Source organism: Miniopterus natalensis, chromosome 13, assembly GCF_054644295.1.
Source record: "Miniopterus natalensis isolate mMinNat1 chromosome 13, mMinNat1.hap1, whole genome shotgun sequence".
NCBI lineage: Eukaryota > Metazoa > Chordata > Mammalia > Chiroptera > Miniopteridae > Miniopterus > Miniopterus natalensis.
This window is the reverse complement of record NC_142093.1, coordinates 1,486,033-1,626,987: the sequence shown is the minus strand read 5'-3', so window position 1 is coordinate 1,626,987 and position 140,955 is coordinate 1,486,033. Positions and strand designations below refer to the sequence as shown.

General features: G+C 56.0%; 3 protein-coding genes across 4 annotated transcripts; 1 reads left to right on the top strand and 2 right to left on the bottom strand.

Annotated features, from left to right (window-relative positions):
• Positions 1–27,267: 27,267 nt before the first annotated feature.
• On the bottom strand, positions 27,268–86,944 carry RNF144A (ring finger protein 144A). 2 transcript variants are annotated; one of them, XM_087823317.1, is made up of 9 exons: positions 86,773–86,944; positions 71,099–71,287; positions 48,004–48,149; positions 44,199–44,303; positions 44,018–44,078; positions 39,609–39,816; positions 36,957–37,104; positions 33,948–34,037; positions 27,269–31,163 (listed from the first exon to the last, which is right to left on the bottom strand). In XM_087823317.1, the coding sequence occupies exons 3-9, from the start codon at positions 48,136–48,138 to the stop codon at positions 31,032–31,034; spliced, it is 879 nt and encodes a 292-aa protein (XP_087679443.1). In that variant the 5' UTR covers positions 48,139–48,149; positions 71,099–71,287; positions 86,773–86,944; the 3' UTR covers positions 27,269–31,031. The 2 variants fall into 2 exon arrangements, with proteins under 2 accessions (XP_087679444.1, XP_087679443.1); XM_087823318.1 differs by lacking the exon at positions 71,099–71,287 and having other exon boundaries at positions 27,268–31,163.
• A 6,393-nt stretch (positions 86,945–93,337) lies between these two features.
• Positions 93,338–103,501, bottom strand: RSAD2 (radical S-adenosyl methionine domain containing 2). Its single transcript, XM_087823807.1, has 6 exons — positions 103,144–103,501; positions 98,669–98,830; positions 97,240–97,469; positions 95,928–96,077; positions 95,296–95,328; positions 93,338–93,642 (listed from the first exon to the last, which is right to left on the bottom strand). Exons 1-6 carry the CDS (start codon positions 103,499–103,501, stop codon positions 93,478–93,480), a joined length of 1,098 nt encoding a protein of 365 aa, XP_087679933.1. The 3' UTR covers positions 93,338–93,477.
• A 5,767-nt stretch (positions 103,502–109,268) lies between these two features.
• On the top strand, positions 109,269–115,226 carry CMPK2 (cytidine/uridine monophosphate kinase 2). The gene is made up of 5 exons (XM_087823806.1): positions 109,269–109,919; positions 111,273–111,387; positions 112,414–112,615; positions 113,190–113,423; positions 114,781–115,226. The coding sequence occupies exons 1-5, from the start codon at positions 109,269–109,271 to the stop codon at positions 114,896–114,898; spliced, it is 1,320 nt and encodes a 439-aa protein (XP_087679932.1). The 3' UTR covers positions 114,899–115,226.
• Positions 115,227–140,955: the final 25,729 nt, after the last annotated feature.

The window sequence follows — 140,955 nt, the reverse complement described above, 5'->3', positions numbered from 1 at the left end:
GCCGAGGTGGGTGGAAGGAGGCGGAGGGTTTCAGGGTGACGAGGAGACCCTCGCTCGGAGGCCTGGGCAAGCGGTGCTGCCGAAGGGAGCAGGAAACTCAGGAGGAGGTCTCGCAATTGGGTCATCGCGCGCTCTGCGGTCCTCTCTGGCAGGCGCAGCGAGGGGCTTCGGACACGGCGGGCCGAGCTCACCCGGAGGAGAGACGACTGCGCCTTTCTCTGCCTCCCCGATGTACTTTCCGTTAGTAAAAGTGCCGGGCCCGAGCCCCGCGGCGGCCTTTAGGACTGGGTGCGGCCCCTTCGGCCCCTGAACCCCAGAGCACGTGGAGTGGGGAGAGGAGCGGGCCACCGCAGTCGCGGGTGATGAACTATTTCAGTCTCTGTCTGTTCTTCATAATGGATTTAGAAGCTGAGGAGCGAAGGCACTTTAAAAATCAATAACGAGATGCCGTTCACGGCTGCACATGCCTGGGGGTTGCTAAATGCAGAAGCCAAGAGGCGGGCGTTAGGTCCTGCTGACTGAGGGGCTTTTCCTGGGCAATGCAAACGTGTCCCTGAGCTGTGAGAAGGCTCCGCGGGCGCCTGGACCCGGTTCCCCTTTGAAGCAGACCCTGGGCGTCTGCGCTGCCAGCCCCGGGGTGTTGAGATGCAGGGTCCAAGCCCCTCCCACTAGAGACGAGGAAATGAATCCGGGGGGACGACAGCCACCCTCGGATGGAGGGCCGGGGCCCCGCCTCCCGTTCCCTGTCCCTGCCCGGGGGGAACCCCGACCAAAGGCAAAGCCCCGGAGAGAACTATCCAAAGGAAATGAGTGAACAGAGAAGAGGCAACACCTGGAGCATATACAGGGCCACAGGGAAGATTCTAGTCCTGCTTCCAAGGCACCGGGGGACGTAGGAGCTGAGGTTCGTGGGGAGCTCGCCCCGTGATGTGAAACACGCAGAACTGGGTCAGTACAGGCTGCCAGCGGCGAGGGCTGTGCCCAGACAGGTCCCCTGGGGCCTCACCTCTGCCTTCTCCACCTCCGCCCTGCAAGCACACACGCCTCACATGCACACACGCCCATGCACACACATGCTCACATCCATGCATACACATGCTCACACGCCCATGCACACACATGCTCACACCTATGCACACCCATGCACACACATGCTCACATCCATGCATACCCATGTATATATGCATATGCACATACATGCTCACATCCATGCATACACATGCACACATGCACATGCACGCACATGCTCACATCCACTCACAGGTGCACACACACAGTTGTTGCACAATGTCCACATACAAGGTGTAAAAGTGGCCGTGGGCTGAGGGTCCCCAAGTCGTTCAGGGCATCTCTGAGGCCTCCCAATGTTGCAGGACCACCAGGCTGCCCCGGCTCTCCGCCCACCCACTTTCAAAGGAGCCTGTGCTGCGGGTGAGGACAGAGGGTGCCCTCCAGCAGCTCCTGGGCTCAGCCCCCGGGAGGGGCAGGCTCCCCGGTCGTTCCCGGGCTCCTCACGGCAGGCCCCCTAAAGCTCCTCTCCCTTTCCTCTCTCACCCCCACACTTTTCTTTTCTTGACATAAATTTGTTTCAACTGCCACTTAAAAATAGGCCTGCTTGTCACAGCCTCTGCCAGTTGGCGTGAATGTCACCGGATGTCACAGTCCTCGGCTACAGCGTGTGGGCTGACTGCAGGGAGAGGGGGCCCAATGTGGGGCGGGTCCCTCTGATGACCTCACCCTGATTTAAACCCACAGAGAAGGCGCTGATTTTCCTGCCATTGTCTCCTCTCCCATTAATTTCCTCCCATAATTATTTCAAATCACCATCTGTTCTCTTCTTGGAAATTTAAGTAACTTAAGCACAATTTTTTAATTTTACCCCCAACGGCAGACAAGCCATCTGTGGGGAGACCGGGTTAAATGCGGTCACAGCCGGCCCGGAGAGGGGTCCTCGCCCGGGGTGAGCAGGTGAGTGATTTCTCTTTTTAACCTGAGAATTGGGGCCGGTCACAGGACTCGGCTGGGCCTTGGGGAAGTCGGGAGAGGCGTGAACAAAATCACAGCCTTACTGTCACGTGGCACCTCTGCACGTCCAGGGCAGCGAGGATTCTTCCTCCTGAGCCCTGCGGTGACTCCCGAGAGGAGTCCCTGTTTGTTCCTCTCCAGGTCCTACTTTCCATACAAGCTCCTCCCCTCTCTCCTTTTTGTTCACCTTCCAGAACTTTCTCTCCATATCCAGTGACGAGTCCGCGGCTCTCAAACACACACGAGAAGAAACACCATCCTCTGTGCTCGCTGAGGACGCGCACAGAAGCCAATGTGGTCAGGAGCCGGTGCTGAGGAGCCCAACCCCGGGCTCGGCCACCTCCCTCCACGGGCCCCCCAGGTGGGATCCCCTCCCTGAGCCTGTTTCCCCATCGACACATGGAGGGATCATTAAAAAACGATGTGATTGTTCTAGTTTCAAGCCGTTGCCTCCATTATGTTTTGCTTTTCGACTATGAAGTCATAATCCTACCCCATTTATGAAAAATGACGATCACACCCAATAACGCGCACTCCCCGTAAAATGTTCTCAACGTTTCATTTCTATCCTCGCTCCTTGAGGCCCACCCCCCCGTTGGGTCACGTCTACACAGGTGGGTGGCCTCACGCCCCGTTTCTCTGTGCGCTGAGGAGCACAAGAAGCGGGAGCAACCCGAATGCCCCTTTAATGCCCGGGTGTCGGCCGTGGGTAAAGCCTGACCTGGCAAAGCACGTGGATCTGTCTCCGCGGAGCCACATGACTGACGGGTGTTGGGAAGTAAAATGTACTCAATATACTTTGATACAGATATAAAAACAAGGGCCCTCTGAAGTTCTCTGCTGCGTCCGTTTTTCAGGGCTCACGGAAAGGTGCCCACGAGCATGTTCTTTGCCACGGGGAGTTCACCGAAATCCTCCAGCATTCCGTAGACCACGGGCCAATTTCCCACCGAAAATGTAATGCGATTCCTTGCATCCCCCCGGAAGCTTTGTTATAAAGCTGTGCTCGGGTCTATGGATGACTTCTAAAAATGACTTTAAAAATTCAGAGCTTTGTGTGGACCGGTGAGGTCCGATCTGAGGGCTCTTAGCAAATCCAGTGAGAAACCCCACTGAACAGGGGCCCCGAAGTGGCGTCTCCTGCAAAGAGGATCGGGCTCCCGAGGAGGAGGCGGGCAGGCTCCGGCCCCTGTGGAAAATCGTGGTGAACTGTCCTTTTCTGTACCCTCACTGACATGGATCAGAAATGTGAATATTCAGGAATTCTTATTTCCCAAAGATCCATGAGCACAACTCGTTATGTGTACGTTTCATGGATAAAGTCCAGACTAAAAGGGCTCTAAATTCCTAAATTTCCTTCAGGGATGCTCTCTTCTCAGAAATGAGACAAAGAACAAACACCCCGAACAAAATGCCAAATTTGAAGCGAAGGCTGGCCCCCGAGCTCCCCCTCGGAGGTGCAGGCACACCGCCCCGTCCGCCCGCACCCTCCATCACCCGGCCCGGCGGCGCGGAGACGGGGGGAGAGGCGAGTTTCCTGGACGCGGCTTCGGGCCTGACATGTGCGATGCAGTAGGCTCCTGGTCCCCGACCGGCCCTGGAAGGCCGGCCCGGCCCGCAGGCCAAGAACACCTTCTGCCCTCGGATTCTGGCTCAGCGGTGGCCTGCGCTCAGATGTGCGCCTCCTGGCAGCGATCGCGCCTCCGGGCCCAGCCTGCAGGCTGCAATATGCTCTACCTGGGCCCACACCTGAGACCAGATGGACCTTCAGCTGCTGCTCCATACAGGGGCCTGCCGGCTGCAAGGCGGGGACCAGATGGAGCAGACGATACCTGTGTGGGGCCGTCTGACTCCGCTGCGGGGACTTGGTGTGCGGGAAATGGCAGACTATAAACATTTAAATAATAAAAATACCACAACACATGCTGATTCCTTTCCAGCCGAAAGGAGAGTAAAGCCTCTCGGAGAGAGATGAACCTGAGAATGCCATGGAGCAGGAAGGAACTTAACTTTAAAAAGAAAGGCGAAAGTCAGATGATTAAAACCAAAGATGCATCTGAAAGAATAGTTCCAAGAGCGAGCGTGGAGTCGTAGAAAGGATTGGTGGGTGGGAGCCAGGAGTCAGGTTTATTTATTAATTTTTAAAAATTTTATTTACTGATTAGAGAGGCAGAGACAGAGAGACAACTAGACAGACACATAGATAGATGATAGATAGATAGATAGATAGATAGATAGATAGATAGATAGATAGATAGATAGATAGATATAGATAGATGATAGATGATAGATAGATAGATAGATGATAGATAGATAGATAGATAGATAGATAGATAGATAGATAGATAGATAGATGATAGATAGATAGATAATAGAGATAGATAGATAGATAGATAGATAGATAGATAGATAGATAGATAGATAGATAGATAGAGATAGATAGATAGATAGATAGATAGATAGATAGATAGATAGATAGATAGATAGATAGATAGATGATAGATAGATGATAGATAGAGATAGATAGATAGATAGATAGATAGATAGATAGATAGATAGATAGATAGATAGATATAGATAGATGATAGATAGATATAGATAGATGATAGATAGATATTGATAGATAGATAGATGATAGATAGATAGATAGATAGATAGATATAGATAGATGATAGATAGATATAGATAGATGATAGATAGATATTGATAGATAGATAGATAGATAGATAGATAGATAGATAGATAGATAGATAGATAGATAGATAGATAGATAGGAGAGAGAAGGAGACAGAGAGATTTGCTGCTCCACTTATCCATAGATTCATTGGTTGCTTCTTGCATGTGCCCTGTGCCCTGTGCCCTGTGCCCTGTGCCCTGTGCCCTGTGCCCTGTGCCCCGTGCCCTGACCGGAGACTGAACCCCCAACCTGAGTGTATCAGGAGGTTGTTCTAAGCAACAGAGCTCCCCGGCCAGGGCGGGAGTCACAGGCTTAAGCAGTACATTGCTATGTGACCTGTGCAGTCAGTCACGCACACTGCGCCTCAGTCTCCCCGCTGATGACATGAAAGAGCGGCCGGTGCTGCTGGAAATGCCACGAGGAGGAGCTGGTGTCGGGGTGGAAAACGGCACAGGGAGAACCACAGGAAGGCCGGCTACAGGGGCCACCTCAGCGAGCTCAGGGGCGCTCGCCGGGGGCTGGCCCGCATCTGGCGCAAACTGCTCGTCCCAGGGCAGAGGGGACGCTCTTCCTTCAGACCCTGGCCGCAGCTTGTGACCTGCCACCGCGCGGACACCCTGAGCAGCTCTGGACCAGGGCACCCGCTAGAACGTCCAGGGCTGGCCGTCCGGGCCCTGACACCCCTCCGTGGGCCTCGAATGGCTCAAACGCAACTGCACTTTCCCTCTCACTGTCCTGCTTGGGCGAGGCCACCGTGGCTCAGGAAACCCCGTCCAGGGTAACGTCCGACACCCCTCACCGCTCGAGCTCTCAGCCTCTGTGGGACCCGCTCCGCTCAGCGTTCGGCCTCACCACGCCCCTGATGCGTCCGGTTCTCAGCCTTCGCTTACCCTGCGCATTGGATGCGGTCCCCGTCGCCTCCCCCTGCGGCAGCCTCGTGTTTAGTCTCCAGGACACTGCAGTGCCGTGGCTTCCCGCCCACCCACTGGGCGCTCCTCCTGGGGTTACAGTCTGTCCCCCAATCTCTTAATCGTCCAGTGCCCAGGGCTCGGTCCTTCACCCTCTGTCTCTGTTCCTGTGCCTCAGTGATATCCCCCCTTCTAAGACCTTCAAATACCAATCAAAAGCTAGACTACCCTCTAATTTTTCTAACCGGCCCCTGTGTCATTGGCATTCCGGGCTCATCTGTCTGACCACCTGCTCAGTACCTGCAGGTCTTTCTCCAGCTTCTACCGTATCTAAATCCGCACCCCCTTTCTTCCCAAAACCTGTTCCACCTGAAGTCGACCCCCATCCTGGTTGCTGGCAACTCTCTTCTTCCAGGTGCTCCAACCAAAAACCCAGACGTAACCTTAATCCTTTATTTCTTCCAGAAAACACATTCAATTGGCCAGAAGACCCTGTTTCTCCAAACGTGCAATGCTAGGCCACCTCCGCCACCCAACGCTCTGGCCCAGGGCACCTCCACCTTGTTCTCTTCACCTTGGTTATTGCAGTGGCTCCTACCTGGTCCCCCGCATTCTGCTGTGGTCCCAGCCCAGTGAGTGATCCTCTCAAAACGTAAGTCAGATCTGGTCACCTCCCTGCTCAAGCCCACCCAAGGGCTCCCACCTCACTCAGAATAAAGCCAACGTGTTCAGGCCCGTGAAGACTTTTGTGATGTGGACCCAGATTCCTCTGCAACCTCCTGCGCTCCGCGTGCCCTCTCCCGGGTGGGCACCTGGGCTCCTTGCCCTCAAACACAGGGGTTCGCGTATTCTCCTGGGGGTGCCCTGATGGATACGTATCGTGCAAACAGCTCCCCCCGACGTGGGTTCCCTACCTCTCTCTAAAAGATGTCTTCATACTTTCATTTCAACAAAAAGAAAACCTCTGTTCCCAGCAGGGACGAAGCGGCTGAAGGTCAGGGCGTGCGGTGCTGGGCGCTGGGCTCCGGCAGGTCTGCGGAGCCCGAGAGGCCCGGCGCGGGGTTTCCACGGCCACACGCAAAGGCTTCATGCAGCAGCAACGAGACGGTGTCTCCCCCTGCGACGGAAGAACGAGCTTTCAGATCAGCCAAAGGGTGAAGCTCAGGCTCACGAGGTTCTCCCGATGGCTCAGGGTGTCCTGTCTCTGCTCGGCCGAAACGCCCAGCCCTGCGCCGGTGCATTCTCTGCTCAGGGGGAGCGTCAGTCGGCGAGACGAAGCCCACACGTCACGACAGTTCTCTTCACCTTCTTTCGAAGGACAGTCGCTTGGCCGTGTTTTATCTGTTCAGCTGGAATCAGTAATTACCTCGGAGGGTAATTTAGGCACCTAGGACACGGTGTTTAACCCCCAATAAAATATGATTTTGAAGGAAACCTATCTGATGAGCGCGAGTGGGAGAGTGGCGGTCAGCGTGGTCATCTGAGGCTGACCTAAGGGGCAGGGTGCATCCATTCTCTCCAGTGCCCCCAAAGACACTGCCAGTCCTCTCACGCCTCCTCCCGGGAGCGGAGCTTCGGAACACGCATCGTATCTCATTGGTCGGCAAGCGTTTTGGTTTCTCCGGCAGCTGATGAATTTCTTCCCAAACCCTAACCTGCAGCACCAAACACAAATATGTTGCCACTTGAGAGAATCCCCCTCACAGGCTGATTTATGCAGCCCCACAAATCATACATGGCCAGGCAGATAAATCACTTCCCGTGTGGTTTCAACGAAGATAAAATAAGAGATTTTTTTTTAAGGTGCTGACTAAGGACTTTGTGGAATTTGCTCGAATCCTTCAGGCCTTAATTAAAATAGATATTGATGTGTTTTACTTCCCTGAGAGCAGCAGTGTGGTAATCAGCCCCCAGCAGTTCAGAGCTGCGCCTGCTCGTGGCTCCTCCTGCAAGCCTGCCCTGCTTTTCTGTTTCTTTTCTTTCATCCGTCATCAGCGCTTTCTGAGGTTTAAGAGTCAGGAATGTGGAGTCTTTGGTCACAAATGGCTTAATTTTATTATAAAAGGGTTTTTCTCTTGTTCCCAACCCTAAAGCCTCAGGTAAAGTTGCGATCGATGCCATAAAATTTATGCAAGACGATCACGACATTTCATATTTGCATTCATAGTTCACTGATTCTATAGAGGGGTTGCCTCCCCCCCCCCCCGTTTCTTTTTAATGCACCTGTAGCTTTAAATGCAGAATCTAGAATCATCCTAATAGAAGCCGCCCGTTGGGTCGTGCCCAGCTTTGACGCCGGGCACTGTCTGCGTGCTCTCTGTCTTCGCTGAGGTGAGGTGCACCTGGGTTGCTGTGGCATTAGAACAGCTGCGAGCCCACTGGAGGTGAAGGACTGTGAGCATGTCTTATGGGATGATAGGATTTTATAATAACGTCGCCGGCTAACACCCTAGTTATTTATCTCCAGTCTCCTTGGTTTACCGATGCGGAAACTGAGGCCCAGGGAAGTAAAGAGAATAGATTGGGTTTATCTAGCTGATTGGTCAGCAAAGTGAAAACAAGAACAAAATTATCTCGTTTACTAAAACTGGGTGATTTCTCATTAGTGCAGACCCCCAAACTATTTACATAGGCCTTCTGAATTCATTAGGAGAACCGGATTTGTGACTTTCTAACAGAGGTACATTTCAAAGAGAAAGCAAAGTGTTTGTTTCAAATAAGGACAGTTGTTCCAATAAGAGGAGTTGTTTACGCATCCTTCCTGTCTGGTTACTGACTGCAAATAAGATACGTCACATGAGCAGTTTCCACAGTTCAATAGGAAGGATTTCAGTGCCTGATTTGGAAAGAGATGGTGTCATTCAATGCTCGGGAGAATGTTATCTGTCACTGAATTGCAGACTTTCTGGTCCATAGAGTGGAGTTACAATCTACACTTCCTTTCATCCTTATGATGGTGATGGTGATGGTGATGATGATGGTGATGGTGATGATGGTGATGGTGATGATGATGGTGATGGTGATGGTGGTGGTGATGGTGACTGTGATGGTGATGGTGACGGTGATGATGGTGACGGTGACGGTGATGGTGCTGATGGTGATGGTGATGACGGTGATGATGGTGACGGTGATGATGGTGATGGTGGTGATGGTGGTGGTGATGATGGTGATGGTGGTGATGATGGTGATGGTGATGGTGGTGATGGTGATGATGGTGGTGGTGATGGTGATGGTGGTGGTGATGATGGTGATGATGGTGGTGATGGTGGTGATGGTGATGATGTGTGATGATGATGGTGATGGTGGTAATGATGGTGATGGTGGTGATGGAGATGATGTGTGATGATGATGATGGTGATGGTGGTAATGGTGGTGGTGGTGGTGATGGTGGTGGTGATGGTGATGATGGTGGTGATGGTGATGGTGGTGATGGTGGTGATGGTGATGGTGGTGGTGGTGATAATGGTAGTAATGAATTGTTGGGTGACATACATGGTTCTAAGTTCTTTTTACTGGGATCTTGTTTAATTGGACTATTATTACTATTCCCACTTTATAGGTTAAACTATGCTGCAGATTCAATGGGCCTTCCACTATCCCATTCACCCATGGGTCTAATTAAGCAGAAGAATGGCAGTCGGTCTATACCCATGTTAGCTATTTGAGTATAAATAGAGGGAAACCCAGGAGTTTCAAGGAAGAGATCTTACAAGGAGCATTTCTTCTAGCAATTCCATTTGCTAACGAAGCTTCTCAGTTAAGTTGGATGGTGGGCAGCAGAAAAGGGCAAAGCCTGTCCTCCATCAGAGGGGCAGGTGACCAGTTTCCTGGAAGAGGAGGACCACCGGCGCTGGTGGCGATGTCTGCGCCTTGGGCCATTCACTGACTCTGGGGAAGACGATGGACCCCGGGGTACAATTTATTATAAAACTTGAGCACTGATGTATTTATAAGAAAACAGTGACTTTGGCCCTCAGTAGTTCATGACAAGTCTTTGACTTTAAAAGGAAGACTTGGAAGCCTAGAGCTACATCCTCCTATTGACCACTGCTCTTTTAGACAACATTCTTGACAATACACAGAGCAAGACAAAGTCAGGTCAGATGAATGAAATTTCACCAAGTTCCAAGGAAACGTTATAATCAGAACAAAGACTCCCACATCCTGGTGGTCCAGGCAGCCCATTTACGTTTGGGGGACAGGATGGAGAAAGGAGGGAAGAGGTTCCCCTCCATCCTCAGGGATAACCCCAAAGTCACACAGATGCACATTTATGTCCCATTAGTCAGAACTCAGTCACATGGCTACTCCGAGCCCAGAGAGGGGCTGGGGAGTGAGGTGTTTTAACTGGAACACACTAGACCTGGGACTTCTGTCAACAAGGAGGGGGCAGAATAAGGGCTGCGTGATCCTCCAGCAGATCTCGTCACCGCAACAGCTTCCCGAGCCAACAGCGTGAATTCTTTTCTGCGCGTCTGCAGTAAAGACAGGATTCTGGAGTCTTAAAATTGACACCACTCTCAACTGCTATGTTACAAGGAGCAAAACAAAGCAAAAAAATAAAATGAAAAGAGCTCGGTAAACAACAGAATGGTGACTACAGAGCCGGCTTGCAGAATCCCACGGAACAGGAGCTGCTTCCCGGCCAAACCTCTCACCCACCAACACACCTCTTTCAAACTCGGCAGCATCAAACAAAAACACAGTCGTGCTTTGCTGAACTTTCCAGTCCACAGGAAGCAAGCCGGGACCTGAGTCAACGGGAAACATCAACATCAAGTGTGGATTCAGAGAAGGTTGTGCAAACACTGCCGCAGTCCTGGCTGGGCAGAGAAAGCAGGTCACCCAGGAGCCCAGGCACGTGCTCTGCTCCCTGCAAGGTGCTCTGGGCTGCCCTGGCGCGGGTTCTATCACGCATTAATGGGGATGGATGACAGAGCGTCTGCAGCCAGGGTGTCATATGCGAGCATCGCTGGGGCCAGAGGTCTGGGGGGGTGCAGTGTGATGGGCCATCTGTCACCCGCGGCAAAGATGTTCTCCAACCTGAGGCTGCGCACGGCGCCCAGGTCTCCACCTGATGTTGGACAGCCTGCTTCTTGATTTGAAAGAAAAATCACTCGGGCTGGGTGCCAGGGCGCAAGCACAGGCCCCCCACCATCCGCAGCAGGAGAGCTCATTAGCTTAATCTACCAGCACTTGCCACTGACAGCAAGGCAGCTCCGGAGAGAGCGGGAAGGCGGGGGCCAGGGCTCACCTGCCTGAGCTCCCGACGGCCGGGCTCTCACCTGGGACCCTCTCCCCTGCCTCCCCGCGAGCCCTGCCCCTGGGACCTGTCCCAGGGCCCGCCCTTCCCTGACCGCCGCAGCTCAGGGGCACTCTCCTCGCTCCGGGCTCTGAGCCATGGTTCCTCGCTGGCCCTCTATTGTTAAAACACCCGCCTTACACAGTGTCGCTGCTCTTATGTGCCCAGTGCAACCGGATTATGTGAATTTGAGCTTGGTTACAGTTTCCTGTAAACCCCGCACAACTGGCATGTGTTTGGCAGGACACATGGTTTGCTGCAGAGGGTTGTCTGGGAGGCTAAATGCACCTTTGTATTTTATACCTGCCGACCCCCATCTACGTCCACAGAAGCCTTTTGAAGCTGCACCCCAGCAGGTCACATGGCCGCTTTGGTCAACCACGGGCAGGACATGGTTCAGGGGTCCCGTTGCCCAACCCAGGCACCTCCGGCGGGCTGGAGACTGTCCAGTGTGGGATTTAATCAGCAATAAGGAGCTCCCAGCACCGATCATGATGATGTGTCCCATTCTCACGATTTCTTTCGTACTCCAGAGCCTGCTGCGCCAATGAATGACCCTAAGCTAACTTATATATATTTGATTGATTGATTGATTGATTGATTGATTGATTGATTTTGGAGAGAGAGGAAAGGAGCAGGGGAGAGAGAGAGAGAGAGAAAGAGAGAAACATTGATCGGTTGCCTCCCACACGCACCCTCACAGGGAATCAAACCCACAACCTGGGCATGTGCCCTGACCGGGCATCGAGCTGGCAGCCATTTGGTGCACAGGATGGCGCTTGACCAACTGCACTACCCCAGCCAGGGCCACCTTGAACTAACTGAGCTCTTAAGCCCCCGATGTGGTGGGTTATAGACAATTTGAATCTCAGAGCCAGGCCCCCTGCTCAGCAGCTCAGTCCCAGCATCTAAACTCACCGCCAAGCACCCTGGCCTCCAACGCGTGACTCTGGGTGGGAGCTGAGGTGCCTCCCTCACCCTCCTCATCCTCCTCACCCTCCTCACCCTCCTCACACAGTTTCCAGGCCGCACAGGCCTTGCTCTCTTGATTTGCTGAGGACATGGCTCCATAGCGGGGCTCTGGGGCTAAGCTGGGGGAACAGGGGAAGGAGTGTCTGCCGTCAGAGTGGCTGGAAAACACACTGTGTGAAGTGGGAGCGTCTCGGCAGGTGTGGGGGGGACACAGCTTGGCCAGAGGCTGGTGGCCCGAGCCCCTCTCTGAGCACAGATGGCCCAGCCCTGCACTGACTCGCTGGCAGAAGCGCCCCTTCCTGCTCCGTGAGATTCGGCTGCGACACAGACAGAAAGGGTTATGGTCCCCTCTGACCGGCCAGCACGTTCACACCGTCCCCGATCTGATTCTTCAGCCACAGCCCGCAGAGCGTGGACGAGGGGCGCCCAGGACGGGGCCTCTGAATCGCAGCCTCGGCCGTGAGCTCTGCCGGCGCCGGAGTGCGCGGGCGTCCACGGCTCCGGGGACGGTGCTGAGCCATAGCCGTGGGGCTGGGGGGATTTAAGATTGTGACCTTGGGCTCCTAGTTCTCAGCAGATGAGACACCTGACGGGAGGTAGGACGGAGGGACAAGCTGGGGCTGCAAAGCCCAAGTTCCTCGGCAGGCCTGTCCCCTGGCCAAGAGGACTGCAGCCGGCGTCGGGTCCAGCACGCACGCAGGGACGCGAAGACTCAGTCTCCCACGGATGCCATCGTTTAAATGAGACCTGCGCTTTCAGGTCAGAGGCTCGCTTGTCTTAAAGCTGTCGCTTCATCTCTTAGTTAAACGCATGGCTTTGTAAATCCTGTTTCCCAGAAGCCTTTGCCATCGTTTCAGTGTGAAGTCGAGGCTCCCCCTGGGAGATGAAGGATTTTGTTGTTGTTTTCAATCCTCACCTGAGGACAGTTCTTCCCTTGCTGTTCAGAGAAGAGAGAGACACGTGGACTGGCTGCCTCCCGCACCCACCCCAACCCGGGCTGGGGATCGAGCCCACAACCCAGATGTGTGCCTTCGGCCAGGAATCAAGTGGGCGACCCTCAGGTGTGCGGGGCCAATGTTCTAGCCGCTGCGCCGCTCCGGCCGGGGTCAGGTGAAGAGCTGCGTAAGGGCTACACTGAGTTCTCATGGGGGCGCTCGGAGGACGGCTCACACTGCAGAACAGAGAGGCAAGAAGTTCTAAATTCAGGCAACGACATCTCCCTTACACAGAGCTCTGTGCTTAAATGTTATTTATCAAGAGCCAGCTCATCCCAGCAATAATTCGCCCTTCGCTCTGCATCGGAGGCTCAGGTGATAAAACGTCAGTAAATAAAAGCTGACCTGCGAACGCGTCTCGAGACCATCAGCCGGCCCGCAGCGGAGGGGCAGGGCTCCCAGCCCCGATCCTTCCACGCCGCCTCCACAAGGGGGAAGGCTAAGTTATTCCGAGAGCCCTGAGCCATCTCCACAGTTATTCTCTCCAAAGGCTCTGTGGTGTGTTAGCATCTGTATTGCCAGAAAACAAAATTTCCTCCGAGTTATTCTTGGGCAGGCCTGGGACTCAGCCCATGTCTCCCAGGCAGGAGCAGCTCCGGGCGTGTCTGTGGCGTGTTCCAAGCTGCCCTGGGCGCGGGCGCGGCGCCACCTACTGGCCACCTCAGAAATCCACGGCCTGGATCCAGAGCTCGCTTTGCTCCTATTGCACAAAATTTATGTTTTTGGAGGAACTTCAAGACTTCAGAGGATATGGGTGAAGATAAACAGACGACTTTGTTGAATTTTTTGATTAAAGTGTTTTCTATGCAACTGTGGAAAAGGCATTAATTATGCTCCCATGTAAGCCCTGGGGCCCGGGGACTTCGTAGAAAAATACAAAGAAGTATGCAGCTTTCATTCCCCTCACCTCCTCCCGACACGTCTCCCCCGGGCTTTCTGTCTGAGCCGCCCCTCGGGGAAATCAAGTCTGTGCCCAGGCGCCGGCCGGTAGGAAACGAAGACACGGTGCAGGCCCCAGGACAACTAACGGCCGCTCGGGGAGCAGGGAGGGGCCGGCGTCACCACCTTCTCCCACCGCCGTGGAGAGATGCACACGGTTCAGGCCCTAAGCTTCCCTGCGGATAGGAACCGAGAGGAAAGCCCACAGACAGTGTCCTCGGGCGACAAAATCCTCTCAGGACGCCCAGCTTCCCACAGACAGCTGTGGGGCCTGGGTCCGTCCCCAGCCGCACTGGCCTTGCCACGGTCAGGACTCCTCACCCCAAAGTGAGTGAACCCGTCAGACTTCGGGGGAGCATGCAGCTTTGTTCCCGCCACGAAAATTAGGCAAAATCAGCGAGAGCAAAAATGTTATTCCCGCAGGTACTAACATTCCGACTCACATCTCCCTTTGCACCTTTAGAGCAACAATCACAGGGGCTTGGCTGGGAGAGGGAAGCGACTGTTTCTGTTCATTTGTCTGCCCAGTGCCGGCGACGGCGACAGCGATGGCGTTCTTCCATCTCCGGTCTAACAAAGAGCATCGGCGGACCCGGCCGCCAGCGACCCTGTAAATGAGACGCTCGGCGGGCCGGGCGGATTGGCGCCACCGGGCGGGCTGGGGAGCGAGCCTGCCTTGTAAATTTAATTAAACAGCAGGTGCAAAAATCAGGTCGTGTGGCTTTGATGTGCCCCGTGCGAGGACAACAGCCAGACAATGATTCTAATAGGGGGACATTTGCATACATTTGCATCCCGTGGCGCAGAGCACGTGGCTCTCACCCACTTTCAGGTTTTATTTCTCGGGAGTTGAGTCAGGTTTGAATGAACGGTTTCTGTCTCGACGCTGCAGGGAATCCCAGGGGGAAGAATAGGGCCCAGGGCTGAGCACCGGGAGGACCCTGCGGAGGGGGCGCGGTCAGGAGGAGACACAAAACCACGAGACGCGGTGTCCTGAGGGCCACGCGAGACAGGGTGTCGAGGAGGAGGGGCACTGAGGAAAGATGAAGACACGGGATGCAAACCAGGGAACAGGAGTCAAGCCCTGGGCACGGAGCCAGAGCTTCATAATTTCCAGGCGATTCACGACCCGGAGCCTGAACAGAGGAGCCTGGCCCTCCGAGGGACAGTCTAACACGTCCACGCCGCAGACACCCGCAGGGGTCACCCAGTCCAGCTCTCGGCTCCGACCTCTGCGTCCATCTTCACGCTCCCCTCCGCCTCCCCTGCCTCCATCTCTCGCACGTAAGGACCTGTGGGATCACGTCGGGCCACCCGCCAAGGATGGGTCCAGAAGGTCCCTTTCAACCAAGCCAAGGACAAAGAAGATACAACAGGCGCCGGCCCCAGGAGACCGAGGACAACGCAGGAAGAGTCCTCCCCTCTGGTCCGTGACGTGTGGCCTAAAACACACAGTAAACATCCCAAGGGAGCAAACTCAGCGCCCGCGGAAGGCAGTGGGGACCCTCTTGGGGGAAGGTGGAGAGCCGAGGGGGCATGAATCTCACCGAGATTTCCCTGAGGCCTGTCGTGAAGAGTGAGAAAGAACCGGACGTCTGTGATTTCAACGCTGACGGGGAAATGGAAGGATTGTTACCTGAACCAGCGATGTTTCTAAAATTCCACGGAGATTAAGTTAAAACGGAACTGGCGCCCTGCAGCTCTCCCAGCGTCTGCCCCTTCCTTAGGCAGAGCTGTAGCCACAAAACATTAAATCAGGGTTGTGGTCACCAGCTGCCTAAGCACAAGAGTTTTCAAGCACTCTCTTGCCACAAAAATAATTTTTTATTAGTCAAAGTAATGTTGCATTACATATTTTTTAAAAAATTACATGTAGTGGCCCTAGCCAGTGTGGTTCAGTGGTCCCGGGTTCGATTCCAGCCAAAGGCATGCACCTCGGTTGCAGGCTCGAGGCCCCCGGGGCCCATGCGGGAGGCAACCAATCGATGCGTCTCTCTCACATCGACGTTTCTCTCTCTCCCCCTCCCTCCTTTCCACTCTCTCTGAAAAGCAATGGGAAAAACATCCTCAGGTGAGGGTTTAAAAATAAACAAATAAATAACATGTTTAAACACTGTGTTTGTAGGAACAACCTATTTGTCACACAGGATGTGAAACTAGGCAGGTAAATATTTCTGGTACGTACACCAGCATTCTAAGGCCTGGGGTGATAAAAGCTAGAGGTAAATATTCGCCAAGAGTTTGGTGATGAAGCTTAGCTTTCGGTGACTTAGGAATGTGTCTAGTGTCCTACGAATTCAAATGTTCTATGTCTCGTTTCAGGGCGAAGCGGCTGACAGCTTTTTAACAGTCACTTGGACGTGACTTTGCCGGAGGGGTCGGCTCTGGGGAGCAGGGGGCCTGTGTCTCTGCATTAGCCCTTCAGTCGGGGATCCAGCAAGGGCTGGGGGGAGAGGGGCTTGGACTCGGCCTCCGCACGGAGGAGTCTCTTGAGCGCAGGGGGCCTGCTTGAGTTACAGCTGTTTCTGAACGGCCAGGTGGCAGCCACAGACTCTTCTGAAACCGCCTGTGGCTAAAGGACTGAAATCTCCCCCTTCCTGCTCCAGGGTTTGGCCTCCCAGCCATCCCGGTCCGGCTGGAAGACGCAGGCGTCCCGGCCACCGTGGGCGCCCCCTGCTGCCGATGGCCGGAGATGCTCCCGCGTCCACCTTGTACCAGAAAGGCCAGGTGCCGCCGGCGATGGGAGCCTGAGCGCAGGGTCCCGAGCCCAGACGGGGGCTCCTCCGAGCCCAGAGCACCCTGCAAGGGCGGCTTCCCTCCGTCCTTTCCCCATGCCCTCTCCCTGACGCGGGTGGGCTCTGCTGTCCGAGCCACAGGCGACGGCTCACCCGGAGGGAGCCGGGAAGGGGGCCCTGCCTGCGTTCCGCGAGTCGCTGCCTCCATTGTGATTCTATTTCAGATAGAGCCGCCATGTGTACATACTTTATTAAAATAAATTTTAAAAACACGCATGAAGTGAAAGCTGCTCCCCTCTGATTGATTTTTCAAAAGCTCCCTCAATGCTTCTGCTACAGATGTTTGCAAAGTGATTGGATGCAAAGTGGGCTCAATTCATAAAAGCAATAAAACGTCGCTCATTGACTGCGCAGATGAGCCAGCTGAGGGGGTAATTTGGAGGGTTCTTATTGGAGATGCTTGGGAGGGATGTAATGATAGTGGAGAGGCAGGGTCCTATTAGCTGTGGTAAATATGTTTGCCTGCAGAAGGCTTGGAGGGTTCTGAAAGAACAGAAAATAACGCTCCGATTCCCAGTTATGCTGGGTTTTGATAAAACGTGCGACTTTCAGGCTTGTAAACCCATAGAATCCACATTTAGAATGAAGGGGCTTTAGTCACCTGTGCTCCAGGTTGGGGGCCTTGGAAGGAGCTGAAAAGGCACCAGCCTTTCTCTGTCACCCTCGGGACTTGCCACGCGGGTGACACACTTTACACTCAAGTCTCCTCTCCGCAGAGCCAGGAACAGAAGCTGGCTCATGCGATAGGACATCGCTCGGTAAACAAAGGGGGGATATTCTTAGATGTGGGGGATCGCGACGAGCTCCACCAGAGAGGAAAAAATGAGTGAAACAAGACCAAACACCAGGATGGACGGGCCGGAGAGTGAGAGCAATGCAGGCGGGAGGAGAAATAAGGAGCCTTTGCTCTTGCCTTGTATGGAGATTCTGGGGACCGAGCCTGCAGCCACTTCGTTAATAAAGGGACCTCCAGGCCTAAAGCACAGTTCGCTTGGCGGGTCTCAGAGTGACGGCCCCCAGCAGGTACGCGGGCCCTGGTTCACGGCTTTCCCAGAAAGGCCGCAGGGAACCCGTCAGGCCCCGCGGGCCCCGGGGCGCAGTCTCAGCGCAGCGCCTCCCGTCGCGTGGCCCGGGTGCGTCCGCATGTTTGGACCTCAGCAGAAAGGCCACTCTCCTCTCCCGCTGCTTCATGTCCTTGGATCCCTGCTCTCCTCGATCCTGAGGGGGGCACGCGGCGTCACTGAACGGACCGTGGGAGTGGCACTGGGCTGAGTTGGGACAAGTCACTTCTCCTTTGGTGTCCACTGCCAGCCAGCTGTACAGCGTGGACAGAGCCTGTTTCCCGTGGACAAATCGAAGGGGTCGGACGGCACCATCTCTAGGTGGCTTCCCAATGTCTCTTCCTACGGATAACTCAGCACCACGGCGGGCACTGGTTCAGTCCTGACTTCACTGGTCCCCGAGACCACCCAGGACCTTGACAGAGCTGGGCCTCAAAGGACTGGTGGGTATTTGTAAAGACAGGAGAGCTACGGTTCACCTCTAGGAGGGCCCTTCGCTGGCCTCCGGGATCCTCTGAAGTTGGAGAGAGAGGAGGGGAGGCCACTCTGGAGCCTGGCATCAGTGACACCCAGAGAGTATGTGGCAGCTCCCCGATTCTCTGCGCCAGTTGTGTTTGAATCTCTTTTGAAAGCGTCCTGCTGTATTTCGCACCGTGAAGAGCTCTCCCTCAGCTCAAGCACCTTCTGTGAAGTTCCACGTGGTTTTGCTTTTCAATCTATTCATGTGACTCATATTTCAGAACCATGACTTTTAAAAAACCTATTCAACACAATAGCCTGAGAGCATTGCGACGCAGACACACCACTGGGCCTGAATGGCCACCGACAGGGCTCCCCTATCACCGGCTCTGGTGTAAGAGGCACGGAAGGAAGACAGAGAACCAGAAAACCAGAGGTCAGCTTTCAGAATGCGGTGACCAGCTTTCCAAACAGCCAGGTGGCAGGAAGACTCAAGCCGAGAGACTCAGGCGCCTTTCCCAAATGGGGGGGGGGGGCTGAGACACCCGACCCTGAGAGAACACGAGAGCTGAAGGGGTGTAAGGAGATGACCCTTCTCAGCTGTGACTACTGGGCACATACGCTAATATAGCCCCCTTTTAAGTGCTGTTAGGAAAATAGATATAGGAGAGGGGGAGGGTTAGGGGTCCATAGATAACAGCAGGAGAGGTGGGAGAGAGAGATGTCAAAGGCCTAAGTGCAGGCCTTTTGTTGCAGAGATAATTCTCTGCTATCTCGAAATACCATTAAAACTACTGTTTTTATATACATGGGTACAAATATTACATATATTAGTTGTATAGAGGTATGCATAAATAAATACTATCTATAGGAGCATGTATGTCTTTTTACGTATATACACAGAATACACACACTCCACATAGAATAGAAGCCTTTCTTTCAAATACAGTTGGACTTACGCACCTGCATATATAATAAATAATGGGGTGTATGTAAATATAAAATAGACACATATAAACGCGTACAGGAGCCCCGAGATTTCCGAGCATATTTGCGCCTGGAGGCTGGCTGGCAGGAGGCGGCGGCCGGGCCCCCCGCCCGCCCGAGCGAGGTGGGCAGGAGGCAGAGGTGTTTGTTTATCTCATTAACTCCTTGGAGAAACAATCACAAGGCTCCTTTTCTTTTCAGGTGGCGTGATGCTGTGTGAGGTTATTTAATCTTCCTTCAAACAAACAAACAAACCCAGGGGAACAGAAGGTAGCCACCATAAACAGAAGCTGGAGAAACTTCCAGAAAGGTAATCGGCTGTGCTGTGGAGACAGGTGTCCGCCGCCTTCCCAGCTTCCCGGGCTGCAGGTGACGCCCGAGGCACCTGCAGAATCCAGCCCCAGGGAAGAGACCGGAGACCGGAGGGGCGGCTGCACCCGAAGGAGCGGGCACGGGGGTCTTGGTGGCAGAGGGGTCTGCCAGATCCGGGTCCTGCCACGGCCCCGCTTTCCATGCGGTCCCAGCGCCGGGACGCTCTCCATCCCCGCCCCCGTGTCCCTGCCTCGCTCCCTCCCTGCCCTTTCGCCGCCCAGACCCCAGGCACACGCGACCCTCTGCTCCCAACACGCTGAAGGTTTGAAACCTTTGCTCCTGACGCCACCCCCACCCCCACCCCCCTTCACACTTGGTCGCCCCGGATGCTCCCGCTGGCAAGGATCACACGCAAGGTGTCCCCGCCTCTAAGCCCCCGTTACCACAACGGGGAAATGTTACTTAGACCCCTGGCCTTGGGGTCTGGAGTCAGCCCAGCAGCCAGGCCTGACCTGGCTCCACGTCCTTCCCATAAGGCTCAGCTCATGGCACTGCTGTCCCCGCGTCCCCGCTGCTGGGCACAGTGGCCGTCCCCGCGAGGCCTGGGAGCTTCTCGGAGACTCGCTTATTATTTATTTCCTTCAACAGTGTTTCTTACCTGAGTACTGTGAGCTCCGAAGAGGAGACGGGGCTCTGGTAGAGGCCGGGGCGGGGGCGGTAAGTGATTAAAATCGAGGAGCACAGTATTAAATGCTGTGACGAATGAGAAAGCAATGAAGGGACAAGGAATTTCCAGGCTTGGTCAGGGACGGATGGAAATATTTTTAGATTGTCCAGGGATGGGCCCCTGTAACAGTGTTATTCCAGCAGAGACCCAGGGGCAGGGAGGGAGGGAGGGAGGAAGGAAATACCCAATAACCGTGACATTTTCCTGAGGATAATGCAATGCAATGGGCTGATTCTGAAGACAGAGCCAGTGGGACATGTCTAGGTTGCTGAACTAAAAGATTAAATCTGGGCCAGCCTCTAGCCCCAGGTCCCCAGCGGGGTTTTGTCACTGGATGAAAACACCCCGCCAACCCCGACTGCAGGAGATCAGCCTTCACCTGCAGAAGGCCCCGCCGACTGCGCGGGTCTCACTAAAAACGCCGACGCGACGCTGAGGGAGCCGCGCCTCCCTGTTCCCGCCAATGCCCCGCTGAGTGGGAGAGAGCTCCCCGCTCCCCCGATTTCTGTCACCGCGCTCGGCTCCAGGGGCCCTTCGTGCAAACTAGGGAGGTTCGGCTGCCTCTTAACCAGCCCCGGGATTTGGAGGTAAGTCCCTGGGGTGCAGCCTTGGGCTGGTTTGCTTAAAAGCTCCCAGGTTGTAACGCGCAATAAGATGGAGAACCGCCGCGTGCGAGGGCCACGTGGCCCCCGTGTGAACGACGGGCTGCATCCATTCACTTACGGACAGACAGACAGAAGAAAACTAAGCTTTCCCCTCAGTGTGGGCGGCGGGTAGGAAGGGCTCAGCATTGCAGTCACGCAGCTACGAACTGAAGGCTTGATCAGGGGATCGAAAATGTTCTTTAAACGTGTCCGAGGAGGGATTGCGTCCCAGCCATCACCCTATTCCTCTAGACACGCGACACGTATCAGGGGCTCATTAAACGTTTGTAGAGCTGAAAGGAAATGAGATCAAGGACAAGCAGATCTTAAATTCCCGGGCTCGAACCAGCCCCACCCGGAAACACCAAGGAGCTGGAGCCGACAGGGTGGGTGTTGGGACCGGGCAGGCGAGGGGGTCCCAGCCAAACGCTCCACGGCCTCGGGGCGTTTGGGCTCCCTTTGGGGATACCCCGACTTTGTGTGCGGACTCTGACTGTCCCTCAGCCCCACACACCAGCTTTCCACACAGGAAGGAGCGCCTGCCTTTAATGGCAGGTGACTCTGTGCTCATTAATCAACATCTAATAAAGCAAAACCTGCAACGGGCTGAAGGAAAAGATGTTTCGGGGCCTCAGGAAGGGCGGCTATGCCCCTCGCACAGCAGAGCCAGCCCCGCCCGGGCCCAGGCCTCCCCAGAGCCACGCGTCCTCACTGGGTGTTTGGGTACGTTGGTGGGAATGGCACCTGGTTGGCCTGCGTGGAATCAGGTGCGCGCTCAGGTAAACATCACACACTCAGCAACACACACCTGCACCCCCCCCCCCACGGCGCCAGTTGAATAAACATCCTTCCGTGAATGACCTTCAAAGAGGCACCAAACGCTTGCTGACCTCTGGGAGCTGGAATACATTTAGGACACTCGGGCCAAGGGATTTAGAAGCAAAGAGAATATCTGAGGCCAGCCACGCCCGGGGGCCACCTCTCACGGCTGCATTAACAAGGGGAAATTATGCATCACAAGGAATTCGGTGATTAAATATTAAATACACATAAAAATGGACACGTGGGTCCACTGAGTTGAAAAGGCAGCACTTGTCACTCACTCACTCACACACACACGGCCAGGCCTCGCTGAACGACAAAGGGAGACCCAGGGGCCCTGTCGTCTCTGATGCAGGACAGTCACTACATCACCTCGTGTGACTCTCAGGGCCGCCCCGAGGAAATCCTGGAAGCCAGTTATTCTGAATATTTGGCAAAAACAGAATCAGGCCTTGGTCTCCCGGCTTCCGGCCCCCCATCCTCTTCCACTGAGATGCTCACGAGTGACTGTGATGGAGGAGCCCCGGCTGCAGGAGTGGCCGGCGCAGGGGTCACACAAGAGGAGCAGCTGGGTTAGAAGCCCTGACAGCAGAAGCGGCAGGGGAGGCGAATCACTGACGAGTCGGCGATGACGGCGGCAGAGTCGGCGCCGTGGTGACAGGGGCTTCGAACCAGCGGCCGCCCGAGGGGCAGGGCCGCGGGATTAGCCTGAGGGGCCTCGGCGGTCGGATCTGTGGGGTGCGGACCCACATTAAGGACCACGCGAGAGGCGTGCCCCGGGTCACGCCCCGTTATTAACGCAGACGTTGCATTTGCTGACACGGCAGCGACAGTGAAAACCGCCCAGTTCCCCGGCGTCCTCCGGGGGCTGGCACTGGCACGGCCCGGATCCTAAACCCCGACGGGCGCCGCAAGGTGTGAGTCAGGACCAAGGTTAGAGCCAAGATTTGAACTGGAGCCGGGACAAACCTCAGGTTCATGCTCCAAACACTCCGGAATCAGCATTTATGAAGCAAAAAGTAAAGACGGTCCACGGACACATGGAAACACACAGGCGGCGGAAGGTTAGTTCACCTCACTCATTATGTGAGCGATAGAAGTGCACAGAACACGTCCCGGCACGGGGCTGAAAACTCAATCGGGCGAATGAAACCAGCACATCCTCCAGCCTTCACACAACGGCCCTTAAACTCCGACTCGTCCTTGGGCCGCACGCAGAGCCTCGCTCACTGCCGGGGACAGAAGAGCCGCAGGCAGCTTTAGAAGCTCCCGGAGATGAGAAACCAAAGTCAGAGAGCCAGGCCCGTGCGACAGGCCTCGTGCGAGGACATTTTTAAAGCTTCCATTGAACGACGCTTTGGTCACAGAGCAAATCAAAACCTCAGTAGCGAAAACGCAAAATTTCTAACTGTAAAGAGAGCGCCATCCCGGGCCGCGGCCACGGCCACGGCCACGGCCACGGACGCGCTCCCTAGCGACACACGGAAGAAGCGCACACGGAAAGGTGTCGTTCGATCACTCAGCACAAGAAACTGGGGGGGAAATGGGAAGAATAAAAGTGAGGAGAGCAGAGCCAAAGCATAAAGCTGAAGGCAGAAGCCATTTGCTAGAAGCAGGGAGGAGAGCTGATCAATACACCCAAGGGCTGGGTTTTAGACGTCAAAGAGCAACAGTAACAGGCGGGTCCCCCTGGGAGGCAGGAGGAGGCCGGCAGGTGCGGGGGGGGGGGGTGTCCCTGTGCACCTCCGGCGGCTGCAGCCTGGGCTTCCCAGCCGAGGTCCCTGGTGCTGGCCGTGATGGCCCCAGGGCCCAGGGCGGGCCGCCGGCCACAGAGGCCTGCTCTCCAGCCAGCACAGAGGGAAGGCAGGGCCGGCCCAGCTGCCCCCAGGCCACACTGTCCTTTCTCACAGCACGGGAGAAATGCCTCTTCGCAGGCCGGCCTCATTCTGGCTGACCTCAGGGGCGCGGGGAGTACTCTGGATGAAGCTGAAAGCAAGCTGCGTAGGTACAGGGCGGGAGGGCAGGAGGCAGGCACAAAGCTCCAACTAGCATGACCGACAAAACACCCAAGTGAAAATCAGGAACAAAAACTCACAAGGCACCTGCCTCCCACCCCCAGTGGCCGGATAAGGCCGTGTTGGGGTGCCCCCTGCTGGTCGTCTTTGGCACTGCACGCTGGCCGGCTTGTCCCGCAGGTTATCCCCACAGTCACCGGGCACTTCAACTCCCCACAAACCCCACAGACCTCAGGCGTCTCCCCTCCAATCCAAAGAAAGTCAGCCTCTTACTTTAAAACAAAGAAGCCCAGAATTCCGAGGAAAATTCACCCAAGCCCACTCGATGCAAAGCGAGGAGCTGGTGGGGCACAGTGGGTCCCCGACAGTCCACAGCACCGGTCCGGGTCTGCACAGCGGTCCTGGGGGGCGTCTCTGGATCCTGCCACACAACCCGAGTCGTAGTCCGAGTCCGGGCGCCCTTATGTTGTAGGCGGCGGAAGGGCACCAGGTGTCTGACTGGTGGGGTCAGAGCGGACCCGGGTTCAGCAACCTCGGTCCTTGGGTTCTGGCTGGGAAAGAAGTCAGAGCCAAGACCCCAACTGTAAGAGAATACTAACTTGTAAAATCACAGAGGTGGAGAAGTAATTCCTAGAAGAAATGGGCTTAGGAAACGGGTTATAGAGGCAAAGGAAGGGCCCTGGGAGCTTGGGAGTGAGGAAGGTAATGGTAATGCACCTGGGGCAAGGGGGAGGCGGAAGGCTCAGGAGTGTTCCCAGGAGGGAAAGGGCATGGGCTCCTCCATCCTAAGGGTTTTAAGGGTAGAGAGTTTAGGGGGGGTCCCAGGGGAAGATCTCATAATATTCAGCAGCGTTCCAGGGTTGTGGTCTCCACTGAGGGATTGGTCGGCCCCAGGGCAGGGGTCAATATCCAATGCAGCTGGCCCTGAGGTCAGCTGTGGCCGGTTTTGCTGCTTTTCTGGGCCTGGAGCTGGAATACAACTGAGGCCTGGAAGTTATCTCTGGGGAGGTCCAAACCGCATGACCAGGGATATGCTAGGGGAGGAAAGGCCACCCTGGGGGCGAGGTCCCACTCTACAGTTGTCTGTTGCTAGGCACCAGGGGCTTTCCGCCCCGGTGGCCTTCTGCCCGTGGCCCAGCGTCCTTGCTCTGCTTGAGTCCGTCTAGCCGCCGACCACACCCCCACCTCAGGACTCCTGCTGTACGTTCTGCAAAGCTCCCAGATCTGACCCCACACACGGGAATGCACAGGAAAGCAGCAGGCCCGCAGCACCGCAGGCGCAGTCCGCCAATGCAGCACGCCGGACACTACGGGACAAGCGACACTGTTTCTTCAACAGCAACATTGGGGGAAATAAACGAGAGAATCAGAGAAAACACTTGGCCAAGTCCATTCAGCTGAGTGAACTGCATGGAGGGTGGATCCGAGTCCCTTGGTTCCCTGACACCCAGATGTCTGTAATATCTTGGCCAAGAGGACCTAGTTGGCTTTGCTGCTCCCCTATGTCACTTACAAGACACCCTTTCTGAGCCATAATGCGCTTCTCCCTAGAAATGAGCCACCCCTGCCTGCAAGAGGCAGGTGGGAAACGAGACAGTTCTGCGGGGAGTGGGGAGAACCATCTGTGGGGCAGAGAAACGTCTGCTCAGATCCTGACTCCAGGGGGCACTGGCTTTGACCGTAGCAGGTGAGCTCCGCTGAGACTTAGTTTTCCCGATCTATAAAATGGGCACAAAATCAGACCAACTTCTAGCATTTTTGTGAGGATAGGAAGATGCTGAGTCACCGCGTCTCATGGCCCGTGGGAGGCAGTGAGCTCCCTTGTTGAGCGAAGCCTCAGAGAAGAAATAAAAGACGGGTCACCACCGTGACCACTCCCCGCGGTTTCCTGCGCCGGGGGAGTCAGGGGCTTCTCCTTCCCGTCTCAGCATCACCGCTGAGGCCGTCCATGGCTCGCTCTCTTCTGGGTTCCAGCTCCAGGCGATGGGGCACACTGGCAGCATGTGGGTGATTTTTATTTAAGCATTAAAATCAAGCCGGGTTAAAGGAGGTGGAAATATGAGCGAGACCTGGGCACCTGAATGGTTCCTTTGGAGGTGGCGCTGAGCTCAGGGAGATGCTGGGATGGAGAACAGCAGGATCGGATGCGGGGCTGGGGGGGGATGTGAAGGGGGGACCTCTCGGTGGTGACTTCACCCCCAGGACAAACCGTCTTTAGTTCAAGTCACGTCTCCCCTACAAAGGGCAACCAAACCCAGGCGAATGGCTATGAAATACGTGTTCATCTGGAAACGGCCCCTTTCCTCCCCAGCCCCTGCCCTGGAGGGTCCCTCGGGCCTCTGAGCCGCCCCCACTGTCCCTTCTGTGCAGGTGCCGCCGGACAGGTGCGTTCGCCTGCGTTCTGCAGAATCAGGGGTTTGCTTTGTGTAAGGCCCCTCCCCTGTGGGTCTCCACTGTCTGCTTTTCCCAGTCGGGGTTTGTGAGGACTCCCAGCCCAGCACCACCTGCGAGTTTCATTAGCGCGCTGATTGCGCCTTTGTCGTTAATAAAAGGACCCCAGTTTTATCTTACAGTCTGTGCCCCAACAATGCATTAGTTGTGGACAGAAATAGGTGCCGCCATTCTCTTGTCCCTGGAAATGTTTCGGGGAGCAGAGTGAGGGGGTTTGGAGTTTTGCCGTCTCCCCTCGGGGGCTCACAAGGATCTTTCAGGACCTTGGATCCAACTGGAACGGAATCTCCAGAGGAGGTGCTGTGGCCAAACCCCAGGAACCCCGCACGCGGTGAGATCACTTCCGAGTAACCTCCCCCGGGGCGCGTGCGGGGAAATCCGTCCTGCCCCACCCGCCGGCCCTGCAGGTAACGGTTCCTGCCCGTCTTCACTGTCACACACACGCATGTAGATTTATTTTGCTTAAGAGCTTTTTTACTCAGCAGTGTTTTCTGGAGCTACTCGCGCATTCCAGGTCCGCTCAGGGAACTGAGGTCCAACCAGAATCCACGAGGACTGTCCCGTGGCCGGGCTGGTGTGGCTCAGTGGGGTGAGCGTCAGCCCATGAACCAGGAGGTCTACGGTTCGATTCCTGGGGTCGGAGCACGTGCCCCTCCAGGTCTATGGCCCTGTCCCAGCCCCGCGGCCGCCCTGTCACGTCTCCCACCCACCTCCCACCGTCAGCACTTGCAGGATCTCCAGGCCGCCACCCTCGAAGAACGTGGGACACACAAAAGACGCAGCCAGGCAGGATTTACAAAATGAACCTGTATTCCAGCCAAAATATCTTTAAAAAGAAATCCCTTCCGAAGGGGGGACAGACTACATAAGACACCATACATTTAAAATGTGTATTGAAATTACAAATCACACTTCTCCATAGGATTCCAAAGTACAAAACGCCACGTGAAAAGGCATTCGGACAGGCCTCCTGCACATCACAGTGTTCGTGGCACACAGTGCACTCACGACCCAGACGCAAACCTCCCGCGTCGCCGCTTGTCAAATACATCACGTGTACAAGCGCGTGGCTCACCCACGCGCGTTCTGTACAGGATTTAAACGCCCGTGGGCCGAGGAGGGAAAGTGAGGTGCGTGGTGGGCACCCGCCCGACCTGAGGGCCCCTGGATTCGTGGGAGACCGGAGGGCGCAGACCCAGGGGCCGGGGCGTGGGCGTGGCTTCCCCGGGCCACGGGCGCTCCCAGTGCCCATGCGCCTGTGACGCCAAGTCGACGCCCGCCCCGCGCTCCAGTTGGCATTTTTGGCAACACCAGTCATCACACCCTCATTTTATTTCCACCGGGGCTCGGGCTCCTGACCAGGGATAAACTAGCTTTGGTATGTTTGTAATGAGACCTTCATGCAGAATGTTTTCCCTCGATGAATCCGTTACGACGTCTGTATATACAAGGGGTATTTATTGATAAACGAGAGTCTGAGAACTATACAGAAAGCTCACCCTGGTTCTTTCTAACACCCAATATTTTAAAGATGGCCAAGGGGACATGTCCTCCTCTAGTCTGTGAAATGTTTAACTTTTAATTCAGGTGAAAAAAGCTAAACTCGTCTTGAAGTGTTTCTCGCATATCTGAGACCCCCTTTCCCCATGAGCCCTGGACCCTGATCAGAAATCGGCCTGGCTCCCGAACCAGTTTTCCAGGACCACGTGCAGCAGAGCGAGTCTGTCCCCTTCGCGGAGAAGCGGGAGGGGTGGGCGCTGGCAGCCACCCCGGGGCCGAGGGGGGCTACGCGGACAGGAGTCTGTGCCGCCAGGGAGGCCCTGCCTTCGCTCAGATCCTCACTCAGCCTCGGCGACGGGGACACCACGGTGGGTCCTGGTCTGGAGGCAACGGGCTCCTGTGACAGCGGCAGTGAGGGGCTCGGCTGGCCGGGCTGACGCACAGCGGAGCCAGCCTGAGATCGGACACGTCCAGTCCAGCCGCACAGCGGGGTCGGGTTCCAAAGGGCCTGAGACAGCCTGGGCGTCCACAGGGCCCCCCGGCCCCGGTCGGTCTGGAAGGCGGGTCCTCCCTCCTCCCCAGCACGGAAAGGCCTCGAAATGAATCCGCACCCATGTGCTTCCAGAGGGCCCCCGTGGAAACAGTCTGGGAGAGGGAATGTCATCGTCACTTAAGACAAACTGTGCTGAAGACAGGAAGGGCGCCACCCGCTAGGTGGGGGACCCCCCAGGTTTTACCGGGGACTGACCGCCAGGTTAAAATCCGAAGGTGGGCCCTGCTCGCACATTCGGCTGACACTTTACATCAAGCCTGGTCAGCATCCCTGCGGACAGCGGGGTCCCCGTGGACAACGGGGGACGTTCCTGACTGAAAGACGCTGGAGGAGGGGCCATGAGGTTACACAGGACCTCAGGACGATCCTGCTGATGTCTTTCTGGGGAACAGGCAGTTTTAGTTCTGTCGTCACTGAGACAAGTGAGGCCTCACTGATGCAGAAGCTCAGGACACGCAGGTGCGACTGGCTCCCGCCGGCCCCACGATCTCCGGTCCCTAATGGGGTGACACCGTGTGCTCGTGAAACCGTCAGCAGTGAAGGCACAGGAGGGTGGGGCTACAGATCGGTGGGATGCGGCCACCGAGTCCTCCAGGACAGATGGACAGCCGACCCACTAGGAGCAAAGCGGCTGGAGCTTTTGCCCAGAGAACGCAGCCTTTCGAGGCTCTGGCCCCACCCCGGGGGACGGGGGTCACTGTACAGAGTCTGCAGTGGGCAGTGGGCCGAAGCCAGTACAGGCAGGATGGACCAGGATGGGGTGCAGGGCCCCCGTGCACCGCTGGACACACGGCCACGCGCCTGCTACCTTCCAGACACATCTTAGAGGGCACTGGCTAGACAAAGGGGTTCTCACATCCCGAGGTGAGGCCTCAGCTTCTTCAGGCCCTACGGAGTTGTTACCCTCTTAGCAAAGCCACCCGACCTCCAGGCCCTGTCACACCCCCTCCAGCTACACAGACTCACTGCCAGGCCTCAGCCCAAGAGACGGTCTCAGGCGGGCTCTGATTTAGTTACTGAATTTTTAAGCTACAATTATAAGGAAAATTTTTGACAGGGTCTGGTTTCTAAACGGCTCCTGTCTCGGAAACGAATGCCAGAGGCGAGGCGTGAGGCGGTCCTGTTTCCTCTAACCTATGAAAGGCTAAGAAATAAAGAAGACGTTTCCACACGGGGAGGCGAACCAGGACCTGACGTGTAGACACAGGGACAAGTGAAAGATACAAACCCCCCATCACACGTGCCCCCCACAAGCACACAACCGAGATGGAAGGCAGGGTTTGTCCCCATTTAGTCCCCTGTGAAATGCTTAATCAGTTTAAAAAGTTCCCCTGCAGCCCTGGCCGGTGTGGCTCAGTTGGCTGGGCATCACCCGTGCGCCCAGAGGTGGCCGGTTCGATTCCCGGTCAGGGCACATGCCCGGGTCGTGGGCACAATCCCCAGCAGGGGGCACGCAGGAGGCAGCTGATCGATGACTCTCTCGTCACTGATGTTTCTCTCTCTCCCCCTCCCTCTGTAAAGTCAATAAAAACAGGTAAAAAGTTCCAGGGCAATGGATCGACATCGTCTGCCTTCCCGCTCTTCTCGGAAGTCCCGAGTTCGACGCAGTCCATCCACTGCATTTCAACGCCACGCTGACCCCAGCTCTCTGCAGACTCCGGCTTCCCCGCCTGTCAGAGTTAACCGACCGGGTGGCCTGTGTCATGGAGCCGAGCATTCTGTTGCCATGGTAACAGCCACACGCAGCCCGCAAGGGACAGAGTGGTAAAGTCCCCAGTCGCAACGACCCGCAGATGGAAGGGTTTCAGCGGCGGCAGGGTGGTGAGCGCCAGGGCTCGGAGCTCTGTGAGAAGGACGGTTCCTGCAGAATAGCGGGGTCACTGAAAAAAACGGGGGACACCCCAGAAGGTGCCTCCCCAGCCCCCGGGCCGCCTCTGAGGACCAAGGGCCCTGTTTTCTACCTACTGTCTGCTTGAGAAGACAGAGGCCAAACCAGGGAGACTTCCCGCAAAACGACTTCCGAGAGAAGCAACCTGGTTTCTGAAGACACTGAAAATATCTGCGGACACCCGGGGGAGACGGGAGGAGCCCAGGAGCCGACTGGCTCAGCGAGGAAAAACGGGGGGCAGACCTCGGGAGGGGGCGCTCCTTCAGACGCATCCGTATTTTCAGAGAAACGCGACCACGCGGGACCACGGTGGTGACGGTGCACAGCTACGGCGGCCTTCAGTCCTCACAGTCTCGGGAAGAACACGGGGGCGCGTAGGGCTTTCGGGGTCTCCGGAAGGGTGGCCGAGCCAGAACGTCCTTTCAGAAGCTTCTGAAAATGCGCGTTTCCGAAAGGCATAGGATGGTTCAGGTGCACCTTGTTGAATTTTCCCTGCCCCGTGGGGAAGGGAAGAATGCCTTCTGAAAAGGATTTTACTAAACGCCACTAGCAATAAAACAGTGAAAAACGGGGCTTCTCTGGAGCCAGGGCAACGGGCTTCTGTCTGGAGGGAGCCGCAGTCCTCAGACTCTCTCGGCAGCTCGGCGCCACCTTGAGGCCAAGGAGGAGGTGACGACGTTTGCAAGAGAAGATCTCAGGCAACCAGGGGACCTTCCTGCTCTCTGGCCGCAGGGAGCACCTCCCCTGGCCGGTCTGCAGGGACCTTGGGCAGGACCTGCCCTGTTCACACCAGCCCCGCCCCCCAGGCCTTGGGGACTCCGCTGGGGCCTCGGCAAACGTTCCGACAGCGTCCCTGAAATGACGGCATCCGGCGTGACACTGAAGCTCAATGGGGCACATAAGGCAAGAAAGACGTTTAGTGAGGGGGATGGTGGGGAGGGGTGGGGGAGAGCCGCGCTCCCCGGAGGCCGGGACCTGGCTCCAGCATTGCGCCTTCCTCTAGGTGGGTAACGGGTCGTCGTCGCCGTTACTGCACTTGCACTTGCAGCACAGGACAAAGGGAGTGGCCAGGAGCAGGAAGGGCGAGGCCACCAAGAGCAGGAGCCCAAATCCAGCAAAAATGCCCACGACCTGCAAGAGGAAGCACAGGAGCTGAGGGTGAGGTGGCTGGTCTGTAGGTGCCACAGCTAAAGTATAGAACATCAACCACCCCACCCATCCATTACACACCTACACCTCATCCTCCCATCCATCAGCATCCATCCATTTATCCATCCATCCATTATCCATGCAACATCCATCCATCCATTTATCCATCCGTTATCCATGCAACATCCATCCATCCATCCATTTATCCATCCATCCATTATCCATGCAACATCCATCCATCCGTTATCCATACAATATCCATCTATCCATCCATCCACACATCCATTACCTATATGACATCCACCCATCCATTTATCATCTCCATCCACTCACCCATCCATCTTTCCACCCACTCATCATCCATCCATATACTCATCCATCCCTTCATCCACCAACCTATTCATCAATCCACTCATCATCCATCCATTCATCATCCATCAATCATCCATCCATCCATCCACATCCATCATCCATCCATCCACCCATCATCCATCCATCATCCATCCATCCATCCACATCCATCCATCCATCCATCCACCCATCATCCATCCACATCCATCCATCCATCCATCCACCCATCATCCATCCACATCCATCCATCCACCCATCATCCATCCATCATCCATCCATCCATCCATCCACCATCATCCATCCATCCACCAACCACCCATAATTCCTTCCCTTCTCTTTCTTCCCCTCACACCTCTTCCCATCTTTCCTTTTTCCTTATTTTCACTTCTCTTCCCCTCCCTCCTTCCATCTAAGCACCCAAACATCCATCCATTTATACATCTAATTAACCCACAAGCTTGCCCTGAGCTAGACACTGTACTAGGTGTTGCAAATACAGAGGCACTTCAGATGTTGGCCCTCGAGGAACAGCCAGCCTGGTGGAAAGAGCCACAATTTAATCAGCTACAACAATGCGATTAACAAAACCTGCCGTCGGGCTCTCGGTGTAAAGGGAGCCCTAGGGAGAAGGAGGGTTTGTTTTCAAAGGGAGGTGGCTACGACTATAAGGAGAGGAAGTGGTCAGCAAACAGGAAAGGCTGCGATAAGGTGTCCCCGATGGGACAGCAGGACAGGTAGGGGCACGGAGCATCCGGGAGTGGCCAGACCTGCATTTTCCCGGAGATTAAAACCCAGCACGTTAACTTAATTTTAACACATACGTTGGCCCCTGGGTATGAGAAAGTGCTGAAAGCAACAAGCCTCCAGTGTGGACATGCTGGCATCCAGATCCGGCAGTGAGGCTGCTCAGAGGCCTGGACTCTGCACTTAGACTGGTCAGTCTCCTCCACCAGCTGCCTCCCTCCCCAGGCGCGGGGAGCCCAGGATGGAGATCCGAGGGTGGCGTTACGGCCCCACCCGGTGCTCAGAGGGATGATTACACAAATGCATAGCCCGTGGCTCTAAGTCTGACTCAGTGTGTTTACCTCTCCCTGGGCCTCAGTTTTCTCAATTATAAAATAAAAAACAAGGTAAAAGACCTCCAAGGACTATGCTAAGCTCTGGGATACTGCAGCATCCCAGATGCGTGAAAGGAAACGTACCCCGACTTAGATTTCCTCCTGACACCATCCCACACAGGCACACACACTGCCCTGCGTCTGTAAATTAGGTTGTGCCGATGCTAAGAATCCAAGCTTTCTGCCCAGCCAGCGCTGGTCCGAACATCAATGGGTGAACTACCCACTGTGAGTTCTGATCACACTTCGTGGAAATCACGGGCACACCGGTATCTCAGAAAACATAAAAACGCACAGGAAGGTGTTTTCACCTGGTGGGGAAGGCGCGCTCCTGAACAACTTCAACTACCTGGAACAAACCGTTAGTCCTGGAGGGGCCAGGGACTCAGACACGTACCCGAACATGACCGAACGCTCACACTCCCGGCCAGGTCATCACCACCTTAGTGTACCCTGTCTGTTTTCTGCACGCCCCTGATAAGCTGGGTTACCCATCTCTGGCCAAGTGCGGGCGGGAGGAGGCAGGTACTACCAGGAGGAAGCAAGTAGCCACAGTAAAGAGCGAGAGAGGCAGCAGATACCACAGGACAGAAACAGCCAGCCAGCGGGCACGTTATAAATACGTCGCAGGCACAGACTACACTGTGGGAGGCAGACGGGGAGCAGTCCCGGGCTCCCGGGGAATCACAGAGTAACAACGACACTCCCACGGCGAACCCCGATGTAAAGGAACAGCCAACCACTGAGACCGAGTGTCTCAGCCCAGTGCCTCTCCCACCCTAACGCTCATCTATGGAGTGAACCACCCAGGTGGATGGAATGGCCACATTCAGAATCTTCTGCCCCGGGAGGGTCTTGAACAAAACATGTTCCAGGACGTGGAAACTGCGCCAGAGTCAAAGACACAGTAAGGTGAACGGAACACCTTCAGCCACTGCAACCTGGCATTCGACTGTGGCATCGACATGGGCCGAGCACCTGCTGGGGCGAGGGACCCAGGGCTGTGTCATGTGTGCGGGGGCCGGCTCCCGAGTCTCTTCCCAATTCTGCACTCAGTGGCATCACGCTGGCAGCGTGAAATTGCCATCGCGCAAGGATTGGTGCCACAGAAAGGAGCCAACCCCAGATCAGGCCCTGCTCTTGTCCCCTGCACGGCATAGAGGACCACACGGCTGGCAGACCTCCAACCAATGGGCAAGTCTCCGGGAAACCACCCACACATGTGTGCACATGCACACAGGCACTCATACACGTACATGCTCTCTTCCCGAGGTCCAGGTCCAGGTGCGTCCCCTACCTGTGTCCGATGCCAGATCACGGACGCCCGGGAGTGGCCCAGCTTGTTCCGGCAGGGTCCTTTGTCGTAGTGGATGAGCAGGAAGTCGTCCTGCGAGGCAAGAGAAGGGCAGGGCGGGGTTAGCACCTGGGTCCTGGGTCCTGGGTCCTGGGTCCTGGGCCCTTCTTTAAGCCCAAGGTCCCTGGGGACCTGAAGACAGTGTGTGACAGGTGAGCGCGAGCAAACCCCGTCGCACGGGACTCCTGCCACTCCAGGCTGCCCGCCCCAGATCCCAACCTCGCCCTGGGCCCAGCGGCGCTAGATTTTGGAGGAAAGAGAGAATCGAGATCAAATCGATTGGAGGCACCTGGCCCTGGCCTAGCTTTGTCCCCCGGAGTCCCTGGCCCCCGTGTCTCCCTCTCCTGCAGGCTGGATTATTCCTGGACACGAAGGTTCCCTTTCTCCCTGGCCACGCGCCTCGATCGGTGCAGACCTCTCCTGGAAAGCTTCCTCTCCGCTCAGACCTTCGCCAGGGTCCCATCGCCTTGAACCAGCTGGGAAGCAGCCTCTGCAATTTCTCCGACTGTCCAGAAGGGGGCAGTAGCGCCCTCCGGCTCTCAGGGCGACAGCTGCCCCGCCCCCTCCGGGGCTCTCACCGCCCACCCTAACCCTCCACCAGATGGTCAGGTTCCCCTCCAGGACACCAATCCGTTCAAGTTCCGGGCCCAGCACTTGTCACCCCAAACCCCAAGTAGTACCGACCGAGCGTGCTAACGGGTTTCCTAGACCCAAGCCCCGCCCCTCCGTGAACGGGAGGTGCCATCCCCCCATTTATCCATAAAAAGAGAGGCTCAGTAAGTAGCACAGAGGAGGGGCTGCTGGCTGTTATCCCTTTGATGGGGGTGTGAACAGACAGCCTCTTTCTGAGAACAGTGACTATCACAGGCCTGGGGAGTCTGAGAGGACAGCAGGCCATTCTCCCGAGCGCCAGGGAGACGGGACACAGTGGCTGTTGTCTCGCCCCTAAAATCCCAGGCCGGGAGCACACGGGGCAGCTGCAGCCAGGGACCCTCCTCTCCTTCCCCTGGGAACGGCACTGGCCATGGGTGTGCTGAGCTTGTCGGCCCACCTCCTGGAGCCTGAACGCTCAGCGGCGCATCGGGAAGCCTGATTTTCTGGGGTGGGAGCGAGAAGCCTTGGAGGGACGTCAGAAGCCCCAGCTGCCACCACCCGCCCCAGCCCTCACCAGACCCCGTGGGGGACGCCGCAGAGGGAGAGAGGAACCGAACCTCCTGCGGCCGACCTTCGCCTGTGTGAAGCTGTTGCTGAGGACCTGTGTCCGCCGTGAGCTCTCACCTCCCAGAAACCTTAACACCTCGCCAACCGGTCACGAGGTAACTGGTGTCTGCACTTACATTAATTTAAGTAATTTTAAGCACCTTGCTGACCGGTCATGACGGAAAAGTAGCCGGTCACACGGGCGAGTGCTGGCTCGGAACAGCCCACAGTCAGGTGCAGCTACGCGCCCCTCAACGCCGCGTTAGCCCCACAGGCCTCTGCAACCTGTCTTTCACTTGCATCTCTCCTTTTCCCAGGCTGCCTACGGCCAAGTCCTGCCCACAGGCTCTCAACAGTTTTCCAAGTTGTTTTCCGAAACGCACACCAAATCGCGTTGCACGATCCCGCTGAAACGTCTCCAGTGACCTCCGCTCACAGCGATGGGCAAACCCAGCCGCACACGAGTCACCAGCAGAATTTATGGAAAACGCCAGTTCCTGGGCCCAGAGGTCTGGGGTGGGGCCCAGCTCAACCCTCCCCCCCCAAGTCCGTCCTGATCCAGCCCAGGGGCCGGACAGTGGTGGGAGGCAGGGCCCTCATGCTGGAGCCAACCCTGTGGGCCCGGTACCCAGACCCTCCTCGCGGCCCCGAGTTCACGTCCGGCCACGCTCGGGCCTGCACTCCGCATGCTCTTCCTCCCCGCCTTCTGCTCTCTTCTCTCCTCCTGGTCGCTAACGCTCGCTGCCTCCACCCTCCCTGAGCTGTCATCACCCCCAACCAGCCGGGACCAGGGCAGCCAGGGGACATTACACCCATGGACCTCTGCACCCTCCACTGGACCCAGGACCGTGCTATCGGGCGTTAGGAGCCCCTCCACGTGGATCGGCCGCTTCCCCACGTCCGGACTTTGCCGGCCGCCGCCTGGAGCGGAGCTGGGACACTCAGGACAGGCTTCCTGAACTCGGGGACGCTGGTTTAAACAGCGCCTCTCCCCTCCCGCCAGCAGCACCCTGCTGCTCCAGTGCATAAAGGATTTCACCGTGACCGTGAGCTTCCTGATGAAGCCGTGGGGCCTCACTGCCCGGGACCTGCCGGGAGCCGAGGCGGGTTTTTGTAATAGGGACTGTTGTTTCCCTTCCTGTTGTTCAGAGAAGTTCCATATGTCCCCGGGTGGACCCTGGTTAGAACCGACTGGGACACAGGCCCCAGAGCAGAGGGACAGCTGTGTTCAGAGGGGCCACCGGCAGGGCTGGCCTCCCAGGACCGTGGCTCCATCGGGGAAGCGGGGACAGAGCGGCAGACAAGGACGGCACCTGTCAACATCCATTTACGAGACTTCCCTGAAAATACCTTCGAGGGCATCTGATGACAGGCAGAAAACTGGCTTTTCCCTTCCTTCCCCTTCAGGAAAAGTTACAAGGAGCAGGGAACCGCCAGATACCACATAACAGAACATCATTTAGTGATCGGTTTCCTAAAACCATCAGAATGCAGTGAAGTGCAAAATTATACAGACACCATACGGGTGTCCCCCAAAACATACACACAGTTTAACAACTGAGCACTCATGTGCCGATTTAAGCCACTGGGATTAACAATTACTCAAAGTGTGTACACATTTTTGAGGACACCCTGTATACAGCCTAAGGCCCTAAGGGGCCTCCTCTGGTCTGGGCCCCCGGGAAAGGGCTGCCACCGCCCGGGCCCTCGGCGCTGGCGGGACGCGGCGGGCGGCGGGCTGGGGGTACTCACGTCGAGCGACTCCAGGCAGTACCAGCAGAAGGCGTGCTTGCAGTTCCTGCACATCATCTGGGCGCAGCCCTCGTCCCGCTCGATGTAGACCTTGCACTTGGGGCAGCGTTTGATGGGCGCCTCGCCCTCCTCCAGCCTGAACCCCGAGCTGCGGGGAGAAGTCCCGTCAGGGCCCCACGCTCAGGGCCCGGGGGCTGTCGCCTGTGCCAGGAGCACGGGCTCACCCGGGGGGACCCGGACCGCTTGTTATTAAACGAGATAAAATGAAATCAAAGACAGGAAGACTCCGGAAAACAGTCACCGAAAAACTGTGGATCCGTCAGTTCAATTTGGGGGAAAAGAGCGATTGTAGCGCCATCTAAATTTAGATACAGGGACAGACAAGCAAACAACACGGGACGAAAGGCTCAGGGGAAGGCCTCTGAGAAACGGGGTTACGGTCCAGTTTCATGTCCCGATTCACGCATTTGTACGCTTTCCAAGGAGCTGATCGTTTTTATCGCTTTACCACTTTCAGAGAAAAATAAATGTCACAAACCCACACCGACAGCTGGGTTAGCTCTCCCTGGTTTGTCTGCCCAGACCCGTCTTCCCGGGACGTCCGGCTGGGCTGGCAGGGGTCAGCACGACCCCCTAAGCCCGGGGTCAAGTGCTGGCTCGTCTACGGACTCGCGGCGTAATCACCGACTGGAGCCTCAGCCGCCTCCTCGGGCGAGCGAGGGAGAAGGTGCCCGCGAACCGCAGGGCACGGCAGCCGGCGAGCGCCAGGTGCCTGGGAAGCGCGGCCGTGCTCTGCGCTCCCGCAAACAGGTCACAGGCACTCAGCGGAGGACCCGACGACGCCCACCCTGTGCTGCTGAGGTGGCTCAGGCGTGCGCGCGAGCACGTGGCCCGGCCCGGCTGGCTCTGCACAAACGCTCCCGTGGCTCCTGGAGCAAAGCTGGTTTCTGCAGACACAGAGTCTTCAGGCGCCAACCGCAGGACCAAGGCTGGCTCTCAGGTCAGGTCACCCTGCTGTGGTTTGAAGGTGCGACCTCAGAGTAAGGGACCGATTTTCTCACGGGGCTCACAGCGGTTTTGAAGGAAATGCCACACACACAGGCAGCATTCTTGGGGAGCGTCTCCCCAGGAGACTCGTTCAAATAGAAATGGCTAAACTATGTAAGTTCTGGTGCATTGGGGCCTGCAGAGAAATCTACCTGGATTAGACAATGGCTCTGACATTTCCCGGCACCTGGATTACATTTCAGGTTATCATCACTATAAACTCAGATTAAGGAAGGCAGATAGGAGCCTTCGGCAGCTTATCACCGTCTACGTGTCTTAATGTCTTTAAGAGTCAGACATAAGGTCCGTGAGCAGAGCTGGCCGGGTGCTGCTGGGGATCAGGGGTGAAGGGGAGATTTAGCTTTCAAAAAATACTCTATTAGGGGAAAACAGCTGAGTGTACACTCCGTTAATAATGACACCTGGCAGTCAGCCTCAGGACCAGGGAGACAAGAGGGAGTGGTGAGGACTGCGGCAAACTAGGATAGCACACCTCTCGGGGGGGGGGGGCATGCCTGCTGTATGCCAAGATCTGGGGTGACAGAGTTCAACCCAAGCGCAGGCCACGGCGTCAGGAGGAGTCAGCCACTTAAACAGATGAACTAAAGCACAATATGTCTGGCACTGTAATCAACACTCGTGATCTCCCAGCGGGGACACAGAGGGTGGGGTCACCAGCTCTGCCCTGGGAACTGGGAAGCTGAACAAAGGAGGGGATATGAGCCAGGCTCCAAGGGTGACAAGGAGTCCCAGGAACAGGAGGGGGCACAGATGGGCATTCCCGGCTCAGGCACCGATGTGCTCACAGGACCAAGGAGGGGGGTGTCCCAGGGATGCCGAGAGGGTGGCTGTGAGGGTCCAGCTGTGGGGAGTGGGGTGGGCACAGCAGGAAGGGGAGAGAAGAAGGCGGGGAACAGTTGGTGACCACACCTTGGGGCAGATGGTGGAAGTTTGTTTATTAGAAACGTGGTCTCCACAGGTGTAAGGTCAACTCTATTGAACTGAACCGTTTGCCGTTGCACATTTTTACGACAAAAACAACAAAAAGCTGAATATTATCAGTTTCTTATGGTTCAACCTACCAAATTTTAAGGTTTAAAGAATGGAGACACAGTGCCCACCAGGGCACCCAGCTGAGGGACCAGGAGACGGGGGGACAGGAAGGGACAGGAGGGCAGGAACAGAGCTGCGACTGATGGCTCGACCTTCCGGGAGACGTGGCCACGGGAACCGGTTGCTGGGGATCTTTCCTACTCAGAACCACCGTCTACCTACTTCTCCTGTCCTGCTCCTGTCCCCCGTTTCGGGTCATGCTCAACAATGGAGTCTGGGAAAAATCAGGACACAGAGCCCTTCCCAGGAATGAACTGTCCCTACGTCTGTCTTTCTGGACAGAGTGCGGCGTTTCCTACGCGCCCGTGTGTTTCCAGGGCCCTGCACGGTGTCTGCCCCATAATCAGGTCTGAAAAATAAAGGAGTGAGCAAACCAACCGGCCCAGGCGTGAAAGGGACTCCAGAGAAAGGACTGGTGCCCGTGGCACCTTTAGGGAGGACACGCCCTCCCCTCCCTCCCCCCCCAGCCCTGCCCCTGGGCTGGGAGCCTACCTGTTTTCCCCGGGCAGGAAGGTGATGGGCATGGTCTCCGGGCAGCCCTGGCCGGGGTGCCAGCTGGCTTTGCAGGCGGAGCAGAATTCCATGGAGCAGGCCTTGCACTGCACCAGCTGGGGTGTCTGGAGCCCCATCTCCTGGAGCTGGCACACAGCCTGGCAGGTGGACGCCGGGCACCACGTCCGGCAGGGGTCCAGGAGCACCTCTGGCACAGGGGACAAGGGGGACAGGTCAGACTGCAGACGAGGGCCCTAGGGGCTCTCGGACACAGCGCCTCACATTTTAACCTTGAGAATGGCCAGTCAACACAGGACGAGGTGCCCATCCGGTTCCATCTCCTCCTCTCCAGGCATTGCCCGCCTCCGACCCCACTCCACACACCCCTGGAGTCCCTTAGGGACGCTGCCACCTGCACCCAACACGCCCGTGGCCACTGGGCGGTCCTGCTGGTCCTCCGAGAGCCTGTACGCCGTCGTCCGGGCACCGCCTGCCCGTGTGCCTGCCCCGGGACACAGGTTTCTGAGGCAGGCCTATGCCGTGTCTGGGAGCCCCACAGCCCGGCCCGGAGTGAGGCACGCGGGGACCCTGGGACGGCCCTCAGAAGAGGGAGAGGGGCTGGCTTCCTCTCATCCAGGGCCCATCCACCTGAGACCATCTCCCTCCCCAACCTGAACCTCAGCCACTAGCTGACTCCTCTGTGATGTCCAGGTTCCCATCCCGCGGACCTCAAGTTGCTAAGGAGCCGGCCTGAGTGAAATTAGTTAGGAAGTTGGTTTGGAAAACAGGACACCCCGAGGCTGCTGCTGCTTCACACCCCGGCTCAGAGCCTCACTTCTTTAGACAATGGGTCTGAGCTCCCCCTCCCGCCCTGTGAGCCTGGTTTTGGGTCTCATTTCCCCATTCTGCAGGGTGACTCAGGCCCACAGGAAACCTTGGGACACTGGATCCCGCCAGAGCACCACGGGGCTGCTTTCACGGCCGGCAAGCAGGCCGCGAGCTTCTCGGCTCTCCAGCAGGGCCGCCCTGGGAAGTAACCTAAGACAACTGCATTTTCTGGGACACTTGGACAGCAGCGAAGGGCTCACAAGCTCCTGAGCCGTGTGGCCGGCCGCCAGCCAGGCCGCCCAGCTCACCCACATCAGAAACGGGGCCTGCCCTCGCTGTGGTCTGCACGGGCTGGAGCTGGACGTGGCTGCACCCCGCAGGCTGCCACGGGACACGTGTGTTTGCCACGTTACCCAGGTCACCGAGGAAGCCAGGTCCAGCCCTCCAGGAGCAAGCGTGTGAACCATCAGATGGTCGACTCCAGGGGCGGGCAAACGTTTCTGTGAAGGGCAGACGGTGAGAGTCCAGCCTCTGAGGGCCCTCGGACTCTGTCCAGCTGCTCCGCTCTGGGGCTGGAGCAGCCACGGTGACCCATAAATGGCGTTCCAGTAAAACTTTATTAACAAGACCGGGCCGGGGGCCGGGTGGATTTGTCCCACTGGTCATGGTTGGCCAACTACTGATCTAATCTAACTCTCCCCTCTGCCTTTCTTTTTTTAAGGTGAATCAATCAATGGCATAAAACTATCTGATTGGTTGGCCTGGCAGGAGACTGAGAAGGACTTGACGGTATAAAGGACTCTGGGATTCAGGAAAACGGCTACTCTCGCAGTGATCCTCACCGTAACAATGTAACTTCACGCTCACAGCGAGTGAATGAGCGTAATTATTAGTAGTTCATGGTTTCAATCCTGCTTTCCTAGGATCCCAGGAGGTGGCTTTATGGGAAAATTTGGCCTTTGCCTCAGGGAACAGCGCCTGGGGCAGCTGCCTGCTGGCCTGAGCTGAGGGGACAGGGGACAGGAGGGAGGGATGCTTAGGCTGGGTGCTGGGGGGGGGGGTCCTGGGAAGGTCTCAGTGTCAGAGGAGACGTCCCCACATCCTCTTCGGGAATTAAAGTCCTGCAGGGTACCTAGCAGCCCTGTCCACCCTCCCTGCTGGTGTGTGCGGAGCCTGAGCCCAGCTCTGCCCAGCACCCCGGGGGCGCCCCAGGTGCACACACCCAGGAAGGGCCCTGCAGGCGATATGGGTGCTGCATGTCCAACATCATACAGCACATGGACAGAATTCCAACTTCACACCGAGTTAGTGCTGGTCTGCCCGGGAGCCCAAAGGGACCACGCGGCTCCAGTGAGACCCCTCGGGTTCCTATCACCATCAGGCGGGGCACTCTAAACCAACGGAGACGGCCTTGGCAACTTAAACCAGCCACGGGATACCTGGGGATATAAATGTTCTCAGAAAACCATGGAACCCCCTGAGTTTTCTCCCAGGGCATCCTCCGCGGACCACATGGCAAAGAAAAAGAAACAGAACGTGTTTTCTGATCCTATCTCCAAACCTGCTGGGCGACTGGGCATAATCAATGGCTACATTGTATCTCTAACATGTTAGCATTTCATTCAGACAGGTCTTTAGTCATAGTAAGTCTGAGCCCATTTGTGTTGGCTTTTAACTGTAATGTTAACAAAACATTTTAAAGTAATAGGTTAGACAGATGTGTTTTTTTTAACCTGAGTCAAGTTGGCTTCCTTCTTATGCAAAAGAAACAAAACCTCTTTGACTAAAGCCGAAGTACTGGAGAAATAACAGCTACCATGATTAGGAAGGACATTCACCCGGCTGCCCTTTTACATCAAACTCGATGTCACAGAGAGTTCATTTTCTTAGAACCCAAATAACCGCCACTTTCTGTCCAGATTCTCCCTGGAAAATGTTTTCCGAAGAGCCTGAAAGTCTCAGGAATCCAAATTAATCACTTTTATAGCTCCACACACTGACTTGTGTACCGCACAGCATCACAGTTAAGTTACAGACTGTCAAAACCAAATGATAGATGCCGTTTAAATAAACAAGCTCTTGAAAGGAAATTTTAATGCCATCAAAAGCCAATGTTTTTGTTTTTTTAAGTTGGCGTCACACTCCTTTTTGGGGGGGAAGTAATCCTCAAGAGGAAATATCTTTAGTATTTCTTTTAAAAATCACACACTAGAAAATGTTTCACATTTAGCTGAACAGGAGACTCCTGACTCTTTCCTCTGGCCTATTCTGCATTTACCCCCATCTGGACCCCTCTGGCCTAATCCGCATTCACCCCCATCTGGACCCCTCTGGCTTACTCTGCATTTACCCTCATCTGGACCCCTCTGGCTTATGCTTCATTCACCCCCATCTGGACCCCGCTGGCCTACTCTGCATTCACCCCCATCTGGACCCCGCTGGCCTACTCTGCATTCACCCCCACCTGGACCCCTCTGGCCTACTCTGCATTCACCCCCATCTGGACCCCTCTGGCCTACTCTGCATTCACCCCCATCTGGACGGTTTTCCTGTACACCCAGAGCCGGGGCTGGATCTCGGGAGCGGACGCCTGATGTGGACAAGGACCTGAGAGCCCATCGAGGTCAGGAGAGCGGACCTCAGTGGTTACAAACCGAGGTAGGAGTTTTAGACTTGGGCATGTTCACAACCAAGTTTTCAAAAGGAGCATCCGCTACACATGTCAGTCATCCCGCCCCCCTTCAGAGGAGCCCGAGGCCCAGGACATAAACACATAAACGAGGCCAAGGGGAATCCACAGAATCTTTAAATCCCTGTGGTAGGACCTACGTCAGAGAGCAAAGATAAGGCCCTGCCCTGACACTGCAATGTTGTGACACTTGCAAGGTCATCTCACAAACACTGTTATCACTGTCACAGCTCCTCCACCCCCTGGTCCTGGAGAACCTGGGTCAGGGCAGGCTGGGCGCCAGCCAGGAGGGCAGGGCAGGCACTGGGAAGGGCTCCAGTCCACCCCCATCCCACCCCCCACTAGAGATGGAAATCAGGGTGCGTCCGTTAGCCTCTGGGGTGTCAGTTTAACAGACAGGACGACCTTGAAGGGCTGTTTGTTGTAAACTTACGGAGATAAGACAGCACTTGGGAGTCCAGGCCTCAGGAGCGGGACAGTGAGTGCAGGGGAAGGCCACGCTTCGGGTGGAAGGCGCTGGTCACACTCCCGTCTTAGCCTCAGGCCTCCCGCCATGCCCGCCTCTCCTACGTTCAGCGCAGGTCTGAAAGTTTCGCCCTCAAACTGCTGGGCCTTAACCTGGCTGAGGAACAATGCTCCGGAGGGTCCCAGCCCCTCAGCCCACATCCCTCCCGACGATTGTTGTCATTAGCTCTTTCCTGCCACCACGTGGATCCCACGGGCCTTCCAACTCGGCTCGTCAGAGGTCAGACTGACGGCCGACTGCCAGAACTCCCGCCCCTTTTCCCCGCTGTAGCCAAATGACGCCCAATCCTACCCAAAGGAAACATGCCCCCCAATCACCCGGATGCTGTCACAGGCACCGTAACTGGCTCGTCGCAGGGGCGCCTACCTCTTTCAAACTGCAGCTTTTTGTATCTCTGCATAATTTCGGCCGCGACCATGCACTCGATCTGAGGGAGAGAACACACGAGGAGTGTCACAGGCTGAGGCTAGGGCACGGTGCGCGGTCAGCCGGGGCAGAGCCCGCGCCCGGCCAGCGCCCGCCCCGGCCCCGGGGGCTCCGGCCGTGCCTCGTGCTCCTGCAGGTGGCCCTGCTTCGGGCAGGCAGCATCCGGGCAGCTAATGGCAGTTTCCAATCCTTCCTTGATCAAGAGCTCCACGTATTGCTTCAGGCACTGAAACGAAAACAGAGAAGCACCTGTCAACAGCGGCACTGCCTCGAGGTTAAAGGAACAGTGATGCATAGAAAAGAGTGTTTGCGTGTTCACCACGGAGCCCACAGCTACCACCAAATAAGAGGCTTCAGTCGCTCACTGAATATGAACGGGGCCCCGGGAGCCAGGGGCTGCAGGCCGGTGCACAGGCCTCGGGCCGCGGGCAGATGCCTGCTTCAGCCCCAGCAGACACAGGGCCAGCAAGCCTCCAGCAAGGGGGCAGGTGGGGAGGGAGGGCCGGGGTCACCCTCCTCAACCGCACGTTGGTGCCCATTGTTTCATGATGGCCTCACAACGTTACTAAGCCTCTACCTCCAAAAACGTCTCATCCGTTTCGATACGAGGGCCTGGTGACTGTCACTGGCCGGGCCTCCCCTGACGTCAGCTGCAGCTCCGAGCAGCTCCATGCTCAGAACAAGCCCGTTGCTCTCCCTCAGCCTCACTGGCCCCCTCTGCGGTGTGGGGCGGCTGAACCAACTCACAGAGCAGTTGTTAAGAATTTTATGCAAGAGAAAGAGTCTGGAAGACCCCATGAAAAGTGGCACATGAGCAACACGGGGGAAGAAAGAGACCACAGTCTTTGGAGCTGGACAGACTCATGGAATCCCCGTCTTTCTAGGCAGAAACTACAGGCGATGGGTCCTTGACGAGTTTGGCCACAGCTTCCTCGACGACAAAACGGGGACATCTGTCTTGGTGGATTTTTGAGACAGAAAGAAAGACTGTAAAAGCACCTGGGGCATGCCCAGCACACAGCACCTGCAGAGTAAACAGTGGCTGATGCCATCTGCTGCCTATCTGTGTGATCTGTTTCTTACATCATATGCCAAAAAAATTAGACCTTAGCCACAAGCAGATTATTTTACTCTCTATAACTGTCTACATCAGGTTTCAGGGGGACACTGGAATGCTGTGAACCCGTAAAATGCTGGGAACACTCAGAACACCATGCAGAACGGTACATAGTGTCAGAGGGTTTATATGCCCCGAGAAGCAGAACACAGCAGTTAAAGCTGGTGGGACATGTACACCCAGGGGACACCGAGGACTCTGAACATCATTGTCCAAGAACCTGCATGTGACAAGCAGGGCGTCTGACGACCCAGGAGCGACACTCCGCCATCCCAGGCAGCGGCACAGTTTACAAAGTGACTGTTCTGGGACGTCGATCTGTTTACAACACAGAGAGAGACGCAGGTCCGTGTCTGACCGTGCAGCTTGGAAAACAAGCCCATCTTTGTCCCGATATAAAGTGGACCTGGCTGGCTCACAGCTGTGTTTTCTGATCTAATGGCAAAAAGCTAAGAAATGGGCGAAGGGAGAAGCTCGTGTAAGAATGAAGACGCGGCACAGAGCAGGTGCGAGTGTTTCCCTGCCGTCTGATCAATCACAGCGATCGGTGATCAAAGGCTGTCAAGGCACCAGGCTCTGTGGTGACCACTGTACCTGTCAGCCACCAACCAAACCAGGAGAATCTTGTGAGGTGTCATCACTCCACCGAATGGAGACACCGAGAGGTCTGCTTGTTTGTTTGATATCTGAAGAATCAGAGGGGTGAGGGAGATGGATTCCTGCACCCATTTGGGTACCTTTCCGATACTGGAGCAGGTTCTGGGACCCTCACTGTGACAGGACTGACTCAAGCCTCGGGAAGACAACAGGGGGTCAGCTTTGGGCTGGAGAGTCAAATGCACAAACCAGGGAGACTATGGGTCCCAGGTCTCTTTCTGGGGGAGGAAGGCGCTGGATCGGGGTGCTTGAGGGAAGCCCTCTGCCCCTGACCTAGGGCATGGCACGGAGGTGCCTCCTGAGCAGCCCTCGGCCCTTTGCTAAGTCTTTGCTAAGCGCTTTCTGAAGGGCCTTTAATAGATAATTATCCCATTTCAATGCAAGGAGCAAGAGAACTGGAGGCGACACCCCCCACCCCCACCCCCGCCCATCACGCAGGGGCCTCCTTCCCCTCCCGCTGCCCTGAGCTCGAGAGAGAGGGAACCGCCTGTGGCATTATAACTCCTCAAAAATGATCATGAGAAAAGTCACAACTGTCCCGCTGCCTCTCAGTCCTCGGGCAGCCCCTCTTTGAGAAAACAGGGCCATTTTCCCCTTTCAGGGCCCTGACTTAAATTAAGCGTTTGACTGAATTAGAGTCAGGTATTTATTTTTACTACAATTCTCTAGAAACAGAAAACCCAAACAACAAACAATGCAAGCCTGTTAAACAGGCCTGACTGAGTGGACTAGTCTAGGGGACAAAGACAAATCCAGGTCACCGAGGTCATCCCTCTGGGACAGCAGGTGACTGAGAGGCAGCAAACTGGCCCCAGGGCACCAGGGCAGAGGGGACTCTCTCGAGTGGGTGGGAGGGAGGCTTTTTGCAGGAAGCTAATTAGTTAATGGGGGGGGACCTGCTCCGCCTCCCTCTCTCGCCCTCTAGGAAGGGAAAGGAGCCCCTTCCTGTGCCAGTGGGCAGAGGCCCATCTCTCCACGTCCCAGGGCGCTCTCCTCCCAGCCTTCTCACCTCAGAAAAATGTCAAAGGGTGTCCTGTCCTCCGGGTTCCAGTCCCTGTCCTGGGGCTCTGAGGCTCGCTTCCTGGCCGTCAGCTACACACTGACCTCCAGGCCTCTGAGCTTCACTGACTAGCTCTCCCCAAACCAGGGACCGGGGGGGGGCGGTCCAGATTCTGCCCCTAGGAGCGCCGAGCCCGGCACAGCCAGAAGACGGAGACTTGAATGTCCCCGAAGCTCCGTCTCCAATTATTTATAAACGGAGATGGTAACACCAAGTGTGCTGCCACCAGGAGGAGAGCCCCAGGCAGATGAAACGAGGTCCCCGAAACGTGGGCAAGAATAGAGAGCTCGTCTCCTGCTATGGGGCAGGGAAGGCTGTCTGGTGGTAGGTCATGACCCAAACATTTCAGTCCCCAGCAGGCCACCCGAGTGGTCCACGTGTAGCAGCTAAAATCAAAAGAGTATTCTTTGGTGTGTTTTTTTTTAATTTAAAGAAAATGGGTCTTTCTTTTTTGGACTTTTTTTCATTCTTTGAAAGGGAAGGAAAATTAAATGAGATGAACTGAAAGTAAACTCCACCTGATTTTCCCTTTTGGATGAGTTTAATGTTTGGGTCTGAGTTTGGCAGGATAGAAATAGAAGTCCCATCATCATTAAGAGCAAATCACCTGGCCCCAAATAAAGCTCCATCTTACGAGGATTTAATTGTGATTTCAAGATGCGCACATTCTGGTTTAGTACTAAACCAGCACAAACTGACAGGTAGCTCGATATTCCAGCTGAGCGCACCCACCAGGTGAGCGCTGTCAGGATCTCAAACACGCAACTGCTTCACTGAAATGAGGCGTGGGACAGCCTCCCCTCCGGAAAGGAGACCACAGGCCACGGGCCACAGGCAGCTTTTCTTGGCTGCACCGTGGGCTCCCGGGATTCTGTTGTACTAGTGGCGTCTGCACCAGGAGCACCTGTGACGGAGTTCCACCTGGGGACAGGGGTGACGTACGGGATCCCTCCAATACGCACGGGGAGGCCTCAGAAGGGAGACCCGCCACTAGCAAAATGAGGTCTGAAGTTAGCTCGGTGTCGGTAAAAATGAAAGCCAAGCCTCATCCTGAAATTCTCTTCAACAGAAGTTTCCTCCGCACACACCCACCAGCGTGCAGAAGATGCAGCGGCACTGGGCCAGGGTGGTCATCTGCTCCACCGGGTACTCCCCCAGACACAGCTTGCAGGACACCAGCGGGTCCAGGGCCAGGTCCCACGTGGGCCGGTACCACGCCGTGGTCATGGCAGAGCAGTCTGGAAGAGAGAGGACAGCCAGTCAGCCCCCTCAGCCCTCTGCCAGAGCCGAGGGGGGATCACACCTCCTGCCCAGTGGTCCCCAACCCTCAATAACAGCCCGAGCCTGCTGCCTCCTTACATCCTGGCTGATCCCCTAAAATGTAGCTTTAGGAAGGTCGGGTCTTCAGCAGGTCTGCTCACTCTGGGCCTGGTGTGTCACAGACACCCAACACCCAGCGGTGGGGGGATCTCCACTCCCATCCTCACGACACCATCTCTGCCACCCCCTACCCACCGCAGTCTGTGTTCCCCCGAGAGCGTGTATTGTCTAGAGCTGCTTTTATCACGCAGAGTCCCACTGCATGCTGCTCGGGGGACACAGGGGACACCCTTTCCCACTGCGTGCTGCTCAGGGAACTCGGGGAAGGTGGGCACCCCCAATTCCCAGTCCAGGTCCGACCCACAGAAGCCTCTCAGTAACTGTCTGTCGGTTGAAGGAACACATTCCTGCATCTAGAGATAGAAATTCTCACTCTTGAACCTTTACGAGCTTTGTTTAAGCCTTAGGACAGGTACCATGTACCTGCCACAGGCAAGTAAGTGCTTTATGACACCAGCACCCCCTGTTCCCAAGCTCAGAGCAGGGTGAGACTCAGTTCCGACTTCAGATGAAATCCCTGGCCGCCCGGTCCCTGCGTGCCTGCTGTCGGAACCTCGGGATCCACATGGATTCAGGTAAGGCGATCTCCTTCCTCCCTGACCTGCTCTCGGACCCAACCAGCGCAATGGTTTGGATGCGGGAGACCCCCGCCCTCCCTGCTGGCTCTCGAGGCCGTGGGGGGAAGGTCTGCCTCGGCCCACTTCACGCCCACAGCAGAGGGTTGTGTCCATAATGACAGACTCACGACACACAGACAAAGAGAAAACAAAACGCGAGCCAACGGCCAGATGTACTCAGCACAGCACAGCCCTAGGACCTTGGACACGGTTCCCGCTCTGGGTCTTCAGACCCAATCCACGAGCACCCTTTGCCACGGAAAGAGCTCCATGATGCGACTCTGGGGGAACTGTGCCCCAGGCACCTGGTAAAGAGGATCGCCCACCTTCCCCTGAGGGCCCGAGGTCACCCGAGACTGGAAGTGTCCCCCAGGGGACAGTGGCTGCCAACGGGCTTCCCCATGTGAGAGCTCGGGGCGGCTGCTGGCTGTGTCGGAAAGGCCTGGGGTCGGATTCTCACGGCCCCGGGGGCAGGTAAACGGACCACACTCTGGAATCAAGCAGACCTGGGGTCAGCCGCCTGTCCAGCCCCTTGGTGTACGATTTTGGAGAAATGACATAACGTCTACGAGTTTCGGTTTCTTCCCTCCTGTGACACCCGGCGCACCCTCACCGCCCACGTACACTCGCTGCCGGGAGTGAGAACAAGCTTAGCATTCCCGGGGCCTCCCACCTGCCTGGAAGCGCGAGCCACTACCTGTCGGGGCCGAGGGCCCGGGCACCGGCGCACACGGGCGAAAGGGGGGGGAACACTGGCGAGCAGAGGAACGCGCTCGCAACTCAGTCTCTGAGGACACTCGAGCTGACGGTCGTCATCTCTGGAAGCAGCAAACGAAGTTTCCAGAGCCTCTGGCTTTATCTCCGCTGTGCAGCGGGTGCCAGGCTGGATGCGGCCCGAGACGGGATTCAGAAGGGCAGAAAGCCAGGGCTCGGCCCTTCCACCCGGAGCCCGTGGAGCCCACGCCCACCGCGAGTCCCACTCACAGACCGGGGCCTGTCGCTGGGGACCGCGTGGGGTCGTGGCTGTCAAGCAGTCACTCTCCCCAGCTTCTGAGCCGGGCTCCCTTTCCTGTTTACGGCCTCTGCGGAGAAGTGACCCTTAGCACACATCGCGGGCTCGACCCCCCGCTTCCTTTCTTACTGGGCAGCGATTTCCACCTGACCTTGAGACAGTGTGGCTCCCGCTGCCCCGGGCAAGGACCGGCCCTGCCCCTCGGGCCCGGCCGTGACCTTCTCCTGACACGGGCCAGATCCTTCTTCCAGGCACCACCTCAGTGCTCTCTCCTCCAGGGCAGATACTCCACGAGATGCGCCCAAAGTCACAGCTCGAATGCTGACGACTACAGGACATATTTTACCCCAAAAACGTGTCTATCGTCTGAGCCCATCACGGACCCTCCTACACACAGGATGGGCCGAGCCTGACTTCGTAAACACCGAGCAGCTGCGAACTGGAAACAGGAATTTGCTAAGAGAATCACAATGCACAACGAGAGAAAAAACAGTCTTTGTTTCCCTAATGGGAATGTCAAGTCTTGTGAAACAACAAACTATTTTAAGAACATCTGGTCGGTTCTCAGTGCCATTCAATGCAAGCAAGTCAGGAGGGTCGGAGACCAGCCGCTCGTTCAGCGCGGGCTGGCGTTGCGTGGACACGCAGGCAGACGCGAGGGCGAGAGTCCAGCACGGGCTGGAGGGAGGCGGTCCACAGGTTACCACAAGGCAAAGGGGGCTGCTGGGCCAGAACCACCCCGACCCCGGGCTGCGGGCCGTGGACCTCTGGGGGTCCCCCTCCTCCCCGCCTTCACCCCTGCAAAGGAAGCAAAGGACAGGAAAGCAGCTGCCGGCCAGCCACGGCCTCCCTTTGCCCCCCATGACCTCCAAGAAGCCCCTGCTCTCTGGAAGCCAGCCGAGCACCACCCGCGTTCCTTCCCCAGCCAAGCCCCCTTCCCCTTCCTCACCACTCGTCCAAATCCCCCCACGCCCTGCAGCAGTCCCTGGTCTCCCCGCTTCCTCGGAGCCCTCAGCTGTCCCCCGTGTCCAAGTCTCCATGGCCTGTCTGTCCGTGGTTCTCAACGTGTGCTCCCCGAAACTGGAGGATGGGCGAGGCCTGAGGACTTGCTGTACACAGACCTACCAAATCAGAAACTCGGGGAGGGGGGACACAGCCATCCGTGTTTGCTCCGGCCTCACGGGGCTTGTCACCCACAGCGACGTCTGACAACCACTGATCTACATCCGTATACACACAGCACGTGGTGGCTTCACGTGCATCCGGCATTAGGTTATCACTTTCATACGCTTTTTCATTCATCTGCACGTTAATCTTTTTTTTTTTAAACCCTCACCTGAGGATATTTTTTCATTGCTTTTCAGAGAGAGTGGAAGGGGGAGAAAGAGAGAGAGACGTCCAGGTGAGAGACTCATCGACTGATTGTCTCCCGCACACCTGGGGCGGGAATCGAGCCTGCAACCCAGGTACGTGCCCTTGGCTGGAATCGAACCCGGGACCCATCAGTCCTCGGGCTGACGCTCTAACCACTGAGCCAAACCGGCCAGGGCTGCATTTTAATCTTTGCTATTATATCAGTTTCACAAGCGAGGAAACCGAGGCACAGAGAGGAGGAGGCAGCCTGCTCGGGCCCACAGCGCTGCTGACCAGCCGGCGCGCGGGGGGCAGGCAGGACCTCAGACCCCCCGCTGCGTGGGGACGTGATGCCTGCGCCAGCTTCCCAGTCTTAATCTAAAGCTAAATCCACAGTGAATCAAGTCTAAAGTGCCCCCAAATAAAGAGGTTTTTTTAAATTTCAGACTTCATTTAAACCTCAACAAGCCTATTGCAAAGCAGACTCGACTAGAACAAGTAATATTTTAAGTCAGTGTTTTCCCCAGATGCATTATGAAGTGTAACAGTAAAATATGAGGAATACTGGAGTAAGCAGAGTTGGCCAGGTTTGCGTGTTTATTTTTAACCACCAAGCTCCTTATGCATTTTCATATGCTGATGACACAGAGGTGGTCCAGGAAGGGTGCACGGCACAGCCCAAAGGGTGTCACCAACACAGCCCCACAGCATCGAGGTCCTGGGAGGAGGCAGGAGCGAGGGAGGGAGGGAGGGAGGGAGGGAGGGAGGGAGGGAGGGAGGGAGGAGGGAGGAAGGGAGGAAGGGAGGAAGGGAGGAAGGGAGGAAGGGAGGAAGGGAGGAAGGGAGGAAGGAAGGAAGGAAGGAAGGAAGGAAGGAAGGAAGGAAGGAAGGAAGGAAGGAAGGAAGGAAGGGAGGAAGGAGGTGGTCTCTTCATTCCGCAGTAACAGGCCCCACACTCAGAGCTCACAGGGGCGGGAGGCGCAGACCCGATGAACAAAGGCCGGCCCACAGACAGCGAGGACACCGGCTGTCTGAGCTCACTCTGCACGGAACCAGCTTTAACAGATCCATTGAGGAAAGAGCCGCCGACACGCTCAGTGGGGCCGCGTGTGCTTTCTCACTTCCCGATCACCTCCCAGGCCAGGAGGAGCTGTCACTGAGGACACCCGACGTGGAATGCAGCACCAGTAACCGGACACAAAACACCGAGGGTGGGTCGAGGGCAGAGCTGATCTGGACGGAGCCACTGGGTGGCCTGGTGACAGCGATGACCGATCACTCAGTCGGCGAAGATGCTGACATCCACCCGGTGCTCAACGCCCCGAGGAGAAGACGGGTCGTAACCACACAGACAGCCCCTCGGTGTTCCCACGGCCAGTGCCGGAGACTGTTCAATAACCAGGAATAGTCTGCCCTCCCTGTCGGGTCTCCCCACCGCTCTAGGTCGTCAGTGTGTCCTTGGACATGACTGAAGACCACTGGCTAAGGGGAGCACCAAGACCAGGAGGTCAGGAAGGGTCCACCGGCCACAGCTCCACCCCGCCCAGGTCAGAGACCTCTGTCTCCCAGGTTCCTTAGCCCGCACGTCCAAACCCCTCCCCACCATCCCAGAAGTCATTCCCACAGGGACGCAGAGGACACTGCGGCCACTCCGATCTCTGTCCTTCCTGATCCCGGCTGGGGAGACCCAAGTGCAGATGAGAGAGAGGAACCAACGTCACGATGGAGAAACGTGGCCGGGGCACTGCTGCCAACCCCTCCGGGCCCCCCTTTGTCCCAGTACCTCACCCACCCCCTCTCCATCCCTCAGCTAGACAACGCGGGGAGCTCCAGCAGACAAGAAACCAAACCGCAAACTTACTCAAAATCAGCTCCGACATGCCGGCGGGGATCCCCACGGTGCAGAAACAGAGCTCTGACCTAAGGATATTCACAGGGACGGCAGGAGCGCCCCGGACACACAGGGCCAGGGCTCCAGCTGCAGACCCAGGTCCTCCGTTTCCTGAGCCCGGAGCTTTGTTCCAAGCCCACCCTGAGGGACTCGAGTGTCATCAAATACACTGACGCAACCAGTCCTGCAGGAAAAGGGAGATGCGCACCTCCAATTACCCCAGAAAACGCCACCCCCGGCCTGGGAGCAGGCGTCTTCCAGGGCAGGAGGCGCGCCTGCTGGGAGCAGCAAGCACGCGCGTCTGGAAAGCGTGCTTGTTTCCAGCGCGCTGACAGCCGGGGCTTCACTCCCAGGACCTGCGCGCGTCCCTGGGCGCCCAGCCCTCAGTCATGGGGACAGACAGGAGTGGCCCTGGAGGAAGTCTGTTTCGGGGAAGGACGAGTTGCTGAAGTAATAATGGGCCTAAGGGGACTACGTGATCTCAAGGATGCAAACTCTGGGCCACTTGAGGATCGTTAGTATAAAATTATGGCACCAAAAATAACAGAACCGCTAAGTCCACCCTGTTCTTCACTCCCAGGTTACCACGGGCTCTGACACCCCCAAGAGCACCTGTCAGTCCAGAGAGGAGCAGGCGCACGTTCTCCGGGGCTGCGGGGACCACGGGCACCTGGCCCTGCCGTGCCCAAGCTTCCCCGCCTCCCCTGGCCTGCTCACCGCCAGGGCAAAGGCAATAAGGGGTGGGGGCCGGGGGCTGTGGGTCCCCAGACACCTGCATGCAGCCACGACACAGTTTCATCAGGTCTCCCAGCTCCGTGACTCCCAGTGACTCCCTGGTGACGCTCGTTACAGGCAAGCTCCTCGCCCACTCCCACCGACACCTCTCATCGCCCTTCCACTCCTTCCTGCCCTGTTCGGCACGACCCGTCTGCCGTTTCACAACCTTATCGTGTTCACCTGTCAGAAGGGACGCTCCTCGAGGGCAGCGATCGTCACCTGTTTTGCTCACCCTTGCGTCCAAAGTGCGCACAGAAGCCACTCGAGAATCACTGCGTGGAGTGACGGCACCACGTCCGGCCAACGGGCCCTGGCGCAGAGAAGGGCCTATTCACAGAAGCAGGTCAGCATCGCTCACTCCACGTTCCAAACTCACCGCCCGGGCAAAGGCTGGGGGGGCGCCGTGCCGGGGTCACCCCTCTACTGCGCGAGAAGCTTCCTGGTGCCGGGAGCAAGCGGTTCATGCCCGTGCGACATCACCTGCCTGGTACAAGGCTTGGGCGATACCTGGCAGACGGTGCTCGATGGGGAGAGTATTTACCCAGCAGGTGGCTCGACAACCATGAGCCACTGGGTGTGACTTTCTCTGCAGTGGAATAAAAATGCTCCTGTTGGCCCAACAGATTCCTGTGAAACTTGTCTGAAGACCCACGTGCAGCCCCGTGCGCTGGGGGGAGCCCCTGTGGGAGCCCCGCCTGCTTTCCCCTCCTGGGGACCGGGACACTGGCCTCTGGCCCAGGCCTGCCCTCGGCTGGCTCCGACCTCGGCGCGTCTCCCCGGCTCCCTGATTCGGTCACGTGGTGAATGACAAGGCTCCTTCTCTGCCTGGGGATCGATGGGACACTTTCTGAGGAATGATGACTTGGTTACAGTCCTGGAGAAACTAAGGAACACATGCGGCTCTGGGCGTAGGCGACAGGAGGCTTTTGAGCGGCAACGGGCGATATTTATCAGGGGCCTAAAATGTTTAAATTCTTGGGTCAGGTAAACCCTTTTCCTGGGAATTTACCCACAGGATAAAAAAGCGGGAGCAGGGAATCGTTCACAACAGTCTTTTCTGTAATATTAAGAAGCGCTAAGTGCACACACGTAACCTCTGAAACGGGGTATCCGAGCAGGGAGAGCAGGAAAACGGGACGTGTGACCACAGAGTGACCTGCCGTTTCAACCAGGGGCTTCGGGATCTGATTCTGGAGGGTGGGAAGCAGAGTATAGAAACGACACGCCCGCCAGCCGCTGCCGACACAGGGAGGGTAACACCACACTCGTAAAATCGCTGTCTGATTGATCGAGGAGAAATTACCTTTTTCCTGCAATATTTCCTCCTTTTATATAAAGTTCAAAGACTTCTGCAAGGCCAAGGAAAGTAAAAATAAATAAACAAAATGAAGAGAAAAAAAGATCCCAAAGAGTTAATCTCCTTAAAACAGAGTTTTAGAAACTGGGGGATAAAAGAGCAAGAATTCAATAGAAAACTGATTTTAAAAAAAGCCAGGCTGGGGCGGCCCCTGAGCCTCCACCCATGAACCAAGAGGTCGCTGGTTCGATTCCCGGTCGGGGCACAGGCCCGGGTTTCGGGCTCGATCCCCAGCAGGAGGCAGCCGATCGATGACTCTCTCATCCATGTTCCTCTCTCTCCCCCTCTCCCTTCCTCTCTCTGAAATCGATAAAAACATATTTTTTTTAAATGATCCAAAAAACCAAGAGACAGTTCACAAGAAAAGAAAAAGGCCCCCAATCCAGGAACCACGAGACGGGGAGCGAAGACCAACCGCACCAGACACCACCTCCTCAGCTATCCAGCTGGCAAACGCCCAGAAATTTGGTGGGAAAAAAACGCTCCCGGTGCCGCCGGGGGTCGATGGTCACTCTCCTGCCCCATTGGTTGGGGTTTGTGAATAGCTACAAAACTTTACCTACATTTACCCACTGACCCAGAAACCCCACCTCCGGCCTGCGACCAGGGCACGAGGTTAGTCACTGCGGTCTCGTTTCAAACACCAACAGTTTACAAACAATCCAAGCCGGGCTGGGCTGGGACACAGCGCAGGACTGGGATCCTGACCTTGGCCTCCGCGGTGTGTTCAGGGCCCCCGCCCGGGACTGGACACAGCCATCGGCCTCATCACTCGAGGTCGCAAAACACCCCTGCAGCAAGCGGCCGATCTATCGGTAAAACGGCTCATACAAACTAGAGGCCAGGAAAGGGGCGGCGGGGCTGGGAAGGGAAAGGGTTTGCCCCGGGAACCTAATCCCACATTCCCCTTCCAAGAAATAGCAGCGGGTCCACCGAAGCAGCCAACCGGGGCTGTTTCCACTCAGCCCAGCCCACTCAAAAAATTCTTGTGAAAGGGGAAAGTAAATGAGAAACACAGGAAAACATGTGCAGCCGAGAAGGTGAGCGGGGGTGAAATGGGAGGTTATGCAACATCCCTCCCGGAGCCGGGGGGAGTTGTGTCCCAGAGTTTGACAAATGAACCAGAGGATGGCGGCGTTTCGGACTCTCAGTCCCTGACCGCGAGGGGCCTGCGCCCACGACCCAGGCCTGGACGCGGGGAAGGGGAAGACGGGGAGGGGGAGGGGGCCAGCGAATTTAGGATCCTCTCCACCGCTGCTGTGGTCTGGCTTCCAGGGACGTGGGTGGGTTCAGGCCTGGGCAGCTGCCGGACGGTTGGCTGCTACTTGCACGAGGCCCTGGGCCCGGAGGAGGGGCCGCTCCTCCCCGGGGACCTGCAGGGAGGGAAATGAGCCCGCTCCTCCCGCGCCCAGGGCTCCTGAGCAGGCTGCAAGCCCTTCTGTTTGCAAACCAGCAAGAAAAGACCAGAAAGCAAACTGCACCCAGTTCACAAGAACCGAAACAGGCTGTTTGCGTGTCTCTGTCTCCGAAGTTCCCCTTTTTATGACAACACCTGTGATGGGGGTTAGAGCGCCCCCTCTAATGACCCCCTTTCAATTGGACCCTCGGTGAAGGCCCTATCGCCAAATACGTGCACATCTGAGGTCCTGGGTTGGGACCTGTGAGTCTGGGGGACACAGCTCACCCCCAACAGCGCCGGCCTCCGAGGGCTGCAGTGAGGACTGAATACGTGCGCAGAGGTGACACCGTGCTGGGGGGCCACAGCCGTCACCGTCACACGCAGCGCACCTTCCCTGGAAGCGGCTGTCACAGGCGAGGTGGTGGCAGTCCCGAGCCAGAGGGCAGAGTACCCGAGGCCCCCCCGATGCCAGGGCGACCGCGTCCCTGAGCCTGAGACCTCACCTGGCCGACAGGAATCTGCCGGCCTCACACGCTTGCTGCACGGAAGTGGGATAGATTCAGACAGCGGCACAGAGGACAGGGCAAGGGGCCACCCATCCCGGTGCCGGAGGACGGTTCGCCCAGCGCCCAGGCCCGACAGCAAACCCACCAGGTTGGAAGCGTCTTCTTTGTCCTGGAGAAGAGATCACTTCCTTCTCTCGCCATCCTGGCCACGTGGATTTGCGAACAAATTTACAGGTAATTTGAGATGTTTTTTCTGAAAGCTGGCGAAGATGACTATTTGTCAACCGTGTTTGTCCCCCGGGCCGGGGACAGGCTGGCGGACGCGAGGCGCGTCTTCAGCACCAGGAGCCCTGCGCAGGAGCACGGAGCCCTCATTACCGCCGCGGCCGCGGGACACGTTTCCATCACGGGAGCCGCCTGCCGAGTTCCCAGAATAAATCCAGGGGAGCCGGGTTTGCCCTGGCTGAGGGCTGACTGGTCACTGGCTCGCCGGCCGTGCTGCCAGCGTTGGTTCTGGCACGAATTCCGACCTGGCGCGCTCCCGTGTCCTCAGCGCTCTCTGGGCTCCGAAATAAAATACACACGCCCTGGGCCAGCACGTGCGACTGTGGGTCAGCTGGCGGTGCTGCATGAGTAAGGAGAGCCGGGGGTCCAGGACACGTGTGTTCCCGGCTTCTCGGAGGGGCCGAAGGGGGGACGAGCGGACGCAGGGGCACAGTCGGGGTGGGCGAGGGCGGGCTGGCCGCCGACGGCGAGTGCGGTGCTCCCGGCCCCCGCCACCTCTCCTGGCAGAATGTCGCCTCAATCGATTACGTTCCGTCTTCCTGTAGAATTTCACTCGGCTCCGTGTCACTGCTGCAGCGCCCTGGGGCGGACTCACGGCGGCCTGGAGGGAGCTCGGGACTGAAGGGCGACCAGGACGCCCGCTCGCAGAATAGCGAGCCCTTCCACGGGGAGCCGTCTCCCTGCTGCGTCGGTGCCAACGGCTCACTGCGCCCGGTGACCCACTCGCGGAAAACATCGGAGTTCCCTGAAATGCTCACGGGAGGCCGCCAAGACTCGGTAGGGTCTGCGAATGGGGGACCCGGGTGGGAGACAGCGGCCCCAAGTGTGCCAGTGCTCGGAGCACAGCAGCGCCTCCCGGCCTCCAACCCGCCTGATTCTCCGCGCCCGCTCTCGGGCTCCCTCGCTTGGCACACGGGGAAAGAGAAGCCCGCGGAAGCACCTTCCCCGCTTCCCCAGAGGCTGACCCGAGACCCGGGGTCCCAGGGAACACTCACAGACGCGCGAGGGGAGGCGGGCAGTGAAAGCCGCCACTGCGGATTCCTCCTGAGGATCGCCGCTGCGGTTCACGGGACTGGACCTGAACCGCCCGGGGACCTGCGTCGCACCCTGCTCATCGCAACCCCGTCCCCAGAGGCGAGGCCGGGGCTGCTGTCTCCCACCTGTGTCCCCCATTCGCCGACCTGCTGCAGGGCAGGGGCTCATCTCCAGGCTCGCAGCCCGTAGGCCGAGGGACGCCTCACAGAGAGAGCTGCGGGGCAGAGGGACACAGTGCCCACCGCGGGCCAGCGGGCGCCAAAGGGGCAGCGGTGGGGTGGGGGCCTCAGAGTCCTAACAGACCAGGGTCTCCCATTCTCCTGCTCAGAGCCCAGCGCCCAGCTCTGTGCTTCCTGGACACATCCCGTGGAAGGCGACAAGCGAGCCGTGTCCTGTGGACGAGGAATTACGTGGCTCCCGTAACACTCTCAAAGCTTGATCTGCGGTCGTTTGTCAGATAAATCGGACTCTCATCAGAGGAAACACAAATGCACCGACATGGGGCAGGCTCTGCTATGACGCGCGTGTGAACGGAGATGAAGCTCACTCAGAGCGAGCGCGGGGACAAGGCGGGGAGTCACGGGCATGGAGGACGTCTCGGGGCGGACGATGGCCGGGGAGGAAGGAGCAGACAGAGGTGGCTCCCAAATGCCTCGAGTTCGGGGCTATAAAAACTCCCGAGGCCACTGACAAGTCAACAAAGTGGGGTCGCTTTGGGAAAAGCCGTCTGTGGGAGACACAACCCCAGACGCGCAAAGGACAGAAGCTTCCAGGTGGCAACACCCAGACGTGGAGCCGGAGGCCTGCCCGAGGGACCTGGGCACCGCAACAGCTGCGGGTCCTCTGTGCACGAGACGCCCGACCACCACCCCGAGTGTCCTCCTCGCAGAGCACCCGCCCGGCTAACATCATCTGGACGAACGGAGATCCTCCAGAGCACCTCCAAACGGCCTCTCCAGCCCTGGCTGGTGCGGCTCAGTGGCTGAGCATTGTCTGTGCACCGAAAGGTCGCTGGTTCGATTCCCAGTCAGGGCGCCTGCCCGGCCGCGGGCTCAGTCCCCCGCAGGGCCGTGCACGGGGCAGCCAATGGATGTTTCTCACTCAGATGTTTCTCTCCCCCTTCCTCTCTCTAAAAATCAATAAAAATATTAAAAACAACAACAGAAAAACAAAACAGCCTCCCCGTCAGTCACTCACCCTCTCCTACCGGGACGTCCTGCAGTCCAGGCGCGAGGCTGCCACGGAAAAGGAACGCAGCTCCTATTAACTTCTACCTTAAAACAGTCTTTTCATAATAGGCTTCTGGGGATATTTTTGCTGTTTGGCGATTGACCCGTCTCCCAAAACAAACCTCAGAGCCGAGCCTTTTCAGGTCCTGGGAGGACTGAAGCCAGGACTACCAACCAGCCAGACACCGTCGGGCTCCAGGCCGGCTACGGCCTTTCTGTTTCTGCTCCGGGCCGGGAGGGAAAGAAAACATCCGACGTTTGGAGAAGAGCCTCAGTCTGAAAACGTTCCAGAGCGGCTCTGACCTATCTGTCAGGATCAGACTCTCACAGGCAACTGGATTTCTTACTAAACATAGTTGTTTAGGTAGCGGGCGAATCAGCTGCCGCTTGGGACGGGGCACACGGCAAGCGGGCGCTGGGCAGACACCTTCTCTAGCGCCGAGTGTGGGGTTGTGGTGTTTGGGGGCCGGGGGGGTTCCTGTGTGGGGGCCAGTGCTGGGCACCGGGCAAGGCGGGACGCGGTCCCAGGAAGCTGCCGGTGTAGTTGATAAAATAAGGCAAGTGTAAAATAACAGCACGAGCGAGAAGTTACGCTCCGCCGGCCGCCCAGCGCTGGAAGCTTCAGCTGTTCCAGGTAGCGCGGCCATCTCCGCAGTCCGTGGGACACCTGCTACCCTGACCTGACCGGCGCGGAACCTCGGACGGTGAAACAGGTCACACTGAATCGTACGTGGATTTAGTAAATAACAGGAGCTCTCCACGTGCCCGTCAGACACCACGGCTGACACGGTTGGCACAATGCCGGGGACGGCCAGGAGCTCCAGGCAGGACGCAGCACCTCCAGCCGGCCTCACCTGGAAGGCTTCATGGAGGAGGCGCCCTCTGGGTTGAGTTTAGAGATCAGAAGGACGTTTCTATGTGAGAGGAAAGAGAAGCCGGGCAGAAGGACCAGACAGTGATGAGAAGTCACAGCCTCGTGCCGGAGAGGGACACGTGACCTCGCGGGAGCCGCCCGCAGTAAGGTCCCCTGGTCGGAATTTCCGTTTCTCAGGGTCGTGTGTCTCTTGAAATAAAATTCGAGTGGTGGCCTTAGCAGGCTGGGCTCCCTCTCCAAGCCCACTGACACCTCCACGGAGGCTGAATCTATGTCAAACACCTGTGGGCCCCCAAAAGCCTCCCCTCGTGGAGCCTTGCAGGTGCGCAGAGATTAGGTCCAAGGGCACCGTTAGCTTTCTAGGACAGAAAATGCCCTTTCATAGGAATTCGACCTCGAAGGTCAAACACCTCCCCCCCCTCGGAAAATAACCTGTTTCTGCCTGGTCAGATCTGCGCTGCAGAAGCTATCATTTTAACATCTGAGTACAAGTAAGGGCAGGAACGTAACTGGATAGGAATCGAATTCCTGCGAAGCATCCAACCTCTCGGTGAGGCGAGGGCGTGCGGCGAGAACCCGGCTGACCCCACGCCAGCCGAGAACTAGGGAAAGCACTTGTTCCTTCCTTTCCAAATGCAAATGCATCACGGGATGTTCAAGGGAAAATGCAAGAAAAGTCATAAAGAAGACAAATGATAAATTCACAACGCTGGAAGGACATCCAGGGGCAGGTCTGTTTCAGATAAGAGAGCAGGATTTTTTGAAAACTTTTTTCAATGTCAAAACACACACACACACAGCCCTTAACTGGCATCACGTGGAGCGATGACTTCACACGAGCCGTCCCTGCCAAGGTCAGCGTAATGCGCAGCCAGCACTCTCCTCCCCGGGACTCTCCTTCCAGGCTCAGGAAGTAAACACACCACGTGGGAAGGTGGAAGCTGCTCCCGACACCCCGCAGCAAGGCGCCTGTCAGGAGCAAAGGTACACACGGCCACACCCGGCCACAGCTCTGCACCACAGCCACACCCGGCCACGGCTCTGCAGCACGGCCACACCCGGCCACGGCTCTGCAGCATGGCCACACCCGGCCACGGCTCTGCAGCACGGCCACACCCGGCCACGGCTCTGCAGCACGGCCACACTCGGCCACACCCGGCCACACCTCTGCAGCACGGCCACACCGGGCCACGGCTCTGCAGCACGGCCACACCCGGCCACGGCTCTGCAGCACGGCCACACCCGGCCACGGCTCTGCAGCACGGCCACACCCGGCCACACCTCTGCAGCACGGCCACACCGGGCCACGGCTCTGCAGCACGGCCACACCCGGCCACGGCTCTGCAGCACGGCCACACCGGGCCACGGCTCTGCAGCACGGCCACACCCGGCCACGGCTCTGCAGCACGGCCACACCCGGCCACGGCTCTGCAGCACAGCCACACCCAGCCACAGCTCTGCAGCACAGCCACACCCGGCCACACCTTGCTGCAGCACAGCCACACTCGGCCACACCTTTGCAGACATCTCCGCATGGCCTCTCCTTTCACAGGTGAGGAAGCCAAGGCCTGAGAGAAGCGTTGCGTGGCAGGCGGGGAGAGGACCAGGTCTGCCAGCTTCAGTCACCCTGTCACCATCCACCCCGAGTTGGGACGGCTTTCTCCTCACACTCAGGGCTGGCTGCGTCTCCTCTCTGATGGGTTTGCCCGTCACTTTCCGTGTCACATCCTGGCCGTTCTCACTAACCTGATGAAAAGTATTTGGGACTCAGGGAAATTGCTCCAACTCAACTTCTCTAGCGGAACAAAAGCCAAGCCACCTCCTACACCTCCTAATGGGAGCATGTGCCCTGACCAGGAATCGAACCTGCAAGCCCTCGGTGCATGAGACGACACTCAACCAACTGAGCCACACCGGCCGGGCTCACCACTATTTCTGCACCTACCAGGTGCCAGACCCAGAGGACACTGAGGCGATTAAGGAAGGGGCCACCCTCAAAGAACTTATAGGAAATAAACGGCATTTACTGGGCGTCTTGACCCAGGAAAACAGAAACAAGAAAGGAATTTGCCAGGCAGCAGCCGAAACTCCTGGGTTCAGACACAATCCCCTAGGAATCAGACCCACCCCCAGCATGTGATCTGGGCTAATCTGGAACCCCCCACAAGCCTCAGACAGGTTCGGAGGGATCGCCTCCTTGTCAGAGGACCCCGGGGACCCACGCCGCGTGACATTTTTACAGCTTCCCTGGGAACCAGGAGCTGTGTGGGTCTGGTACTCACTCTGAATTTAGCTGGCATTTAAGGGAGCCCATTTTAGCTGCCAGCACACTTCCTACTCCGCGTGCGGTTGGAGAGGTGGACAGGGAGGGGCTTTGGAAATTTACAGAAATAGCATGTGGTCTGTCTGCTTGGAAGACTCCATCCCTCCGTGACCAGCACCGAGACCAGCACGGGGCCTGACGCCCACAACAGACAGGGACTGAAACGAGGCTTCGAGTCACAATAGCCCTGTCACCGGACACTCGACGGGCCTTTCCACCATCCCCGAGGCCGCGAAGGACGCTGGCAGCAGACCCAGGGCCGGGCCTTACGAAGACACCCAAGCAAAACGTCTGGACACGCTCCAGAAAAAAGGGAAATTATTACGGGTGGAAATGGGCGAATTACCTCCTAAATGAGTCTCTCCTGACAGAAGAGCACCTCTCCCTGGAGTAGAAAAGAGCTGTTTGGCGGCAGGAGCGCCAAGAAGAGGCCACGAAGACCTGAATTCTGGTCCAGCCTCAGCCACCCGAGGGCCCTGGGGGCTGCCCGTTTCTCTTCTGCTGAAAGGCGGGGGTTAAGCGCAGAGGGCTTTTTGTGGGTTCCGAGGTTCCCTGACTTTACCTGGGGCCAGGTGGGGCATGTCTCAGGTTGTCCAAGCCAATCTGAGCCTCTGCTGACTTGTATTTATTTTGAAACGTCAGGCTCCCACAGGCTTCTCTGAGGAAAGGGTCCCTGACTGCTACCTCCCCAAAATAACTGTGGACACTGCTGTCCCCGGGCAGCCCCGTGACCTCCTTCAGGCCGAAGTTCTCTGTCGAGATGCACGGCCACTGCCTGACAGGGACGCGCTCAGGAGCAAAGGCTTCTGGTCTTGCCCCACTGGGATCTGGCCCAGCGCCTCGGACACCCAATAAACACGTCTGACAATGAAACCCTTGTGTGTGCTAGAAACGCAGGTCTCCGAGGAAAACACGGCACACAGAGGTTTCTTTAAAAAAATATATATATATACACTATTGAGCCCTGGCTGGTTTGGCTCAGACCCACGTGTCGTGGGTTCGATTTCCAGTCAAGGGCACGTACCTCAGTTGCGGGTTCGATTGCCGGCCCTGGTCGGGGCACGTGCGGGAGGCAACCAATTGATGCGTCTCTCACACTGATGTCTCTCTCCCCTCTCTCTGTCTCTCTCTCCCCTCCTCTGCCTCTTGGTCCCCACTCCCTCCCTTCCACTTTCTTTCAAAACCAATGGAAAAAAATACCCTCAGGAGAGGATTAAAAATAAAAAATTTTAAAAAATACTGAACTAAAAACAATAAGCCAGCACACCTCCCTTGTAAGTATCTAAGTCAGTTACGGTGTCTAAGGCTTTTGTCTATTTTGAGGACTGGGGAGCTAAGATGTTTATTTATTTATTTTTTTAATTTTTTAAATATGTCTTTACTGATTTCAGAGAGAGGAGGGGAGAGAGAGAGAAACATCAATGATGAGAGAGTCATTGATCGGCCGCCTCCTGCACACCCCTGACTGGGGATCGAGCCTGCAACCCGGGCATGTGCCCTGATCGGGAATCGAACCCCGATCGGCTGGATCCTAGGTCGATGCTCAACTGCTGAGCCACGCCCGGCCGGACTACCATGTTTATTTTAGACTTTCCGCATTCATGGTAAAGCTCCCGCAGTACCTACTAATAGGGTGTATATATACATATATATATTCCATAATATGTAACTGCCACACGGTCAGAGGGAAAATGCACCAAGAATCCAAAGAGACATAGATGTACTTTTTTAAAAAGAAAAAAGTAACCCAAAGAAAAAAAACCTAATTTATTAAAGATCATGAAATATAAATGGGTTAAATTTGACAGCCAAGAGAAAGAGCCCTAAAGCTGGGAGGCGTAAAACCATAACCTAAAAGGGGTGGAAGTCGAAGGCTGGAGAAAGGTGATCCAGGGAAACGCAGCCAAGACAAAGGTGTCCAACAAAATAGGATTTAAAGCAAAATGCATAACTGGAGAAAGAGAAGACAACCCCGGGCAAGTACTACAGACCCCAAGGGTTCAGCGAGGAGGCCGTGTCTCCGAAGGCGCCCACACAAAGCGCACCCAGGGGCGCACAGAGGTGAGGGAGGCCGAGCCCCGGGGAGCACGAGAGTGTATGTGTCATTTTGTCCGTAACTGTACCACTTTTGTGTGTTTTTTATATTTTGAAGCTATTTGATGGATACAAACTTAGAATTCTTATAGCTTCGTGATGACTCGGACCTTTTCTGGTTGCGCAGGGAAGAATCGTTGCCCTTTCCAACTCTCACACACCTTTCCCGTCCTCCTGTCGGAGCTGGTGCCCTGTGGAATCGGGGAACAGGCTGTGCTTTCCTCCGGCCCGGTTTTTGGAAGGAGTGTCGTAGTTGAGTCAAGAAGGAAGCCTGCTGCCCCTCTTGTCCAAATGCCCCTCACTGAGCTACGAAGCTCCCATAGGCTTCTGTTCCGCGGAGCTGAGGTTTGCGTTTTTAATCACAAATGCACGTTGAGCTTCATCGAAGGCTGTTCTGCCGTTAGGGTGGCCGTGGGTCCCTCTTTCCTTTGCGACACCCTCCTGTGGCTACCTGTAGGCTCAGGATACATCCAGCTCGTCCAACTGTATGTTGCTGTTTTTTTTCTCCCTAAAAACTCATCGGATGAACATCTGGGTTCCATTTGCTCTTATTTTGTTTTAAATTTTTGTTTCTTTACTCACGAGTGAGGTTGGCCTGTATTTTTCCTTTAACTGCCTTTGTCGGATTTAGAGGGAGTTTTCCCCCCTATTTTTACTCCCCCCCCCATTCTTTGCAAGATTTTGTGTATGATTTGAATGGCCTGCCCTTGACGGTCTTGGTAATACGCAGCTAGAAACAAGACCTAGTCGTCTCCTTATCAGAAGACCTCCCTTCATTGAGTTTTTTCCAAGGCTTGTAAAATTACTTGAACTCCTGTTTCCTGGTGAGTCCGTTTTCTTAAATTACACTTTTTCTAGGAGTATACTCTTGGTTTTCTATACTACAAGCTAAAATTAGCATAAAATGATTCATTTAGTTTTAAAACCTCTGCTGTTTCACTACAAATATTTGAGTCACTGACATGCAATTGCTGCTGAGCCTTAGGAAGAACGTCCCCACCCTTCAGGCGCATCCGCCCCTCGGAGGTGCGTCCGTCCAGACGGCAGGGGAGCATCCGGTCATCCCCTTTACAGTGAAGGAACCCGGGCCCTGGGAGGTCAGCGCTTTCCGAGCTCCCGGGCAGGAAGCGGCGAGGCCGGGTCCCCCACTCCCACCTTCCGAATGTCCGTGCTGATCTGGCCCCACGACCCACAGCGCCTCTCACTGGCCCAACTGAAAAATGGGCAAAGGACTTGAATAGACCTTTCTCCAAAGGAGACATCGGACGGCCAACAGGCACAGGAGAAGGCGCTCAACATCGCCCATCATCAGGGAGAGGCAAACTGAAACCTCAGCAAGTACCACCTCACACCGTCAGAACGGCCGTCCCCAGACAGACAGGAAACCCCCGATGCTGGCGAGGCCCTGGAGAGGGAACTGTGGCGCGGCTGGCGGGGGTGCAGGCTGGCGCAGGCCCTGCGGCCAGCAGCATGGAGGGTCCTCAAAGTATCAAAAACGGAGCCAGGGCATGATCCGGCAATCCCACTCCTGGGGACATATCCCAAGGAAACAAAATCGTTAACTTGCCCAGCCGGGCGTGGCTCAGTGGTTAAGCGTCGACCTAGGATCCAGGCGATCGGGGTTCAATTCCCGGTCAGGGCACATGCCCGGGTTGTGGGCTCGATCAATGACTCTCTCATCATTGATGTTTCTCTCTCTCTCTCTCCCTCTCCTTTCCTCTCTCTGAAATCAATAAAGATATATTTAAAAAAAAAAATCGTTAACTTGAAGAGAGGCCTGCGCCCCCAGTTCACTGCGGCGCATTCACCGTCGCTGACACGGAAACACCCGCGTCCGTGGACAGATGAGCGAGCAAGGAGGCCGTGGCGTGTGAAGAACGGACTGTTGTTCAGCCTTGAAAAGGAAGGAGCTCCGTCGCCTGCAGCAACACGGAGGCACCTGGGGGCACCAGGCAGGTGAAAGTTTCCACTCTCTTTAGTGCTTTCGTCAGATTGGTCCAAAACACCCTCTGGTTTTTGTTTTTCTCATCCGGCCACTGCCCTTCACAAGTCCCTGAGAGTCAGGCCCGCGGGCTCTGAGGGTCCTGCCTGCCCCTCTGCCCCCGTCCTCCCCGCTGCAGGCTCTGCAGGCCTTGGTGGTGAGGCGTCTGCTCTGGGCCCCCACCCTCCTCGCCTCAGTGCTGCTGTGTCCCGCACCCACATCCGCCGTTCACACCCGTGAGAGAAAAAGATAAAAGCAGAAGCCGGCCCTGTTTCCTCTTTCCTCCCTCACAGCCCAGGCACCGTGACCTTGCAGATAACAGATGCCCAGTAAACGTCCCCGCTCGCTCCGTCTGCAGGCACCCGCCCTGCCCCGGGGGGGGGGGCGCCCCCTTCTCTGGGCTGCGGTCCTCCCAGCCGCCAGCCGCCCGAAGCCGGAGTGTGGGAACGTCGAGGACGCCTCGGGAGACGGGACAGCACAGCCTGGCTCGGCACAGACATGAGAACGACCCAGGCTCTCAAAACAAAAAATAAAAACGCAGAGAAACTGCAGCTGAGACAAATGTGGCAACTGTGGTTGTCAAGGTTTATTTTCACAGAACCTGCAGCCACAGCGTCTCAGGGCAGCATCGTGAGGAGTTCCCGTTTCTAAAAATACTGCCGGTTGAACCCCCTGGGCCGCCCTGAGGCCTGGGAACGGAGCAAGTCCCGCTCCGGTTGGAGTCCTCAGCGACCTTGGCCTTGAAACTCCAGGGCCCGGAGCAGAGCTGCAGCGGCCCAGATGCCGCCGGCCCCAGGCTGACTCAAGGCCAAGGCCCTGAGAGTGTTTCTACTCAGAGATTTCTTTGTTTACCCACGACATTCTCCACTCCAGGAAACCAAACCAAACAGGACAAAACTATCTTTCAGACGGAGCTCCCGCAATCACAGAAATAGGTGTGCCTGGGGGTGGCCTCTGTCCCGGAGACTTTCTCATTGTAAACCCTAAAGGTGTAAAACCATCTGAGCTTGTGCTGGAATCTCACTGGTGCCTTGGCCTCTCCAACAGGAGCCTCTGTCACTAGGGAGCCATCTCACCGCGGCTGGAATTTGCTGGAGACAGATGGGTGGGGGTGGCGGACACGGGGGGAGCCCACGGCCCCACGTGCCCGCCGCGGGCGGTTTCCTGTGCTGTGTTCCTCACACCCAGGAGACTCGGTCTCTCTCCGGAGCAGTGAACGCGCTGCGGAGAAACACGCACCCACCCTAAGCCGTCCAAGGGAGGTTTAAAAGGAGCTTCCAACACACTGAGTTCCCAAGGACATGACTGCTGGGAGCGGCAGCTTCAAACGCCAGTGTCCCCCTGTCCTCCCTCCCGCAGCGACGACCGGCTGCAGACTGACCGCCTCGGCAGCGAGGCCGGCCGGTCACACAGCCACAGTGCGTTCCCAGAATCACCAGGGGGGCGCGTGGGTGAGATTAGCATATGGTCAGGGTTCGAGAAGACTTCTCACGCAGGCCCTTTGATTTCTTTATTTTTTAGATACGTCTTTATTGATTCCGGAGAGAGGAAGGGAGAGGGGGAGAGAGAAACATCAATGATGAGAGAGTCATTCACCGGCTGCCTCCTGCACGCCCCCCGCTGGGGATCGAGCCCGAAACCCAGGCACGTGCCCTGACCGGGAATCGAACCGTGACCGCCTGGTTCATAGGCCGATGCTCAACCGCTGAGCCACCGCGGCCGGGTGTCGCCACAAACTCAGTCCCGCCTCGGCCACGGCATCCCGGCTGGTGACTCTCTTCCCATTTCACAAAGAAAACAGAAGCCACCAGAAGACGACTGCGGAGCCGCCTCCTCTGAGTCCCACAGGCCCGGCACCCACGCACCGGTCAGTCCCTCCCCACCAGGAGCTGCCCGCGTCGTCCCACCGCACACCGCACCCGCGCCCTCCCCCACGCAAGAGCCACTTCCGCACCCCTCATTCCCACGGCACCCGCTCCTCCTCCCCTCAGCTTGCAGAGACACGGGAACCGCTGCCAAGGAAACGCAATGCCCTGGGCTCGCCCGCCCCACCCCGCAGCCCCCGCAGCAGGGCTTCTCAGAAGAGGGGGCAGCAATCCGTGTCTCGGGCTCCCCCCCGGATTCTTCCCTCCGAGCCCACACCAGCTGGGCCTGTTGCCGTAGCCACCGGGCCCACATGGCATTTTACTGTTTCTGCCAAAGCCACCAATGGCCCGCAGGGCGCTGATCCAAGACCCAATTCCGGGTCCTCACGTCACCTGGCCCATCGGCACACTGAGCACAGCTCCTCACTCCACCCTCCGGAAAGACTTCAGGGGCTCCCGAGACGCCCCACGCTAGGTTCCCCCCACCTCTCGGGTGGCTCCCTCCCGGTCTCCTTTGCTGTCCCCTCATGAAGCTGGAATGTCCCGGGGCCCAAACCTTACAGCTTTCCTCTCACTGGGATTCCATCCCATCTTACTCCTTTAAATGTCACCCGTTGGCCGATGACTCCTGACGTAAGTGCGGCTCAGGTCACTGTCTTCAACGCTCAGGCCCGGATGTCACCGCCCGCTCAGCATCCCTCGGGTGTCTCCTAACCTCAAACTCAACGTGTTCAAAGCCGAGCTTCTGATCTCTCTGCACCCGAACCGTCTCCACCTGCAGACTTCCCCTCTCGGGTGGCGACAACTTAATCTGAAATCTTTGCTGTCACTAGACTTTTCTTCTCATGCCACACCCATCCTGCCAGAAGGCTACAGGCTGGGTCTTCAAATTACGCCCAGAACGGGACCACCTCTCACCCCTTCCCCAGCTGCCGGCAGAGAGGCCGCCGTTATCTGCCATCTGAACCACTGCAGTGGATTCCCTAATGCCTGGAAATGGTCTTCCGAGCCCCCCCCCCCACGCTCTCTCATCCACGCAGAGGCGGGACGAGCCTATTAATTAAGTTGGGATGCGGCCCGGCCGGGCGTGGCTCAGCGGTGGAGCATCGACCTAGGATCCAGGCGATCAGGGTTCGATTCCCGGTCAGGGCACATGCCCGGGTTGCGGGCTCGATCCCCAGCAGGGGGCCTGCAGGAGGCGGCCGATCAATGACTCTCATCACTAATGTTTCTCTCTCTCTCTCCCTCTCCCTTCCTAGCTCTGAAATCAATAAAGACATATTTTAAATTAAAAAAATGGAATGCAAATCCTGTCCCTCCTCCTCGGCTGATTTCCCATCATAAAACCTAGAATTCCCCCAACAGTCTGCGATGCCAGGTGAGGTCAGCCTCCTGAGGGCCCTGAGGGCCTCTCTCCCAACCCCCTGTTCCCTGCTGACCCTGCCCAGCCCCACTGCCTCCTGGGGCTCCTCCTGCACCCTGGGGTGCAGGGACTGGACTCGAGGCTGCTGCAACCCCCTGCTTTCTCACTACAATACTCTTGCTCCCAACATGAAATAATGACTCCCCACAACTCCGTAAATGCATGAAATCACCTTTTCAATGAGACCTCGCTGACCGTTCCATTTAAAACTACGACCTGCCCCGGCCCTGCACACTCCACCGTGTACGCCTCCTAGCACAAGGTGTAACCTGCTTCTCCACGCTGCCGACTGGACACGGCCGGTCCCTCGGTGCCTGTCCCCTCCCCACCTCCACTCACACCCACTGACCTAGAATCTCCTGACGGCCGGGCTGTGCGCTTGCTGTGCTCTGAGTCAGGAGAGCGCCGGGCGAGCCAGGAGCTCGGTGCACACGTTCCGGTGAATGAATGAAACCGTGAGGCCTTTGATCTGCTGAACCTGTTTCCTGGTCTACAGAACGAGACCACACAGACCTCAGAAGGCTGTGGCGAGCGGTGGAGGAGGCCCCTGCGGAAACCTTCACAAGGTGTTGATGGCTATAATTGCCCTAACAGCTAAGGGAACACGCCGAGGGCCGCCTTCGCGTCCCTCCCGGGACCTGCACCAGGCGGCTGCTCACAGGGTGCGGCTTAGGTGGTGCAGAGACCCAGCCAGCAGGCCTCTGTGGTCCCCCCAACAGCCTGCGACTCCACCGAGACGACGGCAATGAAGGTTTCCAAGTTTTCATTTTCCAGATTCAAAGTTACCTCTGAGAAGCCCGGAGAGGAGGCGAGGGACCGTCTTCCGGCCGGGCCCCGGTGTCTGGGTTTGCTGCCCAGGTGCGCTGCCCACCTCAGCTGGCTCCTCCCCTCATGCCCGCCTGCCGGTGCTGAGAAGTGGGACGAGGTCTCCTCTCCGGGGGACAGAGCGGGTCACGGTCAGTGGGGACTGGGCACCTGGAAAACAGGAGAGGGGCGCAGGGGCTCAGACAGCGGACTGCAGGGGGAGGACGCATAGGTCCAATGCGCTGAATGCGAGGTGTGGCTGCCCCGGTTCAACGCCCTTGGCGTGCTCTGCTTACAAGGCTGCCCAGGCTGTGAGCGCTGGGTCCTGGCCCTGCCCCCTCCCCGGGAGCCCTGCTGTGTGCAGTGCCCGGCCCTGCAGAGCACCACGGATGCGCCGAGTGGGTGTCAGAGGAAACACCTGCAGGAACGATCCATCCGTTTACCGGCCTCCTCTTGCACGCCGACCACCTGCTGAGATGCTGCCAGGGAAGGACACAGAGGCGATGAGACCTGGTCCTGCCCCCAAGGAGTTCAGACGGAGCAGGAATCTCTACGGGCCCAGCCTTATCCACCGAGCCACTCAAAAATCAAAGCACTGCTGTTTGTCAACTGAAACCCAGGTCCCAGACAAGGTTTCTCATTTCGTAGGAGTGCGAGCCTCTCGTGATTTCACACTCCTGCGAGTACAACTTGATGAACTCACTCCCTGATGTGAGCAGAGAAGCTACATCAATGTGTGAACAGAACCTCGGCTGTTTGAAATAACCTGACAAAGCCAGCCTGGTGCGAAACATGCATGAAAGAAGTTATTTTATCTCTGTCACCAAGTGTATGTACGTCAACCCATAGACATTTGAAAAAATGCTGGGCCTCCCTTGCAATGAAAGAAATGAAGTAAAAAGATGCCATATTTCACCTATCAGATTGGCAATGATTAAAACATCAATATTGCTGAATAAAAATTCAATATTGTTGACTGGGGTAGAAGAGAAACTTCTGTTTATTTTTTTAGGAGCATACTAATGGAAGCCATTTGGAAAATTACTTGGAAATAGATAAAAACATGAACTACACATACCTCCTTGGACCCACATATGCCACCTTGAGAATTTACTCTACGGCTGTACTGGCAAAAATATGTAACATGCAATGAAAAGCATGTTCTTGGCAGCATACTTCACAGGCGAGAACGCTGTAAAGCTACCTAAACGCCATCAAGAGGGACACGCACGTGGAATAAATGATATGGTGTCATCCACCTAAGTGACGAATGAGCTTGACCTCCAGGTTTGGCATGAGTTGAGTCTAAGATAGAACAGAAGAAAAAAAAACAACCCGTAGAGACCAATTTATATAAACCTGACTTGTGAGCACAAATTGAACTTAAACACTTACTTACACCCCTAACTTTTCTAAAAGAATGTTAAATAAAGACAAAAAAACCTATTGAAAACCACTTACTCTTCCATGTATCCCTTATTTTCTTTCCCGGCTGCTCTTATACCCCTAAATTTTTAGAGCTAAAGGTTTTTGATGTAATATATGACCCTGAGATAATACACATTGAGAGAAAATAATTACTTTTCTTTGGCCTCATGAAAGATCAGGTAAGTACAACATATTGAAAACTCTGCATGAAAATCCCACCCCAAGGCCCCTCGCAATGCATTCTGGGTCCCTGCAGCCAAGCCTTAGCAAGGGGCCGGCGGGACATGCCCCGGGGTTAGCCCTGCGCTCCTCCATCTCCCTCTCCATGTCTCTCTCCCTCTGGTCTCCACAATGCTGCAGGTTTAGGCTCGGGGCTAACTAGCCACTCGCATAGAATCCTGCTCCGGAAGTGGGAGCCCCACTACCTACAATCCCTCACCCACGAGCACACAAAAGGGAGCCAAGTGCGGTCCCCGGCTCCTTCCCAGTCTTTCAGTTCCCAAGTCAAGAACTGACTTTTCGCTGCTGCTGAACTTCCAAGGAACTATTTCAAAAATCCATATAGCTCTGCACACGCCAACGTATGCAGCCTCAAGTGGAGGCCTTCGCGTGTCTGATCCGTTAGACGTTAAGATGAATGGAGGTCTTGTCCGGCTTCAAGAAAGCCACCTCTGTTCACGGGCACAGTACACGAACGGCCTGCACGCTGGGAGACAGAGGCCCACAGTCACCCTTCAGAGTTGCCCTGCAGTCAGTTATTCCACATCTGTCTTCTCGGGGCGGGGGGGGGGGGATCAAATACGTTCTTTAGTAATGGGGTTATTTGTCAAATTACAGCCAGGGAACACATTCACCAGCTCGCTGACTGTCAATGAATGAAATGAGTTGTTTTTTAATTCTCTCACTGACATAAAGGCGTTTTGGCTAATTCTACCATCACTCCTGAGTCTGAGAAATGACTCATAAAAATGAGGCTGATTGTTGGGCTTAACTCTGCTCACAAAGAGCTCACTGACTGACCCAACAAATACGGAACTGGGCACAAAATAAGAAGCTTCTTATGATACAGGCACCACCCCAGGAAGAAAATAGTTTATTTAGAATCGTGAGATAAACCTCACCCTAGCTGTCTACCCTCGAACTTTAAAGAACATGGGAAACACTTCCTTCAGCTGTGTAGTTTTGAAAAAGTAAACGGTAGATTTTTATGTGGGGACAGGAAAAATCTCCATATTAAATAGGAAAAAGCAATAGGTAGCAGCTTCACATTAGTTCCTACTACCAAATACACCTGGCGCAGCTGTCAGCAACAGCAAAACCCCCACAAAGTTTGCCAAAAGGAAAGGAAAGTCAGTCTGGGGAGACAGGGCAAGCGTCAAAGGTATGACACAGATATTGGGATTATCAGACAAAACTTTTTTTAAAAAAATATTTTTACTGATTTCAGAGAGAGAGGAAGGGAGAGGGAGAGAGAGAGAAACATCAATGATGAGACAGTCACTGATCGGCTGCCTCCTGCACTCCTCCTGCTGGGGATCAGGCCCGCAACCCAGGCATGTGCCCGGACGGAGAATTGAGCTGGGATCTCCTGCATCACAGGTCGATGCTCAACCACTGAGCCATGCCGACTAGGCTCAGACAAAACTTTTAAATAACTATGTTTAATATATTAAGGGCTCTCATGGAAAAGGTAGACAAAATGCAGCAGTAAATGGGTTATAAAGCACAGAGATGGAATTGAAAACAATGATCACAGTAAATGCTAGAATAAAAACACTGCAAAGAATGAAGAATGCCTGTGTTAGGCTCATCAAAAGACTGATCACAGCCAAGAGAAAACTTAGTGAGCCTGAAGACAGGTCAACAGAAAGTTCCCAAACTAAATATGAACAACAACAACAAAAAACAGAATTTTTTTAAAAAAGAACATCCAAAAACTGCAAGGTAATTTCAAAATGTGCAACATATGCATGATTCGAAAAACAGAAAGGGAGAACAGAGAAGAAAATAAATTTAACCAAGAATGGTCAAAAGTTATAGAGGAATCAGAATAAGAATTAGATCAGGCTTCTCTTTGGAAACCATATGAGCAAGAAAAGAGCAGAGTGACGTTTTTAAAGTATTAAAATTAAAATACCACCAACCTAAAATTCAATTTCCAGCAAAACTATCCTTCAAAAGTGAAAGTGAAATAAACACCTTCTGAGGCAAGCAAAAATTGAGGGAATGTGTCACCACTTGTCTGCCTTGCAAGAACTATCAAAAGTTCTGCAGAAAGAAGAAAAATTTTATGTGAGGAGCTCAGATCAACATAAACACAGGAAGGGGGTTAGAGAAGGGAAACATGAAGGTAAAATACAGTATCTTATTTTTCTTATTCTTAATTGATCTAAGTGAAAACTGTTTGAAGCAGTAAAAATAGCAGTGTTGGGTGGTTATAGCATGTGGATGAGAGAAATGAATGGCAGCAATGTCATCAGGGAAGGAAGAGAAGACTCAGAAATAATCTGTTATAAGATACCATGACTATATGTCAAATAGTATAATATTTGAAAGTGAACTTATAGCTCAGCCGGGTGTGGCTCAGTGGTTGAGTGTCGACCTGGGATCCAGGCGATCGGGGTTCGATTCCCAGTCAGGGCACATGCCCAGGTTGTGGGCTCGATCAATGACTCTCTCATCATTGATGTTTCTCTCTCTCTCTCCCTCTCCTTTCTTCTCTCTGAAATCAATAAAGATATATTTAAAAAAATAAGTGAACTTATATATATATACACACACACACACACACACATATATATATATACATATATATAGTAAACCCCAAGGCAACCACAAAACCACTAAAAATGCCTTTAAAAAAATATAACATATGCTAATAGAAAAGACAAAACAAATTTATATAAAATGCTCAGAACCAAGGAAGGCAGCAAAAGGGGGGGAAAAAATGAAAAAAAAAAACACACAGATGTGATGAATAGAAAACAATTACAAGCACGGTAGATATTAACCCAACTACCACAATAATCACTTTAGATGTGACGAGTCTAAATATACCAGTTAAAATACGGAGATTTTCAGAATAAGTTTCAAAAAAAGCAAGACTCAGCTCTATGTTGTCTGAAGAAACGCACTTCCAATAAAAAGACTCCAGTTAACAGTAAAGGGATAGAAACAGACATAACATGCTGATGCCCATCAAAAAGGCTGGAGTCACTATGTTCACTTCAGACAAAGGAGACTCGAGGACAAAGAACAGCATCGAGCACAACGAACGAGGACCGATGCATGCCAATAAAGGGATCAATTCTCCAAGAAGACGTAACAGTAGTAAACATGCACACACCTAACAACACAGCATCAGAAAACACAAAGCAAACACTGACAGACCTGCGAGGAGAAACAGACAAACGAACTGTTATAATTCGAGGACTCACCACTCTTTCCAATAATTGGCAGATCCAGTGGGCAGAAGATCAGTAAGGACACAGCTGACCTGAACAGCAAGAACATCAACTTGACTCACTGATACATCGACTGTTCCACCCAACAACGGTAGAAGACACGTTCCTCTAGCTCATGTGGAACATCTTAGGCCATAAAACACACCTTCACAGATCATAAAACAAAACAGAAATCATACACAGTAAGCTTTCCCATCAAAATGGGACTCATCCAGGAGTCACTAACGGAAAGGTTGCTGGAAAACCCCCAAGTGTCTGGAGAGTAAACAGCACATTTCTAAATAACACATGGGCCAAAGAAGAAGTCTCAAGAGACTCTAAGAAACACTGTGAACTCGGTGAAAATAAAAACACAACTTACCAAAAGGAGTAGAGGATAGCAAAATGCATATATTAGAACAAGAGAAAGAGCTACAAGCAACACTCCACGCTTCCTCTTTAGGAAACTAGAGAAAGGAGAGAAATTTAAGCCTAAAGCAAGCAGAAGAAAAGACATAATGAACACCGGAGCACAGTCCATGTCATCACAAACAGGAAAACGGTACAGAAAAACAACAAAGTCAAGAGCTGGTTCTTTGAAAGACAAATAAAGCTGAAAAATGTCCAATCGGGCTAGATGGTGAAGGTCAAGAGGGGTACACAGGACGCGAGGGGTGTGAGCCTTCAAGGAAAGAATGTCTTGTAAGCTCAGCCCACAGCCCCGCATCTGCTGCCTCCACCAGCAATGCCATGGTCTGCTGGCATTTTCACTGAAAATTTAAAGCAAAACCACATTCAAAAGAGAAAAATACGGGAAGGAGGAAATAGGGCATCATTTCATTTAGGCAGTTCCACCGTTAGCTGAAAAGTCATTGAAAATAATAACAGCCTTGGTCGGTCTAATATTTTCCATTCCTGCGGACCCGAGCGCCGTCTTTTACTCAGCCAGGAAATGATTTCCAGATGGAAGCTGAGTGCCTCAGGCAGCGTGTGTCCGAATCCCCAGAGCCCCCCAACCCACTCCTCACAGCTCACACCTGGCTGCCTCCTTTCCCGTGGAACCCCAAAGGGTTACTTGTGCATGTCTTCTCGGTAGGCCTTCGAGGCTTTTCTTTAAATTTTCTTATTCCTTCAAAGCTTTTCTTAAAACTTTGTATTTATTGAATCCTCAGAGGCGCCCCAAAGAAAAAAGTGTCCCTAGTCCTAGTCCCAGTCCCACTTTTTAGATGAGTAAAGTGGGGACATCTGCAGAGGCTAAAGGTCTTGGCAGCCGTCTCGGTGGGATCTGAAGTCGGGAGGACTGTAAGCCCTCGGCCATGAGATCTCGTGGCATTCAGCTCAGACAGTGACCACAGCCACCAGGCCACGTACGGGGGGACCTGGGCGTGGAGGGGCCAGACTGTCCCAGTTCTGACAGTAACTGGCGTTGCTCAGACGTGCAGGGTCATGACATAAAATAAGCCTCAGGAAAATCGCTGGTGTTGGTATTGCTTTGGTTTGTTTATTAGTAACAGAAGGGCTTTCTCTGTGTGTGTTCCTCGTTTCTCTCCAAGCCCACTGCAGCCAAACGCCCACCGGAGATACGGGGTTCATTTATTTGTTGAAATACGTATTTGTTGTGTATGAAGTAATAAAATGTGTGTGTGCTGGAAGGCGGACTTTACAACTAAAACTTTTTAACGAAAATCATTCACTTCACTACAAAATGAAATATAACCACAATAAAACATCACATACAGCAAAAAAGTCACAATCCCTGTGACTAGGGTTGCTTTGCTCTGCATAGCTGCCATGTCGTGTACACACATCACACATACAATTCAGTCTCACCACTGTTTCCACTTAACGGTATGTTGTAAGCATGTCCCCAGGTCCACAACGTCCAAAAATCTTACCTAATTAGAGCATTATGTTAACTCAACCACATTTAGATGTTTTCCATGTAAGGCCATTATTTTTTTAAAAGAGAAAAGATGAGAGGCATCTGTGCATAAACCATTTATTTTCCTACATTTACTACCACTTCCTGGAGCCACATTCCCCACAGTGCAAACTGTCTGGAGTAATCTCGAGGGTGCACAGAAGAATCGGCGTTTGTCCTGCAGCCGACCCGCCCCCAGTTCAGGCCCAGAACCGCGTCCCCTCCTGCTGAGGCCAGTGATTTATACCTAAAGGCTTCCTGCTCAGCAGGGAGCCTGCTTCATCCCATCAGCAAATGCTCCTCCTAGCTAATTTCGCTTAGAAAATAATAATTGTTTCAGGTTTACCAAGAAAATTTTTGTCTGAGGACCCAAAGTGTTTACTCCTGCAGAACGGTACTCACAGCGCAACCAGGCTGACCTGGGGATAAACAGGTAGGGGCCGGTGACGCACGGAGTCCATAGCAGGGCGATTCCAATGCAACTGAAACCAAACAGAACCATTCAGTGTAGCTCAGTAGTTGAGCATCGGCCTATGAACCAGGGGCTCAGGGTTCGATTCCCGGTCAGGGCACAGGCTCAGGTTGCAGCTCTATCCGCAGCGGGGGGCGTGCAGGAGGCGGCCGATCAATGACTCTCATCATTGATGTTTCTCTCTCTCTCCCTCTCCCTTCCTCTCTCTGAAATCAATAAAAAAATATATATATATAGTTTTTAAATGGTTTAAAAAGAGATGAAATGGGGGCTGTCAAGGGGCAGTGGAAACACAGCACAAATCAGGAGGAGACGTGCACCTGTTCAGTCCACCTCTGCTGGCTCTTCCAGAATGACGGGTCCCCCAGGAAGGGCATAGAGGAGGGCCCAAGGCCTGCTGACCATGAAGAAACACTTCTCCAAGTCCCTCCACATCATCAGTACACGTAAGTATGAGAGCCCGTGCGTAACTTTATTTTAAATTTATCTTTATTGTTGAAAGTATTACAGATGTCCCCTTGTTTCCCCCTCATTGACCCTTCCACCCTGGATCTGCCCTGCCCCCTGGCCTTCCCCCTGCTATGGTCTGGGTCCACATTTATAAAAAAGTAAAACTAAGCAAGGAACATCAATGCCGGTAATGTTTTATTTAAGCCAATATAGCCAAACTGAAGTCATTTCAGCTTGTAACCAGTATAAAAGGTCTCACTGAGACAGCTGACATTCTGTTGTTCAGGCCAGATCTTGGGAACCCTGCAGACGCTTTCCATGCTCGCAGCACAGCTCCCCTGGCCCCGGCCACAGCTCAAGGGCTTACAGCCCATGGGGACAGGGCCTCCTGCCTGGTCAGCATCGCTCTGGGTGGCGCGCCCTGCGCCTGTCTGCCCTTGGTTTGCTCCTACCACACCAGTAAGAGGTCCTGCCCGCCCCAGATAAACAGGGTCCCTGAGAGCCCAGCCTTATCTGCCAGGCCAGCAGGACGCAGCCAAGGCCTCCGCCGAGCGGCCCCGGCGGGCAGAGCCATTCCTCTTGGACAAAGCTGGATGCGCTGCACGTGGCCAGGGATGGAGAAAACAAGGTCACTGCCAAGGAACCCAGGCTTCGGGCCAACGAGAAAGAATCCTGGGAGTGATTAAAGTATTAACAGATAGGGACTCCGTCCCCGGCCCCGCCCGGCGGGAAGTGCACATTCATTTAAGAACACAGCGCCCGCCTTACACACCGGGACCCGGCTCAGGGTGGGACACGGCGATATTTATTCAGCATATTAAAAAGCACTCACCTAAAAGTCTGAGCTGTTTTGCAAATAGGAGAGACGGACAATAAGCGACATTGCTGGATGGAAAGGGACTCCCCTGGGTGCCAACTGGCTGGTTTTACTAGAGTGAGCCTAGAGTTTATATGGTCCCAAAGTTTAAGAGAGTAACGTGTGTCCTGTTGCGTACGGAAGGCCACCCCCTATCTCGTTCTGGGGAGACCTCGCCAGCCCCTCCCTCTCTCCACGCCCTCACCCCGGCTATATATTCCGCCACCTGCCTTTGAACCCCCCAGGATCAAAAAGCTTTGCCCAAATGAATGATAAATGGACAAAAGGAAGAATGAATGGATGAGACTGTTTCTGGACTGGAATGTCTTTGAAGGGAAAAGATGCCTAATGAGTTCAACAAATAGTCATACAGCACCTACTGTGTGCCAGGCACCCTGTAGGCTGCAAAGGGACACAGAGCTGAACTGGACAGGGCTGGGGTGCCCTGCTCCTCACTGCAGCCAAAGCTGAAGGTTCGGGAGCGCTCAGGCCACACTGCAGGGCACCGGGGTGTTCCGGCCACGCGCACGGGCTAGACCCTGGCCCTTAAGGTGGGGGAAGCGAAGGTGGTTCATACCGTGGTCTGACCTCACGCCACCCCGCGCAGTGTTTTTCTCCTCTCTGTCTGGTCCAGTCCTCTCACAGACGGTCCTCGGGGCTCCCGCAGCCTCAATTTCTCAGCATCTCTCCCTCCCGGGAGTTGCCGCAAAGCTCAGACCAATGAGACGGACAGAGGTAGTAGCCCCGGTACTTCTGGGAAAGCTGGTTCTTTCCCAATAAAAAGGGACAGGGGTGGCTGACACCAACGTCCCCACCTCTCCTGCGACCTTAAACACAGACCCGAGCCATCTGGACCCCTGGCTGCCCACGAGAAGGCAAAGGTAACACGCTAAGGATGGTGGAGGGACACAGGAGATCCTGGGGTCTTGGTGACAGCCCCAGGCAGCTGGACTGACACCAGCAACCACCACCTTCATCATGACCTTCATCACCGTGTCTCCGAGGAGGCAGAAACCGCTCGTCTGAGCCCTTGTTAGTAAGTGTTCCTTCCCGCCACACACACAGTAACACACGAGTCCACGCAAACACGTACCGCCTGACCCTGGCAGACAGGCGTTGGGGGTTGAATTGTGTTCCCCAAAAGACATGCTGAACTCTGGACCCCAGGACCTGTGGATGTGACCTTGTCAGGATCTCTGCAGAGGATCGAGTTAAGACGAGAGCCACAGAGAGGGCCCAGCTCCAGCGTGGCTGGTGACCGGCCACCTCTGCCTGTCTTAGTCTATTCAGATGATCTTAACAAAAATTCCATAGATGGGGGGCTTATAAACAGGACGCTTATTTCTCCCAGTTCCGGAGGCTGGGAGTCCAAGATCAGGTGCCAGCAGAGCCAGGGACTGGGGAGGACTCACATCCTGGGTGACAGGCGGCGGCACCTCACTGGGTCCCCACAGGGCAGAGGGTCTGGCTCCCTTTCACCAGGGCACCCATCGCCTCCTGATACCATCACGATGGGGATCAGGTCTGAACCGTGACCTTGGGGACACAGCGCACTGCGTCTGTGCATGAGGCCAAGCGGACGGTGTGAGCCACAGTGAGCACACCGAGGGAACAGACAGGAGACAGAGGCGGCTTCTTAGGGTCCCTGAGCTGACGGAACACAGATGTCCTTTCCTTCTTTCTCTCACCCATCCGGCCCCGTCCTCTACTCCGCTGGTCGACCACAGCCAGGCTGGCTCGGCGCTGAGGGCCGGGGCTCACGCTTCATGGAGACAGAGAGAAAGAAGTGACTGTGAGCTCAATCGAGAGCCAGCGGGGACCAGGGCTGCTGGGCCCTGCCAGGCGGCCAGGGAGACACAGTGTTGGCCAAAAATCCAGATCCGGAGCCGCCAGCTCTGAGCGTCTCCCAGCTGCGCTTTTACCCCGGACTATGGCTCACCGGCCCACCGCTACCTGAAGTGCTGGGTGGCAATCGGCCGCCACGAAATTCATTCACTGGACGGTTTGCTTCCTCATGTTCTCAATCAGAGGGCAATCGGCCGTCCCGGGCTCTACAAACCTTCCCGCTCCCCAAAGCAAAGCTTCACGCCCTAGAGGCGCTTCCGAATGGGAGCAGGCCCCACAGCCCAAGGAGCGAAAGGGGCTCGAGAAACAGGTGCGGCAGAGCCAGAGCCAGCGAGGACCACGGAGGATCATTCTGCGGGCACGTGGCAGTGTCTTCAGCAGCTGCTGTCCCCGCACAGGAAGGGCCACGGGAACCAACACCCACCTGCGGTTACCTGGCGCCCTTTCCATGAATTGCGCCACCGCTTTCCCTCCAGCACCCCAGTCTCATACAGCGGACGGCGCCCACACACTTCTGTCCCCGTGGGCCCCACCACTAGCCCTGACAGGTCTACCACCTCAGGAACAAATCCTGTGTGGTCCCTCCTGCGCCCGCAGAGCCCCTCTTCTCGGCTCTGCCCACCCTCAAAGTCCACCGGCACGCGCTCCAGTCTCCATCACCATTTCCTCACCAGAGGGCCCCTGACACGCACCTGGGCGGGCACATCCTCTCCCTCGCCTCAGCTCCCCTTCTGGACTGGGAGCCGGGCAGGGCTAGGTCAAGTCCATCCCCTGCACCCCAGAGTGACCACAGACATGACCACCTCCAGCCAGCCCAGGCAGGCTGCCGTCTGTGACGCTGGAATTGGGGTTGTCTGCTGTCCAGGGCGGTCAGGGTCTTCCTCACGCCTCCCAGGCCAGGGCTGCACACTCGGCCAGCCTGCGGCCTCTGTCCCAAGCCGACACTCCCCCTCCCCACTGAGCGGATGGGACGCTCCCCACGTCCTGTCCTGCAAGGACTGCTCTGTGGGCTTACCTCCCAGAGAGGACAGGATGTACCTCGAATCCCACTTCCCCAAACTTCGCCTCTTGAACCAGGCTTCTCTATCTTGTGTTTAATCAGGGAACAAAAATGCATTTAGAAAGACAGTGATGGGCGCTGGGGGAACGCGAGAACGAATGAATTTCCACCCTCATAAGGCTTATCGCTTATAGAGGAAATGAGACAGTGACAGAAGTCAGATGAGAGTTTTAAGAGCAACTGCAGAGTTGGAATAAAGTTGCTAGGGGAGCACCTGGTCGAACAGAGAAAGCTTCCCCAGCAGACGGGAGATGGGAAAGCGGGGCCTGGAAGGGAGGGCCGGGCGCGAGCCCCAGGCCTGCCTTTTCCATCCCTAAGACGCCAGGACTGGCCGCGCCGGCCTCTGCGGTCCCCACGTTGATTCCCCTGCGTTAAGAGCCAGGTGAGGAGGTGATATGTGTGCTGAGTGTTCGGATCCTCGGGGATTTCACACTAACGTGCGGAGGCTGAGAGAGGAGCCTGGGAAAGACGGGCTGGACCCCACAGTGGGGACTCAACCAGTGGGGGAGCTGCTGAAGGTGTCCCGGCAGGGAAGTGACAGGAGGCCAGAGGACACCAGAGGGACCAACGCACAGCATCCCGGGAGGTTACAAAGTCCGCGTGAATCTGCTTTCAGCCCGGCTGTGCAGAGAATGTTCTACGGCGAGAAGGAGGGGTCGCCCAGCACAGGGGTCTGCGTGCTCCCACCACCAGCGGGGGGAGGGTGGCGGCCTCTCTGACCAGCAGGCTGCCCTGTCTGCAGGGGACCTGGGCAGGCCTCCCTGGGGAGGGGGCCACTCTGGAACGAGAGGGCAGGTGGGGAGAACCAGAGGCCAGTCATGGGCCAGTTAGCAGGTGTCCTGGATGCAGAGACAGACCCGAAGGGCAGGCTCCCTGGCCGTCCTCATGGCCCACAGGTCAGCAGAAGGAGAGGAGCTCTCCTCCCGGGATGAGGCCTGCACAGCCCCACCTGCCCTCCTGAACACCTGGAAAGGCAGCCGCCCCCAAGCTCTTGGGGACAGTAGCGGCTCCTGTGCTGTCCTTGGGGCCACCTGAGAATGGACCATGGCCAAGCCCAGCACTTCCTGTCGGCACCTGGAGATGGAAACGCTCAATGACTATTAACCACCCTTTCCTCTCTCCGGGGCCAAATGCCAGGGCCTGTGAGGCAGAGGCGGACCCTCCTGTTCATGGGATCCGGGAACTTGTTACTCCCCACTGCGTCCAGCTCACTACCTCGGTCCTCAGAGAGGCCCTGCTCTGGGGTCTAAAGGCCGTTCCAGAAACAAGCTCCAAGTCAGGTCTAAACTCCAGGAACGAAGGCATGTCCACTCTCATCGCTGAGCCACCCACCTCGAAGCCTCACCTCTCAGCGGGATGGCCTTGAGGAAGCCGTTCTTTTCGCAGAAATCCTCCCAAACGCTGCATCGGGCGAGCAGTCCCGCGATCCTGGTTCCCAACAGAAGGCCTTTCATACACGCTGTTATTCTGGATCTTGACAACCTTAGTTTTACAGCGGAGGGAGCTGGGGCCTCACAGGGTGGCTGAGACACCCGCCCGGGGTCACACAGCTGGGCCCTGAGTTGCAGGAGCTCCGTCCCTCAGCCCCGATCCCCAGCAGGTGTGTGAACAGCTGCTTCAGCTTCCTCTGATTAAGGTGCTCGGGTGTGTGGGAGATGCAGACCCAGGACCCAGGAGGCTGGCTCTGGGAATGGTGACCTCCAGTGACTTTTCCAGTCGTTTCTTGTTGTTGTAGTTAATCCCCACCCGAGGATATTTTTCCATTGAGTTTTAGAGAGAGTGGGAGAGAGGGAGAGAGGGGGAGAGAGAGAGAGAAACATCGATATGAGAGAGACACATCGATTGCTTGCCTCTCGCAGGTTGACCGGGGCAGGGATTGGACCAGGAACCCAGGTACGTGCCCTTGACACGGCATCAAACCCACGACTCTCTGCTGCTCAGGCCAACGCTAAAACCACTGAGCAACACTGGCCAGGGCGTGACTTCTAGCCTTAGAGAAAGGCTCCTTCCACGTGGCTCTTGGGTCTCCAAGGCAGGAAGTTCCCCAGAGTGAACATGGGGAGGCTCGTCTTCCTAGAAGCATCCAGCTCTGTTCACAGCCTCTGGGCCGCTCTGCTGTCCGGCACCCCAGGGAGCCAGGGGGTCCTTGCTTGGCCAGGTGCCCGGAAAGAGTCTGCATGCTCAGCAGCATCCTGAGTGTCTCCGGGCTCCTAGAACCGCAGGCAGCTGACCGGTCCCGGTCCTCTCTTGCTCGAGTGCTCAGCGGGAGAGCTGAGGCCAGGCCAGGCCAGGCTGGCCACAGCCCTCTCTGTGGCTGGGGTCCCTGACCTCGGCTCTGAGCCTACAGTGTCCCCACAGTCACAATGAAGGGCTGAACTGGGAGTCTGCGCCGGCCACCTCCCTCTGTGATTCCCAGTCTAGGAGCACAGGCCTCCCCCCGCCTCTCCCACAAAGAGAAAAGCTCCCAAGAGGAGGAGAAGGCAGCGGAGCCAAATTACGAACCACAGTGGAAGAGCAGGTGACGTGGCTCCCAGCGCCTGGCCTGCCGAGCGGCACGTTCACCAGAGAGACGTCAGCAGCTTCAGCTGAACGGTGTGAGTCTCAAACCGCGAGAGCAGCGCCCCACGCGCTCCAGCGCAGCTCCGGTGCCACGCGCTCCCCGAGCCAGGGCGCTGAGCACATTCGCACAGCCTGCCCCAGCTCTGCCCCAACACCTGAGCTCACCCTTCTTTACTCCCCCTGCCAAGATCACTGACGGCAGAGTCAGGGCCCCATTAAACACATACACTTCCAAACTCCAGCTGGTGCCCAGTCTGGACATTTTCCATGCCGTTAAAATTAGGTTATTTGCCTCCAGTTTTCTCATGAGGCCCCTGGTCCATGGCTAACCTGACAATAAGCAGTGCCGGTGTGGAGGGTCCGATTCTAAGGTTCACACTCCACACACGCCCCCTGGTCCCTCAACATAGCCTTAATCAAAGCAGGGCTATGCTCACCCACTCTCCTCCTCTACAACCATCCATGGCTCCCACTGCCACAGGATCAAGACCAAAGTTTGAATTCAAAGATTTCGCGATCTGTCCCCATCTGACCACTCTGGGCATAATCTGTTAGCACTCTTTAAAAAATAATAAAAGCAAAACTTGAAAAGGCACTAGGAAACTGCAAAAGACCAGGTCCCTATTGTCCATAGTGGGGAAGAGACTACACCACAGAGGGCCTGGGCTCCTCCAGCACCAGGGGGGCAGTTCCCTGCACGCCCCTGTGTCCCCTCCCCTCCTCCTCTGCTGGGCAGTTCCCCCTGGCCAGGGCCCCTTCTTGCCACCTCTGAGGGCCCCACTTCCAGCTCCCCAGCCTCCTCTCCCTGCCTCCCTCTGCCAGCTCCCACAGGCGCCTGCACCACCTCCCCTCTGGCCTTTCACTGACAACCCCCCCTGGGCTGGAGAACTGCCCGCGGGCAGCCCCGGCCTGAGTCACCTGACCGGCCCCAACCAGGTCCTGCGCCCCCACCCCCGGGAAAGCGCTTCCTCCTCCCGAGGGTCTGAGCAAGACTCGGGCTCACTTTCCAGGGCAGGTACCAGCCCCTCCCCGGGCAGCAGCCCCCAGGCAGGCGCCCGGGCTCACCCAACCCTCCTGGCACAGGGGGGCCCGGGAGCTGCTGAATGGACACTTTTCTTTCTTTTTTTAATTCAGTGGGGGAGGGGGAGCGAGAGAGGAGAGCGGGAGAGATGACACTTTGGGGTGACCGCTCCAGACCCGCCCGCGGCGGCCACTAGGTGCCGGGAGAGCCCCTTCCTCCCGCCCCTGGGGCCTCGGGGCGCACGAGCGGCGCAGGCGGGGCGCCGGGGCGGCTGCTGCCTGGGGGGGAGGGGAGACCGCGGGGGGCGTCCCGGGCCCCTCGGGGCAGAGGCGGGGCGGCCGCGGGAAAGGGGAGCGGGACGCTCGTGCCTCCCCCGCCCTCGCCATCCGCGGCCCGCGCGCCCCCGCCCCCGCCCGCCGGGCCAGCGGGGCCGGGAGGGGGACCCGCGGTCCCCGAGTGGCCACGCGCCTGGGCCACCGGGGCGCAGGCCGGGCCGGGGTGGCGCCGCCGGCACGGAGCGCACGGGCTCCCCGGCCGCCCGGCCCCGCGCGGCCGCCTCCGCCCCCGAGATGCCGACACAAAGGGAACGCGCGTCACCCACCTGGTCCCGCGCGGCCCGGGCGCCGGCGTCCTGGCTCCTGCTCGGCCGCCGAGGGGCTCCGAGCGCTGCGCCCGCGTCCGGAGTCGCGGCCGGGTGTCCGCGCCCGCGCCCCACGCGGAGCCGCCCTTTATTCCCGGCCCGGCCTCCAGCGGGGCGCGCGGCCGGCGGGGAGACTGGGCGGCGGCGCGAACGGCACAAAGACGGGGCGCGGAGGCTCCGGCGCCGCCCGCGCGCAGCGCCCCCTGCCGCCCGCCCTCGGGCCTGCGCCTGGGCACCGGGCGCCCCGCGGGCCGCGGCCACCTGCCTGGACGGGTGGCCGCCGAGGAGGGTCCCTGGATGCCAACAGTCCCGGGGGGGCGGGGGGGGCATAAGCAAGCTGGGAAGCAATGGGTGTCCCATCAAACGCCCTCAGCCAGGGGACAGCGGCTGGATTCAAGTCCCAACAGTGTCACGGGCCAGGCGAACAGGAGCTGGGCACAGGGCTGCCTAGAAGACTGTCCCTGATGCCAACGGTCGGGGGAGGGGGTAGAAGCAAGCTGGATGGATGGCCCTTCTCTGCCAGGGTCACAGGGAATGCTTCTCCATCCCACTGCCTGGCTGCTTTGGAGGGTGGAGAAGAGGGGCCACCTGGATGGTACGGGGTTCTGTGAATACTTGAGATCCAGGTAGCAATTCGCTTCCTGTTCTTAGGCCTCCAGCTGGGTGAGTGGCAGGCCTTGGAAGGTAGAATTGCTGTAAGATTAGCTTTGCCGCTCCCCTTGGTGGCTAGAAGTTACACAAGTATTGTTACGTGCCGAAAGTTGGGCCCCTGCTCTCCAGAATGACGGGGAAACCACCTTAGCATCTTCCTCCCTCAGCACCGCACCCTCCGGGGTCTGCTCCGAACTCTAACACAGACGCCCAACCGCGCTGAGGTTCCTCCTCTAGATACAAAATCAAGAGGCGCACTCGTGGCTAAAAATAAAGATGTGTTAGACCATGGAAGGTATGGATTTGTGATCACACAATCGGTAACGACAGGAAATTCACATTTAATCTAAAAAATGAACTTAAGTCCAATTCCTCATTTCTAAAGAGCAGCAGGCAATTAAGGGCCAGGGGTCGTTCTGACTCTCCCTCCCTCGGGACACAGGGATCTGGGGGTTTTACGGTGCTGCGGTGGAGAAGGTGACCGGTCATCCTCAGCCCTTTGCCGCCTGGCCCGTTGAGTCTCCTCCACCAGACCACGTGGGCCCTTCTCAAGCAGGCTGCACACAGCTTCTCCGCCAAGTGCCCAGACCCCAAGTAGGCCTGACCGGCTCCCCGCCACTCAGGGCCATGCCAGGGCCCGGCCTTTCTACGGGCTTCTCAGGGAAAGCGTCTCTGGCCCACTCCTGCTTCTCTCCTCTCAAAGGCCTCCTCTCTCTCTCCCCCAGCCTCGAGGTCCCAATGGCCTCTTCTGTGGGTGGAGTGCCCTTATGGCTGGACAGCATTTTAAAAGGCCCTTTGTGTTCGGAGAGTAATCACATTCAGCGTTAGTTGGGTGTAATGGGGGCAGACATTGAATGCTCACTCAGTATCTGTGGGCCTCGGTACACGTCCCAGCCTTGTGCAGTCAGGCAGGGACGGGGGACTCTGGTCAGTCGACCCTGGCAGGAGCGTCGCCACTGGGCTGAGGCAGAGGAGACACTCAGGACGTCTTACCTGGCGCCCTTCCCCATCACACTGAGCACGGAGCCACCCACCGAGATGCTGAACCACAGGATGAAATCAGCCAGCATGCCTGGTCTGCCTCGCCATAGGACGCCTCCCAAGGGACATAAACTCGCACGTGTTACGCTATTGAAAGCTTAGGGTGTGCTTGTTACTGCAGCTTACTGTGGTCTGAACTGACTAACGCCTTCATGATAACCTGGTTTTGAGAGCAGTGATTCATCGCACTGGGTCTTAGAGGAGCCAAAGTGAGGTACCCAGCAGGCAGGCAGCACACGTGGTGCGGCCTCAGACGCAAAAGCACTTTTGAGGCAGGGAGCCCAGAGCCAGGGAAACATGGGAATCGGGAAGGAACTGAGGTTCCAGGTCAGCGGAAAGGAACCCAGTGAGGAAACTGACAAGGCAGCAGGAGGTGGGCACCCAGAGCGCACTCCTCGGGGGTGTGGCTACAAAGGGTAATTAATGTCCTACAGGTTCAACGTAGGAAAAGGGCTTTAAAGCAGGTCACGGGCTCCATCCACTGAACAGGGCTTCGGTGAGACCGGACAGGTGTGATGGATGCTGTAGGCCTTGTGCAGACCAAGCCATGTGACCAGAGGGTCGGGACCTTCAGTCCCACCCCTTGACCTTCCAGGTGATTGAGTCAATGGCCAGTGATTTCATCAAATGTGACTGTGTAATGAAGCCTCCGTGGAAACCCCAATGGGTGGGGCTGGGAGAGCACCCAGGTTAGTGCACCCGTGGGGAATGGGGAGAGTGGGGCGCCTTCCCACAGACCTTACCCTCTGCATCTCTCCCATCTGGCTGCCCCTGAGTTATGTCCTTTTATAATAAACAGGTGATCTAGTAGGTAACATGCAAGGGGTGGGGGCAGTCCTGTGCATATCGTGGGATCCGATGCCATCTCCAGGTCGACAGTGTCAGAATTCAGGTGAACTGTAGGACACCTGGCTGGTGTAGAGCTTTGCTTGGTGTGGGAAAGAGCCCAGGTGGGAACTGGGAGCAGGACCAGTGGAGATGGCCCCGGATGATAAAATGAAGCCCTTCGGGCAGTTTCCCAGATCCTCCAGGTGTAGGCTTGCTCCCAGGCTGTTTTCATGATTGCATTTTTTTAGATAAAGCGAATTCCCAGAACCTGAGGTGCACTCGCTCACATTCATAAGCAAGTATGTAAACAACTTGAAAACCACATCCAGTGGGTGTTTTTTAAAGATTAACTGTGGTTTTATGAATGCCACTGAATCGCTCATCTGTGAGTGTGAACTGTTGAGGACGAGCTGTTCTCATTAAGGTCTAAAGACTCTAACTGGCTTTACAAACCTTCAGAAGATACGTGGACAGTAAAATTGAGCATGAACTTGATTCTGTGAAAATCCGCATAACCTGAAAGACGGAGTAAATCAGCAGTCACCTCTGAATGATACAATTAGGGGTCATTTCTATTCATTTTACTTGACTCTTTTTCAAATACACTCCAAATATGTATTGTTTTTAGAGTCACGAACAAAATGTTAAAATCTTTCTGATCTTTCAGGCCCATGTTAGTGGCCTATGAGTAGGACTCGCTGTGAGCATTTCTGTGTAATTTCTTGTTATTTTTCCCTGACTGGGAAAAATTGAGTTGAGCACCCAACCCAGCCACGATGACAGAGGACTCCTGCTGTCCCTGGAGTCTTCTTACTTTCTTTAAGCCCCTGGATCTGACCCCTGTTCCTGGGCCTGGAGCCCAAGGTTGGTGCACATCGGGGTCTGGAAGGTAGTAAGACCATGGCCTTCTTGGAAAAGTGAGCGCTTCTACCAGAGGTCAAGTACACGGGCATGTCCAAGAAAGACCAGCCCAGGTCCAGAGGCCACAAGGGGAACACTGGGGCCAGGAATGTGGATCCCTGGGAGCAGAGAGCTGGGAAAGGGGGCGGGACAGAGAGCAGGTGACGGAAGCATCGGCTGTTCACGATTGTGGAGCAGATGCCGGGCCAGCCCCAGGCATCTGAGAGGCCAGGGCACTGGGGGTGAGCCTGCATCGCCTTGGGACTCTCTGATTCCAGACACGTGCTCCCGGGGCAGCTGACCAGCTCCCGCTCAGAAGGGCAGCACCCTGACCACTCTCATCCAGGGCCGTTGCTGTGCTCGCTGCCTGTCTGCAGGAATTCAGCCCTTCTCACGTGGTCAGGTTTGGGGTGCTGGGTCCCCAAGATGCTGCCTTTCATTTTAGAATACAAGACGATTTTCCCGGGTGGCTCATGTCCACTCCACGTCATTGCCGAGAGGGCTGTGTAAACGTGCTTATTAATAACTGATAATATTGCTGATTTTTAATGTGTACCTGCCTTTAGCAGAGGCAGTTTGTGAAGCACGCAATCACCCTAAACACGCTTTATCACACTGACCCACGGAGAGAGGAGGCACGTACAAAACACATTTTAATAAGTTACATCTCAGGACACATCAGATACAGAGAAAAAATATATACATGCATTTCGCTAAAAACTCAGATGGCCTACACACACTCGACAAAGTCCTAGAATCTTAGGCGGTGAGTTGTCTCCCTCTAATCACAACGGGTTAAACAGCCCTTTCAGCAGGCGGGCAGCCTGTGCCGTGCATTGTGGCCTGGCTGAGCCCCACTGCGACTTGTTCGCTTGCTTTAGGATCACTGTTCTCTCTCTCCGCCCCAACTCGATCCCAAACTCGGGCAGAAGCGGAACCCGAGCTTGCGTTCCAGGGGATTCAGCCAAAGGGTCTCACCCGTCTTCACACGCAGAAGACAAGCGGCAGATTTCACATCAGTTATTGCTAAATAACAGAGACGGTTCACACTTTTAAAACCAATAGGCTATTACCCATGCCCGATGTATCCAGGTTTCTTACGACAAAATTCCAATCATATCATTACAATGTCGACTTAAGCAAGAAGGAAAGACGGCGGAACACTTGCCCTTCACACCTACAGGGAGGTGCCTCCTTTAAATTACCCTCTGCTTTTCCAATAAAAGTGAACATACTTTATAAAACTGGAGACTTGTATTTAAAACTGGAAAAATGAAACAAAATGTCACATAATCCAAATTTGAATTTTACTGCAAGGGTAACCAGTCCCTGATTTGAATATGTTAAACATTGGGCCTTTGCAAATCCTGAGAGTGCATAGGGAAGGGGTGGTGCTATCCCCCAGCGGGAAATGTAGCTAGAATCCTGTAGCCTATTTCTGAAGTCCAGCTATTTGTTTTGTTTTGTTTTGTTTTGTATTGCCCTTTGGGGAAAGAGAAACAGTCTCCTTCAGCTGGAGAAAAATTCACTTTAAATCAGAGGATTTGAGTTTAGACTCAGGTCTTGTTTCAGAGAACACCGATTGAGCACCTGCTGTATACGGGCAATGCCTGCAGTGCGTCCACATACCTGCCCTTTCTTTCTGAACTGACTCTTGTGGAATCCTGTGAAGATCAGCAAAATACACTCATGCTAAGTTAAAAAAAAAGCAACAAAAAAAAAACACCCGTTTTATGTTTATACTGATTATAGCAACATCATCCTAGCTTAGATACTATCAAAATCCACAGGAGAAAAAAACTTTCTAATTCATTTTTCTCTTTTTTTTCTCTTCCCCATAAAAAACACTTGTGTTCATTTAGGACCCCTATGGCAACAGCTGTTTTATTTACTTATGTATTTATTCTGTGGTTTGAAGGTCCTATAGAAAATTTATGACAACTCAGTGGGACACAAACATATTTCAGTTGAATTATAATGATTTAAAATTTGAAGTAGGAATATCTTTTCTGAGAAAAAACAAAAAACATCACAAAGAGCAAACCTTTCAAAACCAGCAGGCCTTGAAAGTGGATTAGGGGCTGAAGCTCTGCCAGGTGGGTGAAGCAGCCGGGCAGATGCCACCTAGCGACGGGCAGTGGAGGGGCAGCTGGATTAAAATAGCTCGCTCTTTGCTTGAGCCAAAAATTTTCCATGATTTTGCTTTTTTAGAAACAGTGATAGGAAACTATTATTTTACAGGCCATGGGATACTGTCTCGGTTACACAAACAAACTGCACGTGATGCTTCCACAGGGAGAGGATGCTGGTCCCTGACTGTGTTTCAGAGGAAATTTCCCTCCCTCGCTGAGTGAGAGAAGGGAAAGCCCTGGGCCCGGTCATCCTGGCCTGGACTCTGTCTTATTTCAAGCAACTCAGAGTTAATCGAGAAGATACCAGGGCACAGCCTCATTTACATAAGATCCACGGACAGTCTCTGCGCTTCATCACCCTCTCCCCTGCGCCCGGGCCCGGGGCTTTGGACACCAGCTCGGGCCAGTCCTGGGTGAGGGGACAGCCATCTGCTCAGACAGACTCACGAGTTTCTGCTTGACGGACTTGTGTGGCTTGAATAACAGGTTCACCCTACAACCCAAACCCTGACCCCTGGTCCGCTTCCACATGAACTGAAGTGTGGACCTTGGTTTTGCTAAGAATCTCGGAAGAGGGAGGAGCGGGAGCGGGAGCTCGCATTCGGGGAGCGGTCAGCATGGCCCTGGGCTGGTCCCAGCATCGTCGGTGGAAGCGACTGCCTCCCACCGGGCCGTCCCCGGAGGCTGATAACACAGCCATTTCTTAGACTCTGAAACACCTGCCGACCCCTTCTGCACTCCCGGGTAGGAAGTCCAGGTTCCAGCGGCACACGGGCAGAAACGGAGGCGGTGTCACCACAGGCAGGAATGACCGGGAGGGACAGGTTACAGTTCTTTCCCGATGTGAAAACTGACACCTCGATATTTAGCCAGAAAGAACCATCAAATGCACAACCAACTCTGAAAAGGAAATGCAGGAGTCCCAGTAAATGGCGCTCAAAAACACTAAAACTAAAGTAAGCTAATTAACTGACGGGAATGGTTCTGCGTCACCGTGGATTTCAACTCTCCGAGTCCTGTGTTCGGTGACCACAGATGTCAGCTACCGTGTGCAACAGAGTCCGACATGGGGACGGGCGCAGCGGGAGGGTGCCCGGGAGGCCGGCGGGCAGCCCTACCAGTCCAGCTTCAGGTCGGCCTTGCTCCAGACGTACTTGCCTCCCCTCTTCAGAAACGTCTGCTCGTCAAACCCGCTGAACTTGATGGCCTCCTCCACTCCCACGTCCAGGATGGACTTGGACGGGTCCTTCCGCCCCTTCCTGCAGTTCAGGAAGCGCATCTGGAAAACACACGGCAGAAGTTGGGATATTTCCCTGTAACTTACCCTGTAAAACTCAGCTTTCGAGTTTAATCTTTTTTTCTTGGCTTCGCAACCCTTCCCGTAAATGTTTATTGAGAACCGTGGGCCAGATGCCGTGCCCAGGATGCTGAGCCCCCCGGACACTGCGCCCCCCGCCAGGCAGCTCGCCCGGACCCCGGCAAACACGCTCCATCGGCGAGCGCAGGACGCGCACGGCCGGAGACCTGCCACCCCGGGTGCGGGCCCTCCGCGGGCGGGCTGGCGGTCGGGAAAGGGTTTGGAAAATGGGGCGTCTGCAGCGAGCTGTGAAAGCAGAGACACGGGGAGCGGGGCGGGGTGTTTGGGGCTCTCAGGGACGAAGTTGCTGGGATGAAATCGGTGTGGCGAGAACCTCCAAGGGTCAACCTTGGTGAAAGTGAGATTCTTTAGAGAGAGAGAGGGGGGATCACAAGGAAGGAGCCGCAGGGCAGGGGCCGCGGACCAGGTGGGTCGGACCAGCCCTGCTGAGGGTCGAGCTTTTATCCTAAATCTTTCACCTTACGGACGGGAAGGGGGTCATCCCACTTCTATGAGCGGCCACGGCCCTTCCAGGGATGCTCGTGGGGTCAAAATGTTCTTAAATTGCCTAAAGCAAATTCTGGCTCCACCGTGTTTGTTCCAACTGTGTGAAGACCGGACAGTTTGTTGAGGACTTTGGTGGAGATCCTCAGCCAGTGGTGACCATTTGGGCTCCACAAATACATTCTGTTTGAATCCAGGTCTCCCCCTGACCCGTACACTGAACATCTGTGTCCTCAGCTTTCCCCCCATGCCCCAAAAAGACAAAAAACAAAACGGTTGTGAAGTATCGTTGATGTACTTGAAAACAATAAACAATAAAATGCTAAAAGTCACACTAAGCATCTCTGGGGACATCAAATCCAAGCTAAATATTGACGTCATGGTTCTTGTTAGAACTCATGTTTTTAAAAAAACAGGTCTTCAAATGGAATTATTTGTGGTGGTCTAGAAATAAGGGCAAAGTTTCATGAGTCCAGATTCCCCCTTCCCCACAAAAGGGACAAGGGGACACGGAAAGTGATATATTTTCCAATTTGGGGAAGGATGGCTTTTTTTTTCTTTGGAAATGGGTGAGGGCAGGGATAAGGCTGGTGGCTCTGGAGGGAACTGCCACCTCCGCTCGCTCACCGACGCCAAGGTCGTCAAGCCAGAGGATGAGCTGCAGCCTCTGAGGTGTCAAAGGTGCTGAGACGTGTGACCTGACTTCCCTCCAAAGCCCCCTGGGAGCCCTGTGCCCAGAGAACCTCTAGCCCAGGATGGCACAACAGAGGACGGCTTTGTGGCGTGTCAGCTCCGATGGGACGTCCATGGGCCCACAGCCACACGGGAGAGCCCATCACTGCCGCTTAGAGTAAACCCAGGACCTGGTTCAAGCTAATCCTGCCCACGGGTGTGGCTCGGACCTCGGCGCAGGGGGTCCAGCTCTATAACAGGAATGCGGCTCAGTGACCATCGAACGTGAAATGCTGGCCAAAGACAAATATGGGCTTAACTCTACGCTCGTGACTTGACCCTGCATTGCCCCTTCATTCATTTTAAGTGAGAATCTTAGAATTCATTCGAAATACTCACATATTCATCCAGAATAAGGTAGGAGTCCTTCATCTGCAGAAGAGAAATGAAATACAAAGTCAGTGTCAAGTGGTTTCCGTGTGCACGCTCGGGGTCCTCCCTGTGCGGGGTGTGTGTGTATCACCTCTGGGCCCAGCACCTCCTGAGGGTCTCTGGGTAGGTTGCCCACAAGGTGAGCCTCCCCCACCTGGCACACCCCAGGGGCAGCTGGCTGGGTCCCTTCAGACCCCACCGGAGTCACCAGGGCCAGGTTCCCTGCCCCGTGCCCAGGAGCCCGACTGCAAGGCCTCTCTGACGACGAAGCCTCCAGGGGGTTTCCCTGTTTCCTCTCCCTGCGGGAGAGCCTGCGCTTCATCACCCAGTGTTCCAGGGCCTGATCCCACCAGGCACCCAATCTCCCCCTCTCTCAGCGTCTGTGTTACCCGAAGAGAGATCGCAGCTCGTTTCACGCCAGCCCTCCAGGGTGGCACTGTGCCCACGGGCGGAGAGGCCCCCTGAGCTCACCCGAAGGCCTGCTGGTGGCCTCAGCCCCACGCTGCTCCTCCCCACTGCGGGGCCCTGGGGGAGGATGGCCCTGTCGGGGTCAGTGTGAAAGGGGAGGGGTGACGGGAACAGCGTGGGCTGCGGGCCACCTTGTCATTGCACTCGGGCACCAGGCAGGACACCTCCTTGTGGCGGTCTAAGAAGTCCTGGAACTCCTCCTTGCTGATGACGAAGCGCTCGGCATCCCTCAGCGCCCCTTCCCCCGCGTTCTCGCCCTCGATGATGAGGCACTGGAAGACCTGGAAGGCAGGGGCGCGGGCTTCGCAAACAGCTTCCCACCGCTTGCTTTTGGATGCTAACCCTGACCTAATGAATTTTTCCCATTGATTTTTCTAGAGAGAGAGGGAGGGAGGGAGGGAGGGAGGGAGGGGCAGAGAAAGAGGGAGCAGCCACGTGACAGGGACACCTCCACCGGCTGCCTCCCACACGCTCCGACCGGGGCTGGGGATCAAACCTGCAGCCCAGGTAGGGGCCCTTGATGGGGAATCGAACCGAGACCCTTTGGCGCATGGGCTGACTCTCTAACCACTGAGCCTCACTGGCCAGGGCTCCATCATTTTTTACCCCAAACCTCATTTTCCCCGGCCCAGGCGTCATCTCTCCTGAGCGGACGCCTCAAACTGAGGGGCAGTCTAGAAAGACGTTGCCCCGGGCACAGGAAAGCTGGCCCTGGCACTGAGAAAGCACAGATACCCTTGAAACGTAGAAGGAAACGCTGCTCTAGGTGACGTTTGATCCAGTCTTATGATCTGATTTTTTTTTTTTTTGGACAACCAAATAATTAAAAGGCTCACTGAAGGATACACGGACCGTACAGAAACACCCAGAAGATAAGCCGATTGCCTGTAATCCCCAAACCAAGGAATAGGTATTTTCGAAATGCCGCCTTGCGGTCGGGGTTTAGTGTCCCCTTATTAAGGCCTCTAGCATGTATTGGTTTTGCAGTTAATATAAAAGGACAATTTCCAAAGCCATTAATCGTCTTTTTCACCCTTGTTTTGAGTAAATAAATCGGGGTGTTTGTGTGAGGGGAGAGGGAGATGTATTGCCCATCGTAAGGAGCACGTCATCTGAAAAGGGAAAACTCAGTCCCAGGCAACTGTCAAGGTGACAGCCGGTGACAGCTGACCAAAGGCAGCCAGCGCGCAGCCCAGGTCCGCAGGGTCTTCAGGTAAAGGGGCTTCTACGCCGCATCTAAGTACGTTTTCAGCATCCGGGAGGTAATTCTAAACGCCCTAAGTCTTGCCTCCTTTGCTCGCTCTCTCCCTGCCCCGGCCACCCCTGGTCCTGGGCTCCCCGCCTTTGACATCGTCCGCTCTTGGCCTCGGGGCCTGGGAGCGCCTTGGGAGGGGCACCGCTCCTCCTGCGCCCGCGGCGCCCACCCCGACGGCACCGGCTCACCTTCCAGCGGACGGGGTTCAGCTCCTTAATGTGCTCCCGCATGTCCTGGTCCACGTTGAAGCGGTTGATGACGGAGTTGATCTTGAAGGCCACGCGGTAGTCCCGGCACCACCGCCGCAGCTTCCGCAGGTTCTCCACGTGGTTGATCTTGCCCTGGCCACGGCCGATCAGGACGTTGACGTCTTCGTCGAAGCTGTCGCAGGAGATGGCCAGGATGTCCAGGTACTGGCCTGAGGGGAGGTGACCGGCGGTCAGGTCTCCGGCGGAGGACCAAGCCCTCGGGGCCGAGCGGGCCCCTCGCGGGGAAGCCCGGGTCCTCGCCCACGCCTCCCCTCCTCACGGAACCGCAGCTGCGCCGTAGGGGGGCCCTGACAGTTTCCCCCCGCTCTTTGGCCCCTTCTTGACCTCTTTGCTATATCTGACCACCGTCTAAATATTTATGGAGACCCTACTGTGCGCAGGCCGTGGCTGCATCGGATGCTGAGGAAACTACGGCGGGAGTTGGGGGAGGCAGGGGGCCAACGGCCTCTCCCTCGGCCCGGCCCGGGGCGAGCTGTGCTTGCGGGTCCCCGGGGAGCACAGAGGACGCTGGGGAGAGTCAGCCTGTGTTTGGTGTCCCCGCCATCGCTCTCGGCGGCACCACTTCCCTCCCCGTGTCGCCCAGTTCTCCTTTGGTTTCCGTTGCCTCTCGCACCATCACCAGTCTCTTTTTTGCAGTTCATTTTATTTTATTTTAACTACAGTTTAAGCTCCGTATTATCCTGTGTCAGCTTCACGTGCACGGTGAGTGGTTAGACAACCCAGAGCGGTCCCCCGCCCACCTGCCTCTCAAGCGCCGGATTTTCCACCGCCGGCCGCGTCCTCGCACTTGACCGAGTGTGAGCCTCCCCACTTCTGGGGTTGTGCGCAGCTGACTGCAAAGTCACCCCTCAAAACCACTCGAGTGATAGAAACCAGGGGTTCCAGGGACAGTGAGAGCGGCTGTGTTAGTCCAATAGCTTAGTTTATCTGAGACTAGAATGGCTAGTTCTGTAAGTATTTAAAAAAAATTGATAGCAGAGGGCCGGCCGGGCTTGCACGCTGCGAGCTGTGTTTATTTTCCCTGCTGTGAGCTGTGTTCCGATCCCTGCAGGTCGCTAAGCTAGAGCCTAAGCCTCAGCACCTGCCCTGCGGGAAGGACCGGAGAGCGACACCGGCTGGCGTCTCTGTTATCTGCCTGGCCACACTTGTTTACCGGCCGCCTGCAGAACCAACGCGTCCTTAACTCGCCGCACAGCTTGAGAAGAGGTTAGAATAAGCGTGTTTGGGTCCCTCACCGGTCCCCCGTCCCCTGTCCCTCCCCCCCGCAGGCCTGGCCCAGGGCCCAGGGCCCAGGCCCGAAGGCGGTAGAGCCCGGGCCGCAGCAGGCGGGCGTGGGGGGCGAGCTCACCGTAATTCACGAACCAGCGCTCCCGGATCATGCTCCCGTTGCTGACGATGCTCACGCTGGGCAGGCGCAGCTCCTGTTTGCAGAACTTCACCAGCTGGCCCACGTACTCGCCCCGGTCCTGCAGGAAGGGCTCCCCGCCCGAGAAGTTCACCTTCTCCATACCTGGGGAGACGAAACGCACACGTTCCTCCTGTTTCTCCCGCCACCAGCACCCGTTACTGTCTTGGTGGCAAAAGTCTTATGTTCTCGGCGCCACAGAAATGAAATGAAACTTCTCACTCTCCCCCCCTCCTCCAAGTCCAGCCCCCGTCAACCCCACCCTCTGGGGATAACCGTGTGTAACCCAGGGTTTCGCCAGGTAAATAAGCCGCCTGCAGTTGTCGGTGGCGTCTTCCTGTATCAACACGGGTGCCCTTGATGCAGGGAGTTAGCTACACGGGTGATGGAATTGCCTCCGAGCCCCACGGGCGTGACGAAGCCACCCAGGGATTTGCAAAGCAGGACACCCTCCCCCACCCCCAATCTAGAACAATCTAGAATGTTCCTTATCGGCCGCTCAGCCCTGGGGTGTCGCTCGGCATGGTTCCGGGAGACCCTCCCCCTCACGGGCCACGTCTTTTGCCCTAGAAACCTGGACTCGCTCTCTATTGATTTACTCCCTTCTTTTGGAAACTTCTTTTAGGATTTTCCTGCAAAAAGAAACTGTAAACTGAGAAATTAAAGTGAGGACTGGACTGTTTTAAAATGGCTGGGTGGTCAGTAGCTGGGCCGCGTCGAGCCTTCTGGGTGAACTCGCTCTGCGCTCTGAGCTGTGAGGGCCTGGCTTCCGCCCACTGGGCTTTCAGCCTTGTTCAGGGTCTGATGACTCTCACACGTGACCCTTCGTAAGGACGGGGCTCGCTCTCTTCCAGGGGCTTTCTTTCTAATTTTCTGAAATGCAATAACGCGCCGTAGCGGACGCCGCGCAGTGTGCCTGCCACGCAGTTCCCTGAGGACCTGTCTCGATAATCCATTTACTCAACAAGCCTTGTGCCCAGGAAGTATTGAACGGGGTGCTTGGCCATTTAATCCATGCGGCTATAACGCAGCTTTAAAAAGTGCTATTATTTATATTTTATTATTTATATATTTATATAAAAATATTATTATATTTTTTTATTATTTATTTTTTTAAATATGCTTTCATAGATTTCAGACAGAGAGGGAGGGCGAGGGGGAGAGAGAGAGAAACATCAGAGGGAGAGGGAGTGATGAGAGTCATCGATCGGCTGCCTCCTGCACACCCCCTACTGGGGATCCAGCCCCAAACCTGGGCATGTGCCCTGACCGGGAATCGGGCCGTCACCTCCTGTTTCATGGATCAACACTCAACTCCTGAGCTGCTCTGGCCAGGCTAGAAATGCAATCTGGACCCCGTTTCCAGGCCCTGGCCGCAGGCTGGTCAGCTCCTCTCCTTGGCCAGCCAGTCATGTGAACACGCCCACCCCTGCCCCCGGGCTCACCTGGGGCACTGCTGGCCGCCCTGCGCACCCCGGGCCGGGGGCCAGGAGCAGGGCCGCCCCCGTGCCCAGAGCCTGCTGCAGTGGTCCAGACTGGCCCGTGCAGGGCCGGCCTGTCCTGCCCCGTCTGCTTCTTCCCACAGAAACCACAACACAGGCTGCGGCCTGGGCTTCCCTTTCCTGTCTGGTGACTGAGCCCAGGACTTCCCCTCGGCCCCGCGTGGCGAGTCGTGTTCTCCCCAAGGAACTTTATAAAGAGGGTCGCCCTTCCTCCCACCTTCCCGGAGCAATCCCGGGTAGGGGCCCCCAAGCCACAGCTGCTGGTCCTTCCTTTCCCCTCTCAGCTGTGTCTCCGACTGGCCAGGGAGCACCGGTGTCACCACACCATTCGCAAGCTCCCAGGCTAGGGGGCTCCTTGTGTGACAATCGTTATAACCCAATAAAACTTTGTTCCCTAAAGATTTGGTCAAATAGGGGTGGTAACCTCCGGAAGGGAAACTGTTTTCCCAGAAGGACGACTCCCGTGCCAGCGGGGAAGCTCTGGGCGAGTCTGAGGAGAGAGGTGTCCGGGGATGAAAAGGTGAGGACACTGAAGGAACCGGGGGAGAGACGCAGGGAAGGGGCCAAAGCCTCCCCCCTTTGGTGCATGGCCGACGCTCCAACTACTGAGCACACTGGCCAGGGCATACGTTTTCATTTTAAATATATTGTACATTTAAACAAAAATGAATTTAAATTATAATGTGAATTAAAAAAATTTTTTTAAATTTTTTTATTGATTGATTTTAGAGAGAAGAATAGGGGGGGCAGGAGCATCGAGTTGTTCCACTTATTGATACATCATTGGCTGATTCTTATATGTCCCCTTCACCACAACCTTGGTATATTGGGACGACACTCTAACCACCTGAGCTACCTGGCCAGGGCTCAATTTAAATTTTTAATCATCACCAAAATAGATTTTTCTCGATGTGCCAGACATCGCACTTGCAGGACACACTGCCCATCCTATACTTCAACCACTTTAGTTAACTTTGCTTTTATTGCCTTAAAACTGAGAGGTCATTATATGAAAGCATTCATTATAAATATTCATAACAATTTATATTTTATAAAAATACATAAGCATTCATGTACTTGTGCTTTGTAAATATATATATTTTTTAAAAAAACCCACATCAGGAATCAAACTGCGACCTCCTAGTTCATAGGTCACCGCTCAACCACTGAGCTATACCAGCCGGGCTCGTAAACATATTTTGAGTCTGGTATGGGAGTTATTATTATAGTTATCTACCTTTTAAAGGCCATTAAGCTGATATTCAGAAAAGTTAGACGTCTGGGTAAGTCTGGTCACTGAGGAATTCAAGTCCAGGCCTCCGTGAATCAAGAGTTGGAGAAACTCCCACGAGACACAACTGCATCACTCATTCGTGCATCACTAATTCACCTACCCCCAAACGTTTCTAGGTCCCTGTTACATTCTAGATCCTTTGCTAGCCAGAAATGCTAAGACTGAACTGGAACCCAAACTCTCTGGGGACTTGGATATTAAAAACAAAACAACAACAGAACGCAATGCTGCAGTTCAAACAGCGCTCCAGTGCACGCATGTGGCAAGCGGTGCCAGATCACGAGAAGGAGCCAGGACCTGAATTCTGCCGGGAGAGGACCAGAGACGATTCTAAGGAGCGTTAAACACTCACCAGCAGAGACCGGGGTGCCCGGCACTCCAGGAAGAGGAACAGGGTGACCACAGGCTTGGCGGAGGGCGTCGGGGGGGAGCGGGGCTGTAAGGTAACGTGCCCCCAGCACCGGGGACAGAAGCACTGGGGTGGGGGTGCTGATGGCCACACTGAGCTCCCCAGGGCCTCGGAGGCCGTGCTCACGAGGGTGGGACAGGAAGCCGCACAAGAGAGGTAAGTGGGGGACTTAGAGCATCACAGATGCATTTTAGCGAGATAATATGCTTTCCCGTGGGGGCAGCAGAGACATGAGACGAAACGCTGAGAAACGGGGAGACCCTCAGCCGGACCCCCGGAGCTGAGAGGCTGTGGGTCACCGAGCAAACACGATGGGAGCAAGAAAAGTCAGATTCAGGAAAATGCAAACTGTGTGATTTGACTACATGAAGTGAAGAATCAGGCAAAACCATCTGGGTGCTAGAAGCTGAGCCCGTGGCGCCTCGGGGAGACCCGTCTGGGTGCTAGAAGCTCAGTCTGTGCCCCTCGGGGAGAAAGGCAGCCCTCTGGGCACCGTGAAGCCCTCTTCCTAGACCTGGGAGTTGCTTTCCTGCCGGGGTCACGAGTCGCACCCTCAGGGTGTGGGCGGCTGTGTGTATGCAGATCCCACTCCCAAAAGTTAAACTAGAATGGAAACAAGCGGGTGCTGCTGCTGGGATGGCGGGTTTGGGGGCGCTCTGGGAGAGACAGGGCGGCAGGCGTGAGGGAAGACGGATTTGGGGTGGAAGGAAGGCATCCCCTCCGAACTGAGACGCGCGGTTTCCTGCCATCCTGCCTGTGGCTGATGTGACATTCAGAGAGGGGTCTTGAGAGCACGGCCCTCAGACTCAACTCCCGCCGCTCCTGAGCCAAAGTCTGGATTTTGGTTTGGGGCTTGCTTTTTTAACTCTTTCTGGAAAACCTGATCCATCGGTACTTTGAAGGAAAAAAAAACCTAGAAAGCGCCCCAAACTCCCCAACCTGCCTCTTCCCCAACCTGCCTCTTCCCCAACCTGCCTCTTCCCCAACCTGCCTCTTCCCCAACCTGCCTCTTCCCCAACGCCGGGCAAACTGGCCACCTGCTGCTGGGGCTGCCTGCAGAAGACCTGGGGCCCCTCCCCTAGCCTGCAGATGTCCTCTCCCAGGACGGCGCCCTCACCTGCGACGGGAAACCAGCCTGTGTGCCCCCCGCCGTCTCCCACCCCAGCCCCCGCCCGGGGCCGGCACCCTGAGGCCTCCGGGGCTGGGGACTCACCCGCCTCCTTCAGCATCCGCAGCCCCCTCTGGGCCTCCTCGAGGGGCAGCACGAAGGACGTCTTGGCCGTGTGGAAACAGAAGCCACATTTGTAGTTACACTGCCGGGTGAAGTGGTAGTTGACGCTGGTGGGCGTGAGGGGCCCGTCGCTGCCGTCCTCCGGGCCCTCCTGGTCCTCTCCGTCCCCCTCGGGCTCCCCCCGGACCCGCGGCCCCTGCCCCCCGTCAGTCCCCACCAGCCGGAAAGCCTCCCTGAGCCGCAGGAGCAGGGGCACCAGGCCGAGCCACAGGGAGCCCAGCGGCTTCCTCAGGGCGCCCAGCAGCTTTCCTGCAAAAGCCAGGAGCTCCAGTCCCCACATGCTGCTGGCTGTGGCTGCCCGTGGCTGCCGGTGGCTGCCCGTGGCTCCCAGGCTCGCTTATATGCGTGCAAGCAGACTGTCACGGGGGGCAGACACACCTCTTTGGACTAGCGCTCAGCTGAGTCTGAGTTTCGATTTTTGTCTTTGTGAAAATGAAAGTTGGAGCAGGGCCAGGACTGAGGCTGGGGAGCCGGGTGCCGGCTGCCCCGTCCACAGCCTCCCGCTGGCCCGGGTCCAGGCACTGGTATCTCCCTGCACCTCCAGCGTGTAGCCACGGGACACAATAGGGAGCCACCTTGGTCCTGGGTGTGTTTCTCACGTATGTCATAACATCTGGAAGCTTCTACCCTGCCACCCCTCCCACGGTGAAAGTCCGCTATGAAGTCAAATAATGAAAAAAAAAATGACACCCCCCCCCCCCCCCCCCCCCCCCCCCCCGGGCAGGATCCCCCGGCCTCGAGCCCCTTTCAGACCACGTAAAGGGATGTGTTTTTTCAGGTCATCACACACAGTGTGCCGCTTGGACATTTGCACCCCCTGCGGGTCTCAGCGCTCCCACCCCGACAGCCCGCGGGGAAGCCAGCGCTTTCCCAGGCGCCTCTTCGCTGGCAGCAGGGTGCCTGCTTCCTGCTCGCTCTGACCGTTTCCTTAGAAAGCGCCGCTGAGCTTTGTCCTGGGGTTCCCTTTGTGTGCCCTTCTGTCCCCAGGCTGTGGAGGTGGGAACAGTCTGAGCGCCTGAGGCTGGGGGGGCCGCAGACCCGAGCCCGCCGCCGACCAGCCCTGAGGCTTTGGTTAATTTTTATCCCCGGGATCCCCGCTCCCCGGTGAGATCACCAGGTTTTCTAATTCACCTGGCGAGTGAATCACCGGAGGCCCCGGGTCCAGCGCTCAGGGAGGGAGGGGCAGCTGAGGCCGAGTCAGCGCCTGAAAGGAAACCAGACCTGGGGCGGGAAACCAAAAGCAGGTGCGCCCAGGGCGACTGACGACGGTGACTTCCCCGCAATCCCGGAGGCGCTCACTGTCCCGCCCGGGCCTGCGCAACCCGGGGAAGCTTTACGCTGCATCCTGCGTGTGTGACGACGTGAAAAACACATCCCTCTGCGTTTCCAGTCACGTCCCCGGGTCCCTGGGACGGGACAGAGGGCGGCCAGGCCGAGGTCTGAGCCTAACACTGTCGGGGGGTTGCCTGGGAAGTTCCACTCGGGGCAGGTCCCTTCACCCGCCTCACCCTGCGCACGCATCTGGGAAGCCTGGGTGTTAGTGTCGAAGGCACGCGGGCGTTCTAAGGATTGAATGGCATGAGCACGTTAGCGCCGCCGGGGGGGGGGGGGGGCACACGGGGTTAGGGTTATCCGCACTCGGTGGCGGCGGGCGCTGGGCGCGGGCGGCGCTCTGCCTGCCAGACTTTTTTGACACCTGGAGGCGCCACGTCACCTGGGGCGTAAGGGACTGAGCCAGGCCATGAGGACTTGCAATGCCGCTCAGCAGCTGACCACGGTTACCACGCTGGCCCATTATTATTTCTCTTTTTGTGGTTGCTAATCTGAGGGCATTTCTTCCATTGATTTTTAGAGAGAGAGGGAGGGAGGGAGGGAGGGGAGAGAAACTTCAACAGGAGACAGACACATCGACCGCCTGCCCCCCGCGCTCGCCCCGACCGGGCCCGGAGTTGAACCCTTGGCCCCGCAGGGCGTGGGCCGAGGCTCTAACCACTGAGCACACCGGCCAGGGCTACTATTATGTCTCCCGTCTGTTCAATCCGGGCGGTTTCTTCTGTCCATTCATTGATTCGTTGGCTCGTTCACCGAGTCATCCACTCAGCACTCTTTCCTTCCTTTCTGCTCTCCTTCAACAAGTGTTTAATGGCAGCCTGGTACGTATCACGGGAAAGATTAATATACATGAAAAATGGAAATAAAATCAGCAAGTTGAAGTTGTGCTCCCCCCCCCCCCCCCCGCAAAGCGCGCAGGGCAGCCGCGGTCACTGTGGTCGCCTTGGAACACCGGCTTATCTCTTCCGAACTTGCCTCCCCCCACCCATGGGACAGCGCGGCTCAGCTGTGGGAGTCTTTCTTCTTCCAAGTCGTGGCTTTTTAAGGCCAGAGAGGGAGGTCGAGGCAGCTCCCTCCTCACTTCTCGCTCTGCAGAGCTGGCCATCCCCAAAGGCATCGAACACAACCGGGTAGCAGCCAAAGGTCACTGTCATGGTTCTGGATCCCGGGACACGGGTCCCTAACATTCGACATTCCTAACATTTCCAGGCTCCCTGACGTGGCCCCCCCCCCGGCAACATCGACGGTGGGCTGCGACGTGGGTTAGTGGGTTGTGGAATCGGCTTAGTTACTTGCAACCATCTCGTGTTTCCTCTGGTGAATCTTTCTTCGACGCACACGATGCGTAAAGAAAAGTGCGTGATCTCACAAAGGCACCCTCGCTCCTAGATGCACCGCACACGAACTTTTGACAGAATGAACGCTTGTCGGTAACAACCATCTTGTTAAAAAAAAAAAATCAAAACAAAAATCTTTACCAAGACCTGGAAATCTCCAAGACCTTCTCCAAGGCCCCAAAGCCTCCCTCTGCCCCAAAGATGACCCCGGGCTGTTTTCTACAAACACACTACAGGTTTGCCTGTCTTTAAATTTTAGGTGGACTCGCACGGCTCCTTTCACTCAGCATTTGCAGATGTGTCCATTACGTTGAGTTTAGTAGCGGCTTGCTCATATTTACAACGATCTAGGATTCCACAGTTTAAATAGGCCACAGTTGCCCGGCCGGCGTGGCCCAGCGGCTGAGCATCGACCCATGAACCCGGAGGTCACGGTTCGATTCCCGGCCCTGGCACATGCCCAGGTTGTGGGCTCCATCGATCCCCAGTAGGGGGCGTGCAGGCAGCCAATGACTCTCTCACCATTGATGTTTCTCTCTCTCTCTCTCCCTTCCTCTCTCTGAAATCAATAAAAACATATAAAAAAAACCCCACAGTTTATTTACTGTTCTGCTTGGTGAGCATTTGCAATGCTTTGCTCTCAGCTATGAAATTCCTTGTACGTGTCTTTTGGTCAACATACGTGCACGTGTGTGAACCAGGTTTTTGTGTTGGGTTTTCTGCATTTTTATGATTGATTTGTAAGAACTGGTTGTGTGCCCTGCACTTTCTTGGTTATGTGTGTTGCAAATATCATCTTTGACTCTTTGACTCTCCTGTTCACTAACTTGCCGGTAGGTTTAATTCGTGTAACGAGTGTAATTTTACTAATTTACAGAGCTGTAAGTGCGTGCTCACGTTGAAAGAAATGAAGTGAATCCTGAAGTGCTTCATAATAACAGTTCCCTGACATTTTAACTTAATTTTCGTGTGTGTGTTGTGTTTTATGAGTCTCAAGATGACCCTCGTGTTTGCTGACTGGCCATAAGAACTCATAAGACTCAGGACCCCACCTGAGTTGCCCATTCCTGGACTTGACGTTTGTGTGGAGGAGCCAGGACAGGATGGTGAGGCTTCAGGCGCTGCATGCTCCAGGTGCACACACAGACCATCAACGGATAATATCAAGAATCTTTCCAGGGCCAGGTGGCGAGGCTCGGCCAGGCTCAGTCCTGGGTCCAGGCTCCCCTGGAGAGATGCCAGGAGTGAGTCTCTGTTCCTGCTGTGTTAACACTTTCCTCACAGGGAGCTATAGAAACTGCATTTCTTATAAGAGAGAAAATCAACGTCACGATCCAACAGACAACACCTCGGGTCAGAAGCCCACAAATGTGCCTCAAAGAACTTGTAGAGAAGAGAAACAGAGGCCCGTGTGCTGAGGGTTTCCCTGCTCCTCGGTAAAGCAGGTACTTATAAAACTCGCCGGTGTTTTCCAGACCTGTCTCCTCTTCTTTCCTGGGATTCGTGTTACAGAATCATCGCTCTTTCTGGATCTGTTTTTTTCATTCTTATTTTCCAAGTTCACAGTTATCTTGTGCCGTGCAGAGTTATTAATGGAGACTTGTACGAAATCTTCTTTCTCTGTTGGGCCCTTTATAATCCATGCTCCTTTCCTCCCCTGCGTTCCTACTATGCTCATTTCGTTTTCTTTCTTCTTAACCGCCCGAGCGGTCTACCTAGTGTGTTTGCTTAAACAGGGGTTCAAAAACCGGTATCTCTTGCAAAATAAATGTTATTTTTTCCATTTCATTATTTATTCATTGCCACATTTATAGTTGTGAAACCCCCCCTTTCTGCTTTTACTTCCCTAGGAGGACGGTAGGGTCATTTCCTTTTTTCCTGTGCGAGTGCTGAGGACTGTGGCTTCTTTAAATAAATAAATCTGCTACTCGTTCCTCCAAAGACCTCTCTGGAGCATCTTCCCAGCTCCGGGCTTCTCCTCTTGAAGCCGTAGGCAAGACCACTGGATGGAAGAACCCACCTGAGTTGGGATCGTCTGGTTCTCTGTCCTGGGAATTTGAAATGGGAGCCCAAAAATATAAGAGACTTTGCTCTTCACGAAGGAGGAAGTTGAATCCTCAGTGCTTGGCGCCCAGTTAAGCTCCACGGAGCTCGGATGCCCCAGCGCCGTGTAGGGAGGGGGTGGGAGGAAAGGAAAATTGAGAGGAAAACTTAAATAAAGCACAGAAAGGCTCCTGGGGGTGCGGGACCATCCCACGGGACACAAAGGAGCCGGTTCCTTGTCTGTGTCCATACGTGCTGTTCACGGGCGGACAGCTCTTCACACTAAACGTCCACAGTCGACTTGCTCACAGGGGGCAAAACAGACTCTGCTCCCCGAGGGCTAAGGCCTGGTGGCCTCGGGGTTGTCCCCGCCTGTCAACCCAAACTTCAGGCGCACGCACGTCCGTGATAGTTCCAGTTTGCCAAAAAGGCCTTGTTCCAGAATTAAACGTGATCCCACAACCAGTCCAAATGGATCCCGTTATAAAGTTCCGTTGCTCTCGGGTCCTCCCATATTTTGCGTCTTGATCTCAGTGCTCAATTTTTGAGATTTTTCCCCATGGACTTTTTTTTTTTTCTTGGTCAGCTTGGCAGCTGTTTTTAGAGGTCAGCTAACGAGCACCAACAAAACAAAACATCAAAATAAGAGCGAAAACACCCACCCAGAGGCCGCCCTGCCGCTGGCCCCGCTTCCTTCCTGGTGGTGAAACGCTCCGGCCTCTGTCCCACTGGCCCGAGCAGGGACCTGGGCCATGTCAGGCCCTGTGTTAATTTATTTTTACATGTTTTTATTGATTTCAGGGCGAGGGAGGGAGAAGGGGGGAGAGAGAGAAACATCCTTGATGATGATGGGCGGCCTCCCGCAGCCCCGGGCACGGGCCCCACCGGGAATCGAACCCCGACCTCGGGGTCCTGGGTCGATGGTGCAGCTTCGGGGCCCCTAGAGGCGCAACCCGAGCTCCCCCAGCCTGGGCGTCGGCAGGAGGGGGGAGCGAGTCCAAGAAAGGGAAACCCGGGGCCGGGGAAGGACGCGCGCCTGGGCCGGGCCAGGGGGGCCGGGAAAGGCCCTGGGGCCCGGCTCCCGCCGCCACCTGCGGCCACCTGCGCGCAGGTCCGCACCTGGGCCCCGCCCACCTGCCCGCCCCGCCGGCGCAGGCGCGGTCCGCTCCCAGGGAAGGCGCCTTCGGAGGGCGGCGCGCGGGGACCGGGCCCCCCACCCCCACCTCCGCCCGGCCCCCGGCCCCCCCGCGGCCGCTTCGCTTTCGTTTCCCGGCGGCGCGTCCGGGCGGCGCCCCGTTCCTGCCGCGAGCGCGGGGACCCCGCCCGGAGACGCCCATGGCCCGCGCCCGCCGCCTGCGCGCCCCGCTGCGCGCGCTCCTGGCCCTGCGCGCGGCCGGGGCGGGCACCATGGCGCGGCCGCACTGCCTGGCGCTCGAGCTGCCCGGCTGCGCGCTGGCGCACCTCGCCGTGGGCCCCGACGCCGGGGGCGCGCCCCCCGACCCGCGCGCGGCCGCGCTGCTGGGGCCGCCGGGCCGCAGCTACTCGCTGTGCGTGCCGGCGGCGGGCGCGGGCTGCGCGGCCCGGGTGCGGGCGGCGCGGCGGCTCCAGCGCCTCCTGCAGCAGCTGCGCCGCGGGCCCCTCGGGCGCTGCGCGCTGAGCCGGCTGCTGGGCTACGGCGCGGGCGGCCCGCAGCCGGGCGTCCTGCTGCGCGACCCCGACGACAGCCCCGACACGCGGCGCGCGCTGCTGGCGCTGCTCGACTCCTGCCCCGAGGCCCCGCGCCCGCGCCTGGCCGAGTTCCTGAGCGACGCCAGCGGGCAGCTGTGGCAGCGCCCGTGGGAGCTGCGGGACGGCCGCGGGTGGCGGCAGGTGGACCCCGAGCCCGTGGGGCGCGCCCCGGAGCCCGCGCTGCACCCGGTGGTGCCCGACCTGCCCAGCTCCGCGGTCTTCCCGCACCGCGAGGCCGCCCGCGCGGTTTTGGAGGCGGTAAGTGTCCCCGACCCTCCCAGGGCTCGGGGGGGGGGGGGATCCCCCAGACCCGACAGGCGGGCAGAGCGGGGGGTGGGGGGCCTCCCCGTGAGCCGGGCTTTGCTCGCAGCCGTGGCCCTCTCCTGACTCCTGCCCCCCAGCACCGCCCCCTGGATCTGGGGAACTGGCCCCGTGGCCCCGAGCGGGCTGGACACAGGACAGGAGGGCAAGGCCCTGGGCATGGGGGAGAGGACCTCAGCTGGGAAGGAATCTCATTGTTCCCTAGGGGTGGGGTGCGGGGGAGATCGACCTCCCTTGGGGGTTCAAGCAGCTTCGACTTAACTGTCTGCCTGCTTCGCTTCCACCTGAGTCCATCCGCTACCTTGTGTGTGTCCTTCCGTCTCTCACATGTAAAATACCTGTCTGGCGGTGGTGTGACACAAGGGAACGCTGGAGCCAGGACTCTGTGCCCAGAGCCTAGGCTGGGCGGGGCGGTCCAGCCGCACCTCCTGAGGCTGCCCTGTGGGCCTTAGGTTCACTCTGCCAGCTCACGGACTGGCCGAGAGCACAGGGCCAGCCACAGGGGTTGAAATCCAAACTGGCACTGCTTACCTGTGTCGGGCTCAGGAAGTTTCTTAAACATCCTTTGCACCCATTTCCGTTTTCCACAGAGGGACTAGGACCCCCCCCCCACACACACACACACAGAGTCGCGGTGAAGCCTGGCCCAGCCAAGCACAGCATAAATCAGTGTCTGCGCCTCAGCATCGGGGTGCCCGGGCAAGCAGTGGGGAGATGCAGAGCACAAACCCTGACTCCCGGTCCCACCCTGCTCTGCTCCCTCCGGGGGTGCCAGGCCCACCCTATTCTCTGTCCTGACCCCTAGGAAAGCACAGGGTGCCCACACTCTCTTCGGGGCCCACGGTGGAGTTGTCCACGTTGACAGGCTGGTCCAGGCCAGGCCTGTAGTCTTGTGTCACCGAGGGACACTGCTCTGTAATTGTGTCACTCCTGTCCTCCGAGTGGGTCAGTAGGCTGCAGACTGAGTGACTGTGACCGTTACTGCCTCTCTGAGCTGCCGCCACACAGAGTAACTAAAGCCACCCAACCATTCTCAGGTTCACAACACCGTGAACTTGGCACAGTGCCTAACATCACTGCTGCCACCTCGCCTGCGCCAGGCAGAGCCAGGCAGGGTCAGGTAGGGCCGGGCAGGGTCAGGCAGGGCCAGGCAGGGTCAGGCAGAGCCAGGCAGGGTCAGGTAGGGCCGGGCAGAGCCAGGCAGGGCCGGGCAGGCTCCCTCTCAGCAGTTAGACGCGGCCCCAGCAACAGCCTGAGGCCTCACTGCTGATGCGGGGATGTGTTTTGCAGTGCATGCCCTTCATTCCTGAAGCCCAGGCCATGCTGGAGCTGCTGGACCAGTGCCCCAGACAGGTCGAGAAAGGCAGGTTCCCAGTCATCGTCATCGAGGGACTGGATGCCACAGGTAAGAGGATGCCCCCTGTTAGTGATGGCAATGGGATTAGTCCATCAGTTGCAGGAATAGAGAGGTCTTGCCAAAGAAAGCCATATAGAGTTCAGATAAGATGGCAGCCTCTGGTGTGTGCCCTCAGGGAGGCTGGGCAGGCCTGGGGCACCAAGATGCATACACCCTTCCCTGGGAGGCCCTGGGGGCCTGGGGCATTGAGCCTCAGCTGGCCATGGAGGGCACTGAGTGCAGCCTGGGCACAGAGGCCAGGGGCCCAGAGGCAGGGTCAGGGAGAGCTCGGAGGGGTTGACAGTGGGGTCGTGGGTTCAGTCCAGAGAGGGGTGGTCAGGCGAGGAGGGCAGGATGGGTCCTCCCAGGAGGAATCAGCACAGGCGAGGAGTGAGCCCTCAGTCACCATGGTGAGTCCGGAACCGCAGGCAGACCAGAGGCCCCTTTGGGAACAGGAGGCGGAAGAAGCAGGAAGCGGGGGGGGGGGGGGGGGGGGGAGGTGAGAAGCCTTTGGAGCTGCCGGATGGTGTGAAAACACAGCGGAGGCTCCTGCACGTAGCCCGACACACAAGCAGAAGCCCGGGCCCAGGGCAGCAGGAGAGGCCCCAGGACGAGGCTGGTCTTGGGGAACAGGAGCGCCACCTGGTTTGGAGGCAGGAGAGGCTCCTTCTGCGGTCAGCGGGGCTGCCTCCTGCACCCCCCCCCCACTGGGGATCAAGCTCGAAACACGGGCACGTGCCCTGCTCGGCTGCCCGGGAATCAAACCGCTGACCTTTTGGTGCACAGGTTGATGCTTAACCACTGAGCCACACCAGCTGGCCCAGTTTGGTGTCCTTTCAAGTCTCCTAACACCAAAGAGAGGAATCCTAAGTTCCCAAGGGTCTGTGACTTTCTGTAAAGAATCAAATTATCGAATCAGCCACTTCGAGCGACAGGTTGAAAGCATGTCTTTGCTCATCTGAGTTGGTAGTAAATTCCCGGGAGTGACGCAGTGGCCAGGGCTGAGCTGTGCTGTGCTCCTGATGTGACCCGCAGGTAAAACCACCGTGACCCAGGCTGTTTCAGACTCGCTCAAGGCCGTTCTCCTAAAGTCGCCCCCCGCGTGCATCAGCCAGTGGCGGAAAGTCTTTGACGAGGAGCCGACCATCATCAGAAGAGCTTTTTACTCTCTGGGCAATTATATCGTGGCTTCTGAGATAGCTCAGGCGTCGGCCAGCTCCCCGGTGGTTGTGGACAGGTGGGTATAAAGAGGAACTGGGCATTTTCTTCCTGACGCGCGCGTGTGCAAGTGCACAATCGTTTTATTAAGTGGAACTGTCTTGTGACAGCGATAGGAATGACGTCCGTGGTTCATTAGTTACCCACGCTCTGCCTGGCAATTCCCCAAGAACGCTCCATACGTTGTACTGACAGCCGGAAGCGTGGCTTGGTCAGGTGGGTAGGAAACATCGCCCCCGACTTGCCGATGAGGAACACGGGTCCGAGAGAGACCATGTAACTTGCCAAAGGGACTGGGCTGGACGTGCTGCGTCGGGAAGAGTGGCCCACGTCCCCGCCCCACCCATCAGCGCTTTCGTGGTCGGCTGGTTCACGGGCTTGGTCAGCAGACACCTGCTGGCCCCCTACGCTGTGGGATTCTTCCTGCCATCATGTGTGTCCCCTCACACAGCTCTGGTGCACCGCGGGTGCCGTTCTGTCGTGCGGAGTCCCCGGGGTGGAACTGGGGGCTCGGGCTCGCGCGCGTGTTGCGCTGTAGTAGGTATCGCAGATGTTTTCTGAAACGGGGGACTCACCACTCCTTTGCGTCCCAGGTACTGGCACAGCACGGCCACCTACGCCATTGCCACCGAGGTGAGTGGGGCTGTCCAGCACCTGCCCCCCGCCCACCACCCGATATACCAGTGGCCGAAGGACCTGCTCAAGCCCGACCTGGTGCTGCTGCTGACCGTGAGCCCCGAGGAGAGGATGAAGAGGATCCAGGGCCGGGGCATGGAGAAGACCAGAGAGGAGGTGGAGCTAGAGGCCAACAGCGTATTTCGTCAAAAGTAGGTGTCACCATTCGTTCTGAGTGGCAAGGGTCCCTGGCCATGGTGAGAGCTGGGATTGGCACGGACCTAGGAATCCGGCAAAATGATCTTGTTCCTGTTTTCCAAACCAGAGAGGCAACAGCCACCAAGTTAGCTCCGCTCCTTCCAATGGAATTGTCACATGGGATTGTCACACGGGGCTACAGTATTGCTTGAAAGCCCTGGGATGTCCCTCTGGGGAGCACACCTTCCCGGTCCCTCGGTGCCAGGAACAGCATGGGCCTGAGCAGGACCATGCACGTCTCTGGGTCTCAGTTTCCCCATGTAACGCAGGGGGCACAGAGCACTGTCGGCGAAGCCGTGACTTCCACTCGGTGCCGCCCTGTCCGTTCCGATGCTCTGTCATCCTTGCAGGGACATTAGCCATAGTTTACAGTCTACAGACTGAGGCCCAGAGAATTACAGGATTTGTCTGCATTTGCACGGGTACTACTAGGGGCCCTGGGATCAAGGCCGGGTCTTTCTGATTGTCAGGCAGCTGTCGTGTTCGTTAAAAAGCACGAATACGGTAGCGGGGAGTCTGGGCCACCGACCGCCTCCTGGCGAGTGTGTAGGTTCCACAGGACAGGTCTGAGAAACCGCCACACAATCGCTCCTGTAAACACACCGTGGCAACACTGTTTCCACGGCATAGCACTGTTACAACATGCACAGATAGCCCTGCTGTGTGCGGGAGCCACGCCCTTTACTGCTATTAACTCACTTAAACCTTGTGACACACTTGCGAGGAGGGCGTTGTTTCCATCTTCATCTCACGGGTGAGACACTGTGTTAGCCGCCACGCCTTCGGGCTTCGGCGACACCCTCAGCCGTCATTCCACGTGCACCCAGGCGGCTGACCCTGGCGGGAGGTGAAGAATTCCGGGGACGTTTTTCGGAGGCTCATAGTGAAATCAGTGTGTGTGCTGGGGAACCCCGGCTTGTGTGACATCTGGCTCGTTTGAAGACGTTTGTCGTTGGGCAGATGACTTCATGTCTTTGAGCTCCTGCCACTTTATCTGCAAAATGGGGGTTCCAGTGGGTCCTTTGTGAGGTCGCTCACTGAGCACGAGGAGGGAAGACTTAGGCAGAACCCTAACGCTTGGCGGACAGGAGGGACTCATAAATGCTAGTGTTAGACATGACCGCTAACGTGTCACGCATGAAACACGGTGTCTCAGACGTGGCCTGTGGGCAGAGCTGGCTGCCAAGGGCAGCCGTGTGGTAGACCAGACGGGGCCCTGGCTTTCAGCTGCCGGTGTCACGGTGGGAAATGCCATCTGCGTGGAGAGCCGTGTTGAAAGTGTGCCAACCCTGTTCCTTCTTCCATCCCCAGGGTGGAGGTGTCCTACCAGCGGATGGAGGACCCGGGCTGCCTCGTGGTGGATGCCAGCCCCCCCGTGGAGACGGTCCTCCAGACCGTGCTAGGCCACATCCACAGTCACTGTCATTAGTGGCAGGGACTCGGGGCCGGCGCCACGTTTGACTGGATGTGATTCTCTTTGATGCCACTCAGCCAGGACTGGTTATACATTTTCTCAGACTTCAGCTGCAAAAGGATGTTGTGCGGTGGCGAACTGAGGACCGAGCACTTCAGTGTTGCCTCAATTATTGGGTTGCTTCTGACCGACGGAGCCATCGGGGTTGAGACGGGTCACGTTCCAGGGAGAGCCTGGAGACTGCTTTCTGCCCAGCACCACACACGGTTTATCTTTAACTCCATCCCTCCCAAAGGCCTCCAGGGTCTGGCTCACCCAGAAAGCGTCAGGTCTACAGAAGCAACCGGGGAGATCTCCCGACGCAACAGAGGCCCCGCCCTCAGCCCCCGCCCCCAGCCCCGCCCCGCCTACAGCTGCTCACTGTTGAGACCTTCACGCGGTCAGGGTTGGCGCCCTCCCAGTCCGGCCAGGCTCTGTCACTCGGACTCAGCCCAGGTCCCGGAGCCTCGAGCTCCCGCAGATCGTGTCCGTGTTTCCGGGCTCCCACGGAGCCATCTCGTGGGCGGGGGGCACTTAGCCTGCGGCTAACAGCCCTGGCACAGTCCAGTAGAGAGACAGTCAACCCAAGACCCTCTGAGCACAGACACACCACCTTTCTTAATTACATCCTGTGTATTTCGATTCCTGTCCTTTCCTCTGCAGACATGGCTTTGGATAGGATGAGTGTTTTGCCCCAAACTGGATACATTCAACTTGGCCGGTGCAACAATGTATCCATATTGATGTTTCCCACACGAGTCTGTTTCCATAGCGCAGGGACTGTGGGTCAGTAACTGAAACCAAAGCCAAGGCTGGTTGTGTATTTTCATTACACAGATTTAATTGTTTTACTGAATAAGCACAGTAGACCCCAGGATGAGGTTTCTTAGTGAATTATCTTGCACCTGAAAGTCTTAGGACCGCACATAAAATCAGCTTAGAGATCAGTTTGGCTAGAAAACAGTAGCTGAGAGAAGAGGAAACTTAGTAGCTTTGTGGCCTTGGGCGAGTCATTGAACATCACTTGTCCATGTAACTTGATCTAGAATGTGAGAATAATTCTTAATTTCTCTTAAGGAGTTGGTTGAACCAGGTGATTACCTAAAATTTCTTCTAGTTCTAAGATAGATGCATCTATAAGTTATGTTTAAGGCCTTATCAGGTTCATCATATGGAATCAAATTATAATATTAACTATATCACACTATTTTTCAAAAGAACTATAGGTGATTTATACTCAGTATATCTATGCAACAATATATCTATACATATAAATATGGAATTGATGTCAGTTGGAAATATCTTTAAAGCTGATAAATAGTGTTGGGTTCTTGAAGATGTGATATCTGATTGTGTCGTTGGTGTTAATTACAGTCTGAAAAACTCACGCTGCTGCCCAGAAAAATAAGCCTCTGATGCCTTCTTTCTGCACCTTGCAGGTTAATAAACTCGCTGGTTTTTCTCATCTGCGCTGGTGTCACAATGTGTGTTGATTTTCTGAAGGTGCCCTCTAGGGTGGCTCTGGGAGAGGAGGGAAATTTTGGGCAAGAAAGTGGATGGACAGACCTGAGCTCCTGGGCCAAGTGTGATTTGCGTCAAGGTGCCTTTGGAGGGAGGGAGGTTGTCTCTGTTTTGCTTAAACACTTTTTCGAGAGAGTGCAGTCCCTTCTTCATTGCACACAGCCATGGGACTTCCCTCTAATCGAGCAAGACGGAACTCCTTGTACACTCGGGCTCTTTAAACCCCACTAGGTGTGTGATTTGTGAGTCTGGGAGGAGACAGCGCCTCCTACTCAGGGATTGCCTGCTTGGCTCTGTGTCATTGCAAGGAGAATGTCATTTCTGTCCCTGTGATGGACCTGTAGCTGTCCCAAACCCTGATTCCTCCTCTCTGCCACAGTAATAGGATTTTTAGCCTTAAACGTGGCTGTCGAGGACTATGAGTGAATTTTCAAGGCCCCCTTTCACCTGGAGCGGCCAATGGACTGTCAGGAACTCACAGTCTGGGGGGGGGGGGGGGGACACTCGCACAGGTCATCATCATCATCACCACGTACTTCCGGCGGCAGGCATAGGTGCAGGGCACACCCAGGGTAGGGCTGCCTTAGCTTCGGTGTCAAGAACCGTTCAGGAGAACTTTACATAGAGTACAATGCATGTCAAACTGGACTGAAGGAGCATTTCCTGCCCAGTGGCTTAAAGCTGGTACACTTGTTCTATTTAATTAATTGACTAAGATTTTCGTGGGTATAAATTAAATACAAAACTTCTAACTCGGGCCTGTGTGTTTCATTTGGACACTGTGCCCTGGTTTGAGCCTACTTTGCAGCATTTCATTGCTGATCTTGAACTTTAAAAAAAGAATGGTGTGGGAAACCTGTAAGCGGCTGCCTTTGGTTTCGATTCCCGCTTAGGGCCGAGCTCTTTCTGTTTTGTTTCTTGAAGAAGGAAGCAGATGAATCGGAGCGAGCGGGCCCCATTTCCACCAGGGGGCGGGAGAGAGCCCACTGTAACCGTTTCCGGGGAGCCCGCTGCTGTTTTGCTGAGATCACCACTTTCCTCGGGACACACAGACTGTGCTTGGAGAAACGAGGGAGGTTCCTGTCCTCCTTATTTCCATGTCTGCTCTCACAGAGGACGAACACAGGACATTTCTAGGTCAAAGCAGCAGGTCTTTAAAAGTGGCTAATTTCTTGCTTCAAGAATTTTAAATACAGCCCTGAGGTCAGGAAACTATCCCAAGAAAGGCCCTGGTGATCGTAGAACTTAATGTCTTCATTTAATAATCGTGGAAAACAAGGCCCCTGGAAAGGCCTGCCCCGCCCAGGGTCAGGTAACCTGTTAGCAGCAGGTGCAAGGTGGAAGCGAGCTTCCGATTCTTTTTCCAGTCTGCTCTTTGTCAAGAAGCAGACTGTCAGCATCCCCAACGCCTCCAACATCGTCCGCGCACACCCGCGTGGATGTGTATTTATCTACACATATGTGTGCCTACATTTTCTTCCCGGTTTATGAGTTGTGATTTGAGAGGTTTCCAATTGAGACCTGGCATTAAGAAACATTCTGGGCTTTTGTGTGCCCGTGTTTATTTGCTCTTTAAACCTCCCGGCCCCAGCTCCCCTCCTGCATAACTCTAGATGCGAATGGTGCTGCTTTTGCTGGGGATGGTCAGTGGCTCCCACAAGTCCCGGCTCCTGCAGGAATCGACCAGTCACCCCAATACCGAGGTTTAGGTAACACGTCGTAAACTTCCCTGTGAAGTCTCCCGAATGTTTACTAACAGGCTGATGTTCACACTGGTGCTTACTTTGCCATAATTGGAGATGGGCTCCATCTCCTAAAACAATAGGGCTTTGAGGGAGCTATGAAATGCCCTTCAGGTGGAACCTGTTCTATAAACTCCCCCAGAGGCAACGGTTTCATCTACCAGGTAAGAAAGATTCTTTTTTTGAGTTTTAATTGGGGGAAAAAACCCCTCAAACCTTCTATTTTGACATTGTTTAAAAAACCCCATCAACAAATGTACATTTTTTTGAAGCCATAAAAGAATATTTCCTTCAGCATTTTCTGTAGCTGGAACTTTCCTTTTTAAATTTATCTTACTGCTGAAGGTATTAAAGATGTCCCCGTTTTTCCCCACCGACACCCCTCCTCCCCAGGCCTGCGCCGCACTATTGTATGTGTCGGGGGTTATGCTAGATGCATGCACTGCCTCCGGACAGTCCGGGCGGTCGCTCCGGCCTGTTTCTACCTGGACACAGCTGACAAAGGTGAGAACCAGGATGAAGGCTGGGAACGAGGAGACGCATTTACAGAGCGAATTGTGGGCAGAGCTGTGGCCCCTCTTTCAATAAAAATATTGTTTTGTGCAGAACACTAAACAACAAATGAGCGACTCTTGGCTGCGAGCTGACGTGCCTGTCACTCCCAGCTGAGTGGTCTGTGCCCTTAGGTAAGGGGCCGAGTTTGCAAAATGTGGGGCTGAACAAGAGCTAACCTCCGCCTCCCCACACTTCTAGCGGCCATGACTTCATAATTACACAATGAATGAAATTCACTTATAATCTCCAATCTCTGAACATTTTTACCAGGATCACAACACAAGGTATGTTGTTTCTATACCGGTTTGTTATGTTTCAATAACTTGGGAAAGCCTGCCGTTGGTACACAAAGCGTTACATAATGCCCTGGTTCCCCTAAAACCTTTAGGTAGATTAGCATTTTATAAACCAAAGTCGCTTTGAATTCCCTGGGGGGTCTAATGACTGCCGAGTGACCACCTCTCGCGGCTCCCACTGGCCTTGCATTTCCTGCTGTAGCGACTGGGCCCAGTAAACTCTCCACCGGGATTTATGCCAACACTCTGCTGCCCCCTACAGGCCAGGCTTTGTGCAGCACCCTAGGGGATCCCTGCAGACCCCGTGGTGCCTCACGCTTAGGGCTCCGGGGTCTTCCTCCAGGTCCCAGTTTCGCTACTCCCAAGCAAGGCCGTTCGCACATCTCAGCCTCAAGTGCCTTCCGTCATTCTCTTCCCTTCCTCTGCTCATGCCACCTGTCTCTCTCCACGCCTAGTGCACACCCATCACACCCATATCCACACTCACGTTTACGTCCATGTCGGTATCCACATCTATGTCCACGCGTGCGCCCATGTCCATGTCGGCATCCACGTCCCACATCGGCATCCACATCTATGTCCACACGTGCGCCCACATCCACGTCCACGTCGACACCCACGTCTCTGTCCACGTGTGCGCCCACATCCACAGCCACGTCCATATCCATGTCTATGTCCATAACTACATCTATATCCGTGCCCACAATTATATATCCATGTCCATATCTGTAACTATACTGATGTATATTTAAATATATATACATGGAAGTCTGGATGTGCCCAGCAAGAGACAGGAAGGAGGAAGAAGCCCGACCAGTGTGGCTCAGCGGTTGAGCACTGACCTATGAACCAGGAGATCGTGGTGCGATGCCGGGTCAGAGCACAGGCCTGGGTTGTGGGCTCCATCCCCAGCAGGGGGCGTGCGGGAGGCAGCGGATCAATGACTCTCATCATTGATGTTCCTCTCTCTCCCTCTCCCTGCCTCTCTCTGAAATCAACAAAAACATATTTTTTTTAAAAAAGTAAGGTTTTCCAATATCTGGTGCTGTCTGTGACAGTGGAGGCGGGAGGTGAGTGATGGATGGGGATCTGGAGTGACCCCTTTTCGGCCCAGGAACTGGAATTTATAGTCCTGAAGGTTCAGCCTCTGCGTCGGCTGTGTCGTGGAGCTGGGTCTCGGCTGAGCCCGGGGAGGTAAGACTCCGTGAGCGGCAGGCGCTGGCTCTGTCCCGGCGCCCCACGCCCAGCACCTCCCCGAGATAATTTCCTCCTAATTGGTTGTAACTAATGCGCTGTCACTCTGGAACGCGCCGCTTACGGAAATGCACCTTAGCAAACGGACCGTGCCCGCCATCTGAATGCAAATTCGCACGCACCGGAGAACAGCTGGGTGAGAGGCAAGTGGGGCGACGAGGCAAGTGCCCGGAGAATGTGGCTGAGCGCGCAGTGGGCCACCAGTGAGGCCACCTCGGCTGAGCTCCTTGGATGAGGGGGGATGGCGCAGAGAGCGGGAATCGGGAATCCGGAGAGCCAGGGGAGGCGGCCCCGCCCGGCACCCGCGTGTCTCCCGGTTGGTCTTCCTTCCCCTAAGTCTGTTTGCCCCTGAGGCCGGGCTGAGGAGGGAGCCGGCCCCAGTGGGCACGGCCCGCGCTTTCCGCTGAGAGCCCCGGCCGCGGGCTGGGAGCGTGCAGACCCGACGGCCACGGGCAGGTAACCACACGTGGCCGGGAGGCGGCGCCGCCCTCAGGCATGGGCGTTGAAAGCACCCCACCGAAACAGGGCACACGTGCGGACCTGCTTCCTCCTCAGCTGACGGTTGGATGTGTGGCTCTCACGTTCTACCAAAAACGAGGAACGTTTTCTATTTAATAATCCCTGCGCAGCCCCTTTGCTCTGAGCACCTGAGGAAATGAAAAAGGGACATGAAGCTGTTACCCGGCAGACCCGCGGAGACCTCATTAACGCAGGACACCGGGGACCAGCCGGGATGGGTCCGAGTTAATCAGGTTGCCGGATGGGAAGCACAGCTGAGGAATATAGGACATCGTGGCGGCAGAGGGTCCCCCACAGAACATAATTCAAGTAACTGATACCGACAATGGCGTCTCCTCTGTTCCCGGTCAGGTCCCAGGCGGTTTGGGGACCGTGTTACTCAGCCCCTTTGGTTGGTCACCTGGGAGACACTCACCAGGTTTTCGCCTGTTGTTGCATCTTGGTGCCTCTCAGGTCCTGAACTGAGCTACGTTTTTCCCTTTCCTTTTGAATCCCAATAAAATGGTTAATCAGAGCTCCATGCTTGGTTTAGGATGCATTGATTACTAAAGATTCAATGCGATTGTTTTTTTCTGTTTGAGATCTTCGGCCTTTTCCTCGCACGTGGCTCGTGCAGAAAGCTCTTGTCAGAGAGCACGGCTCCTTCGCCTTCCTTCAAAGGCCTTACAATTTACACCCCAATTTTAACTAATACGGTCCTTTGCATCGGTGCCCACGACCCCGGGGCCTGGCTCTGAGTTCTGGCCACGCCGGGTCAGGGGGGGGCCTGCAGCGCGACTCACGGCGGGGGGGCGGGAGAGATGCCAGCAGTGACGGTGTCTGTGCTTGTCACCCTGTCCTTCTGGGTTGGAGTCAGCTCAGCCCCGGGCCCTGAGGAGATGGGGCTGTGATGAAACACCGAGCACAGCACGCAGGGACGCGTAGCGGCCACACGTGAGGCCGGGGAGCCTGGAGGAAGGGTGTGCTGCAACATAGCCGGGGGGGTCAGCCGGCCGTCCTGGGAGCTGTGATGGGGGGGGGGTAAGCACACGTATGCATGTGCACCCCCCACACACCATGCACCTCCCCCCACACACACCACGCACCCCCCCACACACACCATGCACCCCCCCACACACACACCATGCACCCCCTCACACACACACCACGCACCCCCCCCACACACACCACGCACCCCCCCACACACACCATGCACCCCCTCACACACACACACCATGCACCCCCTCACACACACACCACGCACCCCCCCACACACACCATGCCCCCCCCCACACACACACCATGCCCCCCCCACACACACACACCATGCACCCCCCCCACACACACACCACGCACCCCCTCACACACACACACCACGCACCCCCCCACACACACACCATGCACCCCCTCACACACACACCACGCACCCCCCCACACACACCATGCCCCCCCCACACACACACACCATGCCCCCCCCACACACACACACCATGCACCCCCCCCACACACACACCACGCACCCCCTCACACACACACACCACGCACCCCCCCACACACACACCACGCACCCCCCCACACACACACACCATGCACCCCCCACACACACCACGCACCCCCCCCACCCCCCCCACAATATGGGTCGAGTGCCCTTCTGGCCACACTGCCCACATATCTTATTTCCATTAATCCCACAGCGGTGCCGAGAGGCCTGAATTCTCTTTTCTACACCAGCAACTGAAAGGACGACCGAGTGGCGTCCTCGAGAGCCCACAGCCAGCGCCAGCTGCCACGTGGGGCGATGACGCCAACCGGGCAGCCGCCCAGACAGACATCTGTTTCCACAAAGGGAAGTGCTGGGCCCTGCGGGGGTCCCGCCAGGCCAGGGCGTGGAAGCAGCTGCTTCCAGGTGTTGTTGCCTCTGGTGGAGCGGCCGCAGGCGCTGCTCCGGGGGGAAGCTGCCCTTGAGGGTGACCCCCAGGCCACGCGGGAAGCCGGTGCCCGAGCCGCTGTGCGCGGGATGCCGAGCTGCTCCACCAGGGGGCGCCCCTCCTGTGACCTTCAGGGAAAATGTGCCCCCAGGGTCACCACTGGTCAGAGCAGGGGGGAGGTCAGGGTGGACGCCCCCAGTGGCTAGGGCATCTTGACCCCGCCCCTCGCCGGACTTGGCTTGTTTGTCTGTCCCTCCTGAGAGGAGGTGACAGCTCCCTGGTCCTCCCGAGCACTTCCCTCTGAGGAGCGAAGACACCGGGTTCCTGTTGGGACACCTGGTGGCTCAGGTGGGACCAGGACCCTCCCGGGGGAACCACGTCAGCTGAACATGAGGGAAAGATGGTGGCCCGATGTCCCACAGCTGCAAAAGCTGCAGGACCTTCGGAAAGTCCTTGATCGCCGGGCCCCACTTCCTGGGTCTGGATGCGGCATCAACGTCCAGCGCCCAGGACCGTCCTGAGGATGTACTGAAATCACACGCACGAAGCCCCCACCCGACGTGGACGGAGCGTCCGGTTCCTTGGCCTGGAACCTCTTCCCGCCCCTCCTCCTGCGTTTCGCTCACCGCCACTGTCTCTGAGCAGCTCTCCTGCTGCTCGTGTCCCACTTAGGTGTTTGCATGCGTAGCTGAGGGATGCTTTTTTTCCTGCTATCATAGCCGGATGCAAAGGTTCCTAGAAATCTTCGAACTCTGCGACATTGAGCGATCAGCTAATCGTTATGGGGAAGTTTCATTTGTTTAGATCTTTGAATTGGATTTTCAGATATATATAATATTCACAAATCAATTAAGCAATGAAGTAAGTGTATTTAATTTTGTTTTCCCCTGGAATATGTAATCACCAGTATAGCCATTTTCGGGGGGAGGGGAGCCAGACAAAACAAAACAGGCAGCATTCCTCCGGTCTGCTCGCTCTGCCCTTCCCGGGGTCCTCAGACTTCCCCGTCACGGTGGCTGTGACCAGCACCAGGCCTCCTTCATGTGGAAAACTGTTTAAAGATGTGATGTCCTGGGCGAGCAGTTCAGACCCACTCACGTTCTCTCTGTCATCTCCCTGGGCGTGTGCAGAGCGCGGGCGTGGGCGCAGGAAGGTGCGGGAGTGACCACTGGGCGGCGCTGTTGCTCCACGGAGGCGCAGGGGCTCCCCAAAGAGGGGGCCCAGTGAGCACAAAAGGGGGCGTCCCCGAGGTGCGCGAGGGGCCTCTACCTGTTTGAGGCGGCTCCGGGCGGAGGCCGGCCTCTGACTGTGGACCCTGCTGGGCACCCTGCACCCCCAGCTCCCCCCCCAAGAACCACCGGTCCCGTCGCAGGTGCGGGTCCTCGCGTCACCTGGGAGATTAAAGCTAAATGAAAGCACATGTCACTTCAAAGGGAGCACCGAGGGGACAGCAGCGGGGTTTGCTGCACTAACGAGGGGAGCTGCTGGCTCCCCACGCGGCCGCATGGGGAGAGATAGGGGCGTAAAGCTTGTAAACGGCTGGTATTTCCGAAGGATGACTTTTATTATTCAAATCAGGGAGTGTCTCCCTCCCCGTTCCTACACTTTAATTTCCCTCGGCTTTGATCGGGGGACGTGGGCCTGGTCCCACAGGGAGCCTGCTGCTCCACCCCACACTGGGGGCCACCCCTGCCACGAATGGGGGAAACGGCAAGGCTGGGGGTGGGGGCCAGGCACCCCCATTTCCCGACCCAGATCAGTGGGGTCCGCAGAGCCCACTGCCCTCTGCACCACATGGGCTTCACCAGCCAGATCGCGCGTGGGGCTGTGGCCACCCGCCCAGGCGTGGACTCGCCCCACAGCCTCACCTGAGAGCGCCGCTCGCCGGTCCTTTGTCTCCGCGCCCACCCGCCCCCAGCAGACCCAGCCCCTCTCCAGGCGGCGGGCAGCCCCCAGCAGTCACTTCCCTTCCCGGCTAATGGGACCGAGCCCAGTCATTCTCGTTTTTCATGCCTTGTCAGGAGCCCGGCGGCGGGAAGGGGAAGGGCAGCTCGCGGGAGTGGAGGTGGGCAGATGTCCTTATGAAAAATTTACAAGGAATAATCAGAGGCTCCTGAGTTTCCCCCCCAGGGAGGAACCTCCCCAGGCGTGTGTTGCCCAGGCCCCTGCACGAATATTGGAAAATGCCCCCGTCGTTTGGAAGAAAATCTGGCTCCAGGGGCTGGCGCCTGGCGTTCGATGCTCAGGGCCGTCCCCCTGGGACTGGGTTGCAAATGCAGTTCAAGCGAAATTGATGAGGTATCAGTTAATCTGGGGCTGACAGTTTAGAGGTCACAGCTGCGCGGGGCTGCCGGGTCTCCCAGGGAACGGCGGGCGGGGGGCAGGGAGACGGGAGCCCAGTGGAGAGGAAGCAGCCGTCTCCCTCACGTGGGCACCTTTGTATGGGGCCCATTGCTGACCCCCCAATAAGCACCTTGAATCAGGACACCTCCCCTCCCCTCAAAAACCCACACCCACCTCCCCTGTGTCTCTCTCCTTGGGTGGGAGAGAGGTGCTGTTCCTAATTGAAACAGGCATTGAGACGGCCGGATGCAAATTTCGGTTCTTAATTGGACTCTGAGTCAGGCTGGGCCATTCCTGCGCTGCTCCTGCAGGGAGGCACCAGGTGAGAGCCTGTCTGCGCGGGGTGGGCCGGGCCCGCTCCCAGAACCGTTCTCCAGGAGATAATAGATGCGAATCCGCGTCTACCCTGAGTCGTTGTAGGTGCAGAAAGCTGGGGCTGCAGGACCTGTGACCACCACCCAGAGGTGGCTGCGTCCAGCCACATCACCGTGGGCCTCCCTGCTGCGATGGGGCTTTGAGGTCCGATTCACCAGTCACTGGGTTTTTGGGAGGGACAGCAGCCTGGGTTCGGGCCCTGGCGTCCCTGAGCTCTGGGAGGGGCTTCATCATGACCGCTCTTGCTTACGGGGCCAGAGGGCCAGGTGCGGCCGGGCTCCAGGCCGCCTTTAAATGTTATAACCCCTCCGACGCTTCAATAGACAGCACGTGGGGTTTTTTTCCCTTTGCTTTGCTTGTTTTTGGCAAGAATACAGTCGAGCCCAGCCCGCGCGGGTCAGTGGTGGAGCATCGCGCTGTGAACCGAGAGATCACCGGTTGACTCCCGGTCAGGACACGCGCCTGGGCTGTGGGCTCGCTCCCCTGTAGGGTGTGCGGGAGGCGGCCGATCGATGCTGTTTCTCTCCCTCTATTCCCTCTCCCTTCTTCTCTCTCCAAAATCAATAATAATAATAACAAAAGAAGCCACCGTCGAGCAAGCGTTCAGTGAGATGCAGCTGGAGAAGAGGCGGGACCCCGGCTCCAAGTCGAGGGCCTGAGGCCCCTACAGCCTTGGGGTCATCGCTGTCGGCAGAGGGCCGCTTGTTTTTCCTGAGTACTCAGTGATGCTCAGTTAGGTTATATAAGATATGAACGTTTAATGAGACATCTAGAATCCCCCGGTCTCGCAGCTGTGCGCAGTGGGGCTAAGAGGGGTCCCCGGTGCCCCTGGGGTCAGCACCGTGACAGCCAGTCAGCCAGAACCAGGCCCCCCAGCCCCCTTGCAGCACTGATTCCTCGGCCCAGCCTCCTGCCCCTCTTCCTGCTGTGACTTTAGAATCACGTAAACAGAGGGAATTGGACCTGAGGAACCGCGTCGTCAACCAGGCCCAAAGCCACGCCGTAGGCCTTTGAGGCTCAGCGTTGCTGAATTTCCACGGAGCGGGACCCGTCCGGCTTCCGTAACGCACGGGGCTGTGCTTCCCTAATTTATGCTGCGACTCGCCTGAGAGCAGGAGGTTTCAGAAATGACTTCATGAGGATGGGCCCTCTCTTCCCGGCCCATAAAATCCGGCCCCGATGAAAAGTCTCCTTTGTAACTTGCTCACAGGAAGCCGGAGGTCACAGGGGTCTGCTATGTGCTGCCTTTAGGTTCCGGTGCTTCTAAAACAGGACAGGAAAGGGCCCCTCGCTGGGTCAAGGTCATTGGCCTGAAGGGACTTACAGAGAGAGGGGGGTGCAGGGGCGGCTCTAACTGCCCCGTGGTCCTGGGCCCTGGACGGGAGTTTGGCCCGAGCCTCCCTGTGGTGGACCAGAAGCGAGAGGACTGGTGATGGGCACAGCCTGGCAGCACTGACCTTCAGGTGTCCGTCATCCGAGATAGAAATAAACCTTGATATTTGAATGTCTGGGGATGAAAATCCACTAGGTGTGCCTGGTGCTTAATTCCTCTGCTCCCTGCTACCTGGCTGCACCTTTTAATGCAGAAAACAGGGGCTCCCAACCCCAACGATGTCTGTAAGGCAGCGGTTCCCTGTAACAGAAAGATAAGTGGCTTCAAAGTCGAGTTTGCAGGGGAGTAAACTTGTGACCCACATCAGACTGTACGATGGGGCTGGACTGGGTGGGACCTGTTTCGGGGAGTCAGCTTTCAACACGGGTTCAGGGGTGATCGGAATGCAGCTTCCCTGGTGTCTCTCTGTGCGTGAATTAGGAGCCGTCAGGGATGGACACGTAGCTCAGGACAGAGCCAAGGCAGTGCCCGCCTGGCACCGTTCACACGGAGATGCTGTGAGGCTGGCCGAGCGCCCAGGACCAATAAGGACAGAGGGGGAGGTGTGGCTCTAGAATATTTCATCCCCATCACCCACGCAGGGTGTCCCCAAAATGTATACACACTTTGAATGATTATAAAGTCTGTGTTTCTTAACATACAGTTCATTTTCAAAATTTAAAAGAATCTACATAAATGAATATATATTAATTTTTTTCAAGGTCTGTTTTCAGACTGATGACCCTTCTGGTCCCGGCCCCGCTGATAACGGGAAGCGGTGGAATCGCCAACGTCAGGAGTCGTTCTGTTCGGTATCTGTGCGCCCTCAACGCGTCGACCGTTGCTGGTTTTGTGCCGTAAACGTTATGTTTTCTGTGTCCCCATAAAAAAAGGTCTGGGGGCCCTTTAGGATAAACGTTCTTTGTTCAAAGCTGAGTCTGGCCTCACCCATTATTCCAAATCAGTTAAACCTGAAAAGGAGTGAAAATTAAGTGAGTTATCAGCTGTTACAGAGGCCGTGTTTGTACTTTCAAACTCCCAGTAGCATTTTAGGATGAATGTCCTTTGTTCTAAGCTTAGTCTGGCTGAAAAGAAGGAGGCATCCACTGAGCCGTCAGCTGCGAACGTGTGCACACGCGTTTTGGGGACGCCCTGCACGTGTCTGGTACGTACGTGTCTTTATATTTTAGCACATAGTAGTACAAGAATATGTGGGGCCTGAAACGCTTCCGTTTCATGGTCCGTTTACGCAGCGGCGCTGTGATCGTGGCCGAGTGTTGGGACAGCAATGAGGCTGATTACACAGAATTGTCTACGGTGCCTCTGGAGGAATATTTTGGATTTTATCTATCAGCTCTGAAGGAAAAGGCCTAAACCACCCCAACAGTGTGGGTTGTTTTTAAGTCGCCTCTTCTTAGGCCCTCCCGTCCCCACCTGACCGAAGGAACTCAAGGGACCCTGCCCTTCTACTGGACACTGTCTTCTCCTTCGACGACCCCGGAGAAGGGCGTCTGTTCTTGGCCTGCAGTATTGTCACTATTTTGTTTTTAAATATATCTTTATTGATTTGAGAGAGGAAAGGAGAGGGAGAGAGAGAGAAACATCAATGATGAGAGTCACTGATCGAGCCCACAACCCGGGCAATGGCCCTGACCGGGAATCGCACCCCGATCGCTTGGGGTGACGCTCAACCTCTGAGCCACGCCCGGCCGGGCGTCACTATTAACATTTATTTGGTGGCGAGTGAGAAGGCGGAATCATCCTCTAACAGGGCTTGCGCTTGGTGGCTGGGTAAAGTTTGCTCTCACTGCTGCAGGGGACCCGGGGGCTTCCCTCCACCCGGCGTCCCGCCCGGGCTTTTCCCGGGAACGCGCCCCGTTTCTCTCAGGAGCAGCGCTTCCGTGGCTCCACGGCGGCCAGGACGGCCACCCCTCGCTCTCCCTTCTCCTGGCCCCAGGGACGGCAGGGGGTGGCCGGGGTAGCCCTGGAGACGGGACCCCTTTTCCTGAGACAGACACCGGCATCGGCCTGGACTCGGGTCCCCGTGAGGGCACCGGACGCGGGCGAGCCCCCGGTAGCAGCTCAGGAGTGACGATTTGGGATCCTGATGTGTCTACATTGTCTGCAGGCAGTTCCGGCCCCCACGCCTCCCGCCGCACGCAGCCCCAGTGAAATGACACCGGGAATAGACGACAGGCTCTGATGGACGGGCTCCGAGTGAGTCTCCTGACGGCCGGTTCGCTGGGAGGGCGCCCCTGGGATGCGCACACGTGACCCCCAGCTCCGGGTTTTAGCTCCCGTCTTGGCAAAACCGTAACTTGGCTTTTAAAAATCCTGTGCTTCCGTCTGGATGTCAGCGACCAAAGATCCTTCTATGTTTTTTGCAATTGTGGTTCCTGCTCTCGCTCTCGCTCGCTCTCTTTTAAAAAACTTTTTCCATCACAGCCGGTGCAGGGATGTGTCTACAGTTCATTTCATTTAAGCCTGTTCATTTGTACTGGTCGGCGGCAGATTTATACGATCACGGTTCCTGGTCGCACGGCTCTATTATTTATATTCCTATAAATTAAGGCCGTTATGATCCACGATGGCCCCGACCATAGGATGTGGTAGCTGGGAAGAGCACCTCACGTTTCCTTCACCCGACGCGTTCCCTGCGGATCGCGTCCTGATGCCGACCAAGAAACGCTTGTCTTTGCTGGAAAGGAGGAGGGACTGAGTAATAATAGTAATAAACCACTAAGGACAGGCAAAACTCTCAGGGCCATTTGTCGACACCGGTTTTCCATCGCCCTAATGACAGCCCCGAGATCTATAGCCGAGAGCAGTGACGCATGGAGGTCACGCCCCCGAGCCAGGCCCCGCCCGCTGCATCGTTCGCCTCGAGGACAGAGTCGCATCTGCCTGTGAAACCCCCTCTCACCTCTGAATCTGAGGAGGGGAAAGTCTCCACCAGGCGATTGGTTCGCAAGACTTTTATACAAATGGGTAGAGGGGGACCCACCTCCTCCTGGCACCAATAAAACAATCAGAGAATTTAATTCATGATTTCAGCGTTAAACAGTTTATTTGTGACGTTAGAATCCTGAGAATTAGCAGGCAGATGCGGAAGCTGCGCATAGAAAAGACGAAGGAAAACGGTTGTCCCAGGCGGCTCTGAAGAGCCTCTGCGCGGGGCCGGCCGGTGGCTCGGCTGTCGGGGCATCGCCCTGGGCACCAGAAGGCCGCAGGCTCAGATCCCAGCCGAGGGGGGGGTTGGAGGGCAACCGGCCGATGCTTCCCTCTCACATCGGTGTTTCTCCCTCTCTCCCTTCCTCTCTCTCTAAAATCAAGAAGAACATGTATCCTGGTGAGGATTTTTTTTAAAAAGCTCCGTATAGAACCACCTGGTTGACAGGCTGTATTGCCTAAGGCTGCTTTGCGCCACAAAAGCGAAGCTGAGTAGTGTGTCGAAGCCTCCAGGAGGACGGCGCCGTCCTGTGCGGGGAGACTTGGGCAGCACCGACGGAGGTGAAGGCCGCGCTCCCCGGAGGCCAGGATGGGCCGCGTCCCGAGAGCGGAGCCGGCGGAGAACCCTCAGGGCCCCCTGGCTCCCAGCAGATTACTTCACGGCCCGAGGGTCTCCCCCTGATGTTCATGGTCTCTCCAGACCCTGCTCCTGGGACCCAGCTCAGGGTCAGCCGACGGTCTGTGGGCCGGGTCTGCCGGTCTTTGTAAATAAATAGCATTTCATTGGGATCCTGGTGACTTCGCAGTTAAAATGCAGGCGACTGCCCAGCTGCCCCAGGGCTCAGGGCCTCAAGGGGGCTTAAGGGGCTCCCAGGAGCCCCTTCCTGCAGGGGACCCGCCTTCGGCTGTCCTGTGACTGATGGGGCGAGAACGCTTCCTGGAACTCACGGGGTCCCCCGCCATCCTCTTAATCTGATAAAAAGATTCTGGTGAAACCGCTTCCTAAGGTTGCAGGAGGCTCCTCAGTTCGCCATCTGCCATCGCGTCATCTCGGTCCTGTCTGTGGACCGTCAGGCTCTAGTGACGTTTCACTAGAAGTCACGAAAAGCACCGGCTACAGCCCAGCTGGTCCCCTGCGATTCGCTCCCCAAACCAGGAGCTTCCTCTACCCACCAGCTCCCAGGCGGAGGCTCCGGACGGGGGAGCTCAGCGTCCTCTCGGAGCCCACGGTCGGTGCTGCCCACCACTCCCGGGAAGGTGACCGTCGCCGACAGGTGCGCCTGAGGCTCAAGAATCGCACGCCGTCCACGCCGCTTGTCTGGACCCGTCTTCCGGTGCAGGTGCCCGTCAGGAAGGGCAATGACGGGGGCGCATTAGCCTGCACAGACGCGTACATGGAGCTGCTGGAACACGAGCACCGCTTCTCAAACATTAATAGTCAGAGACGAGCACAGCAAGTCCCTGTCCCTGTCAGTCACTTACCCGCCCGTCTCTCTGTCTGGAACACGGGGGAAGAACCTGGAAACACGCCGAGTCACGCGTGAGAACAGGAGCCGTCCGAGCCCGAGCCCGGTGCTCACGCAGCTCACCCGGGACAACCCACGAGGCCGACAGGCGGGGCCTACTTGCTCCCACGGTAAACCCCAGGTCTCGCTCGGGCTCCCTCCGCCTCCCCGCTCCGCGACCCCACAGTCTGGATGAAGGGAGGACTTGGTCGAAACAAAGGCATGAACAAAACAGGAGCAGACAGCCCAGAACCTGGTTTTCAGAGAGAAGGTCGGCGGGCTCCTAGGCTAGCCCCTGATGTCTCGTCTGGCATTGCCTTGTGTTTGCTTCCATGAGCTTTAAAAGCCCTAACTAACGAAATGCCTTGTCAACCCGAACTGTCAGCAGACAGATGTTACAGCTGATCTTTTCTTGGCTCTGCTTTCTTTCTAAGCCTGGGTTACAAACTCGGATGGTTTGGGGCGGAGCTGGGAGCCCGCGTCAGGGTGGCGGGCAAGCAGCTGGGGCGTGTGGCTGACCGCTCGGCGGTGGTCGAACCCGCGCTGCTACGGGCAGGCTTGACCTTCCAACGGGCGCTTTGCAAGCCCAGCCTAGAGGAACAGCCCACACCCCTCCTTGTCTGGCCGATAGCAGACCCCTCGCCCGTTCCCAGCCCCGAGGCTGAGACAAGTGCACCCTGTTGTGCTTCATCCTGTTCAGCAGCCGAGTCACACTCAGCAGCATTTATTTAGCACCTGCTGGACGCGGCCCTGGACTAGCTCAGGCGAGGGCTGCAAAGATGAGCTAAACAGCAACACAGACAGACACGTAAAGCGTTCCCATCCCGTTTCGCTCTGCGCTCGGACACGGTCACGGATAACTGGGCGCCTGTGGCCGAGCCTGAGACACCGACTCGGGGGGGTGGGGGAGGTCCCAGGGCCCTCGTGGAGCGTGAGGGGAGCTTGGACCCTTCAGAGCTCTGAGGGGGGCTATTCAAGGAGGGGCGGCCTCCAGATCCCAATGTGCACGTGAAACTGCAAAATAATTCCAGTGTCTTTATCTGTGAATTGAAAGGAAGTGATGGCCCGGAGGCCATCAGGCGGGTTCCGCGGGGTAACGCGGGCGACTGCTCTGTAAGCGACAGCTGGCTGGGTGAGTGCAGGGAGGTGCGACAAGGCCACGATATTTTAAAGTGAGCGACAGGTCCGAGGGCCTCTTGGCTCTTTATCAGTGGACGTGGGGGACGTCGTAGGGACGGCCAGCGGGCAGCGCTCTGGAAATCCCCAAAACAAAAGGGGGCCCCTTCCCCCGAAGCCAACATCTTTTAACAGGAACTAGCAGGAAAAACGGTGAAGACCAGCATCCTGCGGCGAACCTGACGCCCGATGGCCCGCGTCGCCCGAACTGTGCCCTCCTCCAACTCCCCTGCGTTTCCGAAACGGGAGTCGACATTAAACGTTCTGTTTATGGGGCCGAACGCATGCTCTGCCCTCGGATTTTACGAGACTCAAGGCCATAAAATTCTACTATGATTCATTTTCTATTTTTAAAATATGCCTACATTGCGCTATTAGGAAAGAGTTGGTTGCAAATGAAACAGTTACCTCTTCCCTTCCTGTCCCTCTAAATTAAAAAAACCACGAATGACGTAAGGTTGGAGACGTAACAATGTGTATTAGCTTTGTTTTTCTCCGTGTAACAAATGTCTATACATTCTATCCCTGGGGAAGCGAGACAGGCTCCGAGCAGGCAACACTGAGAAATGCTGGCCCGGAGGCGCGTCCGAGCTCCTCAGGGGCCGACCGGAGACACGGCGGGGCTGGCGCCTTAGACGCGGAGCCCGCAGCGTGCGCTGGTGTCGCCGCTGCCTACCGGAGCCCGTGGGATTTTATTCCTCCCGTCGATGTCAACCGAAACGCAATGAACTGACCATCGTGTCTCTTTCCCTTCGCAGTTTCGCAGCAGCACCGAGAGCAGGCATCGCGCTTGCGTGGCCCCCGCACCGCGCGTGTGAAATCATCGCACAGATTCAGCGTGACTTTCAAATGTCACCCGCTGACTTTACCCCCAGAAGGAACCGACAAAGGAAACATTGCCAACGGATTATTTTCTGGCTTCAAAGAAAACATGTTACGTGCCGACCACATCTACTCAGGTCGCCTGCAGTTGGAAGGCTGGAAAAGTCGGCCCCGCCCCCTCAGGGTACTTTGGGTCACTGCTATTTCTTTAAAGACGAGCGTGAAAATAAAACGCGTCAGGCTTTGATTATATGTGGCATTGGTTTCTCACGTAACTTTCCATTCGATCTTATTTTCATACTACAATCAATAACTGAATCATAGGGATCAATAACTTAAGCCTCCAAAGACAAGAAACGCCCTCGGCTTTATTCCAGAATTCAGGCCCCTTCCCTGACCCTGTGGCCTTTCGATCTGGCGCTTAGTTTCTTAACGTTTTTAAACGATGCAACACCGTCAGCTCTTCATTTCTGTGGGCGAGACGGCCGCGGGCTATCTGAGGCCGACGTGAGAGCGAGCGCCAGTCTCCAGATCCGCGGTGAAGCTTCCGGCAGCTCCGTCCCCTGGCAAATGCCACAGGTCCAGCGGCAGAGGAGCCCTTCTGATAAAACACTGTTACTGAATTCTCCCCGACGGGCTCGCCTTCCGCGCACCAGGCCGGAACTGTCGCCTCAAAAACACCCCACGTATTTAAAATGTTTTTATTAAAACTTTCCCACGGTGGCTTCTGCTGTAGAATAAATGGAGCAGACGGCACACTTGGGTCCCCACCCCGAGAAGGCTCTGGGTTTGCAGGGTCTCTTTCTTCGACGTGCCGCGTCTTTCGGTGCCGGGGCTGGTCCCCGCGTGACTTTCCAGACGTGTCCTTGACTCCAGCGCAGGCAGGGCCACAGCCTGGTCTTTCCCCTCTGGACGGACCCGTGACCCCTGACCATCCCCACGTCTCCCCAAGAGCTTCTTTCAAGATTCTATCAAAATCATGATTCCTGTTGTCAGAACTCGTAATGGTCGTTTCGGGGACATTTTGTCCTGGGTGTTAGCACCAAGTTTAATTCACTGATAACTTATTCTGTGCCTGCTAAGGTACAAGAGGCCACTGCAGCTTCCTAATGTGTAGGTCGCCGTAAGATTCCACCTCCTAACAACGATTTTATAGCAGTTTTATTACATATAATTTACATGTCATACGACTACCAATTTAACGTACAAAATTCAGTGGTTTTTAGTCTATTCACAGATACGTGCAGCCACCCCAACAGTCAATTTTAGGGCAGCTTCATCACCTCAAAAAGAAGTCCCTTCGCCATTAGCCGTGACCTTCCCGCTCCCTTCCCTTCATCACCCCCAGCCCTGAGCCACCGTTAACCCACCTTCAGTCTTACAGACTTGCCCGTCCAGACACTGCACAGAAGTGGAATATACAGCAGGTGGTCTTTATGACCGACCTCCTTGGGCAGGGGGACATTCCCCCAGAATCGCCCCGGGTTCAAGCAGCGCCTTCTTTAACGGCCTTTCCCTGTCCGCCGCTTCGGGTATTACGCCAGCCCTTAGGCTCACTAGTCGCCGACTGGTTATTGCTCTCAACGGGGTCCCAGGGCAAACAGTGCTCTGCAGGCCAATTGGTTAAACCCGGGCCCTCTGCAGGGGACACTGAGGCCGGGGCGCGGGGTTTGCCCTGACATCAGGAGAGCCCTGCCGGCTGTCCCCTCGCCTGGTTCTCTCGGGTAAACCAGTTGTCCCAGGTTTAGCTCTTTGCTCTTGTCAGGTAAATTGTCTTTATTGCTTGTTATCAAAACCCCCATGGTTTCTGAGAAACACTTGGTCCTGATTCAAGGCAATGTCTTTGGGGGAGGGGACTTCTGGGTCTTCCTGTTACTTTGGTCAGTTTCTCCCCCCCACCCCGAGAAAAACCTCTTAGCTACTTACTACTCCAGAGCTGGGGGTGAAACAGTGGTCTGCTTCCCTTGGAATGACCCCCCCACTTCACGAGCAGGTCTGAGGGTGGAGGCAATGGTCTCTGGTCTTTTTTTTTTTTTAAATGTCTTTATTGATTCCAGAGAGAGGAAAGGAGAGAGAGAGAGAGACACCAATGATGAGTCATTGATGGGCTGCCTCCTGCATGCCCCCTGCTGGGGATCGAGCCCACAACCCGGGCAGTTGCCCTGACCGGGAATCGAACTCCGATCTCCTGGATCCTAGGCCAATGCTCAGCCGCTGAGCCACGCTGGCCCGGTGAGCCTCTGGTCTTCTTGACCTGCCTCTGCTGTTGGATCTTCACCCTACAATGAACTTGAGGCCACACCTTTTGCATGTCGGGTAGAACCTCTGTCCCGTGGAACTGAGTGGAGAAAGGGAGTCCCCGACCCCTGCCGGTCTCTGCAGCTTAGCAGAAAGGAACGGAGCAATGGCACTGACTTCTCAGCACTGTATGTATGTCACTCCCCTTAATTTCTCCTAAAAATGGAATCGCTTCCTGCCTGAGACAAGTGCTTCCGGCTGACTATCTGTCAAGCGGGTGAGCAGAAATTTCAGCCCGGACGATGTTCCTGGCTCCAGCTCCCACATGCAGGCCAATGTGGAGAGTCCCCATTTCCCCCCAGAGGTCACGTAGCTAAGATCCCACCTCGGCTCACGGTCACCGGCTCTTCTACGTCAGTTTCACCAGACAACTGCGGACATGCTGCTTCGCCCTGTGCCCACGGAGGGAGGCTCCACAGAGCCTGCATTTGTCAGATGCCGCGGTTATCAGGGGAAACTATTTTTAGAGCCTGCTCACAACCCCACCGTCCAGTGTTCAGGTGTTGTCGTTAATGTGCTTCCTTCCGTTTCCACGGAGAAGAGCCTAAGGATTGTGTTTCTCAGACCCAGAAACACCATGTCCCACAGATATAACCAGTACGGGGAACATTAACAGTCCGTTTGCCCGTCCGCCTAGCAGTGATTTATTGCGTCTTCACCCCACAGAAGTCTGTGTGCTGGGAGCTGGGGGTCCAGTTGTGAGCAAAATCTGAATTTGACCAGTTTCCTAGTGGAGTTTACAGTCTAATGAGAAAAACAGACATTAATAGAAAATCACACAGAATAAATCTTTCTGGAAATGTGAAAGCTATGAGAGCTCCATGTGAGATTTTGAAGTGCCACCTGTATCTTCTGTAAGATGATACATATTATCACTCCTGTTGCTGGCTGCTAGCTCTCGGCTGCTACACGCAGAATTATAGTAACTCGCACACGGAAACATTGTAACGTACATAGGAAGTGCCCGCGTGTGGTAGGTGAGCAGCAGCGTCAGCTTTCTTTCCAGGCCGGTCTCCTTTGCCTCCGGGGGAAAAATCGGATGGTCTCTCTGAAACGCTGCATCGCTCGGGCTGTTTTTCTAAACTTCCTGATGGTTTCCAGGTTTAAAACTTTGTTTGAGCCTTGTCATGGGAGTTAAATACATATCTAACTATCTATCTATTTATATTTCTTTTTATGGTGACCTTAACAAAAGTTTTGCCAGTTGTGATGTTTCCCCTGGTAGCGCTAATTCTTAAGGCAAAGACGTGTTCCTGTAATAGGGCTGGTTTCCGAGGACCGTGCTTTAAACGGGCCCGTGGGCTCTGGTGACCGTGACTATTTGCTGAGGGAATTTCTCCCTTTAAAAGGAGTATTTTCATTATTTAAATTTCAGAAACACTGCAACACATCTGGGACGCTTTGCTTCAGAGCTTAGAAATAACAAACACAGGTTGACTTTTTTTAAATGTGTTTCTTGAATTTACAGTGTGGTCCAGGTCTCTCTCTCCTGGAGCATCAATCACTGATTATAACTCTCCCCGTGAAACTCAGAATGGCCCTCCTTTGACGGGTGGTGATTCCTTTGTAAACTGTGAAGCCCCCACAAATATCTGCTGCAGGCCCAGCGGACCAGAGACTGCAGCTGTGAGCCCCCATCACAGGTACGAAACCTCACCAGCTGCGGCGGGGAAAAGCCTTGATTCCTCAGATAGGTCGTGTGAGAAACACCATGTGACGGTACTTTCTTGAAATTGGATTCAACCAGGCTCCAAGTCTCCATGACATCACGATGAGGGGACAGGACACAGTCACTCCTGGCCCCTTCCAGCCCTGTAAAGGTCTTGGGCCTACACGATGCAGGTGGTTCTGAAAGGCCCTCTGGGCCTCACCCACCGGGTGTCGCTGAGATGCTCTCGCCCAGGAGGCCCTGACCCCTGGCACGGAAGCTCGGACAGGCCTGTGCCACTAAAACCACTGCAGCCTTCACTGTGACCTCGAGCCTTGGCCTGGGTTTAACCTGCTGACAACACAGGTTTGTTTTCCTTGGAGGTCCAGCCATCTCCTCATTCAGGGAGCAGGAACTGGCCGAGTCGGGGAGCACAGACCCAGGGCCATCCCGCCGTCAGCACCAGCCCTGGACCTGCAGGACCATTCCTGGGATGTGCAGCCCCCGCTGGGCTCCAGGCTGTGCTCTGTGGACCTTCCATTTTATTGTAAAATATAAAAGTTCATGTTGCCTTGGTAATTCCATCCTGTGCTTCTAGATCATTGGAGATGTCCTCAGATAGTGTCCCTTCAGGTGGCAAATAATCTTATAGTGACAACATTTATATATGATGTGCTGGGCTCAGCTCTAGACACTTACGAATCCCTTTCCAGTTTCCACTTCAGTCCCACGAGGAACCAACCTTGTCTTCGCTCCGTAGGCGACGGGTTGAGGCTGGGAGGTCACGTGGTCCGGCCAGAGCCACGGGCCTCCTCGGGCCTCCCCAGCGGACTCCACCTGGTTTAGTCCGACGCTGACATCTGCTTCTCTCCCCTTTCCCACCTCCGCTCTGTGAGAACTGTGAAGAGAGGACAGCTCAACCTAAAGCCCATACGTAGCTGCTGTCTAAAGTACCCAAAGTGAGATTTTTTTAAAAAGTTTGGAGAAGCCAATGAAACGACCTATAACCTTGCGTTAAACTCATGGACTTGCTCACAGGCCTGAAGGCAAAAGGCAACGTTACGGGGAGTGTGCACCCTTCTGCCTCCAGCAGCACCCGGCCCCTTCCTTTTGACACTTTAAACTGGCCTTTTAAAAGTCATATATGTCCCCGCGGGACTGTAGGTTAAACAAAGGATTTTGTCTTACTCACATCTGTGTTCCCAACACCCAACACAATAGCCGTTGGCATATTAAAGATATTAAAAGATATTTGCTGACACTAATAAAAACATGGACTAAATATCACAGTACCTGTGTTTTCTGATAGAAATAATTTCGTACTTAGTATATATTTAGAACATACCTGTTATCTCTTAGTCTTGCTCCTTTAGCCAAATCTATTAAAATCTGTTCCATTCTCCTACTGTTTCGGAGTTTGGGTAATTTTCTGCTTCATCTGTTTCAGATAATCCCTTTTGAACAACTCCTGACAAAGCATCTGCTGTGAAAACATCTTAAAATGTGCTTGGGTTACAGTTTGGGGCTCCAGGTGCCGGCTATAATGTTATTTCTGTTTTTCGCCCAGTGGGGAGCTCTTGTCCAGCCATGTTCTCAGCACCCTTAGGAGACTGTTGAGGCTGGGCCTTCTCCCTGGGCCCATTGGGATGACCCCAAAGGCCACTGCCGACCAGCGTGGACAGACTGTCCTGTGGACTCCCGTGGCCGGGCATAATTGACCCTCCCTCGCCCTGTCCCACTTTCCCCCCACGCGCCCCGGACCACGAGCGTCTCGCTGTGATTTACTTTGTCTCCTGCAGGTATGTGAAGTCTGGTCCTTCCTCGAGGTCCTGTGGTCTGACCCACAAACTACACGTTTACGGAGCCTTCTCCGAGTTTAGGAAAAAACCACCTATTCTTTGATGTCTCACATCAGTTTCCAGCTCAGTGATTGTATTTCTAAGTGAAACTACGGGCGTCGACTTCCCTAATTAGAACATAAACCTGCTCTGAAGGAGGGAACCACGTGCAACGTGCTCGGTGTCTTCTCCCTTCCTTCTCTCCCCCCCACTTGTACGCAGAGGATGTTTATAAGTAGTTCTGTGAGGGTTACGCAGGGGCCGGGACTGGCTCTTGGGGGACGCAGTAGGAAGATATGCGTGAGGCCCGAGGCCCGAGGCCCGGGAAGTGAACTCCACCTTTTACAAGGCATCTTGGGCACAGAGGCTTCAAACATCTCGTCTTCTCTTTGGAGGACTGTACATTCGGAGGGAAACTGGCCGAGCCTGTAAGCTAACGAGTTGCCACATCTAAGACACGGGCTCAGGGACGGCCTCCGGTCTCCTTCCTTCCCCGGCCTGCGTCTGCTCTCTGCTCTCCCCCCCTTGTCACAGCAACGACACCCTTCGCTTTTATTGTTTGCTAAACTGTCCCTTTGTCCTAATCAGAGACGGCGACTTTCCTGTTTTTCTTGTGTCCCTGGCACCCGGAAGGCGTTCAGAGCTCGTGCATTTCAGTCTAATGATGATCGGAAGCGCTGACTTCCCATCAATTTCCGCAGCGACGCTTGCTGCTCTGCCGCGCCTGTGCTGGGGATGCAGGAGCGTCTCCCGTCCTGTTTCCGTCTCCTCTCGCAGAACAGAGCCCACGGACCACCAACCCGCCTTGGACGTCGCGGGCCTCACTCAACGTTCCCGCAGGGTTTCCTTGGGAAGCCTTCTTCCACGTTTCAATCACTTTCTAGGACATAAAAACCTCTTCTCATTGGGACAGTTTCCTAAAGAATTCCCTAGAACACAGTAACCTTCAACTCGAAGATTCTGGATGTGGGAACAACCTTAGGTGTCCTCCCTCGGGGGCTGGAGGCTCCTAGAATGACCCAACCTCACTGAAGTCAGTGCCCGGAGGCGGCAGCCCCTTGGATTCCATTGTGGGGGGCACTTCTTTCTCTCACCGCTTTGGGATTATGGAGGAAAACACCCCAAGAGGTTTTGAAGCCTCACCATGGAGCTCATGGCGTCTTCAAAGAGCTTCTGTCCCAGCCCTGGAAGAAATAATAAACGAGGGAGGAATCAGAAGCATTTATTTCTCGGTGTTCGCCTGTGCTCTGCCTCTCCACACTCACAATTTATGACAAGTAAGAACTTTTTTGTGAGTGGAATGCATTACGTTAGGGGGAAAAAATTAATGGCCATCTGTAAACGTGGGGCTGGCTGGCAAGCCTGCTACGCGTGTTGTAATAAAAATGGTTTATTGGGCTATTGTGGTCAACACAGGAGCCAAGTGCTGCAGCTCCGCTGGAGAACACGGTGGGATTCAAGGCTGTTTCCACCGATTCTGCAGCCTCTCTGAGCGCTGTCCTCCTGGCCCCTTCCAGAGGGTTTTTATAAAACGGATCCCCCGGAATGCTGGGCGTTGGACAAGCACCCCCTGCTCTGAGCCCCTGTTTGTAATCTGACAACGAAAGGTTGTCGTAGATAAACTCCAAGGTTCCCCACACACAGTGCTTTTGAAATCTTTCCCCGTGTGGATAGTTTAAAATACACCCGGTAGCCTGAATTCAACTGGACCTCGCTGCCACGTAAGGCCGAGAGAGAGGATACACCCCGTATCTTTCAAAACTGCCTTGTGTCAGAAAGCAAGCAAGTGCTCAGAGAACAGGGACACAGGTCAAGAGGCACAGGGCTCGGCTCGAAGGGGACGCTACTGGTCGAGCATGAGGCAATTTGCGCATCAATCAAGGAACAATGACGCGATGGCTGAGATGACCATT

Bases quoted from the DNA above. Each gene is read 5' to 3' on its own strand.
- RSAD2 (XM_087823807.1), bottom strand. From the start codon at position 103,501: ATGTGGGGACTGGAGCTCCTGGCTTTTGCAGGAAAGCTGCTGGGCGCC. The intron at 98,831-103,143 runs GTGAGTCCCCAG...TCGTCTCCCCAG, and splicing joins GCGGATGCTGAAGGAGGCGG to GTATGGAGAAGGTGAACTTC. The intron at 97,470-98,668 runs GTGAGCTCGCCC...ACCTCCCCTCAG, and splicing joins GCGCTGGTTCGTGAATTACG to GCCAGTACCTGGACATCCTG.
- RNF144A (XM_087823318.1), bottom strand. From the start codon at position 48,138: ATGACCACGGCGTGGTACCGGCCCACGTGGGACCTGGCCCTGGACCCG. The intron at 34,038-36,956 runs GTGAGTACCCCC...CTTGCCTCGCAG, and splicing joins ACTGCCTGGAGTCGCTCGAC to GACGACTTCCTGCTCATCCA. The intron at 31,164-33,947 runs GTAGGGGACGCA...TTCCTCTTGCAG, and splicing joins TGATCTGGCATCGGACACAG to GTCGTGGGCATTTTTGCTGG.
- CMPK2 (XM_087823806.1), top strand. From the start codon at position 109,269: ATGGCCCGCGCCCGCCGCCTGCGCGCCCCGCTGCGCGCGCTCCTGGCC. The intron at 109,920-111,272 runs GTAAGTGTCCCC...TGTGTTTTGCAG, and splicing joins CCCGCGCGGTTTTGGAGGCG to TGCATGCCCTTCATTCCTGA. The intron at 113,424-114,780 runs GTAGGTGTCACC...TTCCATCCCCAG, and splicing joins AACAGCGTATTTCGTCAAAA to GGTGGAGGTGTCCTACCAGC.